This window comes from Nipponia nippon, unplaced genomic scaffold, assembly GCF_047370975.1.
Source record: "Nipponia nippon isolate SJK-2023a ecotype South Korea unplaced genomic scaffold, ASM4737097v1 scaffold_7, whole genome shotgun sequence".
Classification (NCBI taxonomy): domain Eukaryota; kingdom Metazoa; phylum Chordata; class Aves; order Pelecaniformes; family Threskiornithidae; genus Nipponia; species Nipponia nippon.
This window is the reverse complement of record NW_028262391.1, coordinates 9,766,080-9,908,894: the sequence shown is the minus strand read 5'-3', so window position 1 is coordinate 9,908,894 and position 142,815 is coordinate 9,766,080. Positions and strand designations below refer to the sequence as shown.

Here is a 142,815-nt window from a genome sequence, read left to right as displayed (position 1 = left end):
CACCTCCAGCACTGTGCTCCAGATGGAGTGACAGTTCAGCTAGTGAATGGGCAAAGCGCTGCTATAGTCCAGTCCCCACCGGTGCTGTGTGGAGCCTTACAGGTTGTGAAGGTCTGTGTATCCCCCAAAGGCCTTTTTTCCACTAAAAAAAAAAAAAAATTAAAAATTGACCTAATATTCATTTACCTGAAACCTGGTTGTTATGACACGCTTCTACGCTTACTACTTACATATAAAGAGTACAACTTTAAATATTGAGTTAGAAAATCCAGCTTATGTTTACGGAATAAGCTAATCATTAACCCAACGCTAGAGATATTGCCCTATGCCCTATGACGTCCTTAGCTTGTAATGATTGCATCACCTGAACTTGACTGAGTGAGCACTGTTCTGTCTTTATTTCAGTGGGATGGCAGGCTGTGGAAAGGCTGCGCTCTGAAGCGAGTGCTTCCAGAACACGGTCATGAGCCCGTATACTTGATGAATGGGATGGCTGTTTCTACGACCATGTGTATCATAGGAAAACAGATCGTGGAATGTTTTGGGTTGTGTTAAAGTGAAGTGAATGGCATGTTTTCTGTCTGTTTTCTGTCTGTCTGCTAGGGTTTGTGTTTGTCACCACGTTCTAGTTAAGTGGTAGGTACATCAGCCTGTTTGTAGTTCTTGAGCAATGTGCGATTACAGAAAAATCCCTGAAATTGTCTTTTTTTTGAGACGTCCAGACTCAGATCCTAGGTGAGAGGAGGCCAGAAGTAATACTTCTGTTGTCTTCCCATTTTTTTGATCTGATGACTTTTAATTTGGGCACGAAAGGATGGGTCTGGGTGTGTATGGACGAGGGCTGCTTGCAGGGGAAGTTGTCATAACAAAGCAATGTGGTCTCCTGAGATGCTGTAGACCCAACGCTAACCCCAAAATACTTTATCTGTGTTGGTTAATTCCTTAGACTGGGAAAATATGTGCTATAAAAATGCCTGTTTGGACGGTGCTTCAGAGCAGATGACGAGTTTGAAAGTACGTCTCAACTAGACCCGTGAGAATTAGCAGTGTCTTCTAAAGAAATTGAGGACTATGGTTTACGGAAGAGAAAAGGAATTACTAAAGGGTGAGGCAGTAGTGATCCGTGAACTAGAATACCTTGGAATTTGAATTTGCAATCAGCAGTGACTGAGAAATTTCCTACAGACTTCACATTTTGATGTAACTTTTGCACCAGGAGCCAGAGCTGCAGCTGAGCCTTGGCATCTCTGGAACAAGGCGGGGAACTGTCGACATAACGCTGCAGTGTTTCTCTTCAAATCTGCAATAGCATGCTTAAGTAATGTCTAAATATTTGGTTTAAGCCACAGGATCCCATTTTCTGCCATGAGTTGTAAAGCGTAAAGCACCGTATGTGCTTGCTCATGGCAGCCCTGGGTGGTGGTGGCCAGGAGGGCTGCGGGGCATAGGGACATGCATGGCTGTGCCAGCACCTGTGCAGGGGCTTATGGCAACCCCCCAGTCTAACCCATCTCCCGTGATGGATCCAGATCCCACAGTGGAGAGTTGTCCCTTCCCACACGGTGCTGCTGTCCTCGTGCTTCAACTTCTCCCCTTCGCTTTGGGGGCCCTTAATGTGCGTTTCTGTAGGCTGAATGAGCATTTTTTCCTCTAGATGATCTCTGCAGAAGATGGAGTAGAGCGTGTACTGCTTGCATGAATGTTGTTTAGAAGAACATTCTTTGCTGGGGGCTGGAGAAGCATGCTCCCACGCCCGCCTCTGGAGCCGCCCCTCACGGATAAAGGGCTGGCTGGGCACAGTGCCCCAGAGGATGCTTTGGTGAGCTGGGAAACGCAGTTGGGAAAAATATCTAGTCCTAAGGCAAGTGGCCCTAGAACTAACAGCCCCAAAATGAAAGTATGTATACAGCCTCCTCCAGAGCACTTGTGATCCACTGCTGCGGTCTTCAGATATGAAATTATTTTTTTCCTTTTTCCTTTCTCTTTTTCTGTCTTTTTCTTTCATTTTTAACATGCTGTAGCATATTTGCATAATAAGGACTGTCGCTATCTACTACTGCTATGACAAAACATCAGATTTAATGTAGATTTTTTTATTTTAATTTGAAAGGCCCCAAAGCCAGGTTGCTAATTCTTGTTAGGCTCAGCACCCTTTTTGGGGCAGGCTCTGTGAAGAGCTGCTGAGAACTACTACTGTCCCCTGGCAATTCGTTTCATTGGCACAGACAGACCCTCTGACCTATAGGAACAGTCATTCGCTCTTCTGAAACTAAAAAACTGGTGTCCAGCACGTATAGAGCTTTGACTGTTTGTCATTTAGGGACTTAATCACTATGGCAATGTTTTGTAACTTCTAATGACAAGTAATTGCAGAGTAATTCTATTACTGTCTGCAGTAACGCAGTCAACTAATTCCCCTGCATCCTTACGCAGCCTTCTGTAGCTTGCGCAGAAAATGTTTTTCAACAAGCAGATTATTCATCACCTTAATAAGAATATTTAGAGTGAGATTCTGCAATTCAAGGCTTTACCATAATGGCTGTATCTGCAGAAGCCAAACCAAAGCTCTCCCAGCTGTGCTGCCCCAGCCGCACTGCCCCAGCCATCATCAAGGAGCACAAAGCCCCCTTCCTAAATATCAAGTTTTCTAGTAGTTTTTATAAAGACTTGGGGATTGACAAGCCATATATATGGTGAGGACAACATTATATCAATCATTTGGTCAACTGCTAGAAGAAAAAATGACTCGAGTACAAATGTTCGTTGATTTAGAGCACTGCCTAAATAAGGTCCCTTCTTTCATTTAGAATATTCAAGAGTATCATTCATCTTAACATATTCCCAACCAACATTAATAAAAAAATAATTATTCAATGATTACAGAAATGTCTGTTTTCAAGAACTCTCATCATTAAAGTAATTTTCAAAATACAAAAATATATCAGGCCCAAGCACTGGGAATGTAGGAATTCCTCTTCTTTTCCAGCCGTTACTAAAGCCTTGCAATCTGTCATGGTTCGGTAGCTGGCAGTGTGGTCTCCATCGCTGTGGCTGGGGTCACACTGCTTCTTGCTGCTGGGGTGGGAAGTCCCATTTAATTAATTTTGTTTCCTACCTTGATCAGGTGTCCAAGTAGGAAGCCATAACGAGGGCACAGATGTAGTTTGAAGCCAAGCAGGTTGTAATGCAGTGCGTAGTGCTTCACATACAGGGGAACTAATCTGCAAAAGCAATGTGTACCTTATCGACCATAGCTTTATGTTTTATTTTTCATGAAAACTGCTGTAATGTTGTATTTACAGAATCCTGCCACTCGCAATGTGTGCAGAACAAGGGATGCTCCCGCACTGCCAGCAGGCAGGACACCAGCATGGCTTCTCTTCTCAGGTGTTGCACAGCTCCGGTGGCTGCTTTAGCTCAACACGGTGTTTGGGATCATCCCACTTCTGGGGAGCGGGAGTGCACATCCACCGCCCCTCTAAAGCACCACCCATCCCCTCGAGGTCCCTGGGAGTGAGGATGAGCCCCAGCACAACTAAAATCCTGATGTGCAGGATCCATCAGGTGGACAGCGTCGGGGGATGATGTGGCTGGCAGACCTTGATTCAGACTATTTCCCATCACTAAATACTTCAAAAACTTGAAAATCCCAAGGACTGTTGGTGGTGGTGACATGTATCTTTGAGGCCCTGTTTCTCAATTTTACTACTCTTATGTTAACAAAACGACAGGATTTCCCCCTGATTTTTGTCAGCTCTTCATCTTGGTCATTTAGGGATGGATGAGTGTGCTATTGCATTTTCCCCTACGTACACAAAATCATCTTTGGGTTTTCTGGACTGGATATAGATTTGTCTCATTTATATATAAAACATTTTTTCTCTTTTTGAAGTTTACAGTTTCACCATATCCTAATGATCGGTGAGCCTTACTGTGACACTGAAAATGGATATTTAAAAAAAAAAAAAAAAGGCCAAGTGGCTAATGACTAAAATAGACAAACCACCATTAAATAACTGTCACGTAAAGAAATAAAGGAGGGGAACAATGTCTGAAACCATGACGCTGTCCCCTTCCCTTGGTTATTTAAATAACAGATGATGTGAAATGACTACCTTGGGTGGAGCTGGCGGGTGGCTCAACCAGTGTTCCCAGATCCTGGGGCGGGGGGAGCGATGCGGGCGCTTGGAGCAAGGGAAATGGGATGAGATGTGGCATTTGCACAGATGACTCCAACTCAACAGCGCTCGCTGTCCCTCTGTTGAAAACCAGACCGGAGCTAGCCCGCGGGCCCAAGGCAAGCGGGGAGGAAGGGTGAGCCAGCGTCCTGGCTGCGCTCCCCCTCAGGCTGACCCGCTCAGGTCCCCGCCGTGAGCCCTGCGAGCCCCCAGCCCTGCGCAGCCTCCAAGCCCCCCAGGCACCCCGAGCCCTGCCACCCTCCAGGGATGGAAGCCCTGGCAGGATCAGCCCTGGGCTGGTCACCATCTTGTCCCAACGCATCCCCCTTCCCCGGACACGCTCCAGGTTTGAAAGCTTTCAGGGACACGCTGCTTTGCAGGGGATGTCTGAACCAGGGCAGCTACCTCAAGAGGAATTGCAAACCATCTGTGGAGTTCTGCAAAACTAATTAACCCCGTGCAAATATTTCCCCACCACTTTTGGCCACCCTGTGGGTCAGCCCCTGCCTTCCCATGGCCCTGGGGTCCTCCCTTGCGTCCACCCCCTTGCCAGGCAGCTGCTCCCTCTTTCTGGGGGGTGAAGGGTTGTAAAGGGCAGGGTTGGTGCTGAGCAGAAATTTGTGGTTTTGCCCTGCGGGTTTTCCCATGCCAGGCCCCTGAGCAGCCCTGGTCGGTTCCTGCCATCTTTGTCTTGCCTTTGCCGTGTCCTGCCTCCCGCCTCAACAGCAACAACTTTGCCTGGCTGGGGAACAAGTGCAATCTTGCTCTGCCTTAGCAGATAGCCACGGTAAGACCTACTGTTTTCTATAACGTCCCATCCAGCTGAAAGCCCTCAAGTGAGCTGCAGCCCTGGAAACACAGACATGGCTCTGGGCTAAAGGGGTGCACGCACCCGTCCCCAGAAACACTATGCAGAAATTAAGGAATCTCTAAAAAGCAGGGAGAGCATTTTGTGTGGCCTCCTCCATCAGTCATCTACGTAGTACTTGAGCCGGTTATTAATTTTAAAAAATTGTACGTGAAGGAAGAAAAAGTGGAACAGAGCGTGTGCAGAAGATCTATTGATTTGAGCACTTCAATTTGCAGGGTTGGAGAATGTTAAGCATCACTTTAATAAAGTGATAAAAAAGTGATGCTCTTTCCTAGCAGGGAACTAAACGGCCTGTCTCAGTTGCTTCACGCTGTCTGAGCGTTCCTTTTCACCCGGCAGCCCCCAGGTTCCCCCGGGGCCACCCTCCCACTCCGGAGGGGATGACTACAGCCGGTCCTCTCCCGGGATGCCGCTTGCTGCCCTGTGTTTCCTCAAGCACATTCAGCCGTCCTCCCCTGGAGCCGGAGGAAACGTGCAGGAGCTGAACCGTGGAAACAACCTCCTCGCCATGCTTTTCCTTCCCTGCAGTGAACTGTTTTGTCAGTCTGATGCAGACCCGAAGCCAAAGGCCTTTGATGGCAGCCAGCCAGGGCAGGTCCTGCCACCCTCCTCCCCAGCCCGTCCCCTCAGAAATAACCACCCCAAACACTGACTCACACGTATTTTTTTCCGTTTGAGTGTTCATGGCTCTGCTTTGACACGAGTGTGCCCAAACTCCTTGCATTTTGGCACCGCAGGGATTGCATTTTGTTTTTTAAAGCAGTGCAAGCAGACAGGGAGGGCTGTGCCCAAGCAGGCGGCTGTGACGGGCTGTGGGACACCCCCGGGGGTCCCCAAGCCCCACGCTCCTGTCTCCGCTCCCTCTCCCAGCAGCACCGCTGATCGGCAGATGCACGGCAGACGGGACGAGGGCAGGACGTTTGGTGGCCCGAACTAGGCTATTTGCAGAAAGATTTATGAAACGGCATTTCCAGTAGCAGCCAGAGAGAACTTGCAGCATTTTTGCAGAACCAGTGTTGGTGCTTTGCTCCTGTGCTGCTCCCGGGCGCAGCAGCTCCTGCCCGGCACGCTGCCGCTCGCCTGCCTGCCCGTGCCTGGGCTGCAGGCAGGGCTCAGCTCCGACAGACCAGCTCCCGCCGGGGCCAGGACCGTGCGGCCAGCCTTAAAAGGAGAGGAACGGCATTGCCTGCTTGGCACACAGGACTGGCATTCTAAAACGGGAGTGAAACGGCCTTTGGCTTTGCTGGAGCTGGCAGAAGGGGTGTGAAACTAAACAACAGCGTACAAAAATGTGTAAGTCACCAAAACAAGGCGTCTAGCTGGAGCTGGGACACTGCTGTCGCCAGAGGTTTGAAAAAAATAGCATTCTCTTTATTTGGCTACAAATATGTGGGGCACAGAAGTCTGCTACACTCATTATAATGTAATTATTTACGTGTATGTGAAGACTAACCTGCAATAACTCTCCATGTTCACATCAAAATGAAATCTGACTTTGAAATGTAATTTTAATCTCCCTCATTGGCAGGAGGGAAACCATGCTCCCTATCACAGACCTCCCATCACACAGGACTATATGAGCGCTGTTAGTGTGACTATACGTGAAAGGCTGTGTATTATTTTACTATACATGAAAGGCTGTGTATTATTTTGGAGCCATTCTGCTACTCACAGTGTTAAAGTGAGCCAGCAATATCAATAGGTCTCAGCATTTCGGTGGTAAATCTAGCCAATACCACTCTGGCGAGCTAATGTTAATCAGCTGATGTTGCTGTAGCAAATGCCAGAAAAAAATGATAGTTGTCCTTTAGATTGTGATCCCTTAAAAAACCTCCATTCCTGAAATTGCTGTATTCTGCGTAAAGGGAGAGTTGCTGTGTACTTCCACTTGTGCAACCTGACCGTTTTGCAACAAAAGACTTTGAAAATGCGCTTGCTTTGGATCGCAGATATACAAAACCCTCTTGCAAAGCAAAGGAAATACTTTGATAAAATGCCAAAATGCCAGAGCTCTCAAACAGATGAGTTTACTGCTTCCGTTAGCACAGCAGCACACATACTTCTAGTTAAATACTATAAGCAACTAATAAGTAGCTGGCTACGGTGTCTTTCCATGAAGAGTTTCTTCATTTCTAAATGTAGCTGGTAAACTATTTGATGCCTCTACTCGAACTGCAGTTCAAAATGTCATTTAATTGCTGAAGCATACAACGTCTTGCTTGTTTCACAAGATAATAAAGGTCAGTAGACCTGTCCCTCAGGTGCAATTCTTTATTTGCTCCAGCTGATTGCTCTTTTGCTAAGTTGCATCATTTGGTGCAGGTATGAAATGCAGAGCAAAGTCTCCTTGGGTGCTTTGGAAAGGTTTGGTAGTTCTCTCCTTGCAGTTGCTTGTTTATACAGCAGAGTTTGTGGCAGGGGGTCTGCTGGCTTTCCAGTATGCTCTGGGGAGATGCAGGAGACAGGTACACCTTGCCCACTGGGGCAGCCTGTTTATGGTGGGGTGCTGCCTGAGCAGTGGGGCAGCCCCACGGGAGCCCTCAGGCAGGGTGAGGGTGTGCAGGCAGGGTGCTGCCTGCTGGGCTGAGGCTGCCCATGCTGCCTCTCTAGCTGGCCTGTACAGCCCTAGGGACTCTGCTGTGGACCTGAACCAGGTAAGAGACAAGGAAAATGATTCCCCCTCCCTGAATTTCTGCATTATTGGCCATTGTGGGTTTTCAGGAGGATTCATGTCCAGGGTTTGAATTCCTGCAAGGTCTCTGCTTAATTTGATCTCCATTTCAAACAAACAAGCTGGAGTCATTTAAAGTGCAATACCTCAGACAAATAAGAAGTTGAAGCTGCTGCATTGTTATATTATTTTGGCATAAATAGTATTTTTCTTGGCGAAAAAAGGTGAAGGAGTGCTGGGGGGGCAGACTGGGACAGAAAAATGCCTGTGCCTGGGCCCAGCAGGGCTCCCTGAGTGCAGGGCAGTCCACAGAGCATCAGGGCAATCCCCAAATCAACCCCTGTGATTTCCCAGGCTTGTGATGAAGGTGTATGTGGTGCAGGCTCTGGAGAGAGCTGAATACTCCTGGGAAGCAAGGCAAACCTCACCTACCACGTCTGTTCCACAACTTACGGAAGAGGTTTGTTATTGGTACAAGTTCCCAAATCCTATTTTATTTTATTTTTTACTAAAGTGGCTACAGGATGTTTTCTGCTGTTACAATAAATGTTGTTGTGTGCTCCCAGTATATGAACTGGGCACTTGGGCTCTTTGGAGGGAGGAAAATAAGGTCGAAGGGAACGTTTCTGTGATAAAATATCAGGTTTTTACTGTTAGGTGAAAGGCCACTTGTGCAAATCCTGTGGGCCTTCAACTGTGAAAGAGCATACAAGTCTAATACTTTCTATTTAGTTAAAAAAAGAAAAGAAAGAGTGCTGGGATTTGGCCCGTGAAGGCCAATTTAGAATACTGGAGGGATGAGTTTGGCACAAAGAAATGATGGTTAGTTATGGGTAAGTAAAGAGATATTTGTGATATTTGCTGGGCTTTTTCCTTTATTAGACATACAAGAGGTGTTCAGTGGCTGTTAAAGCATTGTTTGTACTAGGACTTGAGAAGCTATGTCTTGTCTGGCAATACAGGGTCATAAAATGTGAAGAGTTACATTAATGGACCTCTATATTTTAATAAAATCAAGAATTGGTTGGTTTCTTTCTTTTGAAGATATTTCTTAGATGAAGGTATCAGAGTTGCCTCTACTTCTGGTTGACTTCTAATACCAAGTATTTCTAATTCCAGTAAATATTTAAAACTGTTACGGATTTGATACTCATTTGAAAACAGTGTTATTTATGCTGATCTGATTTACTTTTTGGGGACTGTCATAGACTGTCTTGTTAAGAATTAAGATTTAAAAATTGATAGAATTCAAGTGTTGTTAAGGAGGATAAATGAAAATGTCTGTTTGTGAAGTTTGCCAAAGCCTGCAGTAAGTGGTGGAAATACTCTGACTTAATGCTGGCATGACCATTTACTTCAAAGGGTTCTCATTGCCTGCAGGGTGTCCTCTGTATGGTAGCCGCGTTTCTCCTTCAGAGTGACTTAAGCACAGCTTTGGCTAGATGTGTGTGAGTCAAAAGCATGCACCCTCTCGTATTCTGTTTAAGAGAATAGCTGTACATTTGGGGAAGCTGCTGTACCGATGACCATATAGCAGAACATGGGAGATGCAAACACAGGGAACAGGCAATGCCTCTCATGGAGCTCATAGCTGGGTAGCTAAAATTTGACATAGTAGGCTTAGAGATGAGAGAAAAGTGTCTGAAGTTATGGTTAGATAAGATGCTGGTGTGCTGAGGATGGCAGGAGACTTGGGTCCAGCCGTGCCTTCCTCACCTGCAGAGGCAGGGGATGCTCATGGCTTGCACCCTGTTTTCACAGCTGGGGAGATGGAGGTGAGGTGATTTGGCCTCCCTTAAGAGGCTGCTAATTAAGTGACTGCTTTTGATGGGCTGCTTTGTGGCTTCATGGTAATTCAGTGAATTCTTTAGATGGTCTGCGCTGTGGTTTCGTAAAATCTGGAGGCTCCAGAGGAGGAGGTTGATAAAATCAGACCAGGGTACCCACGGTTTGGTCAGGCTGTGACAGGAGTGATGGCTTCTCTGCGTGCTGCAGCCATAGAGACCACTGTGAGTTACTGCCTGTGTGGGGCTGAGGTACCAGATGTGGATAAATATATCTGTATGGGATTAGGAGAATAAGAAAAGCTCTTATACATATAGCGTGCTAATGACCCTCTGCTTTACTCTTGTATTTAATTGGAAAACCAGTCCAGCATGCAAATAACACCTCCCCAAACAACCTACCAATACTGAAGAAGCACAAGGGGAGAATCCATATGAAACTTCTGGCTGGATGACATGTATCTCAGTTTCTTAAGGATTAGTGACTTTGGAAAACATTAGCAGCAGTTTTAGTTGTTTCCAGAAGCCTTACTGCAGGGGGTTGTATATATCACCTTGGAGGAGAAAAATAATTTCCTTCTGTAGCAAATTCAGTTCTAGTCTCCCTGCTGAAGTAAGGGAAGAAATGAGAAGCAAGAGAAAATGAGCCTCTTGATGGAAGCTATAACGAGCAAGGGTTTATGGTGAAGTTACCTTTATACGGTGACAGAACATTTGATAATGTGCCTTATGAAGTGGTATTGAAGAGACAGTTCTGTGTGGATTTATAGAAAGGATGAAGAACTATTAAGGGAGGTTAGTAACAAATATTTCTTCACTATGATGTCAAAGGGGTGAGGTTAAGTCAAACCACCTTTAATATCATTAAGGATGTGGAAGGGAAAGATAATTACACTATCAGATGACACAGTTTGGTAGGGATCCCACAAACCCAACACAAGCTTGTGAGTCGGGCAGGGGAGAAGTGACAGTCGTCTCTGAAAACCCCGGCTGTGCCTGCCGGCGAGTGGCTGTGAGCACAACCAGTCCTTGGAAAAAGAGAAACCTGGCACAGGTGATGTAGGGGTAAGCAGCAGGTTAGATATTAACATGTGACACAGCACGGGAGCTGAGGAAGCTCAGGTGTTTCTGGCTGTGCACACCTGCATGCTGCAACCCGTGCACCAGAAGGGGAAAGCCTTCCTCTGGAAAGCTGCTGTCCGGCACCCGGGATGTGCCGTCGGTATCACAGGCACACCAATACCGGCAAACCTCGGAGCTTAGGGGGACCCTTGCCCAGAAGATAAGTGAGAGAGAGAAATGAGGAACTCTTCCAGGAGTTAATGTTTAATTTGGCTGAGTTGGTATGGGCAGGAATGTAATACTGCTCTGAAAGAACAGGGAGGTTGTGAAAAGCCGGGAAGGAGAGGAGTTATGCTGGCTGTTTGCCAGGCAGTGGGGTGATAACAGGTAGAACTGAAAAAGAAAATTAAATAAAGCACTAGGCCTGAAAATCTGCAGAAAAGATCCATGGTGGTGTACCGCACTGCAGAAAGATCGCCCGAAGAAAGAGTGATGCCATCGGCTGGGACCTGCACAAAGCTCCCGAAAACATGCCGGGAAGTAACAGCACGTGCTTCCTTCTAGCAAATGGATATAAACTCTTTTCATTCCTAAAAATCTGCAACTCTGCTGTATTAGGCATCTGCGTTTGTCTTGTGAACGAGGCTCAAATCACTCACTTGTCAAGAAGTCTGTCCTTTGAGAGGCCGGCACTGGCAGAATTGTTGCAGTAAGAAACCCATATTCCTCAGGGAAATAATAAACACTTCAGTCTGGTGATGCACTTCTCAAAGCCCTTGGGATTTAGGAGAAATGAAATTAGTTGTGACTCTTGGGGGCGAAAACAGCATTTTGAAGGGCTGAAGTGAATCTTCAGACTGAAGATCTTCATTATTCCCATGGCATGGAATGAGATTTTGAAAGTAATGTTGAACAGCAAGGCTGCTAGTGACAACTAACTGTGTCATAGGTCTTATACCAGTATTTGATACTGAGGAAAAGAAAAGGTATTTTGGTGAACAGAAGGTCAGGGTGGGGAGTGAACTGGTAACCTTACCAGTCCATTAACTTAGCAATATACAGTGCTCCATTAATGCTGCTGATATGAAATGAGACTATTTCTGGTTCCAGATTCACAAAGCAAGTTACTTAGAAGGTTAAATGAAGATATTCTCCTGTACTAAGAATGAAATGCATGGGAGCATGGCTGGCTTGCCTATTTTAAATGCCATGCTTATGCTGGCATGTGTCCAAGGAGCAAAGTAGTCTTGAGTATAAACAGATTGTAAGAATCAGCTGTTTGGAGGACTTGTCAGCCTGCTCTCCAGAGTACTTGCTGGCTCACTTCTTAAAACTATTTATTATTTTATGCCTGGATATGTTTACTAAAAAAAAAAATCCAGCAGAAAGACCTTTAATAGCTATCAACATTGTTTGGGATTTAACTTCTGAAATGCAAAAATGCAAAACACAGAAGCCAAATAAGTATCAGCCATTTTACCTGGAGTATTTCGCATTGATATACTGCCCATCTTCCATATTCAGGAATTACATGTTTTACTCCCTTGAGCCAGCCTCCTCCTACTCCTTATAGTTGGACTTGATGATCTTAAAGGTCTTTTCCAACCTAAATGATTCTATATCATATGGAGCTCAGGGAAACTGAGGAGCTCCCACTGCTGCCCGTCAACACCAGGGCCGATGTGCCCACGGCGCAACTCGCGGCCAGCGCAGGTCTGCGCTCGAGTTGCGCAATTTCTCATGGAAAATAGGAAAGTTGTCTAAACAACACAAGAAGGTACAAGAGGGTCTTTTGCAGCCCCAGTTTATTATTACAAATTACACTGGTTCTTAATATCAAAATATTAGGATCCTGCTACTAGTTCCTGTATCAGGGAAGTGACCTTTGTTTCCAGTCTGGATCTGTTTGACATGATATACAGCAGGAAGGCAAAGCTGTTATCTCCAAACACTGGGACGAAAATGAGGAGAGAGAATACTTTATCTCCTAACTAGGGAGAGAAGAGATTGTCCATATGTTTCCCATGTTTCCTCTGATTCAGATAACCCTTTACAAATTAATCAAAGTGTCCTCATTCTTTTCAAACAAAACAAAATGCCTCTGCCCCTGGAAACTTTTAAAATCATTATTTTTCAAAATAGACCCAAAGACCTGATCAAAATTCAGAAAAATAATGAAAAGTTTAAAGTCGGGTGTCTGGCCAGACAAACATCAGCTTTAATAAGAAAGTGTTAAAGCTGTTGACATATGCAGAACAGAAAACTCTTCAACACAGAAAAAGAAAACAGCACTGTAGGATCAGTTCTGTTCTGATGGAAATGGCCTGGATGTCTCCTTTTTCACTGGGATAACAGTAGAATTCAGGAAGTTCCAAACAGGTTGTTTTTTTTTTCTTGGTTTTGTATTTTACTAGATCAGCATTTGAACATGTAGCTTCAGCTTAATATATTAGCTTCCTTTTTTTCCCTATTGTCACTCATCATCATTCCTATGCCACAGAAAAAATCAGATTTAATTTCACAGCTTTTGTATGTGGTGTCAGAGACCCTCTCCTTCCCTTGCTATTCTGTGCCATCAGTGCATGTGCATTCCAGATGGCTTCAGTTGCCTCTTATCTGAGCAGATAAAGTATCAGTGACTATATTTTATCCTTAACAGGGGCTAGCAATTTTTTCCCATATTTAAAGACAGTCTTTTCTCTCACCTGCCTGATGGCCTCAGCAGGCTGGGACATCTGTTGACCATTCTGGATGACCCCGCAGTTGTCTGTGCCATAAGTGGCACTGCCACTTGTTTCGGGTCTGAGGTGCCAGGGCTGGGTTTGGCTGTAGGGAAACAGGAGCTGGGAAGCACTGGGACTCCCCTGGAGTGCGAGGCTGAGGCTCCTGGGAGCCGCCTCGTGGGTGCCAGCTCCGGGTTCGCACCAAGCCCATCCCGCAGGACCACCGAGTGGTGCAACCTCCCAGCCGTGGGATGGCACACCTGCCCTGGGCTGACCCAAAGGGCCTTTCTGGGCTTTAAGGGCTCCCAGTAAAAAATTCTGGAACAGAAATTGAACCTGATGCGGTACTCCACAAAGGGGGCTGGCTTTAAAGACTCCCAGGTGGGGATGAGCAGCCTCAACTCCTGTTGTCACTAAAATTTTGAGAAAACACTCAACACAGGTTATCGCTAGGATTTCTGGCAACATCCAAGTCTGCCCCATGTCTTTTGGAAGTGAAAGATGTAACTGTCTCCTTAATTTTTAGTGATTGCTGTATGAAAATCTTATTAGAAACCTCATTTTTACAGTACAAAGTGTTTTATTAATGATCCTATTTTCTTTTTCTAGAAATATAATAATTCGGGCATTTTGCAGTTTCTAGGTGTACTCCAAAGTTCGTTTCCTTTGGCAAAAGGTTTATTAAGGTTTTACCATCTCATCAAAAGCACAGACACAGGTGTCATGAAACACAAGGGTTCTCCAGGGCAATGGAAACACTAATTTTAAAATGGTTTTGGCATGTCATAGCCCTTCTCTGCTAATGTTGTGAAATGAGAAAGGAAGAAATGAAAAATGTAAATTAGCCTGCTGCTAAATGGGGCCAGTTCTGTTTAATATCTTTACCAATCATCTGGACGAGGGGATTGAGTGCAACCTCAGTAAGTTTGCAGACAACATCAGTTGTGGGGAGTGTTGATCTGCTGGAGGGTAGGAAGGCCCTGCAGAGGGACCTGGACAGGCTGGATCGATGGGCCGAGGCCAACTGGATGAGGTTCAACAAGGCTCAGTGCTGGGTCCTGCACTTGGGTCACAACAACCCCATGCAACGCCACAGGCTTCTGGCTGGAAAGCTGCCTGGCAGAAAAGGACCTGGGGGTGCTGGTTGACAGCCAGCTGAATACGAGCCAGCAGTGTGCCCAGGTGGCCAAGAAGGCCAATAGCATCCTGGCTTGTATCAGGAATAGTGTGGCCAGCAGGACTAGGGAGGTGATAGTGCCCCTGTACTCGGCACTGGTGAGGCTGCACCTCAAGTACTGTGTTCAGTTTTGGGCCCCTCACTACAAGAAGGACATCGAGGTGCTGGAGCGTGTCCAGAGGAGGGCAACGAAGCTGGTGAAGGGTCTGGAGCACAAGTCTTGTGAGGAGCGGCTGAGGGAGCTGGGGTTGTTTAGCCTGGAGAAGAGGAGGCTGAAGGGAGACCATATTGCTCTCTACAACTGCCTCAGAGAAGGTTGTAGGGAGGTGGGGTTGCTCTCTTCTCCCTAGTAACAAGTGATAGGATGAGAGGAAATGGCCTCAAGCTGCGCCAGGGGAGGTTTAGGTTGGATATTACGAAAAACTTCTTCACTGAAAGGGTAGTCAGGCACTGGCACAGGCTGCCCAGGGAAGTGGTTGAGTCCCCATCCCTGGAGGTATTTAAAAGATGGGTAGACGCGGTGCTTGAGGACAAGGTTTAGTGGTGGACTTGGCAATGCTAGGTTAACGGTTGGACCTGATGATAGTAAATGTCTTTTCCAACCGAAACGATTCTATGATTCTGTGAGGTCTGTGTGCCTTCCTGGGTCCTTTTAGCCAAGAAATTTGCAGAGTTTTCACTCAAGTTAGGAGTTTTATAAATGAGGTTTGTGACAGCAGTGGCTGGTGCAACTTTGTGAGACCACAGGAACAAAATGGGAAATATCAGGCCACAGTGTGCCTGCATGGGTTTGCTGTGCAAAGGTGGCTTTCCCTGTTGGCATTTCTAATGATTTTTGATGGGGTTTACAAAGACTTTTTTCTATGTCAGTGGGACTTTTGTGCAGAGCTACCTGGGACTCTTAGGAACTGCCTGAATCCTTACTGACTTTAGCACACAGTTTCCCTGGAGAATTGCTTAATTTTAGCTCTTGTTACTTCTTGGCTGTGCTGTTCTCTTTCAGGTCCTGTCCTGTTGAATATTGGATGACTTAACTGGGAAATACCATACATGCAACTGATGGCCAGTTACATCCTTCATAACACATGAATGCTATGAAGTACACAGATGATGTGTCTTACACTTTTGCTTCTTGCTCAAATGTGTTTTTTAACACAAAACAGGTATTAATGAGAGTTATTCCCACCCAAAAAGCAGAAATTCTTTGGGGGGGGGGGGAACCCACAACAAAACAACAATAAAAAAACCCAAACAAACCACCAACAAGAAAGCCCTAATTATAAACTTGGAGCCTTTCAGCCTTATGGAGGATATTTGGTTTTGGAAGAACAGTTTGCCTTATGAATTTTTCATCTATTCTGCAGCCAATATAACTTGCATAATTATGAAATTGTATTATTGACTCAAAAAATGAAGTAATGTAGGGCTGTTTACAAACCATGAACAATTGTACACCCTGGTTTTGCCAGCAGTTACCACAACAGCTGTTGAACTGGACATTTGTTTGTCTTTGCCTCTGCAGACAGCAGTGGGTGATAATGTTGGGACTTGCTCGCCGGGAGGCTGGAGAGCAGGTTCCAGCTCCCCTGCGCCTGCTGCCCAGCACTGAGCGGCTCAGCAGAGCTGCTCTTACTGAACGAAGCTTTTCTTTCGGGCTTTGACCCGAGACCTGCTGGTCTTCCAGCCTCTCAGTATTCAAAAATGTAAATCTTCAGGTTGTGTTTGCCCACCTTTCCAACACCCAAATTCTCTTTATGAAGTGGCATCCCAAATAGAATAACTAAAAATACAATAATGTTTTATTACATAAACAATACCAGAACCCCCCAAAAGCAGTAATATGTGTTCAGCCCTGTAATAGCAGTGTCAGTTTATGTCTCTCCACAGCCCTCGGGGGTGAAGTGCTCCCCCCAGAAGAATTGCCATGGGAGGGAAGGAGCCGAAGCTTGTCCAAGGAGTGTTATCCCCCATCACTTCCCTGGTCCTGCGCAGTCTGCAGCACTGTGTGCTCGTCTCCTCTGAGGCTTTTCAAGTGGCTGCCATGCCATGCAAGGGCTTCTTCAGAGCTTTGTCACGTGAATTACTGATTGAATGGCTTGACACTTTACATTTTCAAAAGCCCAAGTCCCGGCAAACCCTTGGTGCAGGAGGCAGGTGCCGTGCCACAGTGGTGGCTTTGCTGCTGCATGGCACGAGCCCTGGGTGCAGGCATCTGCCCTTGGGATGGCACATGTGGTCCTGCACAGCCCCGGGAACAGACACGTTCATGGTCCTCTCCGAAGATCCTTCCTCCACAGGGTTAGCAATTGCTAATGACATTTGCAGGGAGAAAAAAAAAAAGCATTTTGCTCAGCTCTTCTGCTTTTGCATGCTGTTTTGCTCTCTGGCATCATGTTCCCATGTTTGTGATACAGGCATCTCCACAGCAACAAGTCACACGCAGGGCTATGACTTCAGCTGGGGAACATGCAGAAAGCATCGATGAGCTGCCAAGCAGCAAAGATGTTGTTCCAGCGCGGATGCAAAAGGCAGACAGTGACACTGTGCTTGGTCTCTGGCTGTCCTCCTTCCGCTGAGCTCCCGCTGGAGGGAATTTAGGCTCAAGAGAGAAGAAAACCCTTCAGAAGGAACTCATTATTTAATATCTGCAGAATAAGGACTAAGAAAGACCTCAGGCTTTGAACAACTCTTTAGGAGTAATAATAATAAAAAAGGAAGAAGCTAGACAGAAAGCATTGTCATCTGACCTACTACCATAAATCTCTCTAAGCAGTCTGGTGTTGACGGCACTTCAGCTCGATGCAAGAGAAACAGAAAAGCAAATGACAGTCTGAGCAAAAATGTGCCAACAAGTTTGTCTTTAATCAGTAATTAATGAACAGTTTTACTTGTTCATCAGAGCATGAAGACTTCCCCAGCTGTGTATCTGACACTGCAGGGAAAGAAGCGTACTGGCCCTGTTCTAAGCATCTTATAAGCCCATGTGTTAATATCACATTAAAGTGAATTACCTGAAGAGACAAGAAGGGGTGATGTTTGCTAACGTGCTATGCCCAGCGGTGCAAGAACTGTACGACAAATGAGAAACATCTCTTTGTCATTTTCGCTGTGATTTTCAGACCAGAACAGGACATCTCTCCCGGGATGCCTCTGTTCTGACGGAGACCTTGAGGGCATGTCGGACTCCTGCACAGGTGGCTGGCACACATGGAAAACCGTATGTGTTGCACCTCTGTAGTTGAAATTTCTGAGTACCTTTCACTCCGATTGGAGGTTTTACTCTGACCAGGCTGCTGAACCTCTGAAAAGCCTTGACAAATGACCAGCGTGCCTGTGCTTTGCCTGGAAAGCAGGCTTCTGGATGGGAAAAGCGGAGCTCCCCCATGCATGGTATCCACGTCCTTGCAAAAATGCACCAAACTCTACACTAGGAATAGGTCTTTCTTAAAAGTATGTTCCAAAATCTTAGTAAAATCAAGTCAGCTTATCGTTTACATTCTGCAATTTATGTGTATTTTGTTATTTATTAGCAATTGAAAACAAGACTCAATATTTGGATCTTCGCAATGTCCTGGATCTTGCCTTAACGTTTGAACTTTCTGTTTGGGAAGGACTGCTGGTTACCAAAAGGAGAGAAGTACATTTTTCTGGAAAAGGTAACTACATTTTTCCTGCTCTGTTTACTATGGTAATTATATCAGTTGATTAAACTAATGGTGCAAACCCCAGAAAGGAAAGATTTTATCCTTGAAACTGTCAGAAATAAAGTTTACCCTGTGCCTCACAGGACATGCAATTACTCAGAATATATTCTTATGCTATGTGGTCCTGGTAGATTTGGGGCAACTGTGATACTTTCGAAAAAGATAAGGAAAACAAGATTTTTAAATGGAATAGCTCTTTGATTACAAAGCCTTACGTTGCTGAAAAATTGCATAAAACCATTCAGGCACACCAGGCCATTTTCAACTCTCTCGACTGCTAGCCTGCATCTGGTGGCTCAAGAAGAGTTCCTTAGCAATAATATTTGCAAGACTTTTATCTTGTGAGAAGCATTTTGCTGGTAAATATACGTACCGAGATTGCACATGCTGCTTTCTAGTGTTGGCCTCGGGCATCCCGGCGTTGGCAGGGTGCAGCGTGCGCCCCGTGCACGGGCAGCCTCGCCTGCAGGCTGGGAGAGCTGGAGCTCTGCACGGCACCCGCCGTGTCCCAGCAAAGCGTGCTGCTTAGATGCACGAATTAAGAAACTTTGCCCTGTGATAACGTGCAGCAGATAACGCTGTCATGTGAAAAGCAGCACACGACACCCGGCAGCACCCCAAAGGGCAGGGGAAGCTGGCGCACTCCAAGTCACATCTTTCTAATGCCGAGATGCGCAATTAGAGGAGCGCAGTGGGTCAGAACATAAAATTGTTTATCTCCCCGGTGCTACCCTGTGTGGGACAGACGGCGTTTCTCCCCCACCTCCTTAGCAGTCCCTTCTCTCTGTCAGCCCTGTTCCTGCAGTTGTGTTCAGTGGTTTGCATATTTTACACCAGTAATTAAAAAACAAACAAACAAGCAAAAACCCCAAACCTAAGCAGTGTAAATTTCCTTAATCTTTTTCACTGTAAAACCTAGGAACACGTGTGAAGTTTGTGGGCTTGGCCTTCATCCCCCCAAACAAGCGGCAGCTGTAGAAATACATGATTTAAAAATTCACTGCTTAGTGGACAGCTGTACTATGAATTCCCTTAAATAGTTAATGCATTTTAATGTACTATATATTAAAGAGCAAGTAACAAAGATTAAATGTTTCCCACTGCCATTACTGCGGATTAAGGACTTGCAGTATCTGATATTCAGTCGTGTGCCTCAGCTTAAACAAACCTAACACAATTTAACAGCATTCATACAAGGGATTTTGCCAACCTAGTTAAATCACCTTCTGACAGAACGAGGGCCAGTCTTTACGGGCAGGTGTCTGTGCCCTGCCCTGCTGCACGCCGGCCGGCCGGGAGGAGGAGAATCCGAGGGCGGCTGGGTGCTGCACGGGAGGACGTCGCTCCTGAAACACGCCGTTCAACCGCAGCTGCCCCGCAGAACACCGCTTTGCGAGTCATTAACAAACGTTTCCCAGGGCTGTCCATGTGAAGGGCTATTTCATTAATGGTTGTTGTTTGGGCTTTCAACATGGAAGAAGCCTGTTTTGTAAATCATCTCCTAATTTCCAGGTATAAAGGCGAAACGTGGTTGTTGCATAAGGTGCCAAAGTAATAAACTTGGAGCATCCTGCTCCCTAAAAAACAAGTTTTTGGGGCTTTATCCTGTAGGAATTAGTAGTTAAGTCCCTCCACCTGCAAAACAAATGTAAGCCTAGTACAGCAAATATATTGTGCTGTCTGCTTATTTCTGCTTTGAAACCCATGTGTTATTTCCCAGGAATAGATCCTTGAGAGATGCTGTCTAAAATGCTCGGCTCTTTGAAAGAGTTAAGCCAGTGGCAAGAGCTTAAAATCCTTCAGACAAGGGGGACCTTGGGGCTGCTGCTGAGGGAGGAGCGTGAGGGTCAGCGCTACCCCACTGCTCCCTCGGCAAGAAGCCTTCCCCATGGATGCTGCCCCTCCAGCCAGCCCGCGGTGCAGAAGTTTGATGGCGGTTACAAAAGGGAGCCCTGGCCCTCGTACGACTTCTCCTCTCGCCAGCGTGCAGGGCTGTACCACTGCCCCCACTGCTGCTGGCAAGGGCCATCACCCAGCACTGGTCCTGCTTGGCCCTGCCAGCTTTTGCCTTCCCACCCCACTTCAGGCTTCAGTGATGCCGATATAAATGACCGGGTCTGGAGAAACTGCATTTCATTAAACGGCAGCTCTTGCAGCAACCTCAGCGATGAAGCCATGCAGATAAAGACACCTCCTCCCGGTCCCTGGCAGCGGGGCTGTGCCTCCTCTGCCAACACACCAGCTCTGGGTTAGTTGGTACGTGCTACGGTGCTGGGAGGGGTATGAAATGGGCTGAGTAATTTTTGTAAAGCTGTTCTGTTAACTCATGCAGCATCCTGTAGGATGAGATGGTGAACCTTCGTGCCTTGATATCAGCCTTCCGACAGCATGACAGCAGTAGAGGGAGACACTGGTAGAAGAGCAGAAAGAAATAACAAGAAATCCTGACCATAATTCCTAATAGTGTTGACTGCAGCATCCCTTTGCAATGGTTTCCAGGCTGCTTTTACCTGCAGGTTGCACCTCCAGCACACCCTGGAAGCCCGGGCAGTTAAGGGATGCAGCTCCTGAGAAACAGGCCGCTTTGCAAGCTTAGGTCTTGCACCAAACCCTGCAAGTAGGCAGCCCTCTTGCACCATGTGCGGAAAGCAGCTTAAACAAGCAGAAAGGAAGCCAGACAGTGTTTCCGCTGCAGCGGTGCCCGCGCTGCTGCTCCCCAGTTGCTACCCACACACTCCTCCTGGCCTGTGCAATACCCGCCACGGGCAGCCGGCTCCTGCTGAGGCGCTGCCCCGGGTTGGGAGCCACTCTGCGGTTTTACAAAGCTGGTAGTGACTGGTGAAGCCGAGGGGGATAGCGTTTCCCTCCCTGGGTTGAGCAAGGGCCATTTCTAGCAAGTTCTGCAGCGCACGGCAAGCTCTTGCTCTGCAGGGCTTTGGGCGGAAGGTCTCTTGCTCGTGCAGGAAGCCCAGAGATGGAGGCAGCTGCAGCAGAAACAACAAAAATGGGTCTAAATGTCTCTGGCCGGTGAGGCTGGCTGTGCTGTGGGCACTGCCAGCAGTGTGCCGGCAGCAGCAGCGGCAGTGCCGGCTGGGCAGCTGTTATCTGCGGCTCGCAGCAGGAAGGGAGCCCCGGGGGCACCGCCCCAACCATCGCCCCATTTCCAGGGACTGCGGGCAATGGGGCGGTTGGGCGGCCTGAGCCTGTCCCCCCGCCAGATGCCCATGGGCAGATTAACTGGTCGCAGCGGAGATGTCTTCAACTGGTGCATTTCAGAATGCGCATTTGTGCCCGAGACGCGAGCTTCCCCAGCAGCCAGCCACGCTGCAACTCGAGATGTGGCTGCAATGCAAAAGCACTTCCCCTTGCGTCTCTTTTTTTATTAACTGAAAGTAATTTTTGCTTCTTTAAGAAAATATATATGCAAACCACAGCCTGTCGCCATGGTTACTGCTGTATGCTACTCCGAATAGCTTATTTCACATCCTTAGACCTATAGGGTTTGGAAAGCGTAATTCTTCTGGCCTTTCACCGTTTCCCCTCTTGCTAGGCCACCATCGCGCTGTTGCAAAAAAAAGCATGTTGTAATTAGCCCCACGCGCTGCCGGAGGAGGCGGTGGCTGCGCTGCCAGAGCGCTGCAGCACGCGCCGACGCACCCCGCGCATCAAGCTCCCCAGGTAAGAATTACACTTTTTACCCCACTTTGTGGCCATTGCCGACTGTGCAAATTCGCAGCAGAATAGTGTACAGTTTAGTGGGTTACAGTAAGTTGTTCAGAAAGCTAAATTGATTTATTATGTCTGCATTTCATTGCGCCTACTTTGGCATATAGGTCTTGCTATCTTGAGATAAGTTAGGGAAGACTTAAATAATACATTAAAGAAATGAGCACTAAATGTAAAATTTTGTTGTGCAAAGTTTAACTAACAAAACTGTGGAGTTCTTAAAAGTATTAAAAGTAGCAGCCAGATTCTAGAGCAGACCCTTCCTGGGGCTTGCCGGGGGCACAGTGGGACCCCCGCGGTGTGGAGCTCCTCTGGGACCCTGAGCGAGCACCAACCCACCCCCAGGAATATATGGGACAAACCCAGCGCGGGAGCCGCCCGCCACAGCGCCGGCGGATGCATCGTTCTTTTGTCTTCTGCTTTACTATCATTTTGCTAGTTCATCTCCTGTGGTGCTTGCTCTGCTGGAAAAGTTGAGAGAAAGATTTTCATGTGCTTTCAAGAGCCCCATGAGTTGGTTTAACAGTTTATTCTGTACTGTTGGTGGAGTGGAGACAGGGCAGGATGCTTGCGCTGAGGCACCACCGCCATAGTTGTGCTGCAATTCGGGTGTATTTCTCAATGGGGGCCAAGCACTGCTCCCCCCCACGGGGGTCCCCTCCAGCTGTGGGCAAGGCGGGTGGGTGCCCGTCCCCGGAGCACCACTCCCCGGCCCCATTCCAGCTCCCCAGGAGTCGTTGGTAAAGCCCACAAGAAATTAAAGTGACATTAATCCCCTGAGGGTGAACCCTCGGCTTCCTGCAATGAAATACAGTGCTGCCGGTGAATGTCCCACCAGTTTTCCGTGATTAAATACTATGTTGGGTCGCAGGCAGGGTCCACCCAGGCTGAGCGTCCGCGCTGCTCCCCACAGAGGTTAAAGTGGACCCTGGCACTGCCAGCTGGGCTCCAGCACGAACTGAAGAGCAATAAAGAAATCATCTTTACAGAGAACGCAAAGGATGTAGCATATATCATAATTATTCGCTGTGAAATTAACAGTGTGGATTTTGCTCATTTATATGCTTGTAGACTAGTAGAGATTTTAAATACTTTATTACTTTTAACAAAAATATTGTCGTTGGCAGTTGCAGGAGGCTTTAAAATAAAAGGACGATACAGTGAAAGGGCCAAGTCCGAAATTTGTACATTATCTTTACTAAAATGCGCATGCAGATAGTATCATTAAAACAGAAAAAAAAAGTTTTAGCACTGTAGTGTGAAAGCGATGGCCTCCGTGTTGCCGTGAAGCAGAAGCGGAAGTTCGTTACTGCAGAAGTTGCACTGTGTTAGAAGAGATGCAACGATTGCTTGCTTTATTGGCAAGACTGAAATTTCATGTCCGACCTTTTCAGGGAACTTGAGTTTCAGGAGTGTCGAACAAATAACAGCCTAAGGAATCGAATAGCTTGTCCAGGACCGTAATTGTGTTTAGTCTGCATTTGCAGTAACTTGTGTATCTGCCTTTAAAAAAGGCCAGCAAAAAAAAAAAAAAAAAAAAGGAAAATTAGAGTACAAGGTTTATTTTGTGACTATTGTATTCCAGCTATTTGGTATGACAAAATGAAGCCACAAGACATATTTCAAGCTAGATGGATTTGCACTGTGATTTTTATTTGTCTGTTTAACAGACAGGGGTATGGCAGCACCCCGTACCCCTTGTGGGTGGGAGTTCTGCAGTCGATCTGCAGTGAAGAGCAGCTTGGTGCTGCTGTAGTCACTGTGCGGATCGGGGGGCAGGCTGCTAAGGAGACTGCGGATCTCTTAGTGGAGTTACTCTTTATGTGCTATGTTACTGTAAATATTAAGGAGAGAAGCTTTGCTTTCGGGTGCACGGCGGGAAGTGCCTGTGCAGCTGAACAAACCGTTCTGCGCCCGTTCCTGCCCAGGGGTACTGCGGGCACCGGCGCAGTGCAGCACAGGCGGGGAGGGCGCTGGGGCACCGAGCACCTGGGAGGGCTGACGCTTTGTCCAGGCTGCTCTCACCCAGCGCCAGCTACACAGCTGGCTGGAGTCCGGGGACTTTTTCAGCTAGTTCTGAATTAAATTAGGTTCTTCACTGACTTTTTTTTTGTTCTTCTTCTTTAGCAAAAGATTCCTGTTCGATTTACAATCTTACTCAAGCAGGAGCTGGGGTTTGAAGTAAAGCACTGGTGCAAGCCGAGCTGGAGGGTTTGGTCCTCGCTGGCTGTGCGCGCATCAGTTTGTGCACCTCCAGTCACATACGCTTGCCCGTCTATAGGTACCAGGCCTCTATAGGGACCCTGAGGCTGTGTGGGGAGGCAGCAGGCAGCAGACTGCCAGGGTGGCTGCTTTTATGGAGTAACGATTGAAAAACGGTTGCTGAGCTGGTGCTTAAAGTAGCCATGGCTAGTGCATCACAGGTAACCTTCTCCTGCACATACTGAATATCTTAAGAAACTGATCTCTGAGGGAGGGCTAGAAATCATGTCCAAGTCATCCATAACACAAGTTTCTCAATTCTGCAGATTTAAGTCATCTTTCAGAGTATTTACCACGTTTGCAATGTCAAAGAGAAAATTTAAATACATTTTCACCTTGTGTCCCTAATGCCATGCCTGTTAGAGGATGACCTATCACTCAGAGTTTTCGCTTTAAACTTTACCCTTCAGATCATTTTGAAGTAGGAACTGAAGTGGGAAGTGCTTTTATTTTGCTTGAATAGTGATGAAGAGGATGCCAACGGCCATCCTCACGCATGGCACCCAGGGCACTTTGGTGTCCCACTGCTGTGCTTGCGGGGCTTCTGCCGGCCCGGGCTGGATCGTCGTTGGCCCTGCAAGCCTTCCTCGCTGGGTTTTGGAGGGAAGAGCAGGCAACCGTTGCACAATTTTCAGAGGTCAGACTCTTGCTTCACTTGCGCGAGGGCTGCGTTAGCTCAGCCAAGAGAGTTCCTCTTTTTTGCTCCAGTTGTAATAACACTTAATGACTCTAAAACATAAAATGTCTCTCAAAATACTTTCTCTGTACACAACGTGTTTCTTTTTTCCCTTGTCTCCTAATTTATGTCTTTTTGTTTGAATGACATATGAAGCTAAGCGTACAATGACATATTTCTTTATCTTTCTCTGCTGGAAGATAATCAGTCCATTGTCTTGTTCGGTATCCCAGATGGTAGTTACCATGATCAGATGATAATCTGGGAGACCCCTGGATCTGCGATTTCCTTACGGTTTCCTCTTTACCATGCCCTGCCTGGATGTCTTGTTACTGCAGAGCTTGTGCTTGGCATCTGTGCTCGAGGGTTTAACCCCCTGTAACTTGTATAAACCTACGTGAAATAGAATACAGTCACTTTATAGGATATAGTGAGAAATGACACCACAGGGCATAAACCCAACGATAAGGCAAACTGGCCCTGTACCTTGTCAAAGCAGGGCCGTGTTTGAGCAGGGCTCCCAGCAGGAGCCAGCACCAGAAGAAAGGCCGTGCGGTGGCGGTGGCAGGTCCCTGGCAGGGCTGGCAGGGGAGGCTGGCAGGGCTGCTGCCATCGCAGGCAGCAAGTACCAAACCCAGCAGGCAAGTTGCTGTGTGCTGTCACGTGAAAATGGGCTTGATGGGAAAATGAAACTAAATAAACCTAATTACCAATGCAACCAAGTAACGGCTGTGGAGCTAGGCCCTTTAAAAAGAGGGGTGGAGGGGGATGGGTAGGGAGGTGCCATTCCAGCTGTGAGCACCTCGGTGTCCACGTACCCACCCTGCTGCCGCTGCCGAGGCAGGACAAGGAGGCACAGTTTAGACACCAGTTATTTTTTAAAGCTAGCTCTGTGTACAGAAAAGATCATTTGTGCAGACACTGGCCTACCGAAGCTATTTAAGAGAAATCTGGGCAGTGAGGAGTTCGTACAGAAAACTTTGTGACCGGAACAACTGCTTTGAAAATGCCCAGCGTACTGATGTAAGCATATAGAAAGGAAACAGCCTCACGTATTTCTTTGTGATAGAACAGAAACAGGAAGAGCGACAAATGATCCATTACAATATTCGTTCCCAGAGACTATCAAGGCGTGTGCAACCAATGCTGATGTTATCTGAGTGGTACATCTGTACCGCTGCTGCTTTATATAATGACAGGCAAAGTCACGTATGTCAGGCAAATAGAAAAATACGACGGGATACCAATTGTTGTGAATTTTTTAGTGATCTGGATTAAACTTCTTCGAAACGCAAGTGTAAATTCATGGCATATTTTCCTGAAAGAAAAAGGAATGTTTCTTTATGTCCTTTCAGTCTCCAGTTTCTATAAAAAAGCTAAAAAAGATAAACAGAAAATACCAGAAAGCTCTCCCAGTCAATGACGTGCCTTGGCGTCCTCGGGCACTCGGCACTCCAGGACGCTCCCCGAGGCTGCTCGGGCTGGGCAGCTCCCAGGCAGGGACATTCAAGGCATCCCATTTCTCCCTACGGGTTCAGAAATGCTGCGCGGTCTGTTGCAGGGTGTGATTAGAGCACACAAAAAGAAAAGTTAATTATATTCATGTCAGGCCGTATAATAGAACAAAAAGCCTTAAGAAGGAAACAGCTGGAGTTCAGATCTCTTGAGCAGGTAATATGATTTGTCTCCCAAAGTAAAGTGAGGAATTAGTCATTAAAGCTGAAAAGCACGCTATCACATCATTTCACAAAACAGAATTCTTTGCTTAGTTCAGCCCCGAGTACGGATCAGGGAAAAAGGCAAATTTAAAGGCAAATTTCTTCTAGTCTCCAAGCCTAATAAATTTCAAAGCAAACAGCAAAGAGGTTTGGCTTATTCTATTACGGATTGAAGGATGCGGTGGATGTAATTCTGAGCGATCATTTGAAATCTCAGAAGCTCAGTATCTATAAATGAATAAAAGTAGCATTCAATTGCAGTGGAGATGCCCCTTTAGTACTGATTTTTTCATTTGTAAGGTAAAAATAAACATGTTCTGGAACAACTGAGTATGGATAACAGGTGATGCTCAGAATTATAAAGACCAATTACAAGATTTGGGGGGAAAAGACAAGCACGAGAGGGAGAAGATGGAAAGGCAAAGTTCTAGCAGAACTATAATCCCCAGTCTGTTTGGTAGAAAAAATAAAGTTGAAACAAGGTGCCTGTGTTGACAGAGATGCTTAACACAAGCAAGTTACACTCCTGATACTGGAGATAAAGCCTTTGTCTTTTTCCTTGTCTTCCCTGATGTCAATGTACCTTGTAGTTTCCTTGTAATCTGCTGTCGACTGGGAATGAACACCAGCCTCACAGTTTAAAAAAAATACATGGCATGGGAGTCCCAGCCTGCGGAAACAGAGGCAGGCTGAAATTAAACCACGGCTGAAAATGGGAGCCTGCTCAGGGGGGAGGGAGGCCGTGTGTTTATTTTCTGGCAACAGGGCACCACTGCACGACTGCTGCTTGTCACAGCATCCAGCCCCAAGTGTTGCTGTGGCCACCGTGCACTTCCAGTTGAGAGAATCCAGTGCAGTAGTAGCATTGAAAATAGTAAAGAACAGAAGGATCAGAATTCAGAATAAAGTCACCAAGGAGCGTAAGGTGTAAAGGACAGAGGCATTCGGAGCATCTGGTATTTCCACACAAAAGGAGGTGAGCAGGAGGAGAGACACGGGACATGCCAAGCAGCACATGCACCGGAGCATTAAATCAGCCCCTTTGGTGCAGTGCCTGTGCTGGGCTGGGGCACTGGCCTGAGCTGTTAGGGAGTTAGAAGGGAGATCAGACCAAATTTGAAAACTTACCCATGGAAAAACCTTCTATAGTTTTTTGTGTTTTAATTCCTGAAATGTGTGGTATGCAGCTCCTTGCAGCAGCCCTTGAACCTCTCCTCTCGCCGTGCCTGCCCCCATGCTGCAGTCCCTGCCAGAGTGAAGGAACGATGCTTAACAACTACGAGACTTCAGAAAAAATTGCCTCCTTATAGACATTATGATGTCTTTTTGGCATGGTGTAGATTATGCTGGCAGCAGAACTCCTTTATAGGATTCACACTCTCAGTGAACACTCATTTATCTGATGGCTCTTAATTTTCACAACCAAAGTGAGGAGAAAGCTCTATGAAGGTGGAGCTGTGAGCATTTGACATGCCCATTTGGTAATGCTTTCCAAACCTACGAGCGGTTGAAGCCTCTGTGGAAGCTCCCTGCGGTAACGGTCATTCCTGCGGGGAGGCAGGAGCACAGCGCTGGCAGCCAGCAGCCGTGGGCAACCGCACTGGTCATCGGGCAACCTGCTGCCGAGATACCTACGGGCTGGGGGCCGGGCATCAGCCTGGGCTTCGGCGCCCGCGGGAGCTGCTCGGGCAGAGCCTGCGCCGAGGGGGAAGCAGAGGTTCCCTTGTCTTGACTAATTGGCCTACTGTTACATTTAGCAACAGGCACCAGGGAGGAACAGAAACTGTTCACTACTGGCCATAGGGTAACAGTTCTCTGAATTGTTCCTTATGGAAGAAAACAGAAATTGAAATTAAAAGTTTAAGGGAAAACAGAATAATTGAGTTTTTTTGAAAATGTATGTGTATATGCATTGAAATGTACTCAGCCTTATCAATAAACAGTTGTGTCATATGGTATAATACTTTGAAAAAAAAATACTAAGCAAAATGTCTCCTGGAATCATTGCAAATATTTGTAGGGTTTGGGTGTCAGTTTGGCTAAGACACGACTGCTGCCTAGATATCAAAAGACAAAGTCAGAGAATCCTGCTACTGATTTTATTAAAATAGTAAAATATAGAGAAATGAAAAACATAGTTTTCAGAGACACGGGAATCTTTTATGGCAAATGGAAAAAAAAAAAAGAATTAACAATGTAAGAGGCATATTGTGAGCCTCGGGGATGGAACAGACTGCACACTTTAAAAGAGAAGTATAGATCAAAAAGCATAAACCTCGGCAGGGTCAGAGGAGGAAAGAGCTAGAAGAGGGACCACAAAAGGTCACTTAATCCATTCCCTTGCCCCAGGCAGGATGGAGTGTACCTGAATCACTCCTCGAGATGAGTGTCTAACCTTGATTTAGTACCCTTGTCAGTTCTTTTTTTTCCCTCTAAGTCCAGCCCTAATCTCTCTCGCTGCAGCTTAAGCCCATCTTCTTGTCCTCACCACCATAAATACAGAGACAAGATTGTTCCCTGCTCTTTATAGTGTCCTTAAATCTTGGAAGATCATTGCTGTGCTTCCTCCGGTCTTGGCGTTGGCAGGCTGTTTCCAGTTCTTTCCATCGTTTCGTCCCCACCGCTGTCTGGAGCTCCCATCCCGCTTTCTGCATCCCGGTGGGCTGATGCCAGTGGGACCGGACCCTGCGTGTCCCCCGGCCTGGCAGCCTGCCTGCCTCTCTGTGTATTTAGCTGTATGTCCTTCTCTTTTTCTGTCCCTTAGGTTAGTGCCACGTTGTTTTGTTGAGATTCCTTCGCGCGTGGCCCTAGATGGGAGTGTCCCACCAAGGGACACATTTATGTTGTCTGACTATATTACGGTAGCTCCTTTTTCTGCACTGCTCCCATCGGCGTCACCGGTGTGGCGGGACCGACACCTGCCCGTGCAACACTCGGCAGAGCAGAACTGTCGCCTCGGCGATGGCCGTGTTGGTCTCGACGGGACAGGGCCGCTTCGGAGCCTGGGGAGGCTCAGAGCAGCGCCCAGCCGTCGCAGTGGCTGCCAGCCACCTGCTCTGGCCGGCGTGCGTGCTGGGTGCCCCGGGGCCAGCAGGGACGCCCCTGGCCAGGGCCCGTGGGAGCACCACACCAGACGGCACGGCTCCCCGGGGACCCCCGCGGCAGCCGTCACCCTTCGGGCTGGCCTTGTTCCGACCAAGCGGGCAAAAATCAGCAGTTTGCAACGCACTTTATTTGCCAAGGAGGAGAGGGAACGGGCCGAAAGCATGGTCTTTTTGCCTGCTCTGGAAAGAAGAGCAGTACTATTGCCTCATTAGAGGAAAAGCATTTGGGGGGGGGGGGGTGCCTGGAAAAAGCGATATTATAACGGGTAACGCAGTGTGAGGCCAGCCGTGGTGACGACCCCGCGGCGGCAGGCCGGGCGGCCAGCGGCGGTGCCGGCAGAGCTGTTTTGCCGGAGACATTTTCCACTCGCTTCCCTCCCCCCGCTTTTCTTCTGGTTTTTTTTTTTTTTTTTTTTTTTTTTTTCTTTCCCTTTCCTCCGAAACCGGAGGCGGCGGCGGCGGGGCCGGGCACGTGTGCTGGGGCTCGGGCACCGTGACTCATGAGGCGCCGGGCCGCTCCGCCGCTGGGAGGATGAAGGAGGCGAGTCCCCGGGGGAGGGCAGCCCGCGACGCCTCCGCTCTTCACCTTTTCCTCGGTTTTGTCTCGCCCGGATCCCGGAGGCTGCGCCTGGCTTAGGTGAGCGCGGCCGGGCCGGGCCGGGCCGGGGCTGGGCCCAGGCTCCCCGCGGGGCCGGGGCCGGGGCCGGGGCCGGGGCCGGGGCCGGGTCTCCCCGCGGGGCCGTGGCGGGGCCCGGGGCTGCCCGCGGGGCCGCGGCTGGGGCGCGCTTCCGGGCGGGGCGGGGGCGGCGGCGGAAGCCGGGGCCGGCGCGGGGAGCCCGGGCCGCTGCCGCCGCCTCCCTCCCGCCCGCCCGCCCGCCCGCCGCGCCGGCGGCGCTGTCAGCATGCGCCCCTGACTGGGCCGGGCCGCCGCGGCCGCCACCGCCGTGCCCGGGCAGGGCCGCCGCCCGCCCGCCCCGCGAGCATGCCAGAGGTGAGTGCCGGCGGCGGCGGCTGCAGGTGCCCGGGGGCGCCGCTACCCCCGGCCCGGCCCGGCCCGGCCCAGCGGCCTCCCCCGGCGCGGCGGCTGCGGCGGGCCCCGCGGGCAGCGGGCCTGCCAGGGGCGGCGGCGCCGGGGGAAGGCGGGGTTCTCCGCTCCCCTCGCCGGGCCGCGCGGGCCGGCGGGAGCCGGGCCGGGGCGGGGGGCAGGGGGCAGCCGCCGTCCGCCGCCGGGGGGGGCCGGGAGCGGGGCCCCGGGGCGCGGCCGCGCCTGCCCGGGCGCCCCTGCCTGGCGCTGGCGCTGGCGGAGGTGTTGCAGCCCGGCTGTGGAAGCTCGCCACGCGTGACCCGTCCCGGGTGCCGGGAGCCCTTCCCGGCCGCGGCCCCGCTGCCGTGCGGGGCAGGTGTGGGGGGCGAGCGGCGTCTCCCGGGGCGCTCGGGGGAGGGACGGCCCCGAGGGCGGCGGCGGAGCTGGGCGGGAGGGCCGGGGGTGCCCGGGGGACGAGGCGGTGTGAAGCGGGCGGGTGCCGCGGCGGGCGGGTGCCGCGGCGGGCGGCCGTGCTGGGGCTGCCCCCCGGCTGTGCCGCGCCTCTGTCCTGGAAACGCGGGTGCTGGAAAAAAGCACCATTATTTAGGTTAGGTTTTTTAAAAAAGACGGTAACTTCAAAGGGACGTCACCAGCCTGGATGCATGCACATCGCGGTGCTGAGCTAAATCCCACCTGGGTACGTACTGGCTATACTGCCTGTCCCTTCGGGAGTTTCCGGATTAACTGGGTGGAAATAGAGAAATAGAGCTTTTTTTTTTTTTTTTTTTAACTTTTTAGAGAAAGCTCTTGAATTCAGAACTTTGTTTTGCATCTAGTTACTGCAAACAAATCAGTTTGTTAAGATGTTAGTCTAGTGGAAGAGAAAAATGCAGGGATGTCGTCTGTATGAAATGGTTATTTTAGAAAAATATATCATTATTTCCTTGAGAAAGCAATTATTTCCTTTGGTGATTTTTTGAGGGGGGGAATATATGCTGCCAAACATATGGCAGTAGCAGAAGGACACAGGTGACAAAGAAGTAGAGATAGCGAAACTGCATGAGAGCAGGTTTAACAACGAGATGTAACGGATAGGAGAGAGGTATGTAAATAATGAATAATAACATTGAACAAATAGCTGGACTGTATCTGCTTTAGTACTACAGAAAAAAGGTTCTAATGAAATGACAACATGTTCCAAAGTGACAACAAGGAAATAATTTGCGTAACGAATAATTAACTGATGGTACTTATTACTGCAGGGGAATTTTGAGGGTGAGAGCCTGAGGTCGGTGATGGATCGCAGGCTGCCGCCGGGGCGTGCGGGCTCTGTCTGCTTTTGTTTGGTGCTTACCCTTGCCAGACCTGCTGACATGTAACAATATTATGACAGTTTAAAGTAGATAAAAGAGAGAGAAATTAAAGGCTTGGCATCACCGGTTTCACTGAAATGGGTGACTAAACTGCTGTACGTGGAAGGCTGGGACGTACCAGAGCAGAAACCCACGGTGTCGGGAGTCTGTCTGCTTGCAGGGCGGTGTGGGCTGAGCCGGGAGCGCTGCCCGTGAGGTTTTCTGCAGAGCGGAGCACCCCGATGGTCCGTCTGGAGGGGACAGGGATGCTGGGTGTACGCTGAGCTGTGCTCTGTGGTCGCGGCGTGTGCTTTTGCAATTTAAATTTTGTGAGGCCTATGTCTCTCTGCTTTCCTCAGCTCCTGTCGGATCAGGTGTAAACTAGAACATTGTAAAGTGGAATTGGACTTCCCTGGATTTAAAGGCTGAGCTTTTTGAGCTGCAAAACTTCTTTAGGCTTAGTTGAAGCAGAAGATGTTTAAATAGAAGAGTGATGGTGATGACTGAACATTCTAAGTTTTATAACTCCAGACTTGAGAAAATTTTGAAAACTTATTACCCTGTATGTTGTGTGCACGAATTAATGGTAATTGTGGAGTCTGCCTAGTTTACGTGACACCTAAAAGTACAGGGTTGTGCACTTGTTATTTACTCGGGCTACTGAGGAAAGGTACGCAGGCACAGATTTCTTTGTCTAATACGTGAGAGGGAAAGTGACAGGGCGTATTTATTGTCCCATTTCCTTAAAGCCATCATTGGATTAAATTTATTTTGAATGGGCAGGCGAGGGTCTGAGTCCAAGGATGCTTAGTTGTGCTATGAGGCAGTTGAATCAATGGGCAAAATTCGGGCATTATGTGAGCAATTTGTAATTTGCTTGAGTTGGGAAGCAGTGTCAGAGCTATCCTGTGAAAACTCCCCTCAGCTGCAGCGGAGGGTATGGTTTCCATACATCCACTGCACAGTGCCGGCATTCCCTGCGGTGGGAACAGCCTGGCTTTGTGATTTCTTTTCATTTACCCACAAAATCCTCCTTTATGCTCACTGTCTCAGGAGTGTTGTGAACACAGCTGTGCCACGTGCTGGATCGGCACGAGCTTCACGTTTTTCTGGGCTGGAAGCTGTACTGCAAACGGGGAAATCGCCGGTTCAGATGTATCCGACAACTGCCTGCAGCTTGGACCCTCCTGGGCAGTTGTCTGACCCGTGTTCTTCACCCTTGTGGCAGAAGATGTTAAGAGTTTTAGATCTAGTAGATTAAGAAGGCAATGGGTAGTATCTATATTCAGAAGTATCAAAAAAAGAGTTTAATTAGTGGAAGCAGAGATTTTTAATTTAAAATTTCTCTGGTGTAGTATTATCTAATTGTGGAAGTAATTATAATCATCATTCAGAGTAGTCTTTACTCAAAGGTTTTTCTGTAGGTAGTCGGGGCCAGGAAGGTATACTTTCACTGACTCGCTGCCGTCGGCGTACAGTGTTGTGAGAGCTTTCAGCCCAGTTCATCCTGGTGAGACTTAGGAGATCGGGAAAAGATAAAATCCTAAGCAAGATACCTGAATGGGGGTTTAGTAGGATGCTGTGCAGGTTCCTGGAGTACCTCGCCATCGCAGCGGCCACAGCACGGGCGCCTCGGAAGGGCTGGGGCTGCGGTCAGCGACGGGCATGCAGCCCTCTGCTGCTGCCGGTGGTGGCATGCCTGGGGGGGACGCGTAAAAATTTCAGGGGTTTTTGCTGATCTTACTTTAGACTGGAAATGCTCTTACTTCATTCTGCTTTGGGAAGTTCAACAATATAATCGGAAATAAATAAGTGTGAATCAAGCTGCTTCAAGCCTTAAAAGTAGACATTCATTTTCAGTTTTGGAGAAGGGTTAATTTTGTGTCGCATTGCTCTACCTCTTGAATTCTACTGCTTTGTTGCTTCACTAAGTCTCTGATGCTGTTCATCTTTTTCTAGTATTGCTAGATAATAATTACTGAGTTTATCTATATTCTGCTTCTTATAGTGAGGCCAAGGATTGAATAAACTAACATTTTTAGACACCTCCGTGACAAATACCACACGGTGACAAGCATTTGAAAGTAGCAGGTGCCGCTGTTGCTTTCTTTTGAAACCTGTTTTGCATGGAGGTTTCTGGTGCTTGTCCAGTTTGCATGTCTCAGGAGCACTGATAATTCTACTTTCCAAAATTTCATAAGCATGGAAGACAGTATTGAAAAGAATCTGTGATGCCATTCACTGCAGTCCGTCCTCCAAGGGATTTTTAGAGGACTGGTAGATGTACTGTTCTGTGGCCTTTGCACTATGTCCGAGCTGCAGCGCTTTGCATCCCTGCATCAGGTGCAGATCTGACTTCCCTGAAGTTAGAGCCCATGTATATTGGAAACCTGGAAAATAAATTTGAAGTACAGGAGATGGTGATGCATCACACCAAACAGCTGAAACAAACATTAAACAGTCAAAAGGGTGTTGCTCCACAGCGCCATTATTTTGGTTGCCCAGAGGAGACAGACCATTAAAGCTGCATGGTCTTTACCATATTGTCCAGGACGGGTTACGTGGCCACAGTAAAGGTTCTTAACGTGTGGTGTAGATGAAGATCTTGTGGCCAGTTCAGATTAAAACATAGGCTTTCCTCTCTGTTTTTATTTCCTTTAAGTACTTGTTTTGTTCTGCTGCTTCAGATTTAATGCAGAGGTGGTAACGGCACAGGAATGCCTGTAATTAGGAGGATGAGCCTTAGCACCTCTTGATGTCCAGAACAGAGGATGATTGCTACTTAGGAACCGCGTATATAAACTGCAACCATCGTTTTGCTAACAGCGCTAACCCTGAGGAAGTTGCATGTGTTGGATTATAAAAGATCCCTTGCAGTAGCTATTCATTACCTTCAAAGGCTTAATATGTGTTTTCCTTTGCCTTATGTGCACTTTAAATGCAAATGCTATGAAGAGGTGATTTTGCTGTTAACAAACACCAGCTCATTAAGATAAAATGGCAAAAAAAAGTTCTGTTCCCTTTTGTTGTCATACTTTTTATGATTTTTGTCCATGCCGAGGATGACTTCTGTAACTATGAATATAAAAAAATTCCTGCAACTGGTCCTGTCCAGAAGGAATTTTACTGTGGTTGTATTTTGTGTATTTTTATGATGATCTTCCAGTATGAGCAAGGAAGGACACTAATGTCAGCGATCGGGTGTTGCCTGAAATGATCTGGTTTTGTACTGTTGTCTGTTAGTAAGCAGTGGCAGAATAACCCTGCACACAAACGTGCAGGTGCTGCCAGAGGGCTTAGAGACCTGCCGGAGTGCGAGCAAAGCTCGGATGTGTAGATCCAGGATTTTGGTTAATGTGCTTTATACACCTAAGAGCTGTAAGGTGTGGAATCTGGCTGGGTTTGATCATGTCCCTAGGGACTCTTGTGTTCAAATCTGCCTTGCTATCTTCAGCCCCATGCAGGGCAGAGAGGCAGCAGGAGGACCCGGGGCAGGCAGAGGCTCCAGGGCTTTCCTTTGCCTGCATATCTGGTGGTCTCCACTATTTGTGTTCCTTAGGGATTAGAGCAGTTGCCTATGATTTTTTTTTTTTTTTTACTTTATTAACAATTATATATTGTAAACTTAGTTTCCCAAGTAATGCAGCAAAGTAAACAACATTTCCTTCCTACTACCCCGTAATTATTTGCTGAAAGGATAAACATGTGAATGGTTTTTCATTGCTATCCTCGGTGACATTTGGAGTCTGTTCTGCCATGAATATGTGCAATTGTAATTCCCATTAGTGTCAATGAGAGTTGAGAGCAAATAACAAGGAAAGAGAAGGGACCATTAAAACTGTATCACAGTTGTGATGAAACTTGAATACACCCCAAGATAAAAAAAATACACATTTAATATAAAAAGCTGAGAGATGAAGATTTTGCATATGGCATTTTATAATGGAGCGTGGTTCCTGGTAAGGATGTTCAGGCAAGCAGTCGATGTCACCCCTTCTCATTCTACCTTCAGCAGTTTGTGCAGGGTGAGCGTCTTGGTCATTGCTTCGTTTGGAGAACAAAGCCAGTGACAAATGTTTTTACACGGTTATGTGCATTCAGAACCAGCAGTTAATTTTCCTGCACTGAGGCTGATCTGAAATTTCTTCCGTAGCTTCAGTGGACGCAACAGGAGAGCGACAGCAGCAGCGCTGAGCTGGTGTAGGTCGACGCATGCGAGGCTGTCCGTGCCCATCGGACTGTTTGATGACTGTGTGAGGGTTTGATGTGTGCTGACCTCAGGATGAAATCCAGCTATGTATCAGGAGAATTGCTTTTCCTCTGGGCTCAGTTATTTTTTTTTTTTAAATGTCTGCTTACTGTCAGCTACTATCCTGTGTGTATCCTGTCCATGTTTTGAATTATGTGCATTTGATGCATTGTTATAAAAGAATATTTTTATCGAAAATATCTTTATTTTAGGTAGCTGGGAAAACTTTCTTTTACTGTACTATAAAGAAAAAAAGTCAAAGTTTGCAATAGATATAATTTGTCCTCGCTAAAGTCTAACTTAATTTCTCACTAAATGCAGCTTGAATTTTCAATGGGATAATTGCTATTTGGAATTAATTAGAAATAGCAGCAGCAGTTTGTAAGGTAAAGGTATACTTCTGTCACTAGGGTGCTAAGTAGTGCACTCAGAGTTCATTTTCATTTGAATCTACAGATTGCACAGGAAAACCGAGGAAGCCAGGACTGAGTAAACCCAAATTGGCCGTGAGTGTTGTGTAGCCAGATTATCATTTCCATGAGCCAAGTGTATAATCGGCATTAACCCAGCGCGGGGGCACGGGCAGTGCTGCCCGCCGCACAGCCCCCGTACCAGCTCAGCCCCCCGCGTCTGTGTGTCCTTCCACCGCCCCGCTACCTCCTGGAGCTGCTGCTGGCAAGAAGTCTCAGGGAGAAACAACTTCCAGCCCTTACTTGAGCACTGTCAGAAAGTGTGCACGTCCCTGTGTTGCTCTTAGGACCTTGTGTTTTTGGCAAGTATGCCAAATATGTGTTTTCACAGAAAAATATTTTGGGACATAAATACCCAAGCTGTATATCCGTGGCTGAATCGGAATGAATTTCAGCACAACAGAAAGAAATAAGTACTAGACAGGTTAAAATATGTCTAGTCATTTGACATTTTGAGAAGTGAGCTTTCACATAGCCCTCCATTGCTAGCCCAGCTGTATTTCACTCATTTTATCAGTTATTTGTTTGAATTTACCAGTGGCAGTTTAAATTTCTCCATATAGTCCAGGTTTTCCTATTGGAAGCATACCTTGCTGCCTGCTGGTGAGGGAAACTGCTGTTGTAAAAGGAATTTTTTTTTCACTTACGTACTTGTCATTAACGTTACATTCGGAGTTGGTTCTTGCAGAAGCACGTCAGTCTTGCTTGCAGTGGCACAGAAGAAAAATTAACAGAGCGCACACTGAATTTCCCCCTTATCTCACTATACCACATTTTATATATCTTGTAGTGAGATGTTTTGTTTCTACAGTTTCAGACTTCGTGTTTCAGAAGATTAATAGACTTAGCAGCCCTGTTTGCTAAGCTTAGCAATGATAACAATGTAATAAGTCATGAGACGGTTGCAGATCATCTGGCAAGGCAAAATATGCCTTGGGCTTGAACTCGGAGCAGGTATTTTTTGGAGAGAAAAGTAAACTGTCGAAAGTATTATAAATAACATGTCCTGATTTGGGTGGCTGTAAGTTCAAGTTTGCTTGAAGAGCCTGCATGGGAAGCTCGGTTGACGGCATCTGCATTCACCCTCTATACAAATAGATAGAAACAGCATTTATAAGGTACATGTATGGTATTTAATGCAGCAAGTACAAAGCACAGAATTGTTCCTCTGGCTGAGCTCGGGTGAAGATGCCAGCAGTGCAGGAGGAGCGGAGGGCAGCGCCGTGCCGGGCCCCAGGCTCCTGCAGCCGTTGCTGCCTGCACTGCCTGGAGCGGCTCCGCACATTCCTGCTGCGCTGCTGGCTCCCGTGCAACTGAGTCCGGCTGCAAGCGGTGAGTAAGGACTTGGGAACCCAGAGGATGTTTGGGCTCTGGGCCCAATCCTGCTTCCAGAGAAGTTAATGGGAATTTTTCCTTCTAAAAAAGGGAGAGCGATCAAGAGCTTGTCAGCTTGGTTCTGCAAGGCCCTCAGCACTCCTCTCTTGGTAGTTTTTTAACCCCAAGCTCCCCCTTTGCACGGGAGGAGATGGTCCATGGGTGCGCAGCGGAAGCCCGCCACGGGTCAGCCTGCAGCGGGGCGCGTGGGATGGGAGCTCGCTCCTGAGACCACTTCAGCTCTGGCATTGCAGTGACGTTATCTCTGCTGCAGCAACACCTACACAGTGTTCAAGGAGATAAGTGTTTCTTTTAGATTTAAGTAAATTGCTGTAGGAGAAAATGAAATTGGCTGCGTTAATTGGGTCTAGATGTACCCGAGGTCTCGAGCCTTTAAACTCCGCGCTTCCCGGCAGTACCGTGGAGGAGCGTGCGGGCTCCAGGAGGATGCTGAACCAGGCAGATGTGTCAGGTTTTCCGAGCAGGTTGCCAAGCTGAAGGCAACAGTAATTAGGCCTGGATTCACCATAGAAAATATGTGTCTCTGTGCGCGCAGGCGCCTGAGAGCCGGTGCTCCAACATCTGCTGAGTTTGCTCGCAGAGGTGCAGGCGGGATGGCGGCTGCTCTGGGGGTGGCTGTGCGGAACCACCCGCCCTTCCTCCTCCTCGCGATCCCCGAGGGTCCATGCTCGCCGTCCCAACTGACACTAGCTATTTCGGTGTTGCTTGTGCCATCTGGTTTCCATGGAGGAAGGGTCCTGTCAACTGCACATACTGATAAACACAGCATGATTTACTTGTGAGAAATAAACTCTAGTATTTTTTTTTTCTGTGGCTCTCTGAGGCTGGAAAAAAAACTCCAAGGAAAAAAATGTTTCTTCCAGTGTTTGGAAGACTTTATTAGTGCCTGGGCAGCATTCTTGACTTTGTGTGATCGCTTTTGGTTTTCAGTGAAGTCCTTTCCATATGTAATTTTATACGGGAATCCTTCAGTGCTTGATATGTAGGCAAAACTCAAACTGACTTTGAGACTTCTTTCACAAGCAGTGAAATATCAAAGGTAGTGAGTCCGTGATACTGATAATGTAATTATGTGCTTTTCAGCTTTTTGATGTGTAACAGTTGAAAATGTTCTTCTGGGAATGCAGACACTTGCTGCTATGACAGCCTTGCAAACTGCTTAGAAGAACGTCCCTGGGAAAATATCTTGCTGCTTATCAGCATTTTATTGAGCTCCTGTATTTATGTGCAAATATATTCCATAAATAAATATTTAATGATGTGATTTTCTGTGAAAAGTAGATGCAGCTCTGTTCAATTCTTCTAATTAAATACAGCTAATGGTGGCAACTAAAATACAAGAATTTGAACTTCTTTCACTCATTTTTCTGCATGACTGACAAAATTATTGCTTTGGGTTTGTTTGGTTTGTTTTCTACAACTTCTAAGCATTCTGTCTTTAATCACCATTTATAGAAAAATGGCTTCTTCTTAAATCTTTTCAGAAGCTATTTTCCAAATATTCCATTTTTTTTGTATAAGACTAGAATTTTCAACTTTCACATTTGGTATTTTTAAATGGCTTTTAGAGGTAAGAGTGAGAATACAAGGAAAATGGTAATCTTTTGTGCTTTTTCCAAAATTCCTTCACTGTGTTGTTGAATTTTGGTAGCTTGCACAGGTGCATTAATGAAAAAGGGGACACTGGAGAACTCAAGTAGAGGATAGAGAGGAATCTTCCATGTGAGAAATGCTTTGGGAAAGCAGGTAAAAATAGTGGAGGTAGACAGTTATGGTAAATGTTTTGGGTGTTATGCAAGCCTCTACGCTTGCCATGCAGTGCTCAGAGCATTAATTGGAACAGTGCTGGGGGGCTCAGGGGTCAGTGCGGAATCACGGGGTGCTCTCGTCCCGGGAGGTTGAGGGGTGGCTCGGCTGGTGTGCCTATGTGGGCTCGCACCCTCGCCGTCTGCTTGGCAGGGGGACTGCTGCCGTGGCTCTTTTCTGGAAAGAAAATAGGCAAGGAGCTGCAGAATTAGTGCTCAGCGTGTGAGTGGCACCATGAAATGGGCTTGAGCACTTTTTTGAGTTGGGTTTTCCTATGGTGTCGTTCTTCAAGCTGTTATTTTGGATTGTTTGAAAAATAAGAATGTTTAAAGTAACTCTAATGACAGGGGTATAACCTGAGTCTTTTAGACACTTAAAAAAATGTCTAAAATCTTTGGTCTACACCCATGGTCCTTTGACATGGTAACATTGGTATTTTTATTCTGTTGTAGCAGGCTTTTTGGGAAAAGTGATCCATTTTTACGTTGCATGAATATATAGAGGCTGTTTCTTCTGCAAGGAGAATTAATGGGAATTTGAAGGTTATGTGTTTTGTGATTTGGCACCGGTTGAGCATAAAAAACTTTGCCTACAGAGCGAGCAAAAAGGACGCAGTTCGCTTCTCCTTGCTCACGCAGGAGATTGCACTGGAGACCAGACCGCGAGCCCTGTGTGCAGGGCTTTGCTAGGGCAGTGGGAAATGCTGCTGCCTTGGCCTGACCTAAGCGGAGCAGGCGGAGAGAGCGAGTCGCAGGCACGTGCTGTTGGAACAAGAGTGATCCGGCAGCTATTACAATGTGAGACCACGAGGAATCCAAGGGTGCAGGAGGGTGATAAACGCTCCGCGTTCATTCTGCCTCAGAGACATTCCTTGATTATTCCATGGAAGGTGGGAGCTCAGAAATAGTTCAGGTAGCTCAGCCATGCAACAGCTGTAAATGAAAACTTAGCAAGGTAGTGGGTTACGACCCGATCCATAACCCAGAAATAAAAATTATTAAAGATCTGACTGGCCGAGCTGGAAACCCCCTGTAGCTACCATTTGCGGTGATGCAGAAGGTGCCACCGTGCTCACTGCACCTTCCAGGGAGGCTGCTGCTTGCTCTTTTTTTAAAATATGGTAAGTTTAGTGAGCTCAGGTGATAACAGCCTGTGGGTGATCTTGCTTGCCTTTGTGTGTTACACCAGTGGTGCCCCTGAAGCACTTTTCGCTCAGTGGCCCCAGGACCCTGCGCCGGCTGGGGTTTCTGCTGCAGCGCTGGCTGCAGGGCTGCAGGCATGACAGCGTTGCAGCTCCCTCCTGTAAGAGCACAGACCTTCTGGAACGGCCTTCTTCTGGGCGCTGAGGTAACCAGAAATCTCTTTTTCGTCCTCCCCTAAGTTTATCTTTATTACCCACAGCAAAAGGCTAAAAATGAGAGAAAAGTTGTATGCAAGCACGTACTGAAGCAGCGTTACACCAGCTGGGTCGTTCAGGCATCGGGGAATCCACTAACAAAATGAGTGTTAGCAAAATTCATCACCAAAGCCAGCTCTTGATGTCATTCCCAGATCCTGACTGCTCCTGAGAAATGGGAGCTACAACACAGGAGCTGCTTTTCCCTCTGACTAGTCATAGCCTCCGGAGCCGGGGAGGAAGGCTAGCCTTAAACCCTGTGCGCAGTGCACTGCTCCACCGGGGAGGGTGTCCCCGTTAACTGCATCGCTGCCGTCTGGCGTGCTGGGAACAGCCTCACTCAGAAGTCCCTTTGTAATTCACCTCCATCAGTCGCGGTGTTTCTCCTGGCTGAGGTTTTGTGGAGAAGAAGCTGTTCTGAACAAGGGCCGTTAGTGGGCTGTTTTTCATGATTATTGTTAGCTACGTAAGTCTCATGATTCAAGACGAACAAGCATAACAATAAATAACAGCAAATACTGATTAAAAAATGGTCTCAAAGACATTCTTCACTTCTTTCCTAAAATAAAGCGTAGTCATTGAATTTTTATTGTTTCTTTTTAATACTGGTGACTAATTCGGAGCTTTTCCTTGATGTCTGAAGACACATGTATTTATTTATCTTGGGTGAGATTGTTCATAATGCAAAATTAAACACATCAATAAGCGTTTCTGTGCTCCTGAGCACTGTATGTGTAGTGATCTCTGCTAAGTCAAGGAAAGCGTCTCCTAAACTTGATTAGTTTTGCTGTAAACAGAAGAATCATTTTGCTCTTACGTTAGTGCCTCGGATGGTGACAGAGCATAGAGAGTTAAAAACCCTGTTCTCTAGGATTTAGATTATATATAATAAATAATGAAAATAAATAACAAATAATGAAAAGAATAATGAAAAGAAATTATTTTAGATTCATTTTATTTTCTTGTAAGTCGTGTAAGTTTTTACTTTCCTGGAAGGATATGACTGATAAATACAAATTAAATGTAAGGCCAGAATGTATTAAAACATATAAAATACTCTGTTTTGGATTTGAGATTCTTTGGGAAATGGAAAGCTTTGAACTGAAACACAGTCAACTTTATCTCCTATGTTGCAGCAGATGCTGGAGTAGTTTTCCAGCACTGCCGTTGCCTGGCGATTCACGTTAGCAGGAGTGGGGCAGTTACACCCTCGCACTAAGCTGGCGATGCTTCACTGCTCTGGGTGTCCCCGGCGTGGCAGTGCTGTGATTGTTGGAGGCTGGGGTGGTTTCGGAGGCGCGGGTCCCCCGGGCCCTTACTCGGGAGGTGCTGCATGGCGGTGTGCTCGGTGCTGCTGTGGTGCTGGCTTGGCGCTGCCATGGGTTTGTCCGGGGCAGTGCTGCTCTCCTTCAGTCCCTACCGCATGAGCAACCCCACTTTCACCCATTCCCGTGTAGTTTTCTCATCCTTGGAGAGAAGCATGTGATCGTCACAGCGTTGCCACAGCTCACCATTACTGTGCTGAAGTAACCGGGCCATCGAAACATGAGTTCTAACTTGCTGTCGAAAGCGGAACTTTGCATAACGTGTTCCTCATTATCTGTGTTTGTGTCCCTTTTTGTTTGCCCTCAAGTCAGATGCAAGATGAAGCAATGCACATGATGATAACTTCTGATTGGTTTTGCTAGGAGCGTGCCCGTTTATGCAGCAGGCGGTTAGTGGTAAGGTGCCCACGCTGAGTGTTGCTGAAGACGCCCCGGTCCTCCCTGGCGGGCCCTGCTGCGGTGGTCCCCCTCTCTGCAGGGGAAGCAGGGGTGCGTGGCGGTTCAGGGGAGTGGGACGGTGGCGTGTGACCGGGAGCGGGACGACGTGCCGGTTTGGAGCTGGTGATGTGAATGGCCTTTTCTTTTTCTGGTCATTAAGTTCAAATTTAATCTCACCAATTAATTTGATGTGTGCAAGGATGTGGTGGCTGCATCCAGACTCCTAGTTCCTAATTATTCACATAACAAAGCGATCATCATGCGAATGGGCGAGAGCTTTGAAATCTAGAGTTTGGTGATGGGGGCAAATGTGGGAGAGGGTGCCCAGACTGGGGCAAGTTAGCAAAGCTAAGTGGAGCAGCTTGTTGCTTGGACCAAATGCTATTAGTAATAAATGAATAATAATGTTAGTGCTGACCATGTATCTGCCGTAATCCATCAGGTGCTCACCATAGTGGTCTCTCAAGACTCAATTTACCCGCTGCTGGGATCCAGCCATTTCTGGGGAAGGAAAAAGTCACCCTTTGCAACCAAGGCCACATGGCAGCTGCTTTAGGTAGGGAAGCGAAAGACAATATATCTGATTTTAAAATTGGGAACCTTTCTAGAGGTAACATGTAGATTTAATTTAGAACCTTAGTAGTAATAAGGTGCCAGTATATTTTCCCTTGCTATACAGTAGATGTTGAGGCATCTGACCTGCAAGAAGCTAGGCTGGGCGTCTGCTGCATCTCACGCGAGTGAGAGCTCCTCCGGGTCGCTTTTCCTCCCTGAAACCATCGACATCAGCTGAATTGAATTTGATGTTAGAGGGAAGCGGTTGCTTCCCTTGCTGAGTCATGGACATTGCTTTTTTCTGTAGCAGTTGTTATCATGGATGATGCTAATAATCATGGGTTTTATATGTATAACATTTTATATATATAAATGTACAGTTAGAAATCGCCTGTCAATATGGGAGTGTTTTTCAGTGATCTTTATTGCCACTGTTACAAGTACCTCCCAGTTTTGAGTCTCAGTTGTGGGACTTGTCCTGAGGTTTGGCATGCGGCTGTGTTCTTGAAAACACCCAGAAACTGCTGTGTCCAGGGCGTTCCTTATTAATATTTGGCTGATTGATATTAATCAACAGGCACCCCAGCCTGCTGCCACTGAAAAAAGCAGGAGAAATAACATGTAATATAAAGTCACACACATGCATGATGCAGGAGAGAGCAGGAAACGTTTCACACGTGAAATGTGCCTCTCTAGTGGCAAGGGACCGTGTGGGGCGGACAATTTGGAGTGACCGACCTGCTGGGCCAGCCATGCTCACACGCCCCGTGCTGCCCCAGAGGAGACGCTGGGTTTGGGGGAGACTGATCTTGGTGTGATGCCATTGATGTAGGTCATCTCGCTCCTCCTCTCCTGCATCACTTGGCTTACGTGCATTTGTAGTTAATCAAACAAAATGTCTTTAATGTGCAAGAATCTGATTAATAAATAGCTTTTTACTTTTTAGACAGGGTACGTACTTGTTTATGTCTAGTTATGGCCTCTTAAATGTCTTTGTATAGAAACTCAGTGTTTAAAATTAATATTCATTAGAACAAGCACATAAGACTGATTTTAATAAAAGAGCTTTTGGTTATTTCAATTCAGTTTGTTTTCTTTTTGAAAAAAACCTGCTTCTCGGAGTTTTAAGTTAAATGGCTAGATGACTGTTATTTTTAAAGATAAACAACTACTTTTTAGACTTGCGTGGGAAATGTCACTTATTTTGTGGATGAAATTCCCCTATGCCAGGGTAATACAGAACTTCCTATTTCTAAAATATATTATGGTAAAGGAATTATAGTATGGATATGTTTTTACTACCAAAAAACCAATATTTGCAACTTCAGTGGTGTGGATGGGTATGTGAATGCTTTGTAATACATAAATCAACGGCAAAATGGATTAAATACAGAGTGGTCCTTCCTGCCATTTTGTGTCTCTGGCTTAGCAGTTGAAAGAGCAGAATAATAGCCAGTGTACACATTTCCTAGCCTAAAGACAGGCACTGACCTTTCCCTATTTTAGTTTATAAATACACACCCACCTGATGCTGTCAGGTAATGTGAATTCTGGATGTGTCTGAAGTCCCAAATTTTGTAAAGGAGATTGAAATATACCATAGGTTATTAAAAAAAAAATTCAGCAGGCATATTTCTTGACTTTAAAGTTTTTTTTAAATTACAGTAATAGTGGTTAATTCATAACCGTGTGCTCTTTAAAGGAGAGAGGGTTTATGAAATTTGCAGTAAAACTTTCTGACTTGAAAATAGCATTACTCTAATTAATCTAAAGGAAGAAAAGATTGGGCTATGGGATTTGTACATCAGTGCCATTGCACTGTTGTTAGAAATTAGTTCACAGTTTGATTAGGGACGTAAATCTTGGAGAACTGATTTCAAGGAAATATCTTATTTCTGCACACTGCAGTAACACGGACGCAATTGGGGGCGCTTACTTTATGATGTTGCCTCTTTTTTCATTATTTATCCAGTTTTCATGAACTGAGTACACTTGGATGTGTTAAATTCAGATGTAATGTCACAGTTAGGTGTTTCTGCTAAAACGGTTTCAGAAACTGTGAAATATACTCAAGATAAAAACACATCTGATGAGGATCTGCCTAAGAAGCCCACTGAAGTCAGTGGGAGGTTGCATTGCCTTCCCAAGCAACTCTGTTAGAGCTAAAACAGTACAGAAATAACCTTTAAAGCACTACTACTAGTACTACTACTACGAAAACTATGTATATTATGCAAAATATCTGGGTCATAGAAGTAGTGTTGGCAGTTTTTTTACAAATCCGGTGTGGGACTTCCTTAGTAGGTCAATGCTAATATGTGCTTGTAGTTTTACTAAGCTCTGTTAATGTCAGAAGTTGCTGGGCTGGGGCGGGGGGGCTATGAAATACATCTCCAATGGTACAGGGTCAGGGCATTCCCGCTTCAGAGCTGGCTGTTCTGTGCTGCTGCCTTGGCGCTCTACTTTGTCCCCGCTACATGCAAAAGTACAAAATTGAGAGTGGGGTCTGTTTGCTTTTACGTGCTGCATTTCGGTGTAGTGGGTACAGTTCCTACAGAGGTAGAGTACAAAACCACTTTGGTTTGTTCAGCAGTAGTTTACTAAAGAATATTTTTCTTTAACCAGTCCTTCACTGTTATGTGGCCAAGATGTTAATTATCTCATTGTTTCTGCTTAATTTTGTGACAGTGCTATAATTATATCCCTCGTTGTGCCATGAAGTAATTGCTGTATCTTTTCCAAATTTTATGTTCAGATACGTTATTGGTAAACTTTGAATTTGGCAGAGGTGTTTTGAAAATACTGTAAGGCAGTCAGTAATTTTTGTATTTCTTTATTTAAGACAGCCATTTGGCAATTTCAAGCTTTGAGACCGTACCGTCAATGTAAATAGAATATTGATTTTATTCCATTTCCTGTCTCATTAGAGTCATTGTCATGAGGATGAATTCACGTTGTGTAATTATCTGTTCTTGCTGACAGTTCTCATGTCATTGAGACTGGTGCTTTCAGCTTCCACTTTCTCTGAGCATAAAAATAGCATTCTTCACTGCCATGTTCTTCTTTAGTGCTGTGCCTTTTGCCTGTCCAGCTTTATATATCTCTCTCTCTGAGAGACATGTGTGAATTGAGATACAGAAAACAGGAACGTCCAGCAAACCCAGTTACAGGAAGAGTGAAAACAATGGCTCCTTGGGAACAGTTCCCAGTGCAGTGAGACACTCCTGTTTGGATACCTTGTTTTTGTGTCAAAGACTGGAACGAGAAGAGGAGGAAAAATCTGTCATTAACCTGGCTGTACAACATTTCTTTATAGCAATAACAGGAAGTAATAAAAATTGAACATGTTTAATCATAACTTAGGAACCGTAGTCACATGGTCCTTTCTGTGTTAGTTTCACTTTCTTGGCTATTTTCAGATAACCTTTCCATTGATTTATGAAGTTGTTTCTTAATTGTTTTCATTGACCCAGCTCAGCAGACAACTAAGTCATCTCTCTTACCCTCTTAAGGAATGACTTCTCAGTGTTATTTCTCTCTTTCGTCTCTTCTGAGAATCACTTTTTAATTTGCTTTCAATATTTTTAGCTTCATTTTCCTTGTATTCTCAATAATCAGTGAAGGCAAGGTTATGCTTTGTCCAAACCAATGTTGCAACAGTCCCAAGACAAGTAGCAAATACTTTCAAATTTCAAAAGGTGAATTTCAAAAACCACCCGTGGATTAAGAACAGCATTTAGTACTGAATGGCCTCCTAGGTGGAGTCTGGAAACTGTCAGCCTCCAAATAAATTTTAATTAAATTAAAAAAAAAAAAAAAAGATTAAAAATCAACTCAGCCCCTTTCCTGTCCTCTCACTATGGTTCTTCCCTCTGGATTTGTTGCAGTCTTTCCTAGCTTATCAGAGACAGCCCAAAGAGACACATCGCATGTATCTGCTGGGTTTTGTTTTGCGGAGAGTGGTATCCTTTAGTATTTGAGGCTTATTGGGGACTCCTTATTGACTTGGAATATCACAAAAGAATTTCAAAGTGAAGGGAAAATAGTTTATGCAGATAAAAAAATTATAATTCTGTGCTCACATCTTCCTTTATTTAGTGGAGATATTGAAGATATACCTCTGGTCTGAAGTCAGTCTGTATTTTTGCTAGAATGCTATTTTTAAAGCTGACATTTCTGGCTATGTTTTCGGGTAGATAACAAATTCTGACAAAACAATTTTTCTTCAAGTAACTGTGCAGACAAAATATACATCTAGCATTTCTTCACATTCAGAAGATTTACCTCTGAGGCATCACAGCTCCTCTGAGTAATACTTTTCTTTTCGTAGCTGGCAGCCTGAAGAATGAAGGGTGAAATTCAACCTTGTTTAATGCAGTTACAGATATGTCACTGACCTCAACAGGAGCAGGATTTCACTGCGAGTAAGTGGCTAGTCTGACTCCAAATGGAAAACTATTACAAATCTAGGAATAAAACATAGTTTTGTGAGTTTTACCAGGAAGCTTACTCCTTTCACTACACGTGAGCACAAAAGATAGTTTTCATCTGTTTTCATTTTGTGTGTTGCCTTCATGCTATCTTTCTTTCCTCATAAGGGGTGACTACTCTTGTAATGAGAGTGAAATTAATTATCTTGTTTTGAAAATGTGGCCTTTAACTTGCTTTGGCTTTAGCATGTAAAAGATATCAATTGCTGCTCTAACTCTTCTTGGTATTTGGAAAAATCAATGCTTGGTATGGATTGTATACCAAACTGATGAACAGGAGAAAATCCCTGCTTAGAGCTGTTTCACAGCTTTGTCGTAGAGAGCTCTTACCGCCTGCATCGGCATCGCCCTCTCCTGAGGGTCTCACAGGGAATAAACTTTCATAATAAAATAACACTCAGAAGTTGTCATTTTGGGCTGTGCAAGAGTGATGGTGGGAGTTAGCGGATACATGTATCTGTGGAGGACAGTGAGTTGCGGTACGCCTTGGCTGGAGGCCGGGTGATGCGTGTTGGGCGTCCGAAAGCTCTCTGACCTGAAGGGCAGTCCCACACGAGGCGCCCAGGTGGGCCTGCTGGCATGTGGCCGTGGGCAGGCGGCATCGTGATGTCCAGGGATGTTATTCTGCGCTTTCAAATCTCTTGGTGCTAACCCATCGCGGCTGGGTAGCCTGGCACAGGTGGGAGAACCAAAGCTGTTTGCTCGAGCACTTGTTACGGGACGAGTTTTCAAGACCCGAGCCTCTGCTGTATCCCCAAGGGCTGATCAGTAGTGACTGCTGGCACGGGATGACGCTGACTTCTGACTTTCAGGCAGTTGAAGCAAATGAATATCTGTGTTTACCAAGAAGACACCTAGCTGTTAACTTGTGCTTGCAAGTAATTATGCACAGTTGTTTGTCTCCTGCTAGCAGGGATTAAGAATGCGGGCATGATTAGAAGTGTCCTGGCAAGGAAACCATGGTGCCTGTTATAATCTTATTAGCTGTATTAGGTGTGCTTTACTTCTCCTGGAGTTTGTTGTTATAATCACTTAGTCCCTGGAAAAAGACTCCTCGTAGATTTTCCTCATGTATTGGTTTGCATCCGCGCTGACCAGCATCACTTCCCAAGATGCGTTTCTGATGACAGCGTCAGTGATGCTGCTTTGGGGGTGGGGGTGGTGGGAAATACGAAGATTATGGAGCAGTGTCTTTAGAAAGACAGGGATGTGAGCAACCTTCCCCCTAAAGGCGGGGGGGTGGGATGCTGCTGGGGGTTGTAGTGCTGGCAGGAGAAGTCCCATTGCCCACGGTCTCCGGTGTCCCGCAGCGTGCTGTGGGCGCTGCTGCGAGGGCCCCTCTGCTCTGCGCTCCAGGCTGCTCTTTTGAGATCTCCAGGCTGGCACAAGAGTTATGATTTATTATAGAGTTATATTTACACACGGCACCAGACTTCTGTGGCAAAGCCGGGCACCTGAAACTTGTCTCAAGGAAACACCTATTCCACCTTGGCATCTGAGGGGAAAGGTTTACCCTCTCGTTTCTGGATGTTAAATGCCTGGGTGGTTTTTTTAAGCGTACGATGTTTATCCCGAAGCTTGCAGTTCACCTGCAGTACGTTGACGGGAGGAAACAAGCAGAGTGCTGCGTAATCGTTCTCTGCGGGAAGGGGCAGCGGCACGGGGGCGGGCACGTTATTTCCCGAGGTCTCGGATGAATACGGATCCAGGCTCGTTTGCGGTGAGCCCAGGCTGGCTCTGTATGAGTGACCGGGGTCACAGGAGAGCGCACGGTTATCTCGGGCAGCCAGCTGTGGCCCCGGGGCCGAGCCGGTCCGGTGAATCAGCGGCGTTTCGGCTCTGTCCTTAAGAGAAGCAGGCACGGGCGCCCGGGGGAGCGGAGGGGTCGCGCCGGCCGTGCCGCTGCCTGACCCCGGGCGGTAACGACCGGGCGGTAACGCGGCGCTGTCACGGGCTCCCGGCGGGGCGGCGGGCCCGGCCTCCCGCCTCCCTTCGGGCGCGCCGCTTCCGTGCGGGGAGCCCGTACCTGCGGTCCGCCGCCGCCGCCGAGGCGGGGGGGGGGGCGGGGGGGCCGGGCCGTGCTGGGCGGGGCGGCGGCGGCGCGCAGGCTGGCGGGTCAGCGGACGGTACCATTCCCCGCGCCGGGCGTGGGCGCTCCGGCGGCGGCGCGATGGTCCGTCCCCCTCGCTGCATGTCGGGTAGAGCCCGGGCCCACACGCTCGTCCTCCGGCGGCCGGGCGAGCCCCGTCGGGCGGGCGCGCTCGGCGCTCCGGGCAGCGCAGCCAGCGTCTGACAGGCGCGACCTTTCATAAGACGGCCCCCGCCATTGGCTTCCTGCCCGGAATATCGCTGCAACGCTATCTGCGATTGGCTCGCTCCCGATCATGCCTGGCTCCGCACGGGGAAGCGGCCCCTCTCCTCGCAGCCCGGCGGCGGCTGGCGTGAGTGCCCTGCGCGGGGCGGCGGCGGCGGCTCTGCGGGACACCCCGAAATGCCGCCCGGTGAATTGTAACGTGTCTCTTCTCTCTACAGGTTGGTACTAAGAAGTGCCTTTCCTGACGTCTCTGCTGCTTGGGACCGCTTCTAGAGCAGCCGCTGCTTTTTGCCTTGCTTGCTGCCAGCTAGACTGCGACGACAGCGCATCCGCCCGCCACCTCTAGCCAGACACCCCCACTGCCACCCAAAACCGAGAGAAAGGCGCTATCGGGCCTTGCCGTAGGCTGCTTTACTGTAAAAATAAAAGTTTGCTGAGAAGGTCAGATATCTTCTGCCCGAAAATCAAGGAGAGGAGGAAAAAAAAAAAAAAAAATCCAATCTCGATCGTTGCTCTAAACTGCTGCATCTGTCTATGCCAAACTAATCGATACCGATTGCACCACAAAACCCCCGTTGCAAATTCAGCTGCGTGGAGATTACCTTTCAGACAACTTTACTGAAAGCAGCTTGGAAATCCCGTGTCAGAGGGTCTGCCACGTTTTCATGCTTGCATTGTGGGCTCCGGTTGGCACTCAGGATGGGTTACTGAGCGCACGAGGCTAGTCCCGGGCCACACTTTTTAACGTTCACCTTGCTGGTAATCCTAGCATTTCGCTAAGTACGAAACCTCTGTCGATTAACAGTGTCACGCTGTGAACTCCTGGTGGCACATCTTTTCCTTGAGATTGCGGCCACCCAATTTTACACGTACTTTCAAAATAGGGAGTGGGGGAAAAAAAGTATTCTGGAGGTGGCGCTTTCATCATTTCCAGTTTATCAGTTCAGCTACTCGTTTGTCCGTTTTATTGGAAATTTTAACTACCTGTAAAATCTAAAGATGGCTGTTAGTGTCACGCCGATTCGGGACACAAAATGGCTAACGCTGGAAGTGTGTAGGGAGTTCCAAAGAGGGACTTGCTCACGACCAGACACGGAATGTAAATTTGCACACCCATCGAAAAGCTGCCAAGTTGAAAATGGACGCGTAATCGCCTGCTTTGATTCATTGAAAGTGAGTAAATGTTATATTATTTTCAAGGATATACATACAGTTAATGAAAGAAGCAGTCGTAGCCAGAGAAACCCTGCAGCCCGAAAGGGAGCAATTGCTGGCTGCCAGCAGTGGGATGTTTTGCTGCTTTTATTTTATTGATGCATGTTGATTTGTTTTTCTGTTTTCCTCAGGGGAAGGGGAAGGATAGGGGGAATGAAGGGAAAATACGCCTGGCAGGGCTCCGATCCTCTGGTATGGCTACAGCGACTGGTTCTTTGCCTCCAAATTATTCTGTGCTTGTAGCTGGAATAAAGGGCACTTCACGTAGAAACAGCAAAGTCACTGTAAGGATTCTTTGTTTTTAATAGCACAAACCACGTAAGCAATATGAGGATTTGTTTCCATCTCGTAACTACCAGTGGGTTGTTGGTGTCTCTGGACAGCTGATGGTGAATCTTAGAAGAGTGTTTTCCTCCCTAGGTTATTTGGGTGCCTGTGAGCACCCTGCTTGTATTTCTGTGTTTGGGACTGCTGTGGTTATCCTGTCTTTTTCACAAATGCACTTGCTGAAGGGAAGGACAACGCTTAGCAGGAAGGCAAGGTGCCTCTAGACGTGCAAGCAGGGTTGTAGCAGAGAGGTGACAGCCTCACTGTGGTTTTTAGGAGGCATATCCGAGTTAGGCGCTGTAAATGTATGGCTGCTGTTTTACTGTAGCTGTAGTTTCAGTAATAGATGTTAAACGTGTGGATCCCGGCACCTTCCCTTTTCTATGAATTAAATAATTTTAACATTTAAAATACTCATCCCACAAACAGTACAGAATTAATTCAGTAGAGTCATAAAAAAAATCAAAAGTTGGGACGCAAAAATATATCTGTCGGTTTTTTCTACAGCATAATTCGCTCTTCTTGGGACCAAATCCCGGGAAGCGGAGCAGAGCCCGGGTGCGTGGGGTTGGCTCATGGCAGAGACGTGCTCTGGGGAGGGAGTTGTAGCTGTAACCAGCTACTGCAGGTCGCCTGTGCAGCCAGGCCCCGGTCGCAGCGGGAGCTGGGCAGGAAGTGGGTTTGTAGCGGTTTGATATAAATCCTGCAACGCTCCTGAGTTTAAAAACGTGTCTTGTCGCAGATCAGGGTAGGGAGTGAACCTTTAAAATGCTCTCAGGCCTGAAATATCCAGCCCCACCGCCCCCAGCCATGTTTTAACTTACAGACATTGAAATGCTTCTGTTTGCGTTGTTCAAATTTATTTTAAAATTACAGTAATTGTAATGCACGTGGGGGGGGAAGAAAAATTCATTTTAAAACGTGGAAATAAAATGTTTCTATGCGTTAAAAAAGTATTGGAGTTAGGAGCAGCGCCAGGGGCCGCCAGCGCCGATGGGGAGTCCCAGCCCCGAGGCGTCGCCTTCGGCAGCGCAGCGGCCCAGCGCCTCTGCCCGCCATGGCCGCCGCGCCTGGGTGGCAGCGAGCCCGCCTGGTGCTTCCTCTTTGTGGTGAGGCATGGCACGGTGTGCGTGGTGCGGGCCAGCTGCCGCCGGGAGGACGCTGTACCACGGACCCCACCACAGCCGCCCCGCCGGTGCGCCGGCGGCAGCGGAGGCTGCGCGGCCTGCTGCGGCACCGCGCCCACAGCGGCATACCTGCTGGAAACGCGGGCCTGGCCTTGGAGGCTTCAACCTGCCTCTGTGTGAGAGGGTGTGAGTGTGAAGACGTATTTGCTGGTAAAATAGCACCCGCAGTATCCCCCGGGTTCATTTCCCACTGGACTGGTATTCGATTGCACGGCACACTGCAGTCGCAGCGTCCTTACTCCGCTGGCCTTGTGCTTTTCAGAGCGAGGATCCAACTGAAAAGGTTGAAACAAGACACCAGAGTTAATTGGACATGAATCTACTTGCTATGGGAGGCATCACCTGAGTTCGCTGTACATCCGCGTCCTCCACTCAGATATCTGACAGCCATGGTCATTGGAAGTGCCCTAAAATCTCGGTGCTGGATGAGGAGGCCAGCGGCACTGGAGCCGGAGCGGCAGTGTGGGCTTGTGTCTGGATGAGAGACAAAACGGGGACGGGCCAGGCTTCCCCAGCCCTGGCGGCATGGCTGGCTCTTCTGTTGCCGTCACCAGGGCTCTTCCGTTTCCTTTTTTAATGAAGGAGATAATTACCACCTTTGTAAAGAGCTGCAAGGTCCGTGATAATAACTGTAGGTAACATTACAGCATTATTACATTGCTTCAAAATACCCTGTTGAAAAGAGTCTGCTGTTGCCCATGTGAAGTCAACGCAGCAGCCGAGAGCTGTAAGCTGGGAAGGAATCTTCTATTTAAAAGTACACTGCTTACCAGATGTGTTTACTTGTGTTCATGCTAAAAGGTTTACTTGTGGCTGAGGTTCTTCCTCCATGTGCTGTGTGCTGGAGAGGCTCCCAGGGGATCCGGTGGATCCCCTTGCTGCAGCCTGGGGAGCAGGGCTGGGTCGCGTTGCTGCCACTGCCAGACCAAGGGGAGCTGCTTGCGTGGCAGGGGTTGGGTTTTTTTTTTTGTCCTTTTTAAAATTTTTTTTTTAGTGAAAAAGCTTCTATAATGTATGAAAATACCTTTGGTAAACGGAAAATAGAATATCTCTTCATTGAGTTCCCTGTCCAGTCCACATGGTAGAAAAGCAGTTACTCAGTTTGGGTTTTGTTTCACATCTTGTCAATTTTTGTGTGTGCTAAGCTAAACAAGCACTAGTTACTTTGTTACATTTTCTGCAATATCACAAACTTTAGGTGTTTACACAAAAACAATTTAGGGAAATGTTATACCAGATTTGTCTAGACCCTGTAAGGTCAGTTAATAGCTTACCAAAGAGAAAAAAAGATTTTTGATTGGGACATTCAAAAGTAATTTTTAATATTTCAATAATTCAGTGTGGATGTAATGTCCTTGCTCTTTACTAAAATAGCAGTACACCTAAAAATTGACCTTAATATTAAAATACTTGATTTCTTATAAATGTATGTAATATTAACTAAACAGCTATTCTTGCATTGTCTCTTGGACATAAGACAGATATTTAGTCACTGAATTTTTCTTTACAAACTATGAATGCATCTTTCCCTCATAGCACACCCAAGAATTAGTGTTAATGTGTCTTAGAAAAAATGCTCTGTATTAGCTGACATCAGACAGGTGTGTGTTAGTGCTGCAGAGAGCTGCAGCCCCCGATAGCGATACTTGCTCATGAGCTGGAGATGGCCGGTGTGCTCTGCTATATTTAGAACATAAACAGGCAAAGCAAATACTTTCTGAGGGGACCCCGTGAAATGGCAGTACCCTTCAGCTCTGTCCAGCAGACTTTGGCCTCCGTCCCAGGTGTCCTCCGCGGATGTTGTGCAGGGACAGAGCACACGGAGCTCACAGCCACAAGCAAGTACGACTCATCTGGTCTGCTCATAGGAGGTAAAAATAGATTTCAGAAGTGGAACTTTCAGCTTGGGTAAAATTCTCCCCGCACCCCCCACGTGAAATGAAAGCAAAAACTGTATATGTAGGTCTAGAGCAAAAATAGAGGGGCATCTACTCCCACAAAGCTCTCCTCCATGTTGTGTTGCCAGCCGCAGGTACCGTGTTGGCATTTGCAGGGGCTGCTTGTGGAACTGTGGCACTGCAGCATTGATCTCCGGACACGTGTCATTTGTTGGGAAACATGTCCTGTGTGTGCACCTTACGGGTTCTTTCTTAATTCTGAATTGGTAACAAACAGCAGTTGTTACATGTTAATTAGAAGTGCAGGGGAGAAAAAAGAAGATGCATACGTTTCTGTGACCTCGAGGAGGTAGTGCAAGGAAGAGGTCAGGGCCATGTCAATCAGAGCAAGATTTTATCATCCCTCTGTTGAATACCCTGCTTCATAATTAGTCCTAATGAAATCTGCAAGGCTGTCCTTAGGGTAGTGCATTAATCAAGATAAATACGGGTGGGATAATGTAGCCTTTAGATGTTAGGAGGATAATTTTAAAACAAGAATGATTATGTAGTATATTCAAATTGTGCGCTCGAGTGGCTGAGTCAGCTCCAGCTCTGGCTCTGCGTTGTTCAAATGCTGTAGGATTTTTTTCCTAAATTTGGATGCCTAAAAGCCTGTTAAACTGTCTACAGCAAAAATAAGCTCTTGAGTTCCTAAATCTGGAAACCGGTTTGCAACAGAAATGAGATTTTTCGCATAATTTTAAAACATTTTACTTCATTTTTTTGCTTGGAAAAATACGCCTAAGTAGGATTCATTTTTGAAATTACATTAACTTCATCAGATGTTCCGATAGATGAGTCATCTGACGTTTCCTGAAAATTGAGATAAAGATGTCTTAACAATAGGGAGATGGATGTCAAATGCAAATCTTGTGGGAGGCTGCAGATGCGCTGAGGACACCCCGTCAGCCTGCCTGCAGCTTGTCTGTGCGCGCCGCATCCTTTGGCTGCCACAGTGTCTTTTCTAGCCATATATTTTTGAAAGTATAAAAACAATGAGGAAGAAAGTGGGGAAAGGGTGGTGTGGACTCAGACTGTCTTTTCTGTAGCGCTGCCTGGTTGCGGTCAGCGCTGCTGTTAGTCGGTGCTTCTCCACTGCCATCGGTGGGCTTTCTGCGGGGTGCAAACTGTTGTGATCCAAAACATGCCGGTTCTAACTGAACTGAACTTCATGTGATTTCAGTGGACTCGGTAACAGTGCAGGATTTGGGCTGAATCACAGTTTATCCCTTTGGAGCTAATGTTCACTACAGGCACTGCAACTTTCAAATAAATTTTTGCTCTCTTAAGTTATGGTTCTGCTAAGGCAGCTACTTCATGCTCGAGTTCGATGTCCTCATGAAGTGTAAAAGCTTTTTCCTGCTCTTCCTTCAACAGCTGAAAATTCTTGAACTTTCACATTTCTCTGCTTTTTTGCAATTCAAAGAAAAAGCTAGAGACTAGAAGTTCAGATCTTTTCACTGATGATGTCCGAGTTTGAAGCTCTGGTGCCTTGTGTCTAAGATCCACCAATACATAGTATGTTAGTATTTTATCTTCTGTTGTAGAAGTACTTATTTTTCAAAAATGAAACTGCTGAACTCTGTAAAAGTGACATGCTACTTTTTACTGAGAAGCCTTAAAAAATATATGTGCATTATTATTATTGGAGATGAACTCAGTGAGCACCTTATTTCTACCACCTCAGAGATGTAATTGTTAATTGTTCAAATCTCTCTACTTTGTCACTTCAAAAAATAATGATTTCTTTGACTTGTCGTTCCCCTTCGTGTTATACTTACCTAAGGGTGTAAAATAATGGCCTTATTTATTTATTTTGATACAGAGAAAAGAAAATCATGGTAAGAATATTTCACTAACAATGTGAGAATGGCAGCTCATTGGCTCTGTCAGTCCTTTAATTAAGGCAGAAGAAAAATCCAGGAACATAGTTACAGAACACTTTAGCAAGTGACTCTCTAGTAATTTTAACTTTGGGGTGTACAGCGTCACTTGAGCGCGAGGCAATAACAGCATTCAGGGAGCAGAGGTGAGGTTTGGCTCAGGGGCTGGGAGGCAGATGGACACACATCTGATTCCAAGGAAAATCATAAAGGTTTTCCAACCTTTGGAAAAAAAATGAAAATATAAACAGTGTTCAGATTCCTAAGATCTGATTTGCCATTTTTCTCCTCTTCAGCCTGTGTGTCTGCCAGTAGGCAGAGCTCCAGAAGAGGAAGCAAAGGGAAAGTGGCAAATACATTGGGAAAATGGTGCAATTGTTAGGCTGAGTGGCAAATAGTTCATTAAAAACCCCAAACAATGGAAACCATGCATGTTCCTCTGTGGGAATATAAATGGCATTTTGAAATCTTATCAGATATTCAGACAAAAGACTTATGGCTCACTATGGTGTTCAGTGTTCATATTACAGTTTCAGCTCTACATCTGCAGCAAGAAATTTAAAAAAATTAAAACATTGCATTGCAGCATTTGCACTGTCCTTTTTTTAGAGGCTGTACATAATAGAAACCAGCGTGGGTTTCTGTTATGTACGGTCAGGAGCTCTGCCGTGTACAGTCAAAATCAGTAAAATTCTGACCTGATTTGCAGGTAAAATTTAAAGAGGCATAAAATAAGAAAATCTCATGTCAAGAATAATCAGTCATTTTTCCCAAATCTTCAAATGAGTGGTCAGAAACAACTTGTGAGGCCTCTCTCCTTCCTGGGATGACCCCAAGTCTCTGTTGCTCTGTTTTTCTGAATACAGATGCCTTGTTGCCAAGGTTCACTCTAAAATTTGTTGGAAGCAACAAATTGCATTCAAGACCAAATGATCACATCTGTTTTTTGACTTTGGAGAAGCATTAACGTTTCTTCGTTGGGACTGCATAGCCTTGTTCGCCCAACAGGATACCATTTAGGAAATACTGCCCTGACTGCTTCTTAGAAGTCTGTGCTTCACGTCAGGAATAGCTCCTGTGTTGGTGCCGTCTCTAATGTCTGAGAATGGCCAGGCTTCTAGAGAAGAAATCTCAAAGCCAAGGCAAGTCTGTTGCCCTCCTACCAATTCTGTCAGATTGTGAAAACCCTCTTAAGAGAAAAACCAGCATTGTTTTGGGGGCGATTAGTAATGGACACCTCTTTAATCCTCTCTCTGTTTTCTTGTGCTTCCTTCTGTGCCGTGTTGTTTTTTCCCTGTGGGTTGGTGATGGATGCGTGGGGCCGGGCTCGGTGGAGAGCTGGGCCCCTGCTCTCCCTGTTCCGCAGCAACGTTCTCGCCCTGGGAACCAGCTCCCGGCACGGTCCCGCTGCTGGTTGGGATCTAGACTTGGGGAGGGCAGCAGTGCCCCATGCTCAAGCACAGTCTTGGGGCAGAGAACGCTTTGGTGAAGAGCAATTGAAAAGTATTCCTGTGTATCCTACATCTTTCCCCTGCTCTGTGTTGCTTTCAAAGGGAACAAAAGAAAGAGAAAGCAGAGTCTGGTGCCGGCTGGAGCACCTTCAAGGGGGGAGCACTGCCTGAGGCGTCAGGTGAGCTCTCCCGTTCTGAGGGCCAGGATCCAGGATCCCAGACAACGTGCAATTTCAGTGACAGTAATTGCTTGATTTCATCCACTCATTGCCTCGCTGTGTGTTTCCTCCCACCGGGACTGTGTTACAATGCTTGGGGGAAATTAGTCTTTAAAGGATATGAAGCCACCTCACCGGGTCTCTGTCTTGCCGGCTGTGCTAATTGGCGTGCTTGCTGGCAGCCTTAATCGCGAGGGACTGGACTTGTACAGGTGAATCTGTCTGCAAGCAGCACAGTGGCAGCTGGTCCCTGCTCGCCTGACTGTGCGAGCCCCACGTGATGGCTGGGGGATCCAGGCTTTTAGTTTCTTCATCCAGGGCTGCACAGCAGCACTTAAATTAGTTCCTGTACAAAATAACAAGAGAGATGCTTTTATTCTGATCTAGAGTTCTGTCTTTTTCCTTAATTTGCACAGTGCCACTCGAAGGGCTGCTGCTATTGAAATAAGATTTAAGTAAATACTGAATTGTAATTTACTGAAACACAGGATTATGCAAATAAGAAAACCTTTTTGGGGTTCATGTTTGACTTTATTGAAATACTTATAACATACCCTCTTCGTTAAGCAATATCTAATTATTTAACTGATCCAAAGTACTGGTTGAGGTAGTTGGAAGCAGCTCCAAGATTTTGATCAAATAGAGGAAAATACTAACATCTGATAAAGTGTATTTTTTTAAAGAGGAATAATAAATCCAGCTACTTCATCTGCAGGGTGTAGCGGTGCTGGAGTGCTTCACATCAGCAATGGCAAGCTGTGGGACGCAGCAGCTTTGTGAGCTCCTGCTGCATTAGTAGCAGCAACGTAGGAGACCTCGAAGGACCACTGCTTCACGTGATCCCACCAGAAGCTGCACTGGAAACCAGTCACATACCCAGGCAATGCTGGTTTGAGCTCCGGGAGCTCCGGTGTGTCCCATTGGGAGCTGCCCCCATGCCACCCCTGCAGGGGTGAGGGGCTGGCAGGGTCGTGGCAGAGGGGTCCGGCGCATGCCTCCTGCCCAGCCGGGTCTGTCTGTCTGCAGGCGGGCAGCAGGGTTTCCCGAGGTGCAGCACTACTACAGCAGTGATGAGTGCCATCGGCGGCATTGCCGCCCCGGGTGTCTGTCTGCCCGGCCTGGAGCCGACATCTGCTCCATGACAGAGAAACGGAGCTGTGTTCCGTGTGCGCTGCCTCGAGAGGTGGTGTCCCTGCTTCAGAGTGAATAGAGACATTCCTGGATGTTGCAGATACATTGATGTGGTAAACAGGATCTGTTTCCTCAGATTGCAATTTTTAATATCTCAGTCACTGCATAAACTTCCCGGTTGATTAAAGTCAGCAGCCTTTTGCACCCCAATGCACTTTGACTGCCAGCTCTCAACTCTGGAGATCCTGAAAAGTTCTTTTGCTTTTCAGAGACAGGATGCTGGGAACAGTAGTGCTGGTCTGATGGGAAAATGCTGATACTGTAGAAGTTTGCTCAAAGGCTTCTGAAGAGCGATGGTGCTTTAGCAGGAGGGTTTGAAGGGGCCGGCTGGGGTAGCGGGTTTGGATCAAGCTTGCATCTCGAGCACTTCAAGTCCCGTGAAGTTCCTGGAAAGACTCTCTTCTGCTCCAGATTCCTTTGGACCATTCCTAACTTGGCAAAATAGTACAGAGAGTTAGTGAAAAAGGAAGAGACTACTATTTGAAGAAGGGAGCAGTTTCTTGAGGAAACAAAGCTGTTTACTTTTTGTCGGCATGATTTCACTGAAGTTGAATGGGATGGTTTCCAGGCTTAAATATAAACATAAATAATTGTAAGATTGAGATTTAAATTTGCAAAAGAGGAACGGCAGAGTATGGAAATTGTCCTTCATCTATGTGCACACTGTCCATCCTGCTGTGCCGGCTGCACGGGAAGGCACGTGTCCGTATGTGCCCAAGGGGCCAGGAAGCGGCCAATGTAGAGAAGGGTCTGTGGGGACGCATTTTGGATCACAATGTGAAGAGGGGGCTGTGGGGCCGTGGGAGGTGGGTAGCTCTGAGGCCCCCTCAGTTGAGGGAGGTGCCTGTGGGACCAGTAGGACCAAACGCTCTGTTGAACCCGAGATGGAAGATGGCGGCTTATGGCTGGGGCAGATCATGGGCAAGAGTCAGCTCAGGTACAAGGGTTCTGCAGTGTATCTGGGGAGCAGGATCATTTGTTGGTGGACACGCTGAAAAAAACACAATCCAGGAACAGCCATGCCAACCCAGGGTAGCTGCAGGTGTAGTAGGTAACCACTGCTTTGCAGAGTAAAGGTCATTGCTTTCTGCTCTTAAGTCTTTCCTATTTCGTGGTGATGGATTGAGTTGCTGTCCAAAGGAAGTACCCACCCGCTGAACTTCAGGGGCATCGGAAGCCCTATGGCATTTTAGTTCCTAGCAGTATTAATGCTTCTTCAATTTCCAGCTTTTCCAGTGTTGTTTTCCCTTTCCCTGTCCTTTCTCTAGGCGTACATCCTTTTAAAAACATCCTCGGTCTTGAAAGCGCAAATACAAGCTGATCATAAACATTACTAGGCTAAGATTGCAAGAAGGCACAAGAGTGAATTTTAACAAATTTGACTAGTGCATGCTTTATACGTGCTGGAGAGAAATCTAAGGAATAACCATGTGTAAAAGTGTACAAGTGAGCAAGCAGAGTTCCATGATGAATTTATAACAGTGGTTACACTCCACGAGCACAGACTGATAACCCATTGCAGAAGTGAATTTCTTTATCCTGATGGGATTCAGTCTAAAATCCTGTGCAATTTCAGTGCTAGTCTTCTATATGGGGTGAGGGAGAGGTTGCACATTTATTTTGAGAGAAGTCTTTCCAGCCTTGACTGGCCCACAGAGAGGTTTTTCACTTCACAGGAGCCTGGGAGATTTTTAGCTCTGTGTAGTAGCTAGCATAGCAGTGTCAAGAACAGCGCATGTTTTTTCTTCGTTCGTTAATGTAGTATGCACGTTTAACTGAAGTCTTTTGAAAACAACAGACAGAAGAAAATGGTCTTCTGTGAAATGTTTTCTGGGACCTTGACACTCACTATAAACTGACATTGGTGAAGCAAATACTTGGACAAAAAAAAATGGTGCACTTGGTCCTGCTCTTTAAGGAGAATTCAGCTGTCAGCGTGCAGCAGCTCTGCGTTCAGAGCACGTTGTACAGCTGGAGACAGGGCGAGCTGAAGCTGGGCAGGCTGCGCGGCTCTTCTGTCACTGCCCGCTTTCTACGGTGGAATTGGGGTTTAGAGCCAGCTTTTGGTGGTTAAATTGTGTCTGTAATTCAGCTTTATGGTGGTAGGGCACGTTCAAAAGATCATTTGCATTGACATATCCGTGCTTGTCCAGTACCCTGGTAAAATCTTCCCTGCAATGAACTGAGTTAAGAGACAACTCAGATTGATGCAGTAATTGCAACTGAACAGAAATACAGGCAAGTTAAGAAAAACCCTGATTGGGCAAACTGAATGATTAAAGATTTCACACTCAAACTAGACGCTCCTTGACGGAAACAGGAGTCAGTTCTTTGTATTTATCATGTTGTTATTTATTCCTGTTCTTTATTGAACGCTGAGGCTGCGCCTGGTGTTTCATGGAGCAGAGCAAGATGTTTCCCTTGCACAACGCGTGCAGGTAATGGATGGCTGGATACCCATGCATATATATGGCGTCTTTATTTCAAAGTGAAGTACCTTAAAATGCAAAGTTCTTTTTGATAGTGGAACGCGAGGAATTGTTTCATTAAAAAAAAAAAAGTAATTTGTGATTTAAATATTTCCAGTTGATGCTGGGGGGGGGCTTGTGGCGAGGTTTGTCAGTCAGGGGAATTTCTCACTTGGCCAAGGGCCAAGCGTTTGTTGCACAGAAGTGAATGTGCATGGAACTGCAAACTGGCAAAATATACCTGCAGCAAAAGGGTAAGCACACTGTAGCCAGAACTATGTATTTTAATCTTGTTCTGTGGCTGGACTGAACAGGAGGGAAAAAAAGGATATTTTAGGGAAGGAGTACCCTGCAGCTTCAGTTAAAGCTGGCTTTTTTGGAAATGACTATAAACTCTTGAGAGCGCTAGTTAAAAGGGTCTCCAGATGTAAAGTCAACTCAGCTTTTCATTGCATTGAAAGTAAAACTACCTGCGCTTTCCTACTGGTCCTAGCAAAGGTAGTATCAGTATAGGATTGGACGATAGTTTAAAATACTGCTGGAAAAAGTGTTTAGAAGCATTTAAATGTTTCTCTCCCTCCCCCCCCCCCCCCCTTACTTGTAACAACTTGTTTGCAAGTTGTATTTTGTGTTCAGAAAACATTCTTAGTGTTGATTTCATGAATGTGCAAACAGAGCAGTGAACACACAGGTGCAATTTCTGCTCTCTCCCCTGTGAAAGCACACAATATATGGAGCAGTATTTGTGCTGAGGGGAGATAAATTTGCAAGGAAGTTATTGAACTCTTTAGGAAGAATAAACCTAAAGGCATATAAAAATGTGGCAATGTTGGTGATTCACTTTTCTGCATGCAATTGTTAAATAAGCCTAATGGCAACAAAGCAACTAAAATATATGTTAAATATAAGGAAATTGATGTGCTAAGCAAGGACCGGTTTCAAAATGTAGAAGAAGGTATTACTTGAGGACTGAAATGAAGAGGGAGGGGAAGAGCAAGACGGAAGCACAGCCGGTGTGACCCGGCAGCCCGCGCAGCGGGATCTGTCAGCTGGTGTGGAGTGAAATAAACCCTCCCTATTACGGCCCAGAGTGAAATAAACCCTCCCTATTACGGCCTCTGGGCTTGGACTTGGCTCCTGATGCGGCCGCCAGCTCGACCTGTGCTTCCAGAGGTGGCCAGGGATTGCTTTGCTCTCAGGAGCAGTTGTGGCACACCTCAGTCAGCCCAGGTAAATGGATTTAAAAAATACTTAAATGGCAGCCCAGTAAGATGCAGCACACTAAACTGGCCATTTGCTAACACAGTGAGAGGACCCAGTCTGGAGCATCATGAGTAAAACTGAAGGGAGACAAGTAGAAACACATGTAATAATTTTTTTTTTTTAAATCAGTAGTTTTCTTAGTGACTCGAATGACAGAAGAATGGGTGCTACCACATAAATTGGAAAATAAGACCAGCCATGTAAATAGTCTGCATAATTTTTCAGAAATATCTAGATACGTACGTGAGGGAGAAGGGCACAGTGATTATATATAAACCAAAATTTAAATGCATGCACGGTGTGATGCAGCTGACTTTTGTTTGTGGTACAGCAACTTGTATCATTAAAATAATTGGCAAAGGTAAGAATGCCATTGTGAGAAGGCAGAAATACCAGCTTTTTGGCAACTGTATTCAGTTTATTAGATCATGGATTACTGTGTTTAAAGCTTTCCTGGAACATTACTTTCCTAGAGCCTGGAAATTGACTGAAATAAGCTTGAATTGTACACAGAGTCAAAGTCTGGTTTATATACTCTGCCTTCTTCAGAGGTCTTACAGCGATTCATGTTATCTTGCAATCATTTAGCAATTCAGTTAAATTTCAGTGGAGCAGGACCTTGCAGCCCTCTGCTCGGAGATGAGTGTGGAGTTCAGCCTGTTGGAGATGCTCGTAGCAACTGTAGCTGGAGAGATCTGGTTAGTGGTCAGAGCTGACAATTGCCTTTTCCTATAGTCAGTACCACTAAAAGGCATTAATTAAAGTAGCTGTAAATGATGAAGGTTTTTTTTGTGCCTGCTTCCTTTGAATAGAGATGAGCGTTCCAAAGTGCAAGCTGTATGCAGTGTTGCTCATTTTACTTTTAAAAAAAAGTTTTGAATCATGCAGATAATTCATTCATATGCTGATTTCAAAAATGCAGAAAAAACTGTCTCGGGAATTATTTCTCATTTGGTTCTAAAACCTCCTTGAAGTGCTGGGGCGTTTTTTGTTTGGCTTCTTTTTTAATTATTCACTGCAGGTATAAGTTGATAATGGCTTCTTTATGTTGAAGTAAACCACTCTTCTAAGGAGGTGTGCCAGTTGTAGTGGTTAAGGTCCAGAATACTAGGATTTCTGGCTGCTTTTTTATATCACATCTCTTATTGGAACTATGGATGGCTTGATTTTATACTTAGGAAAAAAAAAAAGAAGGGAGAAACAGAAAGAAACTTTATTGAGTATAAACTCAAATATCTCATACCAAAATGATCTGCAACAGACATATCATGAAGTGGTTAATCATAATTAATATTCATTTAACTATCATCATGTTACTGACCCCGCTTAGGACCTGGTCAGATGTGTGGATGGTGGGGTGGTTCATTTGCCGTCACCACACGGGTTCGTTAGGGTAATGCCCAGTCAGGTGGGGGGCTTTGTGGTGCCTGCAGGCGCTGAGCGAGCGGGTAGGTACCTGCTAGAGTGCCCTGGGGTCTGTGTTCGCTTCACTCTCTGGGGTAACTCCCACTAAGTGTTTTTCAAGTACATAAATGTTGACAGGATGGGAGCCGTGAATATTTAGATGAACAAAATGTGTTACAAGTAGTTCCTTTAAGAATATGTACAACTGTGTATAGAACGAAGAATATCATTTTAGTTGCTGTGTGCAAGATTTTGAATGCAGCTACTGCACTTACTCCTTCCTTTTTAAAGTATTTCTTTAAATCAGAAGTTTCTTTAATCTCATTCTATTTGTTATGTAAGAAATTCAACCAGTTTTCTTAGGTCTATTTTTATTCCTTTTAGTACATTAAAGGCATATTTTTGCAGGAAGTTCCGTAAGGAGGGGCTTGGTTGGTTTGTTCTAATTCAAGGCTGGAAGAACAAAGACATTTGGGTGCTAAAATTTTTATGTAAATGACCTTATCATAGCCAGCTAAGGAACTGGTACATTGTTAATGCCGTTTTGCCTCATTTTTTACAATACATTTGGCTGTAAGTGAAAGCAGATAGTGTATTCCTGTGTTGGGTTTTGGAGGAGAGCCGGGGCACGGGAGGAAGAGCCGCTGCAGGGCTGAATGGATCAGCAGAGCGGGCTGTATGTCTGTCCCTCACACCTTCTCTGCACGCGTATTTTCACTTCACATCTTGGAGGAAAAAGCCCGCTTCAGACGGAAAGCTGCAGCTATCTGAAGGGTGGCTGGCTCTGGCTGGTAGCGATGGGTCTATCTGATGTTCTCCACTTCACCAGGCAGGGTGATGGTCAGTGCCAGGCAACCCCTCGTAATGGTGGGACGGGTCCTTCTGCCCCCGAAGGCGCCTTTGCCTCGGAGCTTTGTCATGGTGGGGGCCAGAGCGTGGGGATGGCTAACCCCACGCCGCAGCCCGCGTGGGGTAGCTGTTGCCCTGGGGTGGGAGCGGGGCCAGGGCCAGGCGGTGCCGCCCAGCCGGGCCTAGACCTCTGAGCACGGCGCCCGCCATGGCTGGGCTCCTGCAGAAACCTGGGCACCTGCCGTGGCTGCCGTGGCGGTTGGCCCTGGGTGCGGGAGCCCAGCTGCAGCTGTGAGCAGGAACCACAGGAGGCACGGCCGCTTCTGCTGCGCCCGCTGCCACACCAAAACCGCAGGCAGGCGCCGGCATGGCCAGGGAACCGTCGCCACTGCCTCCTCCCCGAGGGGAGCTTGACAGTGGCGTACCCCTGCACTGAGGTAAATCATGGCACTGTTAGCTTTACCCCCGTCTGACAAGCCCGGCACAGGGCCCCCCCGCGCTGCGGGGCTCCTCTTGGCCACTGCACTGTGGTTGAGGCCCTGAGCAGAGAACGGACCATGACGGTGGTGGCCAGGCTCAGCTGCCCCTCCTCGCCTCGGGGCTGAGCCCTGTCCCGGGGAAGGTGCTCGTAGGTGAGATGGCGCAGGCCGTCGGTGAGAGGGCATGTCAACGTGCACAGAAATGGACATCATTAGAGGGAAGTGAAAAAAGAAAGTAGTCAAAGGGGAAGAGGAGGTGACAACCACAGGCGTTCTTCAGCTTACAGAAATAAAATGTGTAAGGAGGTGATTAAATCTCTTAACTAGAAAAGAAGACAAAGCAGAAGAAAGAAAGAAATTAAAAGGAGAGACAGAAGACAGAAAAAAGGCATGAGGTTGAAGGAGGTCAGATGCTGTTACACCACCTGAAAGATAACAAAGAGAAAGACTCTGTTTTAAAAATGTGAGCAGACAGAAGGGGAAGAAGAAGAAAGAGTAAAATACAAGAGACGTTGAGAGCTAAACTGTTCAGGGCAGTGCATTGGCTGGATGTAGCATACAGACACTCTTAAATTCCTTGAGAAAATGCATTTGTTCTCAGTTTCTGCCAGCTCTTTGCAAGACAGTTTTTTGTACCTCATTGCTAGCATGGTGACTGGTGTGATTTTAAATATATCTGAAGAGAAGGCTAATAGTTGTTGATGGTTTTTTTGAATATGGAGGAAAGTGCACCTAATTTTGCCTTGTGGGAAACTTCTAACATTTGGCTTAATTAAGGCAGGCACTGAAAATATGAAGGGAAGCAGAGGCTACCTCTTCATGTTTCAGGCCATTAGCTAAAGATATTTTTAGTATCTGTAACAACGTTTAGATGTTTCTGGTGATTTTAGATGTGTAAATACCTAAGTGGTTAGACACTGCAAAAGTGGCTACAGTGGAAGTTTAAAGTTACTTGTTATAAAGCTTTCAACTAAGTGTTTTACTCTGTGCTATACATATATGTATATATACACACTGTATGCTATTTGTATATGTATGCTTAGTATATACTATATGTATATTATATTTATGTCTGTATGTATATGAACATCACAGATTAAAGACAGAAAATAACACAAAGCAAGGTTCGCTGAAGTCAGGTGAGGGACAGGAGGTGTTGCTTTTGGGGGTCTGTCGGGGCTGATCCCTGCCGCCCCAGCGGTGCGAGGTGCGGGGAGGCCCTGTGCTGGCAGGAGCGGCTTTCAGGAGGTGCTCAGCTGGCGTTTCCCCAGGGTGGCTACGCATGCCCTGGTGCTTCCAGTGCCGCCGGCGATGAAGCGCGGCCTCGCGCCACAGGGGCTGAGCGGCGAGGTGCCTCCTGGCCCTGCTTACACAGCACGGCTCCCTTATAATTTGTGTGCAAGCCGACTGGCTTTAGATCCAGGCAAACGCTGGAAAGGATGATGAAATTTAAGTAGATCTGTTATCAAAATTGCTCTGAGATTCCAGTGATGGGTTTGGATTCTGATGAAAGCGTTTGGCACCCAGGCATGGAGAGGTGTTCTTGTTATTAATTAGCTGCGAGCAGACAGGCTTGAGGTACTTGGGGGCAGGTGTGCACGTGTGTGTGCACACGCATGTCAGCAATAGTTATTTGTAATACCTGTTTTGTGTATTGGCATAATGTAGATAGCAAGAGGTATTCCGACTGTTAGGTGATTTACTAATCATAGCGCATTGCTTTCTTCTGGCTTTCTATCTATCTATATCACATATAGCGTCAGTTCACTAGCGTGCAGGAAACCAAAAGAGAGCTCCCCCCAGAACATGTGGGTGAAAGGCAGGGGAAGTGCTCTCGTTATGTTTAACAGAAGCAGGGCTTTGGGGTAAGGATAGAGTTTTGTTCCCTCCAAAGACACGAGGGAAAGCCCAAGTGACCTGAGTAGCATTAGACAACTGCTGACTATTTTTTTTTTTTCAGTGGTAAGCTTAAAGACTTAGTAAAGTACAGGAAATGCAACAGTTGAACTATTTATTTAGTTTTTTAAAACACCTATCTTAAATTCTAGCTTGGCAAACTCTGTAAATAAAACTTTCACAGTGAAGTATTTGAAACATCAAAAAAAACATTTTAGGAAAAAGAAAACATTCACAAAAGCTAAGACTTAGTCAGTGTTTTCCTTTCCGACCCCACTACAAGACATCCCCTCCTTCCTTCGAGTTGAGGCTCGGGAACAGGCAGTGTCTCCTATAGGCTGGGGCTGGGCTTGAGGAGCATGGCTTGCCGGCAGCTCCACAGGCGCCATGGGCATTGGGAGCCAGAATTTTTTACATGATCAGCAGGTTCCCAAGAGAATCTCATTCCTATGCCTGCGGCATTTGCTGGTAGAAAGCTGATGGCGAGAAGAGTTTTTACCCCCTCCGGCCCCACACGGCTGGGGTAGATGCAGCACACTGCTGTGCTCCCTCGTGCTTCCCCTCTACAGCTGCCAGCGCAATCACTGCGCGTGGTGAGCAGGATGGGCTCCGCTGGGTGCGGTGGTCTGCGCCCGTGTGGCGTGTCTGGGTGCTCCACAGGTGTGTGTCGTGCCCCGGCGGCGAGGGCGGCTCACTGTGAGAGTCAGACTCTCTGCTGGGCGCGACGCCGGGTGTTTAGGTCAGCACCCCAATACAGCTCTCCTGGTGCGTGGCTTTTTGGTGCTGGAGGTCTGCTGGACCAACAGACAAGTCTGCTGAAATAGCACAGAACTGACAACTAACGTTATGGGTGGAAAACAGAGACATAGTGAGCCCGCTGCACTCCAGGTAAATCAGGGTAGTATTTAAACCAGCTCTTTGATCTCCCTGCTGTAAGGCCAGTCTCACCTTGCAGTCTCATGTACCCACTGTTATTCAAAGGGGGGGGGACGGGACGGGGATGGACCCTGAAAGTAATTTGAGTTTGATTTCTATTTATGATCTTCTCCCTTATTAACTGCACTGGTTTGAAAAATAGCTGAGCTTGGCATTAATCTATTTTATTTCACATGACAGTTCTTAAAAATTAAACTTTATGATGTAAATTACACTGTCAAAATTACTTCTTGGTTCTGCACTTTATCTACCGCTGATTCCAGAAGGGCTCTGGAGGTGAATCGTCCCTTTCCTGTCTGACTTTTTTGTCTCTGTGAGTATGTGTTCTGATAAAGTTATGGTTGGTTGTGGTGGGTTTCCTTGGTTTGTACGTATGGACAGGTGTTACTGCTGCATGTATTTTTGCAGTACATTGATGGTTTGTTTTTAATACTTTTTGAAAAGTAATGTTTTCCTAATTTCATTCCCCATTGCTTGAGCCTGGAGAGAACTGCCCTCAGGCTTTCGGAAGGTGTGACAGTGACACCTTTCTGACACCCAGAAGCCAGCTCGCGGTGTGAGCTGGCAGAGTGACGCTGTAGGGTGTTACTGCTCAGATTTAGCAGGAGTGCACAGCCCTTGGCCTCCAAAATGCTGCGTGATGTGTTGCTGCTTGGTGTGGTGTTGGTCAGGTGGGTACAGACTGGCACTCTGACGACATTAACAGGGATTTCCCTCGGGGTGGGAGGTTGGTAGTTTGGGAGGAGAGAGTTGTTATCATCGTGATACACCCTGTGACCCTGCCTGCAGCAAAGAGATAAAGTGGCCATGGATCACTGGGGCGGCATCCTTAGACACCACCAATTTTGTCCCATGTCTCTTGACTTCTTGGCCTTTCTATGGATTATTCCAGCAATTGCAGCAACAGGTGCCAGGTGGCTCCTCCAAGTTTTTTCAGGCTGCTGCATTTTGTGTATTGACTTTGGGTTTGTATGTAAAAAGGAGCCTTCAGCAGCTGGAAAGGCCTTTTGTGACTTAAGAAACTCTGCTTTGTGCTTATACAAATTGAAAATAGCAGTTGCTAAAAATACACCCATATTTAATTTTTAAAATTTGGAAAGTGTTGGTGGATTTTGTTGTTGTCTGGAGTACAGCAAAAGGTCACTTGTCCAGCACCACCCATAGTTACTTCATTCTTTTCTCTCTGTTCTATTTAAATGACAAGTAGTTAAATATTATTAAGTGACTACTTAAGTTGTTTTGATCACCTGACAAATTACTCAGTTCAGCTTCTGCTCCTTAACTTTGTTTAAAAAATGTCTTAGCCCTCGGGAGCTGAGAAGGGCAGGGATTTCCAGTGGCAGTGGTATTGCTGTGTCGCTTCGAGTGCTCTCATGGTTGGGAGGTGATGTACCTGCTGGAAGATGGGACCTGTATTCCCAGGCAGAAACACTCGGTGCTGAGCACTTGGTGGAGGATGGGGAACTCTTTTTTAAGAGCCTGCTTAATACAAGTTCAGATACTGTTGATAGGGCCAAGTCCAGGAGCGCATGAAGGCATCGGCAGTTAGGGTCTGCCTTGCTCTCTGATGTTGCTGTCATTACTGTGAAGCCTGAGGAGGAGGAAGATGGTGCACGGTGTGGAACAGCAGTGGGAGCAACTGTGGGCAGCAACGCCAGTTCTCCCTCCAGCCTTCTTCGTCCTTTCATTTAGTCTTGGCTTCTGGTCCCATCTCTCCTCCCTCCTCTTCTCCATCCTCCTCCTGTTTTTGTGATGGGAGCAGACAGGCCCAGCCCGCATTCTTGGAGTGGGAAAATTAATTTTGCCAGCACTGCTGAGAAGCCTGACATTAAGTGGCTTCATCCGTGCAGAGGAAGAGGAGGGAGGTGTGTGCCAGTGAAACCGTTTCTTGTCTTTTGCCGTCGCCCTTGGAGGTGCCGCAGTGGAGCGGGATGTGAGCGGTGGGGCAGTGCAGGGACAGCACCGGCTGTTGGGAGCAGCGCCCCTCCGGATCCTGCGAAATACTTTGCTGGGGCTTTTAGGGCTTGGCAGTAGTAGTGAGCAAAGCTTTCAGCTTGAACTTGTTTTATTGTAGGGATGTTACAGTGTAGAAAGTTCTCATTTGCTATTTTACTTCTTTCTTGTTTTACTACTTTTGGAGCCAATCTGGTCTTACTTTTTAAAAAAAAAAATAAAAGGTGGAGGAAAAGAGGGTAATTTGATGTTGTTTTTATTTCCTTTTGATACTCAGAAATGAGTTGTTTCCTCCCTCATAGATCTGTGTGAAATATATTAAAGGAGAATTTAGGTTCTTGAATAACAAACACCTGCAGTGCAGCCCTCCAGCCCAGCCCCGAGGCCGATGTGCTCATCTCTCTGACTTTGATTCTGCCTCACACATGCTGAACTTAGAGAAAAAGTGCTTCTCAAATGAGGTCATGATACGCTGGTATTCCTTCTGAATATTACTTTTTGTTTCATTAGTTCAGTTGGCTCCCACACATGGAAAATTTTTAATTTGCCACCAACTATGTGGTTGAAACTTAAAGTGAGAGAGTTGAAGTCTTCAGGCCATAGGCATGTTTTTGAGCTCATACGCACTACAGATAACATCTGCAGAGGCTGTATTTTCTTTTTCTCTGTGTATATGGGAAAGATAGTGGAACTGTTGAAATGTCTTATAATGAACTTAAACTGCCGTTAGTACAAATGCCATTTCCTACAGGAAGATTGCTTCTCTAAAACAAATACCCCCACCCCTTTTCACCATTGCATTTGGGTTTTGTACCTTCCTCCTGGTGGGTGGGACCCCTCGCCCGGCCCCTGGGGCAGCCCCGGCTGCTGCAGCCCGGGGGGTTAAAGGACCTGGGAACTGAACTCCCACCCAGAGGAAAGTTGCTGCTTCTGTCTACACAGTTTGTTGTTGTGACAGGACATTTCAATTGTCAGTGCCCATGTTAAAATAAACAATTAAAGGGAATTCTGACCACAAAGCAGCATTTTGGCGTATTTCGTGATTATTTAACTTTAGAAAAATAAATCCTGCCATCTGTGTTTCCCACTAATTCATGTCCATTGACCTCCTCTATTCAACAACTCAAGGAAAATAGCAACGGCGGGTTAATCTTCACCTCTTTATTCCTTCAGAGCCCAGATGCTCTATAAGACCTCACAGATGCCAAAAACCAGTTTCTGCTGTTAATATGTACCTTATGCTCCTCTAATGTCATTGTCACGTATTTCATAAGCTTTTCTGAGCTATCATTGCCTTTTTTTCCCCAATATGTGACTTTGACAGAGTTCAGCTTTTCAAGGCTTCGATACCGAATATTCATCCTGCAGACACGTTTCTGAGCACACATGGGCTTTTACCTGGGTCCTTTCCACCGAGAACAACGGGTGTATCTCAAAATCCTACCGGGGCTGCCAGCCAGTGCCAAGGCCGGCGAGCAGCCTCCCCTTGGGAGCGGGGAGGGGATGCAGGGATGTGCCTGCAGCCGAGGGGGACGGACAGGCACCGTCCCCGGGCTGCACCCAGAGCTCCCAGCCCACTCCGTGACAGTGCTGCGGTGAGTGCTCCGTGTTACTCCGTGTTACCAGCTTCGTCTGGGGCCATACGGAGTCGCAGCTCCTTGAGTATGAGAACTATTGGACTTGTTCTAACAGTGCTGATCTATGCAATGTATGTATGTATGTATTTGCTCTAACAGAGTTGCATTTTTAAAAGTAAAGCCTATACAGGGGCTTTAACAGAGAGAGGATAGAGAGCTCCTGAGAGCAAGTGACGTTTTCTCGCAGCCTTAATTATATTTGCACTGCACTGGTACGGACAACGTAGATACTATCTTTATTTGCACACTGTGACTTACAGTGGATCTTTTGTTCTGCTGTTTTATTGTCATTTTATTTTATGTAGAAAGTGAGCAAGGCAAAACCTCTGGTGTAAAAGCTAAAAGGGATACAGTGTGTGATTACAGCAGCACTGCTTGTTAGATATGGTTTAATTAGTGCATACATCCATCATGCAGCTTTGTCTTTGTAAAATATTGATCTACAATATCAGTGTTATGAGGCCTGGAAAGCACTTAGGGCAGGAAATTATTCCCAAGCTGTATGAAAAAAAAAAATCTGTGACCAATACAGGCCCTGTTGAGTCCAGGTTTGCTGCTGGGTCAGCAGCGTCCTGCCATTCCCCTCTGCTTCAGGCGGTGCAGTACACAGCTCTGAGCAAGAACTTCTTCATCGGTATGGGTTGAAACTTTCAATTTTCGTTAGCATTTCCGTGTCCCAGTGTTAATGATTATTGGATCATGTCATGGCATGTCAGTGGTGGAGCCAGATGCTGACCTGAGGGTGCAGTGGCAGGACACTGGACTGAGCCCGTGCCTCAGGTGTTGTTTCGTTATTGCGTGGTGAAGGCAAGCCACAGCTGGCCACCACAAATTAGAAATTAAACAAAATTTCGTTACTTGTGGCATTGGGTTGACCCCCTCTAGAACCGGGCAGAAACAGACTGGGCTGGTGGACCCAGTGCCACCTGGCTCAGCCATGCCGCTCCCTCCCCTGCTGAGCCCTGCCATCTCGGCTGTGGCTCTGCTGCCATCCTGTGCTGCCCGTGGCCAGGGAGCCATTTCCAGAGCTTTCCTGCACTGCTGGCCAGCCTTGGCTGTCCCGCTGGGACGGTACCAGCAGCGGAGGCACAAAGGGACCGGCATGCGTGGCGCTCCCCAGTCCTTTGGTCTGTGGAGGGCCGCTCCGTGCCCATTGTGCCATGAGCGCTGACTGTGCACGGTGTCTGCCGGGTGAGGTTTGCAAAGGCAATGCTGGCTGCGCTCGGCCAACCTCAGCCAGGTGCCCGCTGACCAGCCCTTTGCCCTCTGCCTGCATGCCCTGAGGGCCACGCTGCAGCCTCCGGCAGCGCTCCTGCCGTGGTGCTGGGCTCGTCCTGTGCTGGCCTGGGACACTCGAGCCGTGCAGTGGCTGCTGGGGTGTCCTCCACACGCGTGCTCTGTTGTGCTCTCCCTCGCAGCCCCTCCCCGCCACGCCACACGTGTGGCGTGCCCATATCGCGCACGTTTCTAACGAGGCAATGCAAGCTTCCCTTCCCACCAGCTACGACTGGTGTCCTCCTCTCATTCTTTTTGTTTTTCCATGTAGCTGTTATACCACTTCAGGGTTGTGTTTGGGTTTCGTTGTTTGTTTTTTTTTAAATAAACATGACAAGTGCATCCCGAAATGTATCATGAAACAGTGCTTTATGTGAAGTCTCACGTGTTGCTCCACTGCTCGGATTCACTGGCCCAGGCCTCCGGCTGTACACCCAGTTGCCTGATTTTGCCACAGCTGCGGTTAGCCTGCAGGGACTGGAAGGTTGTTTATTTGGTTAGGAAGCTTTTATTGTGCCTTAGCACACACTTGCTAGATAAAACAAACCTGATGTATCAGCCTTTATTTGCCCACGACACTTTTCCTTTGCTACCCTTGCTTGCTTAAACTTGTTCTTTGTTAAGACTTCTAACTCTCCCTTTTCCTCCTGATACCAAATATATGTCAACTGGTTCTCTTTTTTTGCCACTAAAATCTGAATTACTTATAGACAGATCTTCATTGTAGTAATTTTTAAACCATAAACTTGGTTAAGTTTTTTTATTTCTCTGCTGCTGAACCATTTGTTCATTATGTCCTTTTCTTCCCTCATTTGCCTAAGCAGTAAAAAACTTTATTAATCAAGCTTGTCTTCATTTTGGCATGGTTTGGTTGCTTTCTTTATCTAGCCTGCAATTATTTTAAATTTGTCTTTCTCTCTTGCTATGCATGCCCCTCCAGATGATGGGTTTGTGTTTTTCTAACATAGTCCCTTTACTAACAATCAGTGCCGTTATCCCTTCATCGGTGCTCCCTTCATCAGTGAGCAGTGCAGACCGTATTTTAAGGGTAACGAGTACTTTTCAATATGGAAGATCGCCATCAGGGAAATCTAATCTTCTTTTCAACTTTTCTCCCCACTTCTGAGGCTTCTGCAAAGTACCCGTATGGTCTGAATACCATATTGCTTGAGAGCCGCCAGAAATGTGCTAATTCTATACACTAGCAAAATGTTCTCCAGGGTTACAGGGTTACCGTTGGTGTGATGGTTCATGGTCCGCCCGCCTGGGTCCTTTCCTCGGCTGTGGTTCGCACACTCCTGTGCATCCGCTGGTCATCTCCAACGCCATTTCTGTGGCGGTTCCTAATGGGAGAAGGCGATCGCTGTCCCTGAAAGGTGGCAGGTGGCCTGTGCTGCGTTGGTCGTACTTGACTCACCACCTTCTGCCGTAGGTTTGAATGATAACGGTAACTGTTCAAAAACAAATATATCCTTAAATTCTAACTGCTGGATTTCAGCCCTCTGTGGCCTCCCGTAGTACTTTATCTGCCCCCAAGCTGAGCAGTTGTGGTGCTCTCCATGCTTAGGAAGGCAGACAAGCTGGGGATGTGGTTTAACTAGGTCACAGTTTCAGTTCAGTCATTAGTGCAAGTCATTAGCTGGAGTTGCCTGGGTATAAGAGGAGCCTGTGCAGCAGATCCTGCTGTGTTTGCAAAGGGTTTGCTGTAGCGGGGCTGCCCGTTGCCCCAGCCTGGCACCCTGCGGGGGCACCCGGGCAGGACAGCTCTCCTCCTCTGGCCGGTCCGGTGCCCGTGGCAGAGCCTGTTCCCTGCCCATGCCTGCCTGTCCTGCGAGCTGAGCTCTGCTCCCCGGGCCCTCCCAGCCCAGCCGCTCTGGCCTGCCGCTCAGTTCCCCTCCCTCCCCTCTCTCATGCACTTTGCTTTTTTTGTCCAGAAGTGACTAAGCTTCCTGTTATTACACTCTGTCAGTTTTTCCCCAATACTGGTGTCGTGTTGAGCAATATTTACTTGCCAGCAGCTTCCTCTGCCGCTGTCCCGCTCCAGCTCTGTTGTGTTCCCGCATACCTTTCACCAGCCATGCTTTGCTATTAGCAGCCCTTACGGATGTTCGCATTTGCTCAGTTGGACTTGTATCCACCAAAACCAGTATTTATAAAGAGAAGTCAACCCCAGAAGAGCTTTAACTAGTTAGTTCAGGAATGCAGTGTGAACCAACGTTCAGTCTGCAGAAGGGAAAGTTGCACTTTGGTTCTTCCAAATGGTACCGGTGCAGGCAGGGTGGGCATCGTTAAGTTGTCCTCAGCTATCCTGAGCTGATAAATGCTGCTCATGTGTATGAAGGAATTGTTTCTGTCTTGTTGGAAACTGTGGGCATGTGTTAATTTGAAGGGCTTTCCTCCAGATGATTGGAAATCAAACTTTTCCTCTCCAGCAGCAGCAGCTCAGGCGAAGGCTTTCCTTCTGGAGCTCTGAGGGCTTCGTGGGGGCACTGGCTGATGCTGGGTGGAGGTGGAGGATGGCTTTCCCTGGGTGCCCAGCACAGCTGGCAGGGTGGGCAGTGACTGAAGGTGCCTGTTGTAGACACCCCCGGGGATGAGGACCTCTCCCAGCCCCGCAGGGCCGCCCTCTGCACTGAGGTGGGACAACCGGGCTGGACAGGGACGTCCCTGATCCGGCACCCTGCAGGGCTCACACGCCTGGCCCCCGCTGCGTGCCTTCGCTGGGACCAGCGGCAGCAAACCGCCACGGATACCCAGAGCTGCTGGTGTAAAAATAACACATCAGGAGGAATAAACAAGTTATTTTTGTGTATTAGGGGTGGCCATGTGTAACTGACTCAGGGCCTCGCCTTGCTCTGCCACCGAGGGCTTACTCAGATATCCCAAGCATGTAGAAACAACTTGAGGCGTTTCCCCTGTTTTTTGGAAGGTGGGACGGGGGCCAGTGGGGCACAGGGGGGTGTTGGTGCCCCAGGAGAGGCCACTGGCCCCCAGGCGATGCTGCTGTGTCTCAGAGGAGCGGGCATCCGAGTGCCAGGTCCGGAGGTCCGGCAGCAAGACAGGCTCGTCCCACCAGAGCCACTGCCAGTTCTGGTGGTGTTCGTGCCGGGGGAACCATTAATTACACTGGCGTGTCAACAAACTACAAGGGATACAAAGCACTCAGCCTTTCTGAAAATCAGCTGTTTTATAAAAAATTCTGAAATTTATGCTTAAATTCTTTAACTAGTAATATTTGAAATGCTGCTGGCACAGTTAAATGGAGGGAAAAGAGCCTGTTTTGCAAAGTTAATGGAGCTGCCTGCGACCTCCCCTCCCCGCTCCTCCGGCTGCACTGCAGGGCACTGCAGCAATACGTTCTCTTCAGACAAGTTTTAAGCTTTTGCTTTCCTTCAGAGAAACATTTTCTAGAAGTTAATAAAGATGATAAAAAATGAATAGCGCCCAGCAGAAATTGGGCATGAAAAATAACACAGAATGGAAAATAGTTTCTCTCATGTAGAATTAAACCACTTGTCACTTACAGACTAGAGCAGGCCTGGCTGTGCAAGGGAGATCATCTCCCTCTTTTTTTTTTTTTTTTTTCCTTTTTGATGGCACTGTACCATTGTAAAAGGTATTAATTTTCATTGTTTTAATTTGCATGTACTGAATTCTGTCAATTACTAAATTATATGGACTAGTACCCATTCCCAGTTAGGCTTCATAGGTTTTATGTTGATGAGCAATGACCATATAACAAAGCAGCTTCTCCTCATTTCTGTAGGCTTTCTCCCTATCCACTTCTAGAGGTTTTCTTCTACAAGAGCAGGCAAGGCTTTAAGCGTGCCATAAGTGCTTGTAGCAGAGCCCCTATTTCAGATTTAATGTTATCCCTGTTTTACTTAGATAGATCATTTGCCCTGGACACACTCTCTCCATGGCCAGGGAAGAGCGCTGTTGGGTGCCGTGCTGGTTGCCAAGTGGCCTGCAGCATGGGCAGGTGCAGGCGGCTGCTCGGGCTGGTTAGGCCAAATGGCCGCCTGAGCAGCCGTTAGACGTGCGTGGAAGGAAACACCTCTTTTTGACTATAAAAGGTATCTGTGCAAGTCCTCGTTGTTTATTTGCAACCATATAAATAGCTGCCCGCGTGTACCTGGTGGTGCGAGTGCTTTGGCTAGCGTTTGGCAGGTGGCTGCCTCTGAAGCTGCCCTGGCTTGGCTCCTGCTGCCGTCCCCGCAGCTGCCCGCAGGCGCTGACTCAGCGTTCTCTGCAGCTCCTAGTATTGCAGGCACTGGGACATGAATTATGGGTGTCTTCTGGATCTTTACCAGAGCAAGAGGAAGCCTTCTGCTCTCTGTTGAAGGTAAGGAACAGGGGTAACAAGTGGATATTAATGAGAGGAGAGGATTTAATGAGCACCAGCCTGGGGAAAGTTTAATGGAAGATGGGACAGCATGGGGAATTCAGCTGGGCTGCGGCCATGGCCACAGTCAGGACCCATGGTGCCACACACACAGTGAGCTGCAAGCTGTTACGGACACTTCTGCCTGCGCTCTGCCTGCTGTCCATGTTCGCTGCCTCGGGACCAGAGCTGTGACCTTCCCACCGCAGCCCCCTCGGGTGCTGCTGTCATGGTGTGGGCAGAGCCTGAGCCTCTGGGCTTTCCTGTCTTCTTGCAAAGCTTTTTGTTCTCCTCCTCTTCAGTCCTCCCCCTCTTCCACCCCTCTCCTCTCCTTTCCACTCACTTGCCTTGTGGTGGTGTGCTCTCTGCAGTGCTTTTTCCTCATGCTCTTTTGTCTTACCTATCACAATCAATGGTTTCTATTTTCTGTTTTATTCCCTGCCCTTTTTTTTTGCAATGGCACTGATTTTGACCATTCTCTAGAGCTTTGCTTACCTGTCCTGAGGGCATCTCTTCTGTCAGCAGCTATTCCTGGCACGTTTCACAGAGCTGGCCTCCAGGTCTCTGAAAAACTCGACTTACTGCATCTCCCCTGTGTTTCAGTACCTGCTGTCTGACAAATTTCACATGTGAAATTTGATTTCTCTTTTCCACCAAATCCTCTGCTCTTCAAACACCTTCTTTCCTTCCACACCCGGTAGACAGCAAGGAGAGTAAGAAGGAGTTGTGAAGAGCACAGAAAGTATCCCCTGCCTTACGCTGTGGCAGATGGGTAATTTATTTATTTTTTTTTAATCAGAGAAGTTTCCACGAGAGTTGTGTGCCATATAGCCAGCCCTTCCCCTGTTTCCTTCTGAAGTGTGTTTACTATTCCTTTACATAAAACTTATTCTTATATATAATTTCTAGTAATCAGTCTTAACTCTAGGAGAAAGATTTCACTATTTGGTGGAATATAAAGTTCAGCTAGCTAGGTGGAATACAAAGTTCAGCTAGGGCCAAAGCTAACAATTTTACTTATGATATAACGAAGCAGAGAGGAAAAAGAGAAGAGCAGTGTTTGTTCTGTCTTGCACATTTAAGGAAAAATGCAAGTCTGATTTTCTGTCAGCCTAATCTTTGTCTTTTAATGATTGTTCTTTGATTTTCACTTCAAAAAAGACAGAATTAAGCTTTAAAAGAAAAATTTCAAAGGGACTGGGGGGTGTTTAATTGCCAGCTGACAGAAATCAAGAGGAAAGGTGTGGGGACATGGCAGTGCCCTGTGGGTAGATGGCACACCAGGATTCAGGAGCTGTTGCTGATCTGTGGATGCTTTTAGGCTTGAGGTCTGTGCATTGTCCTTGCTCATAGGTGTATGCTTCTGGGTTCATTAATTCCTGTTGAACTACTGATTAAGTCTTGCAAAATTTCATTGCCATTGATAATTCGTTAAGTGTAGTAATGTCAAGCTACGGGGAACTTTGTAGTTGTCTAGTTGCAGCACAGGCAGCATGGCGAGATGTGGTGAGGAGCTGTATTTCACACTGATCCTTGGACAGCTGGTCTTGTCCTGTGCTGGTGCATGATTGCACATTAATTACTGCTTTGTTTAGTGTACTTCTGCTTACAGCAGCTTCTGACAGCTCCAGCTCCATCAGCGCAATAAATAATAATCAGATGCTGACACTTCTTGGCTTGGTTGGATATGCGGACCGACTGTTTGCTCTGGATTCTTCTTGTGCCCATCCCAGGGATACAGTTAAATTAAATACCTGTTTTGTCATGGTGTGTGTACCTGCCAGCGCAGGTACGTTTCTGTGGGCTCCGGCAGTCTGTGCGTGCCAGGCTGTGGGGCACACAGGGGTGCCAGAACTGAGGCCATGCGAGTGGCTGCGCCTCAGGGCATCGTATGCTGCTGGTGGCGATGCTTGGTGTCCTTCGGAAATGGGGCAGCGGGGACCATGTGCTGTGGGGGCTGTTGCAGTGCAGGAGCATGTGGCTGTCCCAGGGCTTGGCCAGCACGCGTGCATCAGCCTGGCTGTGAGCCGCTGCTCCCAACATTCGTTTCTGCTGTTGGTCTTAGGAGGACCAAGTTGGTGGCTGTTTTTTAAAGATGCCTTTTGTTGGCAATCACTGTCTTGTCAAAAGCTGAATCCATTGGCTTCACTGAGTTCCCTCTTGTGGAAAACAGGTGGATTTTTCCTTAAAAATTGTTAAAGATTTCTTGATTATTTTTTTGTTTTTGCAGAACAGAAATTCTTCAGCTTTTATTAGTTTCTGAAGTTCTTGTTGGACAGGGAAAGTATTTTCTGCATTACTCAAGTACGTTTGTGGTTTTGTCCTTTTGATCACAGCAACGATGCTGGCTAGAAGAGGGACATCCTCTGGCCTGACGTCTCTTGTTACTGGAAGCTTTAGACGTTTTTCTTTCCTTTTCTATGTATTGTGAAGTTTTTCTGTTCTCTTCTGTGTCTCTTTTTAAACAACCCCATAAGGTCAGTCTCTGTTGTGCCACTTCATTGTCCTGTGCTGACTTGCTGGACGCCGTCCTGTGCCTGACGTTGGGATTAGCTGGACCTTCGGCAGCCGGGCACAGACGAAAGGTGCGTCTTTCTTCCTGCGGCAGAGGATGCCCTGAGCAGCAGCCACCAGCGGTCCCCGAGCGGTGTGGCACAGCAGTGTCTCAGCATCGCCTGGCCCTGGGGAGCAGCGAGCCGGGCTGGCACTGCTGGGGTTTGCAAGGTGGCACTCGATCGGTTCTCCATGTGCCTCCATCAGTGGTACCATGATGGTGGCAACCATGAACCAAAAGCAAACCTTCACTGTTAAAGTGTGAGTCGCCCCCTGAGTGGTGCAGCAGGTCCGCTCGGGTTTGTGCGTGGGACCTCACACCATTACTCTAAGGGCTGCAATGTCCAGAGTTTGCCTGCTGTGATGGACATTAGTGGTCCATCAGCCCTGGCATCCTCATGTACCTCAGAGCTGAACCCACCGTGGAAGTTACATCTTGGGGCTTAATGTTTTGTGGTGTAGTGATATTAGACTAAGCCAGTTTTGAAATCCAGCGCAATTAGGGGTAAATGTGAACCATGCCTCCTGCACAGGCCTTTCTTGTGTGGCTGTGTGTGTTATTTCAGTCTATCCTCTTTTTTTTTTAAATGAGTAGTCTGAATGGCCTTAATTTGATTACTGTATAAACAAACTGTACAAAAACAGCCAGAAGTTTTAAGTTTTCAGTGTTGCCAAAGGCAGAACTCGGTGTCAGCTGCCAAAGGCAGCCTGTCCTCTGCTGTCGCACACCTCTGCTCGAGGGGCACCCACACGGGTGTCCCCACAGCTGTAAAAATGCTGCTGTTTGCTGTAATGCCCGAGAGTGTCTCTGTCACAGTCCCCTGACATCTCTCCCCCTTCCCCTCCATAGCTAGTGCTCTCTGTTTATTTTGGCAGTACCGAGTATGTGCAGTAATTAAGTAGAAAGGTTTGGATGTTTTGAAGAAATATGTTTCCATCTAAGAAGGTTTACTGTATTGTATAATTTCTCGTGCCTGTGGGGGTTAGGGACCGGAGAGCTGTTTGCATTCCTGAAAATCAGGTCACTTTTCCGTACCTCCTTTCAGCAACTTTCAATGGACAGCCATGCCCTGCAGTTAGTGGGTTTTCCTAGCAAGCGAAATGTGCTGGGTTTATTTTGTCTGGTTTGACTAAAAATGCCAGCCAGCTCTTGGAGAACTGCACAGAGAAGCAGAGTGTGTTGCTCAGCGGAGATTTCAGTGTGGCATTACTGAAAGAGATTCAAGATCATTTCTCACGCTGGCAATTCAAAATTGTTATCCTTTGCAAACTTTTGGAAAAAAGTTTTTAGCACTGACAAAGTAGCTATTCACTTTTCCAGGTAAAAATAGCAGTTGCTTCCCATAGTGCCACTAACCCACTCTTTGTTACTTGTGTAAAGATTTGTTAGAGCCCCATGCTTGGTGTTCGCTTGGTGAAGATTCACTTTCTGCTTTTCACATTCAAACGAAAGTGGCATCTCAGAGCAGAGCTCAGTGGATGCATTTGAAATCATTTCCCTGGGCTTTTGGTATTGATTCACAGAACAGTTTCCATTTGAGGGATTGACCTTGGTTTTAGGGAAATGTTTTATTTATCTGAAAATAATTTTCGTATTTGTAAGGAGTACCTCAAGTCCTGCAAAAGTTCACATTCTGTCTTTTCCCCTTCCCAGAAACCGATCCTCTCCCCCTAAACTGATCGTATCAGCAGGGAGAAGGCATCATTTAGCTCTTTGCTCTTGGTGTGCGCTCAGGCATCTCCTTCGTTCTCTGTGTGAATCTGACTGCTCACAGGAGAACCGCTGGTCCTCCCGGCTGAGACCTCATCTGCCTTTTAGTGGTGGAAATGACCGTTTAGATGTTTAAAATTTGGAGGACAAATTTTCAATATTTGACTGAAACATAAGAAAATTTTTCAGCGCAGCTTTGAGACACCAAAATGAGCTGAAATTAGCCCGTACCCAGTGTAGTCCCTTCCAAAGGAGGGAGACCAGCAGGAGTGATGCAGGTAAGTCCTGCCAAATATTGACTATCTACTGCAGGACACTGAAAACCTGCAGTTTCCAGTAATTTCAGTTAACATTTGGGGCTGGTAGCATCCCCGGAGGGGAGCTGACCTTGCCCAGTGCTCCTTTGATTAATGCCAAGTCAGCGGGTCTCTCCTGTCACGAAAGAGGTCTTGGAGCAGGTCCTCTGTGAGCTGCCTGTGTTTTGGGTAGGAATCACAGTTCTGGTACTTCCAGCCTCTAATTAACCCTTTGGCAGATCCATTCACCTCTGAATTTGCAAGCTTGAAGCAGAGGGTATGCAGCAGCGAGGCAGCCTGGGCTGTGGTAGGGTAGTTCTGCTGCAGAAGTGGATCTGAACAGGCACACCTTACATTTGGATTTGCTTGGGGAAGGAATCTGGTTGAGAATCGAAAGCACAGAAGGGCGGTACGGCACGGACACTCGAACAGGGCAGGGTGCGTGGAGCGCGGCTGACAGCAGCCACCGGTGCACCGACATGCCCAGCGCAGGCATGGGACCCACGGCAGAGCAACCGTACGGGGCCCATGCGGCAAGGTGGGTGGGTGGGAGAGCAGCAGCACCGTCCGCTGCACCCAAGGTGCTGGAAACGCTGCTGGGAGGTCTCACTGTCTGAAAGCAAATAGTGGGGTTCTCTCTTTGGATGCTGTGGCCACACAAAATACAAACTCGGAAAGCTTTGTTTCACTTGTGCTCAGTTGTAAAGTCAACTCCTATTTTGAAATCAAGTTTAATGATTTTCCATGTTTCAATCAGAATTTGTCATTTAACTTCAGTTGCATAAAATAGTATTTTAACAATAACTTTCCCCAGTAATGTTGTTAGGTAAATTTTAGTCAAATTTAGAAATAGTTTCAGTCAATCCATATTCATTATTTTTCAATCAATAAAATATTTGCCTAACAAACTTATTCTAATTGCACTTAAAATAACATGTCGAGATGCTGTATTTGCTAAAAACAAGGAAGAATACTACAAAAGGGATAGCAAGAAAACAGAGAAATGTATAATTCTTATGTAAACCACATCAATAAAAAACCCCAAATATCATAGAATCATTTAGGTTGGAAAAGACCTTTAAGATGTCGATGTGTTGGCATTTTCAGGTTACAATTCCAGCAGTGATTTCCAGTGTCGGTGGCATGGGGCTGCAGTTTTCAGCAATGCTTTTAAATCAACCTCTCTTCAATAAAAATCCAGACAAAAAATAACGACAGCAATTGACCTTCAGATTGCTAAAAGAGGGCCGTTGGTGTACTGTTGGAAAGTGGAGAACAATTTATTGATATGACGTTAATTTTTTTGTTATTCAGCAATGACCTTAACTATAAATGCAACGCCGATGCATGGCGTTGGCAGGCTGCTCGGCCGCTGACGTCTCGCCCGGCACAGCAGAGCATTGCAGTCTGTGTCCTTGTTTCACCTGGGGCTTCATCCCTCAACAGCCAAGTTATTAATTAGGATGGAGGCAGATTAGACACTTCCCAAGTTTCACTACCTAATAATACACTATGCCATTTACTTAAAACCTAACCCTACAAGGGACACAGCACGAGGAGGTTTCAGGAGAAATTAAACGCTGCCACTGCAAAAATATACTAGCAAAAGTAATGTGCATTGTAAGGGGTAATATTGCATGAAAGCTTGTAGGGATCACTTCTCTTAATGGAGTAAATACAGAATGAGCCTTCAGAATAAGTCTGATGGTTGTAGGATGTTACAGAAGAGATTTAGCAATGAGGATTTCAGACATCCAAACAAAACTGGTGAGATTAATACAGGAGAGTAGGGGTGGGGAATGCCCTTCTTTTGGTCACTATCTGACTGTCTGGGACCGGCTCCCCTTTGCAGTGTCTTCATGGCTGTACCTGAACACCTGCATTCAGGCTTTCCTTTTCCGAATGCACCTCCACCTTCCGTCTTGTTTGAGGCAGCCTGTAACCAGCTCTTGGTTTTATCTCTGTTTTTAAATTAGTCCCACAGGTCTACAGCGCACTGCTGGTTTTGTGCCTTGAAAAACAAGGATACATTTCAGCAGTGGTGGTGAGGTGTAATGTGGGCAGCTCCAGATACCGCTGTATTGCTGAGGATTCACTGGCTTCCGCTTCCCCCATTATGTAAAGGACTGCCTTCAAATTACTATTATTAAAAAAAAAAACAGGCACTTTGCAGAAGCAGTGGAAGTGCAGGCAGGCACAGCTGGGAGTGCAGCTACAGCGTCGTGGAAAGCTGTCGGAGCAACATGCTGGAAATGAGATGCAGAGCTTAAAGAGGGAAATTAATTGCATGTATAATTAAAGTGAAATTTTCTGAAAATATTTTATATCTTTTTAAAGGATATTTTTGGTTTTGCAGTGGGTATATTGTGAATTGGTTATCAAATCACTCCTGTTTAGAAAGAAGCATGGCAGTTTGCAGCTGTAATCTGTTAACATTGCTCATGTCTCAGACACCATAATTGCAATGCAATGGTTTATGAACGCCGTAAAGCGTTGTCAGAGCTTAAAGGTGGAGAAAGCGCACTTCCCCTTTCTAAAGTAAATGATTTAGTATGAAGAGGAGAGACTTTGCCCCACTCCCCTCCTGGTCCCCCGTGCTGGAGCTTACCCCAAGCCCTCTGTGCACGTCTTGAAAGGGGCCCTTCAGTCTCTGGCCGCATCCAGCTGCAGGCTGGGGGGGATGCTGGTCCCATCATGTGTCGGAAGGGCCGGGTGCCCAGTCTGAGCGGGATGGGTGCGGGGATGCCAGGCTGGGGATGCTGGGAGGGGGCATGCCAGTCTGGGGATGTGCTGTGGCCGCAGGTGTCAGCGGGAGCTAAACGCGGCCTTCAGGGGTGCCGGAGCTGGGGGTCCCTCCTGCAGCGGGTGCCCCCCACCGGGCTCCATCCCAGGGCTCTGTGCAGAAGGATTGGCGCAGTAATGGTGCCTCTCGTGCCGCTTGTTTGCTTTATCTGTTCTGTATGTTCCAGGTTAAATTATTATGAAGATGCCATAATAGCACTCTGTGTCGTGCCTGTGCAATTTAGGGAAGAGCTTTATAAATCAAGCGTCAGACTGGCATCGCTCCTGCTGCAGAGGCACGGCTGGCGAGCTCGCTGGATTTGGCCTCAACTTACTCTCTGTTTGCAGATGTAAGCAACAGGTGATGACAATTTCTCTCTCTTGAAATCACAAAAGCAAGATTTTATTTTTAAACTGTAGCAATTCCATTCTAAATATAGCACCTATAATGGAGAATTCTGCTTCATATTTTCACTTGGGTGAGGACACTAATTATCCAATTCAGATCACCATGCCAACCACCTCCCCTTTTCACCAGGTACAAGAGACTTAAAATGCCAGCGTGCTGCAAAAACAAATGAGAATAGTTACGTCTGGTTGTTTGGGTTTTTTTTGTACTTTACATGTGCATATATCTACCTTAAAATTTACGTTTGATATCTAATAAAACTATGCTTGAGTCAATAGAACCATAAAGAGTGTGCAGGCAGGCGCTGGAGGCAGCGCATAGCGAACGCCCTGGGTGGCAGCGATGGAGCCAGGGCTGGGACGGTGGGAACAAACACCCCTGCAGACAGCCAGGCCGGGTTTCTAAACAATTTTAAAATACATCAACTATGTAAAAAGAATATGATAACATACATGGTGTCATCCCTCTTGTAGTATTCTCTTTTAAAATTTTCTGTAAATAACATTGGCCTGTTTCAGCAGCTCTGCTGAACAAGGGCTGTGTCCTTTTTGTTTGTTCCTCCAGTTTGGATGCAGTGTTTCACAACTTGCCTGTTTTCTGTCATACCACACCAAAACAAAGTGGAAGTCTGAAAATAGGATTAAATATTAATTCTGCTGCAGTACATCCATTAAACAGTTGTAGTGGAACCCGATGGATCTTCAGCTTACTGCTCATTTTAGTCATTTACTTGGAACTACGGAGATCCTAAGTGCAGAGGCTGGATGGCAAGGGGACTGTTTTTCAGACCAAGTCATTTACAGAGAGATTATACACTGTGAACAGAAATGTTGATAAAAGTAATCCTCGGTACCTGCAGCTGGCGATGCTTTGTACAGCGCTGCGTTGTTCACAGCCACTTGCTGCTTGGCACTGCATGAAGCTGTAACGATAAATAGATTAAATCTTGCGTGTGTTTTACTTGATCTTGACATAAAGTCATTCATTTTACTCTTAAAATGTTAGTCATTATATGCTTGAGTAAAGATCATACGGATTACTAGAGATTGCTCTAACAGGATTTTATGGCTTTAGGAGTTTAGAGAGAGCAGTTTCTGAAGTCCTTGCTAGAAATGTTTTGTAGTTTCTAATATTGTCGTTATCCACGTGCAACCCGTGGGAGATAACCGACTCTTGAAGGGGCATTTGGTTTTCCTGTACAGGCCTGGAAAAATGCAATTCCCTCTCATCCTGCAGTACAGCACTGGTTGGGGGGCAGGTGGAGGGTTAGTTGGGAAGAAATCCAGTGTTCATCTCAGTCTACAGTTTGTGTGAGTTGGGAGTGGCACTGGTGTAAATATAAATATTGGTAAATTGATACATATAATGTGTATATACAGGCATATGTGAATATACAAATATTTGTAATAATATGAATATCAATCCCAAATTGTATTAAAGGATTAGAAACATATTTACATTTCCATAAGTTATTGATGCATTTGCCAATGGCTATTACGAAGCAAAGATTTGGGGTGGTTTGGTAGAGTCTCCAGCGGCCACCTTACCCCCAGGTTACAGACTGTCTTGAGCTGGATGGACATTTCGGTGATGCTCTTGCAGGTGCTGCGCAGGAGGAGGAGGGTGCAAAGCTAAGTGGTGCAGGTGTGAACATCCCCATCCGCATCCCTGTCTCCATCCCTGTCCCCGTGCCACTGTTCCTGGAGCTGGGGATCATTCTGCGTTTCCCCTTGTTTCTCTGTCTGCTCCTGCTTGGGGCTGTGCAGTTTGAATTGCCGGTGATGACAGGGCAAGGGCTTGGCCGGGCCGGAGCAGAAGGTGCATCCCATCCCATGCCGCTGGCTGCGGGAGAGGCTTGGGCGAGTCCCAAAGCGCGTCCCCTGCCTCCGTCCCCGTGCGTGGGCTGGCAGGAGCGTGGAGCCCTCCCAGCAAAGCCCAGGGCAGCTCCCAGCAGACTTCAGAAACAGCAGGGTGGGATTTGCTGCTGTGCTGTTTTCTTTCCTCCTGGGTTCATGCTGGGAGTCTGCTTACTCTGTTTTCTTTTTTCTTTCTTTTTTTTAAGCCTGTTGAATTTCATGGCAATTCGACGGCTCCTCTGCGGTTTTTCCCGTACAAGTGCCATTAGCAGTATAAGCCAAAGTGATAAATCAGGGGGTTTGAGACTTTCGTCTACAAGGTACACACACAAAGACGTCATTAAGTGGTCACTTCAGTGTGTTTTATGGCTACACTGGATATGAAAAGATGCACAAAGATAATTAAAAAGTATAAAACTTGTAGCCAGATCAATTTAATTATTATAACCAAGATCACATCATGCCAAAAAAAGTGAGACAAAGCATCTTAGCAAATTCAAGTGAGTCAGATTTCTCCTTTTGTAAAGGCCCCTGCGACACCTCCTGGAGTGCTCGTATGGGGCAGCAGCATGAGAGTGAAACGTGTGGTCTGTAGCGCATCAGTATTTTGAAGAGGTTGATTTATCCAAGTGCTAAGGAAGTCATTAACCTGTTGTTTGTTATTATTAAATGGTGAAACGTAATCTAACTGGATACATAAAGCAGGTGCCAAAGCAAATTGAGGTTTGTAGGTATATTAATGAACCAAAAATGTTGCAGTTAATTAGAAAGGGGAGCAGGCATCTTCCAGTGGTTCCCTGTAGTCGTTTCTTTTTCCCATTTGTGATTAACTTAAGCAATATAAAATTCATAATTTGCTAACGTCAGTTATTTTGGCTGATGAGTTGCTGGGATGAGATGGGGGCAGTCGGGCATCGTCTCTCTGCCCCCGGCTGGCAGCAGCAGTGCCCCAGCACCCCGGGGCCGTACCGGGCCGGGTACGCTGGGTGGCTGCGCACCGCAAGCTTGTCTCAGTGTGCGTGCGGCATGGATGCGGCCCCTCTCCTGGTGTCACTTGGTGCTTTAGTCATGCACTCAGCTCTGTGCTCCTCAGCTTCAGTGTTTTATAATGGGGATATTCAGCTGTGGCTGGCCGGTGCATGTTCATGTGAAATCCTTTGTTTAATAGAAATTCAGCAGTTGTTGTCAATATTTATTCTCATCCGCTGCTGTTTAATCAACCCCTTATCACGTTTTCTGCTGCTTTCCCTCTGCGAGCAGGGACTCTGCCACGGGTGTCATGGCTGCAGGTCTCTGCGTGGCCGTACCAGCTCGGTGCTGTGCTGTGCTCGGGCTGCTGTCAGACCTGAGCTCTCGCACCCCATGGCTGCGGGAGGGGTTTAGCTCGACCACGGCAGCTCTGTGCTTGGTTTGTAGGTTGGATTTTACCTTACTTATAAGTTTCCTTAATTATTTTGAGGCTAGTATTATAAAGCTGGGGCCGGTGGCAGTCCGCTCGCCTCAGCGGTCACTGGAACTGGCAGCTGGGACTGTCAGGGAGGTGGAATTGGGCTGTCGCTCAATGGGACATTTAGGGATGATTTTCCAGACCAGAGAAGTGTGTTTGGGTGGATCAAAGTGTGGCGGTGATAACTGGGGAAACAGATGAGGTCTGAAGGGCAGCTTGAGCTGCTAACGAGGGGAGAGACATAAACTGCCCCATCCATCACTGCTGGCCTCTGCGCCTGCCATCCTCTGATACTCCGCATGTCGCCGGGCCGGTCGCTGTACTCGGTAGGAAAATGTGCGTTTCGAGGGGGGAGCATTTGTCTCGCCCGATTCTCCACGTGTTTGTTGTAGCAGCTGCACCGGCACGCTTGCTCACAGGGTAGCCTGGCCGCGATGGTGCCAGGAACGTGGTTATCATACATAGAAACAAGAGCCTGTTGGGTTTTGCCGTGTTGTGGTGTATTTTCATTTTATGTGTTGAAACCACATATAGAAGCAGAAATGTGCAGATGCTTTTCATCTTTTTCACTTGGGCACAAAGCATTGATTATCCCGTCTCGGCATTTGCCCTTCTGCTAGTGCTTTGGCGCTGGTCGGTTTTGCTCCGGTGTGCCAGTGCTGCGGAGGAACCGGCAAAGGAATGCACTGCTCGAATGGCTCCAAAACCAGCAAAATGCAACAATGTCCCTGCTTATCCTCTCGGGGTGAAATTACCGTGGTGCAGGAGGTGCGAACCGGCGAGGCTGCGGGAAGATCCTGGTTTGAGATGCTGCATCGAATTTTGGGCTGGAGCCCAAGTACCCCTGTCCTTCCACTGTCAGGAAAGTCACCAGTTTGAAGTCAAGAGTGGTGTGTGCCAAGCATGCACAGGGCAGAGGGGTGCTGGTGACGGGGCCGACTGCCTGGATTTTAATGAGTTTGGAACAGCCTAATTTAAAAAATAAAAAGCATTTGTTTTTAGGGACAGATACTCGGGATGGTTTGTGCAAAGTATAAAATCAAGTATTCCCACCCCGGGACAGATAAGTATGTACTTCCCATTTAAAAACCTGTGTGCTCTCTGGGATGGAGTGCTGCTAAGAGGTGTGATCTGCACCCCCTGCAGTAATCTGGTCCCTAGTGAAAGGCTGCATCGCGCGGCTGTGTGCTCACCTGGCTCATGTGAGTGGCTAATGACAAGGCACACCTCGTTACCCTTCAGTGAGCGGCAGGTTTGTCCAGCTCAGCCTCCAGAGGAACCTCAGGGATGCATCAGGGTGAAGGATGTCCATACCCTCCTGTATGCCTCTTGGGGAGCAAAAAATGAGCTCCCCACACATCTGGAGTGTGCGGTTTTGGAAAAAAGAAAACAATCACAGCCATTTCCCCCTGGAAAAAAACTGAATTCATTTTCAGCTTTCACCTTAAGTGGAAAAAGCGTGTCCGCAGAGGGTGCGAGCACCAACTCCTGTGCTGCTGTTGGCACCCTCGTGCCACAGCCCAGGCCTGGAGGGGGCTGGGAGGATCTGCATGGGGCTGGTGCCCTCACCTCCTTCGGTGAACCAGCAGCTAGTTATGGTGTCCAGCTGGCTCTGGGGAGAGGCACCTGCAGTCCCACCACAAGTGGGGAGCGTTTGGCCACACTGAGGGGCAGCAGAGAAGCTGGTGGAGGAACTGAGGTGCAGTGACTCCTTCTCTGGTGTGTGTTGGGCTGGGTCTCAAAACAGACTGGACATCATCACTGTGTAGTGCCTCAGCAATCATGGTCCTACGTCTAGATTGCTGCCTGGCTTCGGAGTTGTAAGCGTAGCCATTGACTCACCGGGACTGCGGTTTGTATGCTTCAAGTCAGTACATTAGGTGCAGTAATTCTTTTGTTTAATATTTTAAAAGTTTATCTGAATGTATGCTTGGTGGGCCAGCTACTATAAGAAAGCAAGTGCAAACAGTTTATTTTTAAAAAGCAAACCATAGCTTACATGTAGTTAAATGTTTTCCTGTAAAACACACGGGCATTGGTATAAATAGTTTTACCATTTACAGGCAATATTCAGATTTTACATAACAGCCATCTTCCTGCTTGGGTTTTAACGCGCCAAGCTCTCTGCTGTCAGAAGGAATTTATACTCCCTAAAAGAGGGAGGTGTTTGCATGTTTGTTTTGGATCAAAAATACTTAATCTGTTACAGCTGTGCCGTTCAGCGTGGCTGCTGGTTTGCTAGATCTGGCTCACCCAGATGCGAGTAGGTCAGGTACCCACAGCACGGGGGGACCACCAGCGCCGCTGTGGAGGCACCAGCGACAGGCAGAGCCCCCCGGCCAAGGGGGGACGTCAGTGGAGGGTCCTCAGTTGCCGCGGTTGCCATTCAGCATCATGGCACGTTCGGAATATCCAAAAGTGATTGCTTTAATTATGTCAGTCATTCATAATTGTTAAATAGTGATGGGGTGGTAAATGTTCATGCAGTGCAGATGGGACGTGCAGCACTCATAGGAGTGTCTGCTGGCCACAAGAAGCTTATTCTTTTGTTTTTAGGAGATAGCCTGTTAAATATTAGAGGGTTATACGTCTGATTTTGAAAAGCAGGACTGGGTAACTCTAATGGTGCAGAAATGCTTTGGTGAGTCCATCATAATGTTGCAGGTGGTTAAATGCCAAGGTAGCTGCTGAAGGCCGTCAGCAGAGATTAAAGCCTGTTTCTGTTCGACGCTTTTATGTTTAAAAGCTGAGTTCTTTGCATCCTGTGGCATGGAGGTTGTCCCATTGATTTAATGGTAGCAACAACGACAGCAATGCTGCATGCAGGATAATCCATTTAACCGTCATTTCACAAAATCATCTGAGGAAACAATATTTTCTCAAAACCTGGAACAACTCCATAGGCTGGTGTTTCTTTCACTTCAGTTTTCTTTTGGAATAAGCAGGAGCAGAGTTTGGAGCAGTTTGGGGTGCAGTTAGTGTTTCCCTGTGGCACTGGAGGGTTGTTTTTACCTGTTGCACACAAGGTGTCCCACGGACACCTCCGTCGAGGCGGGGGTCCAGCACCGGCTGTGGGCTGTGTGCCCCGGGGCAGAGGCAGCCTCGCACCTGTCCTGCCTACCTCTGGCCAGCCATCACGGGCACCCCGCTTTTCTCTCCTGCATCTCAAACCCCATTGCTAAGCACCAGTTTTTAATTGGAGAATTAATTTGGCTCCAGGACATCCTGAGCAGCAATGTACACTAAAACTCTCAATTGAAAGGTTGTTGCATCAGTCCTGTACTTACACTGTGTTTATAGGTAACAGTCCCTTTTTTTAAAAATTTTGTTAGCTAAGGGGAGCGAGGGGAGGCGGCTGCTGTCCCAGCAGGGCAGCACTGCGGGGCTGCAGGTGAGTGTCGTGGCTCTGAGGCGAGCAGCCGGCTTGGGGTCGAGGCGAGCAGGCCACCCTAGCACCGGCGGCGTCCCTGCCGCACCGTGCAGGGCCCCGTGCTCCTCCTCAAGCCGCGCCAGCGGGGCGTTGTGCCTCTCCCCGCAGCGATGGGGCCGGCGCTGGGACCTCGCGGGAGAGCAAGGGGTTTATTCCAGGGACCTTGGGGGAAGAGCCAGCGTTTATTCCAGTAACGTCTCCACACACAGTGAGTAGCACGTTGGTGCTCTGGGGTCTCCTCTGCCCCTGGACTTCTACAGTGATATTTTAATGGTACGGTGTTGGTGGATTGATGAAAAACAAGAAGCTTTCCTGTTTGCTTTTGTGAGCAGTAGTTCTTGTATAAACACGCGTAGAATGGTGTAGCAAGTGCTTGGTAACTCGGGTTGTGCTACCGCAGTGGTATAAAAATAGCATAAATAAACAGACCCAGCAGGCTGGCGCAGCTTAGTTTTAAGACTTTCCCAGACCAACTGCATTTATGAAACTTGTCCTTACAGATGTATTTACTTCAGATACGCAGAGGGTGATCAATGTTAACCTAACTGCAGCAGCATAGAGGAAAGCTCCATGTAGAGTCAGGCAGCTTGCCCTGACTGAAATAAGGGGTCAGTGCCATACCAGGGACGTGCGGAGTCAGTGGCACACACCGGCTTCCTGGGTCTTGTTTGCTTTTTCTGGTTTTATACTGCTGCAGAAGGATAACTTTAAACCACAATGGCAGGATCACTGTGCTCAGTGTACACTCTCTGGTGTTTATCAAATGACAGCAGTAACTGATCTTTATTTAGTCTCTGTCCGTGCAAAATTCTTCTGTATTTCTACTTTGGCTGTGCCCAATCTGATGTTTGCTGATCCTCCCAAATCAACTCTTCTGCAAAGGATGCCCCCTCTCCAGAACTGCAGGCATCCCAGCACTATCAGTCTGTCTCATTGCCAGTAACATTGCAAATACAAAGGCAAACACAGTGTCGCCTCTCTGCTGCCTCTCCCCTGGTCTCCTGGTTTGGTTGCAACCGTGTGGTGCTGAGCGGTGTCCCCCCATGGCTGTGTGTGCCCCGTCACAGTCCAGAACCCGTCCAGATGCTAGAGGGAGCACTGACAACAGTTACACATTGTGTTACTGCAAATAGTGTTCCTGTGGAAATAACCAAACACAGGGTAAGCTCTGCTTTGAGGAACCTCAGCCTGAAATTCAGCGAGGTACTGGAGGTAGCGGATGTGGTGGGCTCCCTGGGGCTTCTTCTGGGAGAGGAGGATTCATGTTGGGTGTCTCCCTGGGTGATGGCACCACAGGTGCCAAGCCACAGCGGGGTGGCCTGGGTCCTCCCTGCCTTCTCGCACGCTCCGAGGACTTGGTGTGGAAGACCTCCCGTTGCCTGCTCGCAGAGTTTCTGAGGACAGGGCGTCTCAGCTTTGGCAATGCCCCTGCACAGGGGCTGCCTGGGATCCTGCAGGTCCCTCACGCAGGCACCGTGGGGTCCTGACAGCTTGCGCACGGAGGAGTAATGACCTTGCAAGAGCAGTTTGCTAATTAGACCTCATTTATTGCATCACCAGGCTGTGCTTTCCAAGAAAGTCTTAGACTGGAGCCAAGTCCACCAGGGTGATGAGTTTACTGTTCTTCCTTTGCGGTGCTTCTAAGGAGAGGTATTGGGAAGTAATTATTTTGAATTTGAATTGGTTTATGACAGTGCTGAAGCTGTAGACGTTTGCAAGTTCTTAAAACAGCTTTGAAGGCCAAATACCAACTACTCAGACTCAACCTACTCAGGGACCTGCTTTTCAGACCTTCTGCAGACACTTGCACAAAGCGTGTGTGCTTTGACCCGAGTGTGCGTGAGACTGGGTGCTCACACACACCTGACCAGAGCGGAGGTAGAAACCAGCAGCGATGTGCTGGAGATGCCAGGGCCATGGGTGCAGGAGCTGGACCTGATGCCACCCCGAGATCTTCTTGGCAGACTGCGTGGTTGGACAAGAGCAACTTGGGTGCTGTTAATTTGTAAACCCACCCGGTGTCAGCAGTGAGGTTGCTGCCGTGATTTCTGCTGCTCCAGTGGAAGAGGGGGAAGGTTCACCTCTGGTCTTTGAAAGAGTGTTTGCAGGGCACAGAGGATTTTGCCTGAAGCTGTGGGCTGCGCTGCGGCCGTGGATGAGCACTGAGGGTGTTCAGCACCGCGCCGTGTGCCTCGGGGCTGCCGTGGGTCACGCTTCTCTGCTGGGTGGCAGCGCAGTTGCACAGAGGGTTCTGCAGCACACTAAGCTCTAATTATCTTCTTGTTAATTAGTTATTGACTTCTGCTGATGTTTCCATTAAATATTCCCTCAAGGAAATAGTTAAAATTGTTAGTACCTATGTTACCTAAGCTGTAACTGCCATGGATAAAGGAGCTTGCAACCTCAGAAGTGAATCCCAAGAATACTTTTTCATTATTAAACATGCAGTCAGGGTATTTTCTGGAAGGAAATTATTTTCAGAGAGCAAGAATTGCTGTTGTATTTCTAACATTTAGTGTGAGATCTCAAAAACAGGACATGCTGCACTTCACAGAAAAATGGTGTTGTAGAGAAGAACATGGTAGTGACCTCCCAGAAATGGATTCATTTCTTGCTCATCTATGTGGAAGTCTTAAATATCTAGGTGTAACATCAAAATCCAGCACATTTTTCAGATGATCCAACTCTTTTGTAGAAATACTTAAACTGCATTTTCAGAATGCAGAATTTTTTGGGGTGATTTTTCCAAGACAGGATTGACTATGGTTTCCTTTTTGTCCGAGTTTTGCATTCTTTCTCTTCTACAATTCTGCAAATATCCACATGAAATGCCTCCCACTTTGTGAGGAATAAAACCAAATTGCATAGCTGGGAGGTGCTTCTGGCGGTCTGTGGGAAGGCGCCTGGGGGACAGGTACTGTGTCCCTGCTCCCCTGAAGGCAGTGGGAAGAAAACTCCTGACCTGACTGCTGATCACCAGACCTTGATTAACCCTGCGCCGCACCTCGATGCGGCATTACAGGAGACTGAACGCGGCGGGGGTCAGGCACACACGTCCAGGCTGCAGCCGGGGCATCCTGATCCCGTGACCAGAGCAGACTGTTCTTTTTTACAGCATTTTTGAGCATGAACGTGAAATGTACAGAATAGGAAATAAATTTGTATATTAAAAACTAAGAAAAAAATGGAGAGCCAGCATGAGTTTAAAAGATTTACTTCTGTAACGAGAGCAGAAGCAAATGTGTACTTGCCCCCGTATTTCATATAAGACTTAAAAAGTCTGTCTTTGCATAGCAGCTGCTGTCAGCTAAAAAGATTATACTTCGTCCTGGTGTTTTACCAGTCATTTAAACAGAAATCTGCACATCTAAAATCTGTCTGCCCCAAAAAGTAATGATTTTTCAGTAAGAGAATTTGAAAAGTAAAATAAGAAAACCACATTTCCCTGTGGTTGGGAAGTAGTAACATAACACAGAAAGGTTCGCCCCCTTCACTCCGTCCCGTCCACGTCGCGGTGGTTTCCCAAATATAAAGGCAAGTGCTGTTGTCTGGCACTTGGAGAAGGGAAGGCACGTGCTGAGAGGCAGCGCTACTCATTTCCACCTGTCTAGGGAAATAAATAGAAAACTCAAAGAAAACAGGCATTTTCTGTCAACAAATGAATAAACAAAGTAAATATTTTCCTACAGACACATTTTTATTAATTCCTATTTCCAACTAAAAACTCCTTAGCACATTAATCTGACTAGCAGTTTTTACAAAAACGCAGTAATCTTCAAGAAAACATCTAGATTGCAGGGTTTGCTGTGTAGGTCATAACAAAAAATTGAGATTAGCAATAACTAATTTTTAAGGTATGTTTTGGGGTCTATTTTTTATTTCTTAGGGAGCTCTGTAAGGACAAAAAAGCCGTCTTTGATGGCTTCCGTGTAGCATCCCGATGTCCCTGGCCGTTCGAGGTCATGCACCCCTACGCTGGCTCCTCGTGCAGCATGGCAGCTCCTGCTCTTCTGCAGTTGCCATCTTTGCAGATGCTCCCAGTTTGGCTTTTTTTTCACTTACCTGGCTGCCATGGTTTTGGCCGGGATGCAAACCCAGCTTCCCCGGAGCAGTGCCGGGTGCCGATGGCGCCTGGCAGCACTGGCACAGCCAGTGGTGTGTGCTGAGCGCTTGTGAAGCCAGGGACAAGTCTGCCAGCGCCCTCTGAGCATGGGACCTGGCTGTCAGCAGCAGGGAGCGAGTGGCAGATGAGGACCTCCAGGCATTTTTGGGTGGAGGTGCAGTGTGTCCCCCCATCTGGGGTGGGCCAGCTGCTTGCACGAGGGTTCGGGAGCCGCACCAGCTCAGCATCACACACAGGTGTGAGAAGGGCTCTTGGAGACGCTGCTAGGAGGAGGAATGGTGCAGAAGGTAACACGCAGGTAGATCAGCTTCCGAACAAATGTCTTTACTTGGCGCTGCCCTTGCAAGCCCTCGCCATTTCATGTTTGCGTGGTGTTTAGATTAGGCAGGTATTCAGAGGTGGGCCTGATTCAGCAGACAGTGAGGGTGGACGGATGGACGGAGCCCCCGGGGCGATGCTGGGCCCGCAGCCCCCTGGCCCCATCCCTCCTGACTCCCCAAACGGTGCTGAGGAGGCAGCCAGGTCCCCCCATGGCTCCCCCGCAGCTCAGCGTGTGCTTGCTGTGTGCTCGGGTCGGTGACCTGTAAATATTTAACATGGGTGCGGGAAGTGCTGGAGGGTGAGGCAGGAGGCGTTACCAGCGAAGAACGACACCCTTGCACCCCTGGCCCTGTCAGGGCGGCTAATGCCAGACCCATGGCTAGCACAGCGGGGGGACGCGTCCCGGGGCCCCGCATGGGTCCCTGGCAGGTGAGTGCCACCCGCTCCTCCCTGTCCCTGCCCTCATCACCTGCTTTGGCCAAGGCTAGACAGCTTAAAATACTGCAGACATCATGCTGCCCTCATTTAATGAGAGTCAGGCTGGCTGTTTAGTTCAGACTGGGCTCTCTGCCTGAACGTTGTTGATATGATAGCTGGAGAAAAACATCATGTGAGAGCGGCCCGCGCGTCCTCCCGCTCCAGCATTCCTGCTGCGAGGACACTGCGCTGCCCAGCTGACGGGCTGAGCTCTCCCTCTTCTTCCTCGCTCTGCAGGGTGTATTTGTGAGCAGGGTGTGCACAAAGGCTCATCACGGCGCACGGGGCCATGTTCTCGCAGTGACACTGCTGTCAGGAGTTTGGCACCTGATGGGTGCTGGTTAGTGACAGCAGGATTTCTTAGCGGGGACATGTGTGGGGAGGGTGATGGCACAGCCCTGCGTGGCTGGCAGGCCACACAGGCCACCCAGGCCTGGCCTCCCGTGGGAGGCTGGTGGCAGAGCCACAGCGTGGCCACAAAGCACAGCTCGCTCGGGCTGGTGCGCCCCAGGCACCGCAGCAGGTCCGTGTCCGTGCCCGACTCCAGTGGCATCGCCTCGGCCCATCCCAGCCTCTTCTCGCGGCTGCTGGCGGGGAGCTGCCACTCCAGCTGTCAGCTGCGGTGTGAGCGAGAGCCGGGTTTCTTCCCGCAGGAGTCCCGAGCCCAGAAGTAAACGCGGGATCTTGGCAACAGGTTTTTGCCCAAATACCACATTGCTGGGTGATTCCCCCGCCACTGTCATGCTGGGCACCCCAAGTCTCCCTGCTGGCTCTGCCCATGGGGAGGTCCTGTCCCACTTGTGTCGAGGGACCGGAGATCTGTGGGCAGCCTCTGCTGAAGAGCGTGCCTGAGGAGCCTCGGGAGCATTTTTAATAACTTCTAGTCCAGCAGGATTCTGGTAAAAATCCTACCAGTGTGCTGGTACGGCATTTTCGGGACACTGCCAGCGTGCTCAACTTCGGCTTCTCTGAATTTACTCGCTTATAGTAATGATTTTTTTATGATTGAAAAAACAGCAAATGGTTCAGAAAAGGTTCAGAGAGATGAGAATCTGCCTTAAACTTCGTTGACTGAAGTTACCAGAATCTAGTGAAAGAGTAATTAAGAAACTACTTGCTCACAGTGTAAAGGAGATGAATGCAGTCTGTGTTGCTGATCGAGATTTTTGTCAGTGATTTTCAGCCTGTGGTTTCTGTCTCCTGGGCACTCTGTGGACCATTTCTGAAGGTCCGTGGAATATAAGTAAGACAAGAAAGCCATTTCCCAAACAGAGAAGTCTGCATTTCTTTTGGAAAATTTGCTAGGAACTGAGAATTCAAAAAGGTTGAAAGTTAAATGCTGCATTAGACTCCAAAGCAACATACAAACAAGAAAGATGTAAACTTTTTGGTAATAGCTAATGATAACTAAGCATAAGCACAGTTTACCTGGAGATGTGGTATATTCTTATAGTCTTTAACTCAGAGTAAATTGTCTTCCTTAAAGATCAGCTGCTAAGTGAAGAGAAATGATGGCCTTGATGGAGAAACAATGGAGGGGGCTCCTTGTTTCCCAGGAGCCTGAGGACATTGCATTAGATCACTGGAATGGTTTCTTCTGGCCTTAAAGCATTTGAGTCTATGGAAGTACATTAAGCGGTCATGATCTAGTTTTTGGATCCAGTCTGGAGAGGTGTGGAGCAGCCTAAACCTCACCACTGAAATAAGGACATGGCGTTTAATCTGCATTTTGGAATCAGGCTTGTTAATTGCTCCTCTCTGATTCCAGCAACACATGTTGTAGTTTCATGTTACTCATTTAGCAGTAATTAAGTCTGATTTTTACACTGTGCTAATGTAAGATACCATCTTCCAGGCAGCTAATAAATGTGTAATTTTGCCCTGTGTTACTTAGTGGTAGCAACAATTAACCTGAGCTTTAGTATCAAGAGAAAAATTGACATAAATAAAGCTGTTCCAAAGTGCTTGTCTTTTACCTACCATTTCATATAATTGTGAAATGCTTTGGGGGTGTGTGTGCTGAAATGAGGTTGGTTTATTTGTGCAAAATGGCTTAAATACTGAACTGTGTTTTCAGTAAGGCATTAAAGGAGAGAACTGAGGGTCATTTTGTCTGAAAGCATCCCCCCAGGCTGAAAGCAGGCTTTCCCTCGAGCATACGGATGAGCTGGGTGGCACATCATTTTGGCTGGTCCACCCCAGGCTCCTGTGCAGGTCCGGCTGTTGCTCCGGGCTGTCGGCTGCTGGCTGTGATCCCCACAGGCATGGATGGATGCAGCCCTGCCGGCGGCCGCCCGCTGCTCTCGCCGTGCGGTGCTGGAGGTGTCGTGGGGAGCTCCCACGGGTGCAACAGCAACCAGCAGATGCATATATGCACGTGTGTATATGTGTATATACACACACACACACACGTATAAAATTCATGCTCCATAAACACTGATTCCTGTTGCCACCATCAATTTGTCTTTTCTACTTATTAATGTTTGTTACTGAAGTATCCTAATCCTTATTTGTAGTAGGAAACTCCATTCCCCTGTAAAAATATTTTCTCAGGCTGCACATGTTTTTTCACCCCATCTTATCTGTAGCATAGATGTTGTGCTTTTAGCTTTTGTGCATTATCTGGCCCCTGTCTTGATTGCTTTCCAACATTTGGAGCTGCGTTATTAGGGAGATTTTCTTGCAAGTGACTTCAGTGGTCCTTTCCATGCGTCAGCTCTGCCGAGGACAGCCCGTAGCACCCCTCAGTCCAACAAGCAAATGCCTGCGGGAGCCCTGTCACAGGGCTGCATAAGGGGAAAGCGAAGGCCCCACGCCACAGGGCTTGGAGGCGCCCTGCGACTCTTGCCACAAACGAGAAGACCGACATCTGCAGCCCCGCAGCCCAGGGCCAGTAAGGCGGCAGCGAGCACGGCCAAGCGCCGGGGCAGCCTGCGCCGGGGTTTCTGTTCATCTGCGCCTTCCCATCGTGACTGCCAGCAGTCGCTCAGCTCTTCTGTGTTGTCTCTGGAGGTAGCTGGGATCGTGTAATGGAAAATGCATTTCGTTCAAGGAAATATGCTCAGGGATTATGAACGGATGCTCTGAAAGATGAACTTTCTTTGCCGTTCATTATAGTAGCAGTCTTCATCTACATAGGGCTTTCTATAATCTTGGTGCGTGGCCTAAAGTTATCCACAGAACTTTACGTATTTTTCTTTGTATCAGGTATATCTTCCAATGCAAGGATCACTCAGATGTCAGTTGAGTAACTATGAAAATGAGTTTTAAGAACTTTGGACTGCCAGCAGGAGAGACGGACTGGGAGGTGGGCAGCAGCAAACCGTTTATCCCAGCCTTAAGGGGAGACAAAAATCATCGTACAAATTAGATTTCTGGCAGATCTTATAACAAGAATACATTTTAACTTTCTGAGCAAAATTGCAGTATAAGGTCAAACTATATTGAATTAATTTGTTTCCTGATAAAAACAGTTTCTTACTTAAATTAAGGCTGTCTTTTGCTTTGTCATTGTTCCTGTTTGGATTTATTTCAAAGATGAATGAGTAAAGGAAAAAAAAATGTAATTTAAGGAACCTGTTTTTTTCCAGACAAGGATTTAGTTCTCCTTTTTAGCTATTTTTTTATTATTATTATCATCCCTTTAGTGAAAGTATGGGCTCCAGTGTTACAATTTTAAAGAACAACTAGTGTGTAAAGCTTCCATATTAATGAATTTGCATTTTCTGAAGTCTCATGGCACACGAGATCACAGCTCACATGCTATGAGCAGAGGGGATTCTCTTCCCCAGGAGAGGGGGTTTCTCTTCCCCAACCTCCCTCTGCCGCACACCGTGGCCGAGCGGCTGTGCAGGCAGTGCCCTTGGCTCAGGCCGTGCCTTTCATTTTAGAGGTTTTTACAGTGGAGCCACAGCTGGGGGGACTTGGGGCTAGTTTTCAGAAGTCACGTTCGTGCCCAGCTCCCCGTGCCCCAGCCGCCGGGTGAGCACCCAGCGCTGCCGAGCACCAGCCACCCTGCTCCCAGCTGGGGCACCCAGAGCAAGAGCCCGCGTTAAGGGAGTTCACCAACCGGGGTTGTCTTATGTGCGAGGCTGGTTTACTTGGTAACAAGGAGGTACAGTGGGGTTTGGATATATATTGTACATAGAATTATTTTTTATTATTTCTTGATGTGAAGGGTTGTGAAATTGATGAATGTCCCTTCATCCAAATAAAATTAGTGCATGAAATTTCTTGTTTATCACATCTGAATTTAATGAAAAATTTAGAAACAAGTCAATTCTGATTTTCTTGTTTGGTTTACACAATTGCAACAAAAATGCTTCATATGTAAGAGGTTTTCTTCAAAGATGCTGTATTCCGGGTCTAGTGAAAGCACAGAGCTGGTGCTGTTTTCCTGGCAATAATGCTACTTTGACCACATGTCTTGCTGTGCGCTCGGTGCTTCTTGCGCCCCTGCACAGCAGAAAGAGAAGCGAGCCTTTAACGTTTTCAGAGTAGCACGTGAGCTGTTGTAGGCTCACCGCTGCAGCCAGACCACGGTTCTTTTGCTGGGTTTCTGGCTCCGCAGCTGCCTGGTTCCCAGCGGCGGCTCTGTGGGCAGGGGGCAGCCGTTCTGAGTCCCCGTGGGCATAGCTTTCACTGAGCAAAAACGCGTGCACACAGCGGATGGGCATGCTGTACTTTCAAAACAACTGATATTTGCTCACCTTCAGCAACTTCTAAAAGAAACAGTATTTTTTAGAGTTGTACTGCAGAAATGCATAGCTTAGAAAAGCAAAGCAAGCAGCTGATACTAGAATTGTCAAATTGCTCTGGTCAGTATGTGATAGCCTAGAGAAGAGGCCAGGGGCTTTCCTCCTAGGTCTGCAGGATGCGTTGTGTTCATTTTAGCCAATGACATAAGGTACGAAGATACGCCTATAGCTTCTAAGCCAACTGTATCAATTCTCTTCTTCAGGGTCGATGTTCAAGGGAAAACTGCAAATACCTTCACCCACCACCACACTTAAAAACGCAGCTGGAGATAAATGGACGCAATAACCTGATTCAGCAGAAGAATATGGCCATGCTGGCCCAGCAGATGCAGCTTGCCAATGCCATGATGCCTGGTGCCCCGTTGCAGCCTGTGGTATGTGTGCTTTTTGGCTTCAATCAATGAGTACCATGAGTTATAGTTGAAGTAAGTTTGCAGGTGTGCTTACATGCCTGCAAAATCCCACAAACGTCAGTAACTGGTGGAGAAATCAAATACAATGAAATGCTGGTCTGTGTGTCTTTGTTCTGCTTAATTCTCCCTTGGCTGAAATAATATTGTTAATTTAATTAATTTTGTTAATCTTTTGAAAATTTAATTCATTTTTTGCAACTTATTTCTTAAAATTAAGAAACTGAGTGATCTGCATGGGATTTTCATACATAGACGTTTCCTTTGCAATTTCATGTGCTCTAGGAAATTCCTGCGTTTGAGAAGATTCCCATTGGATGTTTTCCATTCACTCAGGGGAACCTTCTCAGGGAATTACCTGCTGGAATTGGACTTTGTTTTTTACAGCACGTTGTCAGAGCTTGCCCTGAGTGATGTATGGTGCATGCCAGTCTGACCTGCATGATCCCCAGCTCAGGCTTGGCAGGAAGAAGGAGAAGTAGAAATAATCATACTTTCTACAAAAAGCCAAGGGGTGGGGGAAGGAGAATCTATCAGAAGTCTCTCATCTGATCACAGTAAAATCTGATCATATATTACATCATATCTGTTTATCTTACACCTTAGTAAGTAAGCGCAGTGCAGTGTTCCACAAAGTCAAATACGGGGGCTGAGTTTCTTGCTCTGCAGTAGTCCCTCGTTTCAGTAAATGTAAAGATGATTGGCATCAACCCGCCATGCACGTACGCATTTGCGAGCTGAACACCCTGTACCTGATCCCTCTCTAATGCAATCCAGAGAGGTCATTTGAGCTAACCTATGGATAAATTTGGCCCGGAACTCTTTTGATATAAATTTCTAGCTCAGACATTAGAGGGTACTGATTAATGTATGAGCGAGACTGGCGCTGATTAATGTATGAGCAAGGCTTGTATATTCTACGTAAAAAGGCAAACAATGCTCCGCTGGCTGAAGTGCTCTCTTCCAGTGGGTAAATGGCAGCAAAGGAAAAAATACGTCGAAAAATACGTATAAAAGAAATATATCTGCATTAGCACTTCTCTGACAGTTCTTTTATTCCTTTCTTGCTGGCAAAGGTAGAATTTAGGGAGTTTAATCTGCCTATAGATACCTTCCATTAGGAGACCTATATTCACTCTGTTAGATGAGTTCTTCAACTTTTATTTCAGAAAACATAGCGACAATTAATACTTCTCAAAATATAGCTAAATCCTTAGGAAAAATCATCTCAGTAGAAAGGACTCTCATACTTGTGCCAAATGGTTATTTGGCCCCACGTTTTGTGGGTCTACAGAATACCAGTAAATATTTTGTAGCTTATTTGATTCAGTTAATCTAACTGTTATTCTCCCACAGAGCTTTATGCCTTGGCTGTTTCAAGAAAAAGTGTATGTGGGGGAGAAAAGCAGAAAATGTTGTAGTAGGATCGTCACAGTAAATTGACTTTAGTACCTGTTAACGCAGCGTGAGAAGATACCACATTTTGTTTTCTCTCTTTTGATTGGCTTTTCTTTAAATAAAATTGTCTGTGTCACCAAGGCAAGGAGATGAGCTGAGGCACCATCAGCGCAGACACCAAATGCTGTGGCATCGCAGTGCTTCAGGGGATGCCCTGACGCTGTGCTGCGCAGCCTGCTCCTTACTCCCGTCTTTCCGGAGAAATGGGGCTGCCTGTGGGCTGGTGCCCACCACTGATGGTTTTCAGATCAGAAACAAAATTAGGTGTCTGTACAGCTAGACAGCTCAAAAGCAGGCTGTACTTTACATGCTTTAACTCCAGAACAACCTCAAAATGATTTTTCAGTTTCAACAGTTCAAAACAGACGTGTGCACATGCCACAATTTTATTTTTATTTCCTGATTTGAGTACCGTGATACAGCCTTAGTGCCAGCAAATTCATATTTGGGACTATGAGAAAGCTTAAATCAAAATGCAGCCAACAGTAAGAACCATTGCTTAAAATATTCTTCTCTGTTAACCTGTTTGTTTCATGAATTGTAACCAAATACGGCTCTCTGGGGTTTATACAAAGCAGTGTGTAGGCACACACCAACATTTGGGTAAACATGAAAAAAACCCACTAATGCACCTTTTTAACATAAAGAGAGGCTAGTGTGAGGATAACATTTAAATCAAATTTAAATTCTCCTTTATGCTACACTCACACCATCCCTAACAAGCAAAACTTAAGTCAGTGTATTTTGAAGTGCAGCACAAACCTCCTACCCGTGCCTGGGTAATTTCTGTGTACATCACTTGAGTTCAAACATTACAGACTGTGTATTTTCAGAATTCAGTCTCATTCAATACGAGGATTCATAGCAAGGCCCATTGGCTGTCCCAGCAATAGTGTTTCCAAATGGATGTCATCCTACTAATTTGGCCTTAAAATTACTTTATTTTTTAGCACAGTTGAAAGGGATGTTATTTCAGGGTGTTCTAGCAAGTGATTTATATCATCCCATCTAACGATGCTTCAGTCAGTTTGTTTTGTTTTACAAAAATCAATACCCTATGCTTTAATAAAAATAAGTGAACTAACTTAATGAGAGACTCTAATTTGGTAAGCAAAGCGGTAGGATCCTTTCACTCATATTTCTGTTTGATAAATGTTTTAATTATCTTAGTTGCAAGTAATGTTTGTGGACTTTTCCCATCTTTCCTTTTTAGTTCAGTCTTTTATGTGTCTTTAGCTGGCACTTGAGGGAGGGGATTTCAGACGGTGAGAGGGGATTGCGTGTCCTGCTGACTGCAAGCACTGAAATCCTGAGGAAGAGCTCTGCCTGCTCGGATCGGTTCTGCCCTCCTTGCTTGTGAACCGGTTTGCGGGGTGTTGGGCTCAGCTAGACTATGGCTTTGGCACTAGAGCATCAGTTGGTATTAGCGCATCAGTTGGTACTGGCACATCGGTGGGTGATGCTGTGCTGCTTCACAATAGCAATGCCAGACCCTGGATTTGCCTTTTCCAGTGTGGAATAGTGCGAAAAATACTAAACAGAAGCAGAAAGATGGAGATGTGAGACCAGAAGAGCAGAGATGGACTGCAAGGTGGCTGGAGGCTCTGGGGCTGTTCCTCGCCTCGAGGGGCACACGGGGGTGCCGGGAGCACGGGGAGCCCCGAGGCTGCTTGCTCTTCACGGGCCTGAGCCACGGGGCTGTTAGTCAGGCATGCGTTTCTGCGGAGCGCCGGCACTCCAGAGGCGATCAGCTGCACACTGCAGGTGTGAATCTGCAGCAGAGCAAGGTCCCAGACCTTCCTGCAGGTGTGTTTGGAATTCACAAGTAGCTGTAGGTTGTCAGTGTTTCTGTCAGCGTATGTGGTATGCTCTTGTGCCTTCCTTGGCATGGCAGGTGCTCGGGTAGATGACTGTTAAAGATGCATTAAACGAGTCCAGCTCGTTCCCTGCGGGCAGCTGATCCTGCGGGGCTGGCGAGCTGGGGCGCTGGCAGAAGGCCTGTCTGTCTGTCTGTCCAGGGAGGAGCTGTGGCTCTGCTGTGCTGCAGGGGCCAATTTCCAGAGGTGCCCCAGTGTCTCCTTCCAAATCGATAGACCCCGTTAGTGAGCAGTGACTTTGAAAGGCAGACCCATGGAGATCAGTCCTGCTGGTGAGGTTCATGTTGGTTGTGCACAGGCATTTTTAGAGCAGAATTATTCAGTAGATGGGACGATGTGGATTATGGGGCATCTGGCAGCACAGACCTGCATCCAAGGCTATGTCCTCCTTCACCTCTGTTCTCTCTGCAGATCCACAGGAGCTGCTTTTTTCCTTTTTAGCTGGTTTGCATGATGTACAACATAGTAGGGCCCTAACCGTGAGGCCAGTAAGTAGTTGTATGGTTTGGTCATGGTGATAGAGAAATACTACCTCTGCTTCTAGAGGTGGGGAGGTGAAAGCTTGCTGGAAAACAAATGAGCAGTAAGCAGCAGAGGAGCCCAACGGCTTGGACTGGCCTGGAACCACCCCCGCCCCATCACTCCTCTCCTGCATGGCATCGTGGTCCCAGTTCTGACCAGTTTGCAGTTACAGGCTGACCCTCGGCAGACGCTCATGGATGGCAGGGCTGTGCTTGGGGTGATCCTGCGCTGGCGTCCCACTCCTCCCTGTCCCGCAGCCACCCAAGCCTTGGGTCAGTGCTGGGGCAGCTGGGGACAGTCCCTGGGGAGATCCAGTCTGTGCCATGTGTCTGCCAGGGCCACTGAATTGCCAGAAATTTTTCCTGGGTGCAGGAGTGTTCAGTGGCTTTGTGCCCTTGCAGACTCCTCTGCTACCGAGAAGTGGTTGTGTGCTGCCCAGGTTTCACCGCTTTATGGTCTCTTTCTGCCAGCAACGTGGCTCCAAGTCTGGGCTGATAAGACTGTAGGATAGTCTTTTATCTCCTAATTTACATGTGTACGGCACATTGCGAAATACCTGTGAGTTTCAGAATAATGTGAAGTGTCTCTGATAAAATATGCTATTATTTTGCAGTGGTCTAAAGGCCATAGGATATTTATATCACTATAAAATGATCTCAGCAGAAAATAAATGGGATAGTCTTTTATCTACTGTGAGTATTTTGGGCTTCAATCAAACATTGATCTCTCTTAAGTTACACACTAACAGACTGGTTCACAGTTTTATTTTCAATGTTCATTATTACACAGCTGATAACACAGTAATAAAAAGTGCAGTTAATTAATAGTGTATTTAAAAGTAATATTTTATTTCCTGTAAAATTTGCCTGTTTGTTTTTCATTCACATGGATGAAGAACCAGAGACATTAAAAGAAATTATCCCCATTTCCACAACTTTCAGTCTCTTTTCTTCAGTAATCTCTCCATGTGTTTTTGTCCAGTGTTTCAAATGGACTTGTTCCTTGCTTCCAAACAGTTCAGTCATTTCCTCAGGAATACGAAAACATGTGGTGTTCTATGCTGTCTGGCTTAAACAGATAGGAAACAGAGAAAAAGAGTTGCGTTAACTCTGCAGTTGGTTTTCCCTCTAAAAATTAGTTTGGAAGAAAAATCTAAATGCCTTGAGTAACTACTTTATTTAGATACTAAAGATAAACACTCCAGACTAAATTTTATTTGGCAATTACAGTGGTAGTGCAGTGCCTTTGCTTTCAGTGGGGCAGAAGAGTTATTTAATCTTTACTGCAGTGTAACAGTTCCACGTTTGGTCTTATAGCATTATTTGGTCTTCTACATCCAATTATCTTCTCAACATGTGATAGCCTACAAGGGCATCTGACTCTTCCTTTTTTTAAAACAAGCAAACAAACAAAATAAACAGTATTTGCATGCTCTCTCTCCATTCCTCTAGCTTAATGTTTTAGTCTAAATAAAGCATATCCTCGATGCAGTGTATTTCTTTCTGAATATCTGCATGGACAGCATGTTTAATTTTGTAAAAATAAATGTTCCCGTATTAAACCTCTGTAATTTTTGAACCAGTGCTGGCTGTCATCAGGGTCAGAAATGTATTTATCTGTGTCTGAAGTTGAGTGTGGTTTGATGGTGTGCTGGAGCTCTCGCACAGATGCCTTTTTCCCCAAGAGCTGATGTTTGTACGTGTTTTGGACGTGTCCCTCCGAAAGCCTCAGACTTTCTCCTGTGGCCATGAGGAGTGCTCGTTTATGATGGTGTCTCATTTGATGGATCAAATGAGAGTTTGCTCCAAGAGCTGCCACGTGTTGTAGGCGTGCAGGGGAAGCTTGAGCAGGAGGACCAGCAGAGGCTGGCAGGGGATGCTTGTCCTTGTGGTCTCGCTTGTGTGCAAGGTTTGCACGGGTGTTCTCCATGTCCCACAAACAGGACAAATGCTTCTTTCCCATTAGTAACAGAAACTCACCACTGTTGTACTCAAGATGATAGCCAAAAAGTTATGCTGACAGCATGGCAAGTATAAATATTTAAAGTGTCTTTCTTCTTCTTTTCTCTGATTGCAGCCGATGTTTTCCGTTGCACCGAGCTTAGCCACCAACGCATCAGCCGCCTTCAACCCCTACCTGGGGCCTGTCTCCCCAGGCCTGGTCCCAGCGGAGATCCTGCCCACTGCCCCGATGCTGGTGACAGGGAACCCTGGTGTCCCGGTTCCTGCCGCTGCTGCTGCCGCTGCCCAAAAGCTAATGAGGACAGACAGGCTGGAGGTAGGAGCCGATATGTGTAACTTACTCTCACAAGTTGTATCGTTTATTATGTCTCCTAGATATAAAATATTTTTCTTGTGAAAGAAAATAATGCAGGTTTCACTTCAGCTGATAATGTCATATCTTGGTGACAGGTAAGGACGGGGAGTGAGTGAGTGATCGTACAGTAAGTTAATGCTTGCCATTCTGCTTCTGACCCTCCATTGCAGAAAGAAATGGAAATATTGAGCCCTTTTAGGAACAACCGTGGCAGCAGCAAGAGTGCCTCAAACCTGTGTTAAGTGTGTGCCCGGAAGGTGTTAACATGGGGGGTGCACGGGCACCAGGGGTGGGTGTAAGGGCAGAGCTTCAGCTACCTGGGTAGAAGATGGCTTTCAGCCTCTCTCTTACTTTCGCTCTGGACAGATGGTGCCAGCACTCCCCTACCAGCCTCCCGCAGCCGGCTTATCATCCTTGCTACAACCCTGACAAGTGTTAGTGCTCTCTAGCTGGTACTCTCCCTTGCCCTGAATCTTTCTTATCTGAAAGGCCTGACAGTGTTTTCGGCACCTTATCGGCGCTGCGGCAGCGTGGGCGGTGAGCCAGCGACGTGCCGCCGGCTGCCACGCGCCTGCAAGCACAGCCTGCGAGCACAGCCTGCATGCAGGAGCTCGTCAGCCCCGGTCAGGTCTGGTGGTTAAAAGGCAGCGATAGGAGAGGCTGAGGAGGTGGGGTGATCCGCTGTCACCCCATTTGTCTGTTGGACACGGCTGTGTGTTAGGGCACGCACCGCCTGGGCGAGGTCGGCTCTCCCTGTAGCATGGCCGGTGGTGCTCTCCGTCTCCGGCACCGCACAGCAGCCAGCAGCAGCTTTCATCGGTGGTGGGGAGAGCCGAGCTGTGCTGTGACCATCCCCACAGCCCCGGCCCTCCTGCTCTGCCCTCCGCCCCCACCCCGGTGGCCAGTGCTCTGCACTAGCGCTCTGTAGTGTTAGTGCAGTGGCAGGTCTCAGATCCTGGAACTGCAACATCTCCTCTGCATGGGGAGGGTGTGAAGGCTTGGGGATGGGGGGGTGGGGGTGGGTTGTTCTGCTCTTGGATATGGTCCCTGAACTTAGGGAGCATGATGGGAGGAGCGAGAAGGATCTCTGTTTTAAAATGCAGCCAATTGTAGTGCTTTTCTTTCTGCCTGTGCATCTGCATTAACAGGGACTAATTCTCCTTACAAGGAAAATTAATTCCTTTTTCTTAGTTGCATCTCTGACTGACAAGCTGCTGCTCAGAAGGCTGCAAGCCGGGAGGAGTGTGGAGGGTCATCTGGCAGCGAGCATTTCCCGCTGCTGCTGTCACTGTCACTATTCTCAGACCTCACGTCACCACAGGTTCCCCTTCTGCGGGATCACATCATTTCCCTTTTTAGAGATGTTTTCTCCGAGGAAAGCGTTCCCCAAAGAACGGTCAGGTTACAGGAGAGGCAACCGCACCAAGCTGCGAGCTGGTGCACAGGTGGCTGTTTGGAATCACCAAGGGATGTTTTTCCTTTGAGGACTCTATTTCACGGTGGATACCTGCCAGGGGTGGATTAAAACCAAAATGCAATTAGATAAATTCATAAATAAATCATGCTAGATTCAGAAATGAGTACCAAGAGGAGGATGCCAATGGCAGGGAGCCCTTTGGGTCACAGCGCCGAGGTCAGCTGCTGTGTTTGATTGTGCTTCCACCCGTGTAGAGGCCACGGCGCTGGTCAGTGGTGTTGAGGACATGTGGGCTCAAAAACTTTCTCTTTGTAAGCAGGAGCAGGACTTACCCAAAGTCCCCAAGCATCAGCTCTGCCCGTGGCCAGGGAAACACGTACGTCAGTGGGAGCCTGAGAGGGGCTGTGCAGGGGCATCTCTTCACGTGGAGCCTCTGGGGCAGAGTTTGTGCTGGTCGGCAGGCTGTAACCAAAGTGCACTGGGAGCTAATGAAGTTTGGGACTTCAACATGCAGGATTTGATCCTCTGGACGCTTGCGTTCTTTTTATATAGCTGTTTAGAGATTTGATACACTGCTGAGCCAAACTCCTCTGCACGAAAGGGAGTTGTGAGAGTGTTAGTCTCACAAAACACCCAGGGGCACAGTCTGCTGTAAAAAACATTTTTATCAATTGGGAAAAGCCAGCAAAAACATCTGAAATCAGTAAAATTTTAAAAAAAGGCTTAGTGCTTTTGCTTTGAACTTGTATGGAAAGGAAGATGATGGCCAAGTTAGAAACCCCTGAAAATAAGTGCTGAGACTTGGACGAGTGCCTATTTTGTCACCTTTCCTGGTGAAACGGCACTGTGCGGGGATTCCTCCGGGAGCAGGCTTCATTTCCCGCAGGAAACACTGGCAGTGCAGGAGCGTGCTGGGTCCCTGTGTGCTGGCCGAGCTCCCGCGGGGCAGCACCCCACACCGGGGAGAGCCCTCAGCGATGCCGGGGAGGCTGCACCAGCCCTCCCGTGGACTCAGCTCACAGCCAGAACGCAGTTGAGCAGGACACCTACAGCCATGTTCTCCAGTTGACTAACGTCCCAGCTCAGTCAGCACCCAGCAGCCTTCTCTGCTGTAATTGCATTTATCTCAGTAGGCTCCACTCTCAGGAGGTGTCCGTGTCCTTGGAGCAGGGCTGCCCCAGCCCAGCCGTCCTAACAGGGACCTTCCCTTCACTCTGCCCTAGCCAGTGCACCATGTAGATCACTTTAAAGAAATCCAGCTTCTTCTACCCTTTAAGTTATTTAAGTTTTGCTTTTTATTTTGACTGGCGTCAAGGGCACATCCAGGTTGACCCACCGACTCTGCCATTCCACACCACGCTGCTATCTTACAAAATTAGTATCCGTTGGGGGGAAGGGGTGTCTTTTGCTCCTCATTTTTTCCCTTCAGCAAATGCAGTTTAAATAGTGAAATATGTAGGTGAGAAGATAATTTTCCAGTTCTTCCCAGTATATTGGTCATTTAATCTGGAGTATCCAAATTTAGTATACAAATACCAAATAAGCAATTCATTTTTATATGAACAGCAAAACATTTTAATGTACTTTATAGATTACAGAAGTGCAGAACTGATTTGAAAAATTTTGCGTGGTCTGATTGTTACCTCTCAGAGAAGCCAGCATGTATTTACCTGCTCTTTAAGCGAGCTTATTGCTGTCGGTATTGCCATTTGTTATGACATGATTAGAGAGCTTTATAAGGCTTAGCTTGGTCTCCCTTGGAATGAACTGTCCTTGAGAAAAATAACCGCTATGATGTTAGCATCTAATCTTGGAATATGATTTGTTCTGCTTAGAATTTTAAATACTTATTTTCAAGAATGATGTACTGTGGCATTAATTAAGTTAGCACACGTATTCTGGGATACTGAATCAGACTGTTCCACAACTAAAAGCTCTCAATACATATACCTGCGATTTTAAGGAAAGCAGGCAGACAACACAGACCTGTCAGGCAGTGTGCCTAGTCTCCTGAATTAATATGAATATTTGTAAAATAAGGTCGGTGACTGTTACTAGCAGTAGGATTGATTTCATATGCGTTTGGACCGTGTCGCCTGTACAGATAGCATGCAGATGTTTGGGTGTCCAGTGTGCTCAGCCACTCCCGTAAGGAATCTGGATCTCAGGGTGGAAATTTCATGGGTTGAGGCTTTTCCTGCAGCCTTCCTCACACTCCTCTCCTGCCAGAAATATCTTGAACAAAAGTGTGGCTCTTCGAGTGAAATAGAAGAAGAGCGAGAAGGACAGGGAAGTGAGAGATAAAGGAACTGCCTAACCGTTTTATTTAAAACGCATGTGTTTCCGTTTGAATGCCATAATTTTCTATTAGAAATATTCAAGAATCAAGAATGACCACAACTAAGCTGCTGTTTCCTGCTTGCTTCATATATACCATTTTTTTTTGCCAGAAAGAAGCAGCTTAGAGGTTCTTGGAGATTTTCAGATCTTGGGTAATCAGGAAATCTGACCTTGCGGTGCCGTTGGTTTAAACGTCCAGAACGTATTGGATAACAACATGCCCATTTTGATAAATCCTCTTCAATGCAGAGAAGGAGACAGGAGGTGTGACTTGCTCATGGAAGGGCAGGGATCTCGGCTCTGCTGTCCATGTCCTTCCAACCAAACCTCTGCCCGCTTTAGGTGAGCAGTGTGGGACCTCTGCTGTAGCTGAAGTGATGCAGTGGTTGTCTCCCCACCAGGGTGGGCAACTTGAATCCCAGCAGGGCAATCAAAATCAACTCAGCCCAAAGTTAGAACAAGTTAAGTGAATTACGATGAATCAGTAATGTTGCAGCACTAACTCAGCATTTTTGCAGACAGGCTAGAGACGTACAGGTGCCTCTTTTGTTTATGTTTCTTAACATACTGAGTTGAAAATTATGATACTAATTACAGGGCTATTAATAAATAACTAAATGAAAGCTCTCCAGATCTGAAAGACCAGACAACATATCATGCTTCCGTGCCTCTCTTTACTCAAGCAGATGAATGATATATTACTGCGTGCCTGTGGCAAAAAATAATACCATTTTCAATGCTTGCTTTTAAATAAACAAGAATTGGAAACATTCTTGGCTACCACCACAGTGGTTGAAAAGCCACTGCTGGTCACACTGATTAAAAGGACTAGCAGTATTATGGTTTGTGTCTGACTGCTGTAAACCATCGTTCAGAGATCTGTTAAGGGGCACTGAGAGCGAGCCATTCATTGCCTTATCTCAGCTGCTGCATGACAGCTGTGTGAAAATTTGCTCTGGACATGCCAAAGATTATCTCTATCTGCCTAACTATTTCAGTTTTCTGGTCATTCTTCTTTGGTTTTTAACTACGATAAAATTAGCTTATCTGTGGATGCATTTTCTTTTTCTTTCTCCCTCTGTGTATATAGATACTTTTATATATATATACACACACACACTTATATATGAATTTGTATATATCATCTTTGTTTTATTAATGTAGTGGTTCTTGTTTACATGTGGAGTGGTTTTGAGACCTCGGTTTTGTGGATCGCCAATACAAGACAAAGAGCAAAGACAGTCAGCTGACATTAGTTGCACCCTTTATCTTCAGAGGAAAAGACTTCTAGACTGCAAACAAGTAATCAAAGGGAACTATCCATTTTTGTCTATTTGGGAGGCCTGTGTTTGGGTAGAAGACACTGGTTCGTGGCACAGAAAATATTCCTAGATGAGGAAAGAGAACAAGCCATAACGTAGGCAGTGGGGCTGGCCAACCCAGCACAGCTCTCTTGGAGAAGCAATGATACGTCAGCTCTGTTTGGTGTATGCTTGAGAATGAGGGCGGAGAGAGACCAAGGAGTCTCGTGTGAGCAGGGATGGTGCTAGCACGCGACAGATACCAGACACAGACTTGTATGTGGTGGCTTAAACAGGCGCCACCTCCTTCCCCAGTCACTCCCTGTGTCATGCTGGCTGGCAAAGTGGTCTGTGTCACTGCATGGGGACTAGATCAGGGAACACATCTGGCTGAAGAATTACCTGGAAGGCAAGGGGTTATTTTCCAGCTGAGGAATTTCCCTGATCTGTTTCATGGGTGCTGCAGAAACAGTTCTGTAAGGACCAAGCTGCGAGCAGTAGGGCCATGGGGATGAACGAGAGCAATGGCGGTGCCTGAACTGGCTGTATGGCTCTGCTGCAAATATACCTCCAGAGTCTGTCACTGCATGGAAAAAGACTATAAATAGGGTCATGCTGGAATGACCCTGGAGAAATGGATGTTTCCTGCGAGCGGGTTCACAAATGGCATTGCTCTTGTCATTCAGGGATGGTATTTCGTAAGTCTTAGATGATGGGCAACTGGTACTTGAAGCAGCACAAGGGTTAAAAAGCAGCTAGAGCACTAGCATGGATGGAAACCAAATAACAACCAAATTTGGCTTGTTGCAGGGATCAGAGCCAAGGTCCTTGAGGAAATACTGATGATCCAAGCTCATGGGCACCCACCTTTAAAAGGAAATTCCATCTACTAAAGTGGTTTTATTTTTATACAAACTTGGTTGCTTTTGTCCCTTTCTGTTTCCTATAGCCTTTGGAAAACTAAAATGACAAACGCATTTTTGTTTGCGGTTTGTGAAGAGCTGACTGTGAAAAGAACACACGTCATTTTTTTAAATACAGGGTTTGCAAGGTGTGTGAAGAGGGAGCCAGTGCTTGTCACACTGGTGGTGAAGTTAGTGTCTGCACCGCTGGCGGTGGCTGGAGGTCTGGCAGGGGTCTCTGCCGGCTCAGAGCCAGGCTGAAGCCTGCGTACCAGCAGCAGGGATGCTGCAGGGGGATGTCCTCCAGCCAAGCAGGTTTCTTCCTGTGGTTTCTGATGCCTTCAGCTTGCTTTGGCTGCTGTCGTGCGGCGGCAGTGCGACAGCAGGACTGGTGACCGCTCTGGCTGCAGCCTCCACTCTTTCCCAACGCAGCCCACCTTCCGCTGATCCGCAGGGCGATCGCCAGGCCGCCCAGGAGAGGCAGCCACTGCCACTGAGGGTTTTGGATTGCCCTCTCGTGGCAGACGCCTGGATCGTGGAGGGCAGTGCGGCACCGCATGCCCCGACGGGTGCAGCTCACTCCCTGGCGTGGGCACCAAGCGCCCGTCCGGTGGGGCTGCTCAGGAGAGGCCATGCACTCATCCTCCCAGCACCTGCGGCTGGTCACCTTAATTAATGCATCAAGCGTTGCTAACTTGGGCACGGCGAGATCGCAGTGGAGTGCAACTGTGTCCAAGCACCGTGGTGCTTGGGGTGATCTCTGACCTGCTGTGTGCTTGGCTCTTGATCCTGGTGGGTTTTGATGCTCTTTGACATCAGAAGTGGCTTTAGAGAAGCCAGGTCCCTGCTACCAGGGAGCCAAGCCCACTGTCCCAGCACCGCTCTGCTCCTCCTGGGGCCGGGCACCTGTCCTCGTGGCACTCTCGCAGACGTTCAGAAATCCGGACTCCGCTCTGAGCCATGCCCACGACACCCATCACCCAAATTAAGCGATTTTCTTTTCCCGGTGTCACAGGTATGTCGAGAGTACCAGCGTGGCAACTGCAACAGGGGAGAGAACGACTGCCGGTTTGCCCACCCTGCCGACAGCGCGATGATCGACACCAACGACAACACGGTCACTGTCTGCATGGATTACATCAAAGGGAGATGCTCGCGGGAAAAGTGCAAATATTTTCACCCTCCTGCACATCTGCAAGCCAAGATCAAGGCTGCCCAGTACCAGGTTAACCAAGCTGCAGCTGCCCAGGCAGCAGCGACTGCAGCTGCCATGGTGAGTTTGGAAAACACCTCTGGAATAGACGTATGTTGACAAGAGAAAATGATGGATGTGTTAGCTGTTGTTGCTGGAGGGGGGTGCGTGTGCTCGGGGATCCCAGTCACTACACAGTGCAATGAGCTTTCTCAGCATGTGGTGCCAGATCTGCTCTTAAGTAGTTTCAGATCGTTAAGGTGTTTCACTAGTTTTGCCTGCTGATGTACAGAGTACCTATATGTACATATATGTGTGCCTATGTGTGTGCGTGCGTGTACGTGTGTGTGCATATATGTATATATAGTTTATTGTATGTTTGTGTGTGGGTAGATTTGTATCTATCTAGTTGCACAGATAGATAAACCCATATTTCAGTTACTGTAAGTCCATGTTTGTAGAGACTTAGTTTGAAGTCTTACTGTGTTAATGCCATTTGTAGCCCATCTCCCCCGGCCCCCACCTGAGGGCTGTCAGCAACTCTCGCAGGGCACTAGAGCAAACCTCGTAGTTGTAGCAGCCAGATCTGGAACTACTCAGGGACTGATTTCCTAGCGAGGAGAGGACAGCACCCCGAGGAGGGCTGTGGTGGCATATTGTCCTGTCTGTGCTGAAGCCCCATGGGGGTGTGGGAAGAGGAGCGCAGTGGGCGCGCTGGGGCGCGGCAGCCAGGAGGAGCGGGAGCGGCAGCGCCAGTGGTGCAAGGCGGTGGCCGCGGGCTCCCGAGAGGCGCTCCACCGCCGGCCGGCGCGGGCGGTGAGACGGTGGCCGGTTGCGGGGAGCCCCGTTTCCGCTCCTGCGTAGCCGTGAGCGCCCCGTGTCTCACCCAGCCTGCCCACGGGAGGGTGGCCGGGGCGGGAGGCGGCCGCGGGCGCCGCCCTGCCTGCCCTGCCCGCCCTGCCCGCGCGGGGGCCGCCCGCCGGCCCCCCGTGCATGCCTAGTCTTGTTACCGTTGTACACGGCATCCGGTGATTTGTTTTTATTTGTTTTTTCTCACCTACCCAAATGCACTGCTGCCCCCATGATGCACCTCTGCTTGCTGTTTATGTTAATGCGCTTGACCCCACTGGCCATTGCCATCATGTGCTCGCTGCCTGCTAATTAAGACTCAGTCGGCTGTCAAATCACTGAAGCGACCCCTCGAGGCAACCTTTGACCTGGTACTATGACCTTTCACCTTTTAGCTTGGCATGTAGCTGTATCGTAGAGTCGAGTTTGGGGTTAATGTGTAGAAATGGAATATCCCGGTTCCCCCCCTGACCCCGATCCCCGGCAAGGGGCACGGGGGCGGCCGGGCTGGGCCAGGCCCCAGAGCTAGGCTCCAGAGCAGGACCCCGCCGCCCTCGCGCCCCGCCGGCCCCCTCCCGTCCCCTTCCCTCCCCTCCCGTCCCCCCTGTCTTGTCCCATCCCATCCCGTCCCCTCCCCGAGGGTGCCGCGCGGGCGGCCATGGCGCAGGGCCGGCCGCGGGCGCAGGGTGCGTTGGCATGGCTTCGCGGCGCTGTGGCGCGGAGGCGGCCTGGGGGTGCCGGCATGCGGCGCGCGCTCTGCATGCCCGGGCAGGCGCTGGGGCTCGGGGAGTGGGTTGGCACCAGCAGCCCTGCCATCCGCTCCGGACGGTGACTATTAACATCGCTTCTACGTGTTGATCCTCATGGAGCTAGCAGTGCTGCTTCCCCCTACCCCAATAGCCTCGCTCCTGATCAAAACCCTGAAGCTTTACCGTAGCGTAATATTTACGCCGGTTCCTATAACGTACGGCTCCAACACGTTACCTGTGCCGCTGTAATGGTAGGCTAAAGTAGTGCTCCCTTGTAAATCTTTTACCTCGCCTTTTATTTGGTAGTTAAGTCTGCTATGCTGCTTGCTTGCTCATGGATAAACATGGTGCTGCCTGGTTTTTTTGCCTTCTACTGATTTTTCTTTTTTCCTTTCTCTCTTTCCTTTTCTTCTCCCTCCCTCCCGTCCTCCTCCACACCCCACACCCCCCTCCCTTTTTTTTTTTTTTTCTTTTTTTTACTGGACTTTATTTTTATACCCATCCACCATTCAGGGAATTCCTCAAGCTGTACTTCCCCCATTACCAAAGAGGCCTGCGCTTGAAAAAACCAATGGTGCCACCGCAGTCTTTAACACTGGTATTTTCCAATACCAGCAAGCTCTTGCCAACATGCAGTTACAGCAGCATACAGCCTTTCTCCCACCAGGTAAGTGCTTCTTGTTTGCCTTTTTCTGGGGAGGAAGAAGGGGGAATTCTGGAAAAAAGGTACTAGGAAATAACCATTTGTTCCTGCCCGCAAATGCGTAGAGGTATTTGCGCGGTGGCCGCTAGTGCCAGGGCAGCTGCTGCCAGGTGCAGGTAGCCTCTCTCCAGGCTGAGACACTGCCGTGCCTGGTGAGATATGGGCAGAGGAGGTGCTGACTGCAGGAAGGCTGGCTTCTCTCTGCTTCTCTCGGAAGCTGGGTGGGTGTTTTCAAGTCTAATATAAAAATCAGCGTCATGCTCTGTCATCCCAAATCAAAATTTGAAATCTCTCTCGTTCCTCTTTCCCTCGAATAACTTCTCTTCATTACACATCTCTTAAGCTGTTGTATTTGTTTCTCTTGCTGTAAGACCCCTTTGCCTTCATGTGCTTAGCAACAGTTGTTCTGAGTCACACACTTGAAGGTTTTGATTTTAATTATGCTGCAGTGATCATAAAAGGCACAGGCAGGCAGTCTGCAAATAGGCTAATCATGAACCTACACAAGAAATCAAGGTTCAGGCCTCTACCACTAAAGCCTCAGGGCTGATTTTGGTCTAAGCAGAACCAAGGTGCATTTGCTTTTATTCAAGAGTGATCAAATCTATACTTGTCCTAGTGTAATTGCTGAAGAATTGATGCCTGTACTATTTACATAAGCAGAAATCCCTCTGAAGTAAATGGGACTTAAAGTTGGAATATATCTTTTGGTTCTGCAAACAGTGCTTCATGAAAAATTATATATCTAGTATGTCATGAGAATTTATGCCTATATTAACACAGCTGAGTTAGTGTTTTTACATGTGAACCCACATTAAAACAGCACTATCATTCTAGGAGGTGAGTTATGAAACACAGAGGACATCTAGTAGATCTGTACTCAGAATATTGGAAGGAGTCTGTGAGGACGGCCCTTTGTAATCCTGACTAGCTGAGGGGAGGGGAGAAAAGAAAATACAACTATTCAATCTTTAAAAAAAAAAATTAAGGATTTTAGCCTAAACAGTTTTGGCAGGTGTGTTCCCAGGAATTCAGTATAATGCCTTTTAGCATTCTTTCTTGATGGTACAATCTGGCATACAACCAACATCTGTAATTTAAATGGCACAAAAATCAGTTACTTGATGTAGTACATTGTAATAACTTACTTAGGTTCCAAAAATGCATTGCAACCACTAAAATATATTAGTAAAAGCTTGTTGCAAAGCTTGTTGGAGTCAATAGAAAGACTCTGGTTGAGGAAGCTTTAGGTCAGGTCTCTAGCCCACAAACTAAAATTCATATAAAAATGCTTGCGCAATCACGATCCTTCCTGTAGATATTAAACAATGTCACAGATTTGTTTTAGCAAAGCATAACTGATGTAGTTAGTAAACCACGCAATTTTCCAGCTTCCATTAAACCAGCGAGGGGCTGGATGATTTCTGGAAGTACTCGAGCTGCTTTGAATCATACCCTTTGAATGTAGAAGCTGGGGTTATAGTTTGTGTGCGTCAGACCTCATTTGCACTACATCATTGACCAGGATCTTTCACGTTGGCACACACAACCTACCTCAGCTCTTCCTCTAGCAAGTCTGTACTGAAACCTACAGGATTTTTTGCAGTGGTTCTTGATGCTTCATTTGACCTTTCTTGACCACTGAAGTTATGTATATGTTAAACAAGAAGAATAAAGGATTTTTTAGCATGAGCTACTATAAATCATCTTTTTATATTTTTCAGATAGCAGCAGTTTGAGCTTTCCAGTAATCCAGTACTTTTCCAAAAGTTTGAAAATTTTACTTGCCACCTTGCCCTTCTTAGTTTTCCCCACTTAAAATTAACTAGCATCAGTCCTGTTTGTGCATAGTCATTTGGAAATAAGAGTTTCTCTGTCAGTCCCTAAGAACCGACAGGGGAGCACAGAGTGTGGGTGCCCTCAGCGCCACTGCCATGGAGCAGAGGCAGGTTAATTCAGTGGGGTCTGAATTAAAATGACATTTTTCAGGTTCAGACACCCAACGTGTAATTACTCAGATATGTTCTTAGTTGCTTCAGCTGCAACTTATGAAAGTGCAACAGGTCTGGAGGGCAGGACACTCGCAGAACCTACACGGTACAGGTGTATACCCCCTATGGAGGATCTTGGCAGGACCCTCCTCTCTGTGGAGCACTTCACTCTTGATGTTTCACCTTGAGAGTTTTCCACTCGTTTCAGACAAACCCAGATACCTCTTCTAAATTGTAAGGCTTAATTCTGGCTGCCGGTATGCAAGGGCATGGAAAGCAAATAAAGGGATCGTCCATGCCAGCGGATGGACACTGGCACTCCAGCACACTTTAAATGATTAAATGCTCTTAGATACTCATCTCACCACTCTCAGATAAAGCTCCCTTTTTGCACGGCTCCCCTGTTGAGGTCTCCCAGAGTCCTCGGCTGCTGGAAGCTGTCCCCAGGCTGAGAGGGGAGTCGAAAAGGTGTTGCAAGAAAGAACTGGGAACACTTGTGGTGTTGGCTAGTTGAAATAAGCGGAGTTAGTCTGCTGAATGAGGAGGCTCTGCACAACTTAATAGATGTTCACAGCTTGTTTTGGTACTTCGGTCCTGGCTGCCGACTCTTGACACCTTGGCAGACACGTGGGCAAATGTTTCGCTGTGGGGCTGTGAACTTGCAGAGCACCGATTACTTGGCGTTCACTACTTCTGCACGTGCTCTTTGTCCTGCAGGAACTGTGAGCTGGCTGGGGGCATGTTTGTACGTGCAGACAGAGAGCTCCTATGTGCAACTAGATGAAATTCATGCCCTGGTGCTTGTTACCATCCTTGTGCGTCAGTTCAGTGTCTCCTCAGTTGTGCTGATACAGCTGTTCTGGCCTGTGTGTGTAAACTGGGTGACCAGAGGGTCTTTGAGAAGGGTAATCCTGCAGAAGAAAGGGGTCAGGTTTACAGGATACTCCCTGGAGCTGTTGTCCTGATGCACCTGCAAGGGGCAGAATTGCAGCAGGGCAGCTGAACCATGTAGCCAGCAGTGGCGAGGCTTCAGCCACCTCTGCTGTTAAGTTAACGCATTGCATATTTATTTAGTTACTGCAGCTTCAGCTCCAGAGAACTTACTTGCTCATCGCTGGGACTCAGTCAGTGCACAGATGCTTTCCTAAAGTGGTATCCGTGTAAGCACCTTCCTCCGTGGGGCTTCTGGGTCTGTATAAAAACACTGCTCTCCTCCAGAATGTTAGGGAGGGAAAGATCAGGCACAACTGTTCACCTCTACAGGAGTGCTTATGTTGTCTATGATGATATTTTTAATTAGGATTTAGTAGACTGGACAGAATAAATAGACTGAGAGGAATAATAAGAGGGAGAGAAGAGAAAAAAAAACGCTTAAAACACCAGTAAACATAGAATATTTATAAAAATAGCTTTATTCCACTGCAGAAATAATCTGGTTGTGAAGTTATGATCAGTTAACTGAGCACATCCTTGAATTAAAACTCTGCCTTGTGCTGAAAAGCTAAGGAACATTTGAAACTGCACATTTATTATTCATGCATTCTCATTAGTCAGTCAAAGCTTCTGAAGTCAAGATGAATATTAAGGTCATAGCAAAAATGATTTTTATTACTGGTAAGAGGGTCATACAGCATTATGTCTTCATATTTGCAAGTTATTGCACCCTAGCTAGTATTTTCATTTCTGCCTTATGTTCATTTGCTTTGATTCCCTTTCAAAACTGTGTGCGCTGGTTATAATGTTAATGATGATAACTCAGACTAAAATTTTGAGCTGAAAAGCTTTACAGTGATATTTCAGAGTCTAACTCGTCTTTAACATGTAGACCTAATTATGCATGGAATGACGTAATATTCCAGATTTAATGAAGTATGTACAACCTTATAAATAGGGCACTTCTGCAGAGACAGAACTCAAAGGTTCTTCTGTGTAACCTCATTAACACCACAGAGATGTCATAAGAGGGACCGAGAAAGCAGTTTTACTTACTGTTTGCACTTTATAGCATTTTTTAATCTTCCAAGTGGTCCCCTTGCCTTCACCCAGGATTCGTGCATGGAGAAGTCAGAAAAGCTACCCTTCTGTTATTTAACCTTTCTTTGTGAATATTTTCAGTCTCCGCCATGACACAGAAAGAGAAGGGTAATTAGGAAACTTGATTATGCCCTTTTCTTTGTAGCCTTGCAGATACAGTGATGACAGAGAATAACCTTGTCCCCAGCAGTAATTATACTGACTGACTTTTTCCCTGCTTAGTTAAATGCTCTTGAGATTGTGCAAGCCACTACAATGCTTGGCACCAGCTGAAACAATTTCCTGTGCCCCTTGTTACGGTCACGTAATGTCAAGGAAGCAGCATTGCCGTGGCTCCCACTGGCAGTCTTCTAGAATACGTTTCCATTTCCACTCCAATCTCTGTTCCCAGATTTCAGAGCTTATTTCAGTTTCTGCTGTGTCAGGCATAATTAGCGGTGTTAACAAATGTTAAATAAAAAAGTAAATCGTTTATTAAAAACGGATATTCTGAAATATCAGTATATCTTTATCATATCATATGGGAAGCAAAAATAGAAGATTCTGAGTTCAGTCTGGTGGAAGGCGTTTTGCTGTGTAAAGCAAACAGAATTACCAACTTAGCGATAGTTAAAAAATGATACCATGATGTTCCTAAAAACACCATACTGCTGTTGGCTCTCTAGTTGCAGGGCAGAATTCACCAGGTGCTGTCACTTCAGTTATTCTTGTCTAGCCTAAAGAGAGTTGCAGGTTGTGAGCCCAGACACCAGCAGCTTAAAATATATCCAATAATGTAGAAAAAAATGCTGAACAAGTATTCTTAGCTGCTGCCATGAGCTGCATGGGAGACTTTAACTATTCAGTCACTCCTCTGACCTGCATATTAAGCACACAGACCAGAGGACGGTCAGGATCATTTCACCAGCAGCTCACAGGGGTCGTACAGATACGACAGAAGTACTGCATGCCGAATTCACCTGGTTTTTGCCTATATATTACCTAAATATTGGAGCAGTCAGACTGCAACTAATGAAACAGTATAGATCAAGTCATCACTCTGCAAGGAATCGTTGCTCCAGCCCATCCGAGATGGGCCCCAGCTGAAAAGGCTGTTCTAGCAGGAGGGGAGAGCCTCGCTTGCCTCCTCTCTCCGTCTGCCTTCCCCGGACAGAACAAGCCTTAGGCTGCGCTTCCCCAGCAGCTGCAGGGAGAGGGCACAGCGCTGCTAATCCCTCGCTCCGGCTACTCCGTGTGTGTCCTAGCAGGGGTGGACCTCAGGTACCTGTAGGCAGGTGCAACTTGAAAGTATTTTAATCTGAGGAAGCCAGGGTAAAGACCATTACAAAGCTTATGTCAAAAGGCAAAAAGATTTAAGACTAAAAGAGTTTTAAAATAAAGCTAAAGAAACTTTTCCTAGCCATGCTAATATTCCACAGTGCTACAAAGGCAAACACAATATACCAGCACACAGTTCAATCAGCTCTTTCCCCTTCACTGAAGACTAGTTCTAATGGATCACTGTGCTATTGTATGGTTTGATTGTGCTGACAGTTACATGCCACTGTTCCCATAATAACAATTTTTCTTCTTTGTTCAAATGAAATTTTCTAATTACACGTGTGATGGGTTGTTTTAATTCTTTTCCCTTTCCAAATCCACCTTCCTGTTGCAATGCATGATGGGCAGGCTCAATATTGTGCATGACACCCGCTACAAGTGTTGGTAGGTGCCAGCTTTGTTTCTTGATTATCTTAAACCTGTGGTGCAGCTCACAGACCCTCAAAATCCACTGCTAGATTTTAACTTATAGCTCTTGTGCCAATCCATCTCCCTTAGCCTCCTGCACTAACACCTGTCAATTAAATGCAATTGTTTTATTTAATTGACATGGACACATAGACATTGTTAATTTTGTATAGCAGTTGTTTGAATTGCACATGGTTCCTTGGTGGATTTTGATTGGACTATGAGTTCCAGTGTTTAGAAACTTATCTCGTGTTAAGTAAAGACTGTACCTTACTATAGCCACGTAGACATATACTGTCCTTCAACAAGATACATTTTTGTTTGCAGTAAATATTTGGGTTGAATTCTTAAAAGACAAAAATTTGTAAATATAAGGGCATTTAAAAATTCTTCTGTTGATTTTTGTATTGAAATGGTTAAGCTTGTTTGTGTCGATTTTCTTGATTTGATGGTAACAAGCATTTTCCCCTTTTTTTCTCTTTCATTTCCCTCCCCTCTTTCTCCCTGGAATGTTGTCCTGCTTTGCACTGTGGTTGCATGTCACGCGCTGGCAATGATGTCTCGGGCTTTTTGCTGTGATAAATACCATGCTCAATTATCCTACCACATGTCGCTCTGGTTCCCATACTGCTACACTCTTCTGTATGTTTGCTTATATGATTTTCCTTCCGAAAGTTCCCATGGTGCACGGTGCTACGCCAGCCACTGTGTCTGCAGCAACAACATCTGCCACAAGTGTTCCCTTCGCTGCAACAGCCACAGCCAACCAGGTTTGCTAATTTACAGCTTTGTTCCTTACAGACAACTTGAAATTGGTGCTTTTAATGAGCATGGGGGTTTTGATTTTACCTCTTGTTGGCCTACACATTCTCTCTAAGACCTGCAGCACAGCTTAATAAGCCTTTGTCCATGCTCAAAAGGTGCTGCAGTTCCATTTCTGATGCTAAAAATAATTGATAATAGAGTTTCTGACTCAGTCTTAACATTTATGGGCCGTGCTGCTTATTTCTGCTCTCAGAGATGTAAAGAGAAAGGGATAATACACGGAACCCATTATTTATTTCTACTTCTGTGAAGCCGACAGTTCCTTTTAGTGCAGAACTCCAGTGAAAGCCAGTAAAACCTTTGTGCAGAGGGGTTGCAGGGTCAGAATTTTAACAGTCTGAATTGAGCAGTCTGAACATGTTCTGACTCTCCTCTTCCAGGAGCAAAACAAAAACGTTTGAGCATGGGCCACACAGAAACTTCTTTTTAAACCTTTGTTTCAGCTTGTGATTCTGCTAGGAAAGGGCCGATTACTTGTTGCCGTAGGCAGACGTCAGTTAAGAAAATGTCCATTAGAGCCTGGCTTTATTTCTAAATAGCTACCCCAATTGTTGCCGTGTTTGGATGTGTTTCAGGAATAAAAGAATTAATGCTGCGCTAAATAAGCGATTAAAAGTCCTCCCTGAAAAGCTAGAAACTATAGTCAGACATGAGTACCAGGGGCCAGAGGAGCTGCACCTGAGAACAGAACGTGGCCTGCTGTTCTTATCTAGCTGGGTTGTCAAAAATGCAGATTTCTGTAGTACATCTGGCTGAAAGTGCAACAGTAAAAACTTTTAAAAGACCCTCTTCTTTCTTTTATAAAAACAAATGTTTTTTTGAGATTTTACTAGGAAGTTAGAATTGCCTTATGTCATGAAACTATCAGTTCTGGTCTAATATGCAGGTATTACTCTCGACTCAGTGGGAATCACACATGCCTTTTAGAAAAGGGAACTAAACATTTTCTTTAGCATTTTGCAGGTGTGGTTCTGTATGTGAAATTAATTCTGAGGATAAATGTCAGTTTTTAAGGCAGGCTCACCTGACATACTCAGCTTCCTAAGTCATTAGAGCTAACTCCTTAAACAATTTCAAAATCCCATCGTAAAGTTGTCAGGTTTGCAGCTGCAGTTGGACATTAAGCAGCAACACCCGTGCGCGTGGCCTGCTGCACCTGCACCTCTGTGCTTGGGGTGGATGGCGCCGGCTCCTGCAGAGCCGGGAGCCCCCGGCCTCGCTGCAGTGCGAGGTACCAAGTGCTGCAGGCTCCCGCAGGATTAAGTCCAGAGTCTTTGGCTTTGAGCCTCTCCACCTTTGCCTGTTGAGCACTACCATTTTGTACTGCGCCCAGCTGTACGTTCTTTGTTAACCTGTCTGCTTACTGATCTCTCAAAAATATTATTCCAAAAATTACACTATTGTAGTGATATATAGGTGTGCACCTCCTGAGTCTCAAAAGGGACCTGGATATTTTGCAATTCCAAACAATACTCAGGTTAGTCTGCTTAGCAAGTAGCACTTTCTGCTCTTGAGGAGTGTTTGCTGAGTGACCATGTCACTCACAGATTTAAACCAGCATAAGAATTGCTTTGTATTTTGAAAAGCTGGTTTATAGACGTGACTACCTCTGCACATGTGTCACCTAAGCAAGCAACCACCTGTATGCCCCATGTTTCTTGATATTGTAATTTATTGCACCATACAATTAAGTATCTCTGTACCCTCCATAAGTCCAGAGAGTTGTGAGAACAAGCCAAGCCACAGAAAAACATCATTATTTTTTAAAATCATCTCTGTGTAAATAACCATGCACTTTCCCAAACAGATTACAGGGAAACTTTCTGTTGTAGAATCTGATCATTTCATGCATATCCTCCCTGGAGCCTCATAACACACTTAGTAAAGTACTGCAGCCAAACCTCAATATATACATATATTATGAATATATGTATATACTATGTGAGCAATGCTGAAATTATTTAATGCCACACGATGCAATGTGCATGCATGCCAAAAGTCTTAAGATCTGGCCCTTCATCTTCATTGACTGGTGTTGAAGGTCCTTGGTATGTTCCAACAGCACTATCCCTGATGCTTCTACACAGTTGGGTGCAACAGCCTGTCCTGCAGCAGTAGAAAAAAAAATGGTATGAGAAGCTTCATTATGCTTGAAGCACATTTCTGTACAAGTTGGCAATGTTGTAGAGGTGTGTGGAGTTGCTAGGGGAGGAGAGGGCACAAGGGGTGGAAACCAACACCAAGACCTGTAAACGATTTAGTTAAGAGGAAACCTCCCCATTCCCTTTCTTATGCGGGTTAACGGGTCAGCCTTAGCATCCACGAGGAAAAAGAGGCTTTTCAAGCGCGACAGCCGTTTGTGATGCTACAAATCAATTTTGTGTCCTATGCCCCAGCATGTTTCCCTGTACGTGGGCGCATCTATTTGCTCCCTCCAGCCGGACTCCCAGTCCTGTCTGTAATGCGAGGTTGCTCACGGTTCCTCCAACACCTGCATGCTTTAGTGCTCTCCCTTCTCAAGGGAGACCTGCTAGGTCTGTTTGGGCTCGCTCCCGTGGACTCCAGCCTGTGCACTGCACACAGAGGGCTGCACGGCTGGGACCCAAGGGTGGGATGTAGAATATAAGTTTGTTACTTGTACTGCTGGTAATCTACTCTGATTTTAATTTTTTTTTTTTTTTTTTAATGGGAAGCTGAGTTGATGGGGCACTTCCAGAGAGCCCCGTAGTGAATTCTGTTTACGCAGACAAACATTTTGAGAATTGTTTCACTGCTTTGGGGAGTCTTAGCTTTTCAGCTGATCCACCGTGATGCCCGCAGCGGCCGTGGGAAGAGCAGGCAGCTCTTCTCCACAGTGGATTTTCACCAGCCGTGAAAATCAAGCTCGGGGCATCCTAGGTTTGGCATTCAGAAACGAAGACAGTGAAAGCAGTGAACACTTCACAAAATCAGACTGAAACAAGGCCACTGTAGAATTTATAATTTTTAATGATACACTGAAAACACAGAATTTTGTGTAGGCCAACAAAAAGGGCTATTGTCAATTACTGCACTGCATGACTTTTGTAGATTTTAACTTCTCTTATTTCCTAAACAACCAATAATACTTATTTATATTTGTCAAGTAGTACTTAACACAATGTTTTCCAGTTTTAAGTTGCTATTGTAGCACTTCAGTTGACTTTAACTTATAGTTACAATATAAAATCCACCAACTCACAGCTGATCCTCACTTTTCCAAACTTATGTTCTGTAGCAAAATGCTGTGTCTCTGGGTCGGCTCATGGCACATGTTATTCATTGTTTACATTTTTTTACCTATAGATACCCATAATATCTGCCGAACATCTGACTAGCCACAAGTATGTTACACAGATGTAGACATTTTGTCATCAAACAGTAAGTTCCTAATGCGTTGTTCCTTGCAGTTTTCTTACCTATATGTGTGCATAATTTGTCTTTTTCAGGGACAGAATGTTTTTATTTTCTTTCTAAGAAAACTAATAAGATATGGGGGAAGAGGCTCTGAACTCCGCTGACATGCCATTCCTCTCTGAGCAGAGATCCCGTAGTTTGCAGTGACCCCGTTAGCTAGTGTGTTGGGCCAGATGTCAGTATTAGTTTCCACATATAGAAGGAACATATTATACGTATGGATAAACTGCTGAATAGCAAAATCAGAGAGTCTAAAATTAGAGTTTTACGTTTTGTTTATAAAGGATGATGTCTCTAGCGCTGATGTGAGGCAGGTCGGGGGGGGGGGGGGGGATGGTTATGTTAAGCGGTCTTTAGAAAGAACTAATTTTAAATCTCCAAATTTGGAAAGCCGGCATCTCTGAAAATACTGATGTAGTAGTCTGCCTAGCTGAAGCTTGATGTCTCTTGAACACAGGTTATCAGATTACAATGCATTACGTACAGCATTTTCCTTGCATAGGTGATACGGCAAGAGAGGTCCCACAGTGCAGGCGCAGTTCATACCTGCGTTGTGTTGGTGTGAACAGCGGTTGCAGACAGTGTATGTCAGCTTTTTATACTGCAGCCTTTCATCCCACAAAGTCTGAAATCTAGGTTTGTGTGCCTAAGCTTGAGAGATTTTTTCCCCTGTATCTTCCTATGAGTAAACTGTAGTTTCCAGTCTGTCACTAAATTGCCTGTTGTCATTAAGACCACCCGCAGCACATCACCTCCCCTAGGATAGCTTGTCATTTGTATTACCTTTCTCTCCCTTGCACTCCGTTTCTGCTGTTTTTTATCGAATGGCTCAGCTATAATGGAATTATTACTTAGGGTAAGGATTAACTGATTTGCCGCAGTGGGTTTATAATAATAGTTATTCCTTTCAGCTTAGCATAAGCATTTTTACACTGCTTAAGTGACTCAGGTGGGATGCCTCTAGTCTGCAGCCTGAGCTTGCTGCCAGGCTTCCCTCTGCAGTCAGCTGGGACTGGGGTGTCCCCATTTTGGAGACCGTCCGGAGGTGGAGGAGCAATCACTCTCTAGAGTTGTGATAGGCAATAGAGACCAGAGAAATAGGTACACTAGATGGGCAGTTAAGTAAGAAAAATTATCTTGGGAACATAGAGCCTGGATTTCTAAGGATGTTTAGGTGCCTTTCTGATACTGGTTGGGCTCCCAGGTTTTACAGGGCAGCGGCAGCAGGGTCTGGGAAGAGAGAGGAGCCCAGAGCTGCTGGGCAGCGCTCACACAGCACTTTGTGGGAGCTGCCTCCCAGGGTCTGGGCTCTGGGGTCTGGAAACTGTCCCCCGCATTCTGATCCCGCGGCCAGGGGCTCAGGAGCAGCGGGAGGCCAGTGTATTGTGCACTTTTATCACTGCAGAATTAGGGTGCAAAGTGAACCTCTGCTGCAAGAATGTTACTGAAGGGAAATCTCACGGGGTTTGGGTGCAAGCTTCCCCGATTCTCGGTGGCAGATTTCCCTGTTGCAAATGCAAAATTTGGGCTGATGTGGTGCTAACAAGAAGTTACGACTGTGTTGAAAATGCTTTGTCTTTTTTCCTTTCTAGATCATAACTAAAGAGAAAAGGACAGTGTGTTTGGGTTGAGAAGAGGACGAGCTCATTAGCCATAATGTATATACCGTCAAGCAACACTCGGAAACTCCCTCAGCAGTAAGACATCCACACATTGCATGTTAACAAGATGAAACAAGAACTTGGAAATCCACTGCACACTGTTGCCTATATACTTTGTACATTTAATTGATATTTGTGCTGAGGTGATCTTATTGTCTAAAAACTACAACATTGTCTATCTTTTCTAGCACCGAAGTATGCATATGGATTTGAATATGCATATATAGTCTATTTCCTACATAATCATGTATGTCACCTTGAAAAGACAGACGATGATGTAACCATAAATCTATTATGTATTGGTACGTCTGTAGACCAAGATATAATTTTTTAAAGTAAGTTTATTTCTTTCAAGGTTTACAAATAACAAAGGTGCACCTTGTATTTAAAATTGCCATTATAGATGAGAGCGTGCATGCACAGTAATTTTTGTTTAAGAGTAATATTTTTAATGTAATAGATTGTAAGAAGTGGTAAGAGAGGTATCTGACAGAGATGAATGTGCCAAGCAAAACCACAACTGTGTATATTTTAAAGCACATCAATGGCTTTAAATACCATGTTGTTAAGGATTCTCATGAAGTGCCATAGACTGTACATCCGATTAGAGTATTATTTCTGCAGTGTTATTTTCAGAACCACGTTTTCACTTACTTTAGTAGTACTAATCAGTCAAAGGGCACCATTCTGTTTCAAACCAAAGCTGTCTCAGAAATGGCCAACTATTCCTTACAGTAACAGTAGACAGCACAAGAAAGATACTCTAGCCGTACAAATTAACCCATACTGGACATATATATAAACTATTTTAAGGCATTGTAGTGTAATATTTATGCATATTTTACTGTATAACGTGATATATGAAAGGGAAAAGCCATTTCTGAGACACAGTAACAAATGTTTGAGGAACTTCTTTTGCTTCTATTTATAGCCTCTGTCAAAAGTCAAAAGGACTATAAATGTTTTGCAGAGATGGGTTTCACTTTTACTTCATCAGTCACACTTTACATGGTGACTCTAAACAAAGACGAAAGAAGCACTGACATCAGATGCATGACAAACCAAAATATGAAAAAATGGAGATGTTAATTAGCGTAGAAATTGGGTGGGTTAAATACTTGGGTGAGTTTTATATGTGATTTTTTTGTTCAGATTAACTGCTTATAGCCTTAGAAAGCCTTTACAAAATAAAACAAAAAAATAGATGTGCATTCAAGTTTTAAGAATGGATTCATCCAAAGGAATTCCTTTTTGTGGTTTGGATGTTGCAGCTAGTAAAGGATATTTTTGCTCTGTTCAGCAAAGTGCTGAAGTGGGGGCCAGGTCACTGGTAGCGTAGCGTGGAGTGGAAGAAGCGCGAGTTCGGTTGTAGAACTCTCCATACTTCCAAGTTTACTGCGAGTTTTTATGCTTGAGAGAGATGCTTTATAGTATAAGAATGATGTGTTGATTTTACTGATTGTACTGTACATCTATTAAAGCCTTAGATTATTACATTACGGGTTAAAACCCATACCAATGTAATTTCAATCGTGTTAAGAAAGTATAGGTGACTTCACATGTTATTGTAGTTACTTAACATTATAGAATATTACTTATTTTTTTTCTTGTTAAAAGTGTAGTTTTTCTTTCTTACATTTATTAGATTGTTTTCGTTTTCTATTACCAGTTGAATACCATTTCAGTTTATAGAATTTTGTTTTATTAGAATTTACTGATGACTTTTTCAAAATACAAAAAAAGTAGTTTTCTTCATAACATACTCAGTTTTGAATTTACATGTAGTGTCATATGAGTATTCGTATTATTGTTAACTAAATGATTTATATTTTACTGATTTAATATTACAATGTAAGAATGTCAGTCATTGTTAGTTCTTGTCTAGTTTTCATTAAAAGAACAAAGATCTTTTATATGGATATCTTATAATTATATAATCATTGCTAAGTAAGAAGTTAAGTTGTTGCTATCGCAACAATCCTGGCAGACAATTGAGTAATATTTTGATGATTTATTTTGTTTGTAATTAGTTATTATGAGAAAATCTAGTTCCTAGATATTAGAATAAAATTTATTTTCTACTGTATCCATTTCAAATGTTAAAATATTGTTTAAATATTTTTTGAAATCCCTGAATATCAGGCCTTGTTATAAATAAGCTGCATAATCAATAGATCAAGGGACTTTTTGTTGATAATCCAAATACTCAAAGTTTACGTAACAAGAATTATAGTGTGTGTGTGCAAACTCTTGAGGGTTGATTATGCTGCAGTTTAGCATGTGGGAACGTATAGAGAGAAGGTTGACTTTTTGCACTTCTGTATATAGTCAAAAAAGAGAGAAACCTGTATAATAGTAAGATCTTATTTTGAATAAAAATGTCTATAATTACAAGGAGTTTTGTTAAGGCTAATAAAATGACAGGCTGAACAAAATTGCTTGCAAAAGTGGCACAGAGTTAGCACTCCATACCCCTTCAAAAAAGTTGCTTTGCTTTATGTGGACAGCTTGTAGTTTGCCAGGATTTTTTCAGCTGGAAAGATATGCCATCCTTCCAAGATCTCATGACTGACAAAAGCTCCACTGGTTCAAATCTGCCTGAAAATCATTAATAAAGAAAAAAAAAAAAAAAAAAAAAGAAAAAAGCAGGTACTTCAAACCATCAAGGTGAAATCATGGCTCAAATATTCCGTACATTATTCAAAAACTACTGCATGTTTAAAGTATCAAAAAAATATATTAAAGATATATGCTATTCAAACCAGTTTCTGACAATTTCAGTGGTTTATTGTTCACAAAAAAGATTCTTCAAAACAAATACTGACGTTCACAAAAGAGTTAAATCATGAACAGGCAAACCAAACAGCACACCGTAGCTGTAGTTGTTATGTGATTATTTTTTATTGCTGTAGTGGTCCTGTTCTTTTAGCAGGTGAAAAAAAAAGAAAAACCTGGGAAATTTTACCATTTTAATGGAAAGCATTCAAGAAACCTTGTCATTATATAAGCCAAAGCTGGAAAGAAAAAGTGATTAGGCCATTACTTTGTCTGATCTCTCCAGTACTCACACTGAATAAGTAATGAAGTTGCACTTATTTGCAACCCCGCAACTTTCATCTGCTGAAAGGACAGATGTGCTTGGTTTTACTATTATGTAATCACAGACTTACTTTTTGCTTGTAGTTGCTCCAAATTATGTACTCTGTCCTGGGCTGCAATTTGTTTTTATGCTTATTTTATTATTACTGCTATAGTTGACCTTGCTGTATGGAAAAAATAAAGTGAAATTGCCCTAATAAAAATTCTCAATGATGTTTTTCTATATCAGGTAAAAAATCGCACCGCTTTCTTTTTTATACTTTTTTCATTTTATCTGCATGTTTGTTTGACTGAAAGGATATCGTTTATTTGGGGGAAAAAACCTGTATGCTGGTATTGGGGTTTTTTTCTTCAACAGTGCGTAGTATGTTAAATACACAGGATATATATTAAGAATGCTAAGTATACGTGATACTATTGTTAAATCCAGATGATAAATATAAAGCAACCGGATACCATAGATCCAGACCAAGCTGTTATTACCCTCTTGTGGCAATACTTCCAAGATGCAGGTAAAAGAAAGGGACCCTCAGCATCTGCCTGCCCCCAGTTTTGGTGCCCGCAGCAGGCAAACGGGGTGCAGCCAGGCAGTGCCTGACGTTAGAGGGAGCCCCATTTCCACCCGTTACTGTTGCTTGATTAGTCTGGCACAAATCGCTCTGATAATCAGAATTACTGACGAAAAAAATCACAGGCATAATTGGGGAAAGGAAGCGCATCAGAACGCTTGTTTTCCACGAGGATTTCGGGTGTCTCCTGCGTTTGGGAGCGCAGCCTGAGCGGCCTCACGGAAGAGCTCGCGTTTCAAAGGCCGGTTTTATTTGCTTCAATCCTCAGCTCAGCACATGAGGACGCCTCATTCCCATCGGCTGAACACCCAGCTCGTTTGCACTGCCTTTGCACCGATACTTGCGACGACACCAGCATTTTCATTTATCATTGCATTTAGCTGCCAAGTTAAAAAATAATGTGTCGAGCAGCACGAATGTTCTAAATTAGCAAAAATAACAGGACTGTATTTTCCTCTGTAACTGATGAAGGCGGCCACGGAGGTTCCCGTGACAGCTGCTATCGGTTAGTGCTCCCGCGACCGAAGCCGGGCAGGAGGCTGCTCGGCGACGCTGCCCCTGGGTCACCAACCCCGCAGAGGTCGGTGTCGCGCAGGACCCTCCGCTGCAGCCGGTCGGGTCTGTCCCATCGCGCCCGGGCGGTGTCGGGGGACTCAGGCCGCAGCCGCCAGTCAGCAGGTACCGAGCAGCAGCTCTGCCCGCAACGGGGCTCTTGCTGGAGAGCTGAGAGAGCATAAAACCACTCGGATGCTGAGGAGAACCACGAGAAGGAGCTCCTGCCAAAGCGGCGCCTGCCGCCTGCGGCCCGGGAAGCCCGCGGCCGTGGCAGCTCGCCAGCCGGGGCTGGGACGGTAACAACTGCAGGAGCAGTAACAACTGTAACAGTTGTTACAACCAAATAAAAGAATTTTGTTCAAAGGGATCCACGCGTGTCTGCAGCTGAGATGCTTTCTGAAAGGAGGAAAGGATTCTCAGCCTTTGGAGAAGGAGGAGCAGAAACCTGAAAAGGAGTTTTAATTGCTTTTGTGTGATTTGTGATGAGAACAGGGAATGGCCTCAGGAAGAAGGAAAGAGAATAATTCTGAGGGTCTTTTTGCATCCACATATTCGTTGTAATAAAAAAAAAAAAGCCTATTTCCTGCCCCAACAGAGCTGATCACACCACTTTCTGTGGTCCCAGCAGTGGCATCACGCGATGCCTCGGTGCCTCACGCTGGTGCCAGCGCAGCCTTGGCACTGGGTCGAGGCGCTGGGTTGGGCACAGCTCTGCCCTCTGGCAGCACACAGGGACACGGAGCAAGACGTGGGGCCGGGGAGAGCGGCACGGCCAGCCTGCGCACCCACCGTGCCACCGCGCTGTGCCGTGGGATGCAGCAGCCCATCACAGCATCAGCTCCTGCCACCCCTGAGGCGCTGGGAAAGCAGGTTTGGAGAATTGCACAGGTGCCCGTGGTGGTGCTGAGCAGCCCCGGGGGTGGGTGGGTGGGGGTGGGCATGATGGGAATCAGCTGGGGGTAAAGGGCTGGAGGCAGCAGGGCAGAGCTGGATGGAGCTGTGGGTGTAGGAGGGAGCTGGAGGTTGCTGGATGTGCAGGTAGGAGCTGGTGTGGGCATGGTTTGGGGTCCCTGGGGGGAGATCCTCCAGGAGACAGCTCATCTACAGCTTCAGGAGGACACCAGGACTGAGGGGAGACCTTGCCCTGGTGCTTGTACAGGGCTGGCTGAGGTCTCCTCACCAGGTCAGCCTGGCCAAGGTCCAGCTCAACTCACCTGGTGTCTGGCTAATGGTGCAGAGCGACGGTGGGGCTGCAGTGCTGTGGGATTCCCCTTGGGTTTGTGCCTCTGTCGTGGCTCTGAGAGAGAGCGATTAAAGTGCAGGATGGTAACGGGCCCCTGATGCTGCTTTTAAGGAGTTAAGAGGGGGATGGACCTCCTGCAGCTGACCTGCCCAAGGTGATGGGGCTTTTCCATGGGGGGACCTTCCTGCAGCATGGGTGCACCCCTCTCAAAATGCTTTCCAGTTTATTGCTGTGCAGAGCTGTTGGGTGTTGGAAGGGCACAACTGAAAGGCCCCAAAGCAGCTCATGTGCAGCTGCTTTAACTGGTGCTCCTCATTGCGTGTTGCGGGCTGGTGGTGCGGGGAAGCCCTGGGGGCGGTGGGATGGCTGGTGAGAGCAATGGTTCCTCATGGTGCTTTGTGGTGCTTTTGCAAAAGCTCTGGCTGGTGAAGGAGCTGTGCTGTGTGCCGGAGGAGACCCAAGCACTGCAGCAGGGTGCCCTGCACTGGGTGCCTCCTGCCTGCAGCCTCCAGGGCTGGGGGGAGGTGGAAAAGTCTCTCCTGTTTATGTAGACTCAAGGAACAAACTGAAAGCAGTTAAGAAGTCAGTGCGCTGTTTTTCATGGAGTTGGTGAAGATGAAAGTGCGTTATCCCTGTGCTAATAAACCACAGGAGGAAATGAATCGCAATGCTATTTCAGGAATGCACTGGAAATAAAAGTGCAGTTACTCCTAAGCACCCTAAAAGCGCACTGGGGGTACAGCCGAACAGCATTCATCATGTATACATTCTCGGTACCTAAAAATAGCCAGTTTGGAGTCTTTCACCCATCACAGGAATTTAGCAAGCTTGCTGTGGCATATATTGACAATTATCCGGCACCAACAGGGAAACATTCAATTAAATAATGGCAAGAGAGGAGCGACAATTATGGGATGGGAAAAGACAGGTTACGCTCTTCTGAGAGCAAGCAGCACGTGGCACGGCACTGCACGTTCGGCCCCCCCTTGGGGTCCCTCCCTGGCAGGCACCCTGGGAGGGGAGGGATGGGGGTGTCACGGGCATGGTGCGGACCCTTGGCTTTAAGGGTGGAGAGAGCAAAACGCTCTGGCTGTTTTCACGTGTCCTCAGCTATGAGGTTCTGCAGCGGGGGGAGGCACTTGTGGCACTTCCCGAGGATGGGGGATGTATCGGAGCACTCAGAAGAGCGAGCCCACCCTGTCCCTTGGGCTGGGGGAATGGGAACAAAACCACAGGGCTGAGTGCGGGCGCCTGAGCCGTGGGGTGCTGGTGAGAAGCCCAGATGGGCTTGGCCAGGAAGGAGATGGGATGCTTGTGCTGGAGAGCATCATCTGCACTAGAGAAAAAATCCAGTTATCAGGGATCTGTTTGTTTTTCTCTGCTCTTCCTTCTGTGCTGTTATTAATCCCAAGCCACCCTTGCCTGGATGTGCTGGTTACCCAGCCCTGGCTGTATCCGGAGCACACGGTATTTGGGGCTATACTCGCCGCGGGGAGCGCAGCCTGCTGCATAGGGCCAGGCTGGGCACGCAGCCCTGGGGAGCAGCTTCGCAGCTGGGCTGGCACAGCCATGGCTGCCTCCCGGCCGTGGCACTCTGCAGGGGCATTGCAAAATGCTGTTTAAGGAAAACAAAACAAACCCTTCTGTAAAGCAGTGTTGCTAATTGCCTTTTCCACCCACATCTCGTTTTTCTCTTCTAAATGCATACATCTGGTCCAGGAAAAGGTCAGCAGTGGAAGTTGCTGCTTTCTACCTTCCTCCAAGTATAGATGGTTTTTAAGAGCCCTAAACCACACTTTATACAAAACGAACTGTGTATCTCGTTGTTAGCATTAGCAGGGTGCAGTGTCATGGGGGGAAACTCCTGCGGTGACGAGCTGACCTTTGCTGAGTGGGCAAGTCTCAGCCGAGCTCCTTGTCTTGGCAAGGCTAAAAATAGACTTCTGCGTCCTCCCGATAGCACGCTCACCATGGGTCAGGCACCACATATTGCCACTAACACACAGAAGAAAATCTCCTGGCGCTCACTTGAGCGTGGAGTCTATCTCAGTGTTTGTGTGTGGGTTTGGCAAACCCAGGTGGACCTGCCCAGGGTCGTGTCTTCATGCAGTGCCAGGGCACGGAGCCCAGGTGTCTTTGGAGGGCCTCTGCTTGTCCCTTCCCTCTTCTTCCTGCACCCACCTCTTGCTGAGCATCCGGGAGCAGCAATGCCTGCCCTCGCCATCTGCGTGCTTGGCTTTGCTGCCTTGCTGCACCACTCCAGTGCTCGCCGGCTGCTTCAGCAGAGGTACATTTAACACTGGGTGACTTTGGGGGCTGGCTCGGCACCGAGCGGTGGCAGCAGTAATGCAGCCCGGGGTGCCACCAGCTCCAGGTGCTCCCTGGGCATACGTGCATGGGACCCACCATGGTGGAAGTGTGAGGTGCTGAAATCCTGACCGAGAAGCATGAAGAAGAGCCTGGCTGAACACTGAGCTCTCTCGGTTAGTGCGCACTTGTTAGCGGTGGATGAAAACCAGCGTCGGGCACTGAGAGCCGCTGTGCTCCTGGTCTGTAGGATGCGCTGCATCTCATTTCATGGGGTATTTCTGCTGCCAGTCAGAAAGTGTGGCAACAGCCTGCGCAGGCTGTGTGCATCCAGTCTGGGGCTGTGGGTTTGCATTTTTTTCCCCTGCCCGAGGTCACCCCAAGCGCCCGGCAGCGCAGCAGCCCCCGTGCTGTCCCCCCCATCACCCGTGGTGGGCAGAAGCTGAGGCCGAGTGCCAGGTTTGGATGATTCCAGAGATGCCCTAGGGCATTTGGGGGGTGAGGGGCCCAGCCCTGGTCCACGGGCCCGGTGCAGGCAGCAGTTGGGGTGGAAATGGGTCTGAGCTCTGGCAGCACCGTGAGCCTGGGCAGGAGGTGATGGGCAGCCACCCACCTGTTCCTTCTCCTCGCTGTTTGCTGCGTGCTCGGCACTGCTGGCCTCATGTGCTTCTGCTGCAGCGCACGGGGCCGGTCACCGCTTCTCACGGGGCTGTCGTGACCGTACCACGCATCCTGCAGCAAAACTGATCTGGTGGTGAAAAAACGCCTGTATTTAAAATGTCATCTTCGTAATTAGTACATACTCACGTGCTAAATGGATCTATCTCTCTCTGGTGTCTGGCTGGGTATGCCGCTGCACTGCCAAGGAAGCCGGGCTGCTCACGGGCTGGGCTGGAGGAGCAGCCAGCGAACGACAGCCGGTGCAGCAGCGTCCAGTGCGTTCCTCGCAGTGCCAGCAATCGCAGCCCGCCTCGGAGCGCGTTACCCAAGCGTGGGGTTTGGGATGGGAGGGACACAGGAGACGCCAACACCTGATGGTGAAGGGGTCTGTGACTCTGGTCACAGGGCCTGCGGCATTGGCAGCTGTAAGCAAAGGGGGGAAAATGCATCCAGTGTTTCATTTTACCCAGCTTCTGACAGCTGCTGCTGGCTCCAGCTCCTTCCTCTGTTCGTAATTTCTAGTGCAAAAAGGAAAATGATGTGAAAATATCGTTACTGCATGAAACCCAGTTCTGAACATCTGTGCTGAATTGAAAATTTCATCCTAAAATAGACACACAGATACAGAGTGAAAAGGAGCAACTTATGGAAGAGAGCTTGAGGGAATTAACAACAATCTAACTTGCCTTATAAAACTGCTCTGCGGGTACCTGAGCATCTATCAGCATTCCTTCCTAACTTCACTTACTGCTGCATTGCTGCATTAATTTCTCCCGGTACCAGGTATTAGTCACTTTAACTGTGTCCATTCTCAAAAACAGCTCCATGCTGTTTGGAGGACCTGCATCTCTAAAGTGTGGTGCAAGCGTCGGGTCTGCGTTGCCCTTTCACGTGTTTTATCTGTGACACAAAATCAGTTGGCCAGGAGATCCCTGTGTACTTTGAAGTCGGCAGCACCTTGGGCACAAACCGCCTTGCTGTGATAGCTGGTCAGAGAACAGAGTTTTACCAATTTCCATTGCTACAATACTGTGACCCTGGTAAGCTGTGATTTGTTTGCAAAATCTTCGGTTCAGAAACCCCTCTGCATTCGGCTCACCCGGCTCTGCTGGAGCCGTGGAGGCTGCAGCCGAGTTAAACCAGAAAGCGTTGTGCGTGCGGGCCGCCTGGCTGGCACGAGCCCCGGTCCTCCCTGGGGTGCCGCAGAGGGTGTTAAGCAAACACACCTCAGGCATTTTCCCCCGCTGGTGCACTTGCTGCTGCATCTGGGACAGCCACTGCTCTTCTAGGGGGGCTGGCATACTGAAAATTGGGGTGTTTATTGGTTATATTGAAATTAATGTGTGCAATGTGGAAAACCAGGATGGTAATGTACGCCTGAACATAACCTACCTCTTCAGTTGGTGCTTGGTTTTATGAGTTGCCATAATGGAGTTTCAATTTAGTCTGCAATTAAATTATCTCTGTTCATCTTTTCATGCAGCGTGGAGCAGCCCGTTCCAACAGCCCTGTGCTCTTGGCACAGCCGTAGTTCGGCAGCACTTTATAGGGGTGTGTGGGCCAGCGTCTGCTCGCCTTTAGTCTTGAGATAGGACACGGAATAAAAGGTGATGGCAGCCGAAGACGCTGGCTCGGCAGCTGGCGGAGGCCACGTGCTGGCGCAGCAGTGTGAAGGCGGTGGTGCAGGTGACGATGCCCGTGTCGGTGCCAGCCCGGCAGTGCCCGGCAGGCACGCGGGGTTGCCACGGCAGGCAGGGGTACCCGGAGCCACCAGCCAGCCCGGGGTTGGTAAAGGTTTCCCCAGGCTGTGCTATTCGAGGAGAGAAGGCAGGATTTTCCCCTGTGTCTCTAGGGCTGAGAACTACCCTTCCCCTACTTTGGCTTTGTATGGAGCAGAGGGAAATAAAGCACTGTGTGGTTGCGTTTTGGGGGTTTTTAATTGCATATTGTCCGTAACGTCAAGCTTTATCTTGTCCTCTTCTTCCATAAGCAGCGCTGGTTGATGCTGGGAGGCATGCTGCCACCGGGAAGCTCTTCAGCCCTCCCGCTCAACCACCACCTGGAAAACCCCCTGGAGCTGCAGCAAACACCTGGTGTATTTTGTAGGGAATCGCTTTGGTCTTTACTATTTTTAAAGAAAATTCTGGAGCTTGGCTTGAGCATGCCAACTTAAACTGCTTGGAGAAGGGCCAAGAGGTATTTTATCACTTGAGCAGGTCAGGGAGAATAAGCGTGTACATTAGGGACTTCGCAAAAACCAGCTGAGATCATCTTTGTCGTCTTGTACCTATTACATGCTTGAGAAGGGTGAACAGTTCTTAGTGGTTTTGAACAGACAAAGTCTAAGATGGCCTAAAACCAAAGAGTTTTAAATTGTATCTACAGCTCTGTTCTTGAGTTAAATGATCGAGTTGGGGACTTGCAAGAGACAAAACGGAGCAGCTCCATCGTTTCAGCTGCAGTAACTCAAAACCCAGGCAGGGCATCTCTGGCTCTTGTGCTTCAGGGAGTGTGTGCTTCCCAGCATAAGGAGCATGAGCCCTTCTGTAGCTGCACATGGATCCATCACAGGCTGAGTCCGGGGTTGCAGCTGGCCCGTCTCTGGGCATGGGGAAGCCCGGGCAGGCACGTGGGCTGCTGGCGGGCTGGCGCTTGACGTGGTATGTGTGGAAAGAGTTCTGGTCAGGCTTCTGGTGCCCACAAAAAAGGGGGTTTTCCTCTGGGTCCTGAGCCCTCCCCTCACCAAATGCTCTGGATAACCAGCTGCTGACTGGGATTGTTGCCCCATTTGTAGTCCCTGAGCCTGTGAGCAGGCAGTGCAAAAATTTTAATAGTTGTCTTCCTCTCTGGCACAGCTTTCTGCTCTTAACCCCCTAAATAGACCCAGTCTGGGGCTGCAGGTCAGCCCCCTTGTGCGGTAAGGGGACAACTGGCTCTCCCAGCGCTCCTCTGTGGCCTCCGGAGCCGCTGGTGATGCTGAGACGTGATAGCAGTGCTAAGGGGATGCAGGGGGCTGGCAGGGGCCGGTGGTGCCTCAGCGAGGGAGGTTGTTGCAGGATTTGAGACGTTTCAGGTCATGGAAGCAGTCCTGGGATTCGCAACCATTGCTCGCTGAGACGCACAGGCGATGTGGGTGAAGCAGGACAGAGATGCGCTTGGTGCTGCTGAGAAGTTGCACCCACATCCCAAGGGATGCGCTACAGCATTTCAAGCAGTGTCTGTGCTGCTGCAGGGCTCCATCAGCCCTCCTGTTTGTGGCCGTAGGGCACAGCCGGGGACACCCCTGTCCCGGCGGCTTGGGACCTCTTGGAGCTCTGCCACCAGCATGTGCAGCGATGCAATGTGACAGCATAGAGCAGCAGGGCAGAGAAACGTGTTTATTCTCTGTCACAATTTCAAAATAAGACCGAGGCCATAATATTTTCCAGAATATTTGACAGCCAATCTCAAAGCTCTGGTGCTGCTGGAGAGCAAGACGGCCACGCAGCTGTGGTGCGAGGCTGCTGCGCTGTGCCTGGTGCCGGCAAGGGTGGCTGCGGTGGCCGTGACTGCTGTTCCTGGACGGGGGCTCTCCCGTCCCCTCCAGTGCAGCACAGTGCAGCTTCGTGGCGAACAGCGTAGCAGTAAGATGGGATGCAGCAACGGGGACCCTGCCCAGGGGCTGGGGACGAGGGTCCTGCAGGGTGAGGGGCAGCACCTGGGGTGCTCCGCTCTGCACGTAAAAAAAGCACAGGATAAAACCAGGTCAGGGGAGCGATGTGGGAGTGGGCAGTAGCAGCCCAGCTGGGGGTGCACCCCGGGGGTCTACCCCCCATAGGCACGGAAGTCCCGGGAGCTCAGCTCTGCGCCCTCTGCTTCTGCGGGGTGGGGAGACCCAGGCTATGCCCCCCTCGGGCCACCTCTCCCTTTTTGGTCTCCTCAGCCCTCCAGCCTCCCCACTCCAGCCTCTCATGCCCTGTCAGGCTCCCCCTCCTCTCCCAAAACTCCCCTCTCAGCCTCCTTTCACTCTCCCACACTTTTGGGTCCTTGGCCTTTTTTTTTTTTCCCAGTTTCAACTATTGATGGTTTTGGGTTGGGTTTTTTTT

At 47.1% G+C, this 142,815-nt stretch overlaps 1 protein-coding gene across 22 annotated transcripts; it reads left to right on the top strand.

The window, feature by feature from the left end:
* Positions 1 to 21,461: 21,461 nt before the first annotated feature.
* MBNL1 (muscleblind like splicing regulator 1) lies at positions 21,462 to 133,599 on the top strand. 22 transcript variants are annotated; one of them, XM_087739128.1, is made up of 12 exons: positions 21,462 to 21,848; positions 50,689 to 51,643; positions 51,817 to 51,969; positions 102,791 to 102,961; positions 108,931 to 109,131; positions 116,146 to 116,403; positions 117,489 to 117,542; positions 118,434 to 118,587; positions 124,317 to 124,352; positions 125,052 to 125,146; positions 128,526 to 128,600; positions 130,229 to 133,599. In XM_087739128.1, the coding sequence occupies exons 2-11, from the start codon at positions 51,470 to 51,472 to the stop codon at positions 128,580 to 128,582; spliced, it is 1,353 nt and encodes a 450-aa protein (XP_087595254.1). In that variant the 5' UTR covers positions 21,462 to 21,848; positions 50,689 to 51,469; the 3' UTR covers positions 128,583 to 128,600; positions 130,229 to 133,599. The 22 variants fall into 22 exon arrangements, with proteins under 22 accessions (XP_087595254.1, XP_087595270.1, XP_087595252.1 ...); XM_087739126.1 differs by lacking the exon at positions 21,462 to 21,848 and adding an exon at positions 30,090 to 30,293; XM_087739127.1 differs by lacking the exon at positions 21,462 to 21,848 and adding an exon at positions 30,502 to 30,647.
* Positions 133,600 to 142,815: the final 9,216 nt, after the last annotated feature.

Excerpts from the sequence above, each read along its gene's own strand:
- MBNL1 (XM_087739128.1), top strand. The coding sequence starts at position 51,470 with ATGGCTGTTAGTGTCACGCCGATTCGGGACACAAAATGGCTAACGCTG. Across the intron at positions 51,644-51,816 it reads CCTGCTTTGATTCATTGAAA|GGGAAGGGGAAGGATAGGGG; the intron begins GTGAGTAAATGT and ends TGTTTTCCTCAG. Across the intron at positions 109,132-116,145 it reads TGAGGACAGACAGGCTGGAG|GTATGTCGAGAGTACCAGCG; the intron begins GTAGGAGCCGAT and ends CCGGTGTCACAG.